The following is a 144,179-nucleotide window of genomic DNA, read 5'->3' as shown; positions in this document are numbered from 1 at the left end:
TTCTTTATTTTGAAGTGATGTCTGTTCTGTTCAATTTTATTTGACACTTCTGGATTTTTTTTCTTTTCTGAAATGCTATGGGGTAGAAATGTCTAATACTTACTCATATCCAGTTCTTGTCTCCTTCTTGGTAGTGGGAGGATGACACCCCCTTCCTCCATTTCTCTCGATGGGGCGGGGGGAGGGATGTGACTAGTATTGGCCAATGGGCTGGGGCAGAAGTGCAATGTGTCGGTTCTAGGCTGGAGCATTTAACACCTAGTGCGTGGTCTTCTGGCTCTGTCTTCATTCTGCTGCCCTGACGGGTGATGGAACCTCTGTTAAGTTCAACGTGGAAACAGAATCCCTTCCACCCTGCTCCTTGACATGGAATGCACATGAAGCATGAGTGAGAAAAGGAACTCCTAAATATCCTAAGACACTGACACTTGGGGGTGGTTTGTTATTGCACCAAAACCTAATCCAGGTTGATTGATTATGGTAGTATTTTTTTTTGGGAGGGGGTGAAATTTGTAGCTTAAAAATGTCCTTTCTTAACCTCACCAACCCTCCAAAAAAGGGGGAACGTTATGTTGGTTCCCAAAATTAAAAAAATATTTTTTGGCTTATGAAGTAGAACAATCTGGGAGTCAAGCATAGAGAAGCAGAGTGTGGAGTATCTACAAGCCCAGGTTATTTCCCTTAGCCAAGTTGTGGAGAATTTCTGTCTTTCCTATTCCACATTCCAGGGACTCTTTTTCATTTAATATTAACATATTTGTGTTATTATATTTTTGGCTGCATTGGGTCTTCGTTGCTGTGCGTGGGCTTTCTCTAGTTGTGGTGAGCGGGGGCTACTCTTTGTTGCGGTGCGTGGGCTTCTCATTGTGGTGGCTTCTCTTGTTGCAGAACACGGGCTCTGGGTGCGTGGGCTTCAGTAGTTGTGGCACGTGAGCTCAGTAGTTGTGGCTCGCAGGCTCTAGAGCACAGGCTCAGTAATTGTGGCACACGGGTTTAGTTGCTCTGCAGCATGTGGGATCTTCCTGGACCAGCGCTTGAACCCGTGTGCCTCTGCATTGGCAGGAGGATTCTTAACCACTGCGCTACCAGGGAAGTCCCTCCAGGGACTCTTGAAGAGACTTTGGTAAAATGTTACAGCTTAAATGGTGCTGGGAGCTGCGGACCACCCTGACTCAGTTCTAGGGGTAGAATACCTTCCTGCTTCGGAAGGAGCTTCGTGCCCTTGTGATAGTTCAACCCTTTAGAGGGATTCTGTACTAATTACATTAAAACATGGCCATGGCTTCTGCTTCACCTCAGTCACACAAACACACCCTGTCAGATTTAGTGCAACTGATTCCCAACTGTCACTAAGGACCACATTAGATTATATTTTTTCCAGTTCAACTGAAAGAAAATTGACAATAAAATGCTGATCGATATGTGCAGCTCAGGAAGTACAGCCTGCTTTGAGATGCAGAAGTGTTTGTTTTAAACATCTGTACTCTTGAGTAAAGAAAAAAAAATCCATCCCTCTTTTCTAGAGGGGGAAGACTGAGAGCTGGGCTTAGCAACAGCTTGACCGTTGGAGTCTGAATTAAGCCAATAAAATAGATGTTCCCCTGGATAGAAGGGTGCATTTCTGCTTTTCTGGGGACCATGCTTTTATGGTGAAGTTTGCTCTCTGTCTTTGGTGGTGTGTGTGTCTCCGGGTGTGTGTGTCTGTGGGTGGATGTCTGCATGCAAATGACAGTGTGTACCTGTGTGGGTGTGTGCAAAATTCCCATGTGAACCTCAGCTTTGCGGGAATCTTAGGGCCTTGAGTCCAGTGGATGCCATTTTAAGAAAAATCACTCAAAAACGAGACAGAAAGAATTGAAATCAGATCCCAGCTTTAAAAGCCCAGGTTTGTAGGCAGCTCTGGATTTTCTTTGTTTGGGATTCTACCTGCCTCCACATGACATTTTTGCTTCTTTTTTAAATGATCGGAATCAAAGGGTTAAAACTGATCATGAGCACAGAAGAGTAGATAGTGTATGATTCTCTTTACATGAGGGTTTCTCAACTGAGAGAGAGACTATTGACATTTCAGGTTGGATATTTCCCTGTTGGGGGCTGCCCTGTGCAGGAGTTCTGTAACAAGGGGCACGCATGAGGTTCGAGTTGAGATGGAGAATCACGGTGAGACTGAGGAATTTGGCCATAGTGTCTTGAAGATACCCACAGTTTCTGGAGTCCTGACTGCACTTCTGTGGAATCAGGACTGGGTGGAATTCCCAGTTGCCACCTGTCTCCTGTTCATTCAGCAAACATGCAGGGAACCACTATGTGCCTAGAACTTGCCAGGAGAGGAGAAGAAAAAGATGATTGAGACATGGATCCATCAGAGGTCACTCTACCCTAACACAAATCAGATAAGAACACAGGGTCTTGTGGGGTAAGTGCCTTGATAGACCTCATCCTGCAGGCTATGTGAGAATGAAGGACTTAAAAAAAAATTACACACGACAATGTATTGCACTTCATATATACAAATGTGATTTGTGTTAACTCTGTAGTATAATTATGCCCATATTCTTAGCATTATTTTTTAAATTATTTTTTTTTTTTGCAGTACGTGGGCCTCTCACTATTGTGGCCTCTCCCATTGCGGAGCACAGGCTCTGGACGCGCAGGCTCAGCAGCCATGGCTCACGGGCCCAGCCGCTCCGCGGCTTGTGGGATCTTCCCAGACTAGGGCATGAGCCCGTGTCCCCTGCATCGGCAGGCGGACTCTCAATGACTGTGCCACCAGGGAAGCCCTAGCGTTATTTTTTGAAAGAGATTTGTTTCTTAGCAAATCATCTCTAGACTATGCTGAACTGGAAATTTACTTAGAAGCAATAAAAAAACACAGGAATGCCAGGACTTATGCAGGAGATTCTAAAGTCAGTGGGCAAAGCAAAAAATTCAGTACAGTTCACGTTACTCTTGAAAATCCCCTCCATCTTTCATAAAGTACAGAGGTTAGACTGACCACGGCTCACCAGCTTCCACCCAGCACGTCTTCCTCCATGTTGGAACAGACAGTGGTTTCTTTGGTGGGCAGCTGATGAAGTCATTGAGGGGTCACCTTTTATGAATATTTGTGTCTTCAACCCCAAAATCATTCATCAAAGTGAGATGTTCTCACTAAGGAAAGCAAGCACAAGCTCCTGCATGAAGGCTTTGCTCATAACTCTTACTTCTCTCTCTTTTACCTCTCTTTGTTCTTGCCAAGTACTGATGGTTCATTTCCCACAGATTAAAAGAGCCCAAGTGGATCTATACCTCTGAGTGGAATTGCTGGGTCATGTGGTAACTCTATATTTAATTGTTTGAAGGACTGCCAGACTGTTTTCCAAAGTGGCTGCACCATTTGACATTCCCACCAGCAGTGTGTGAGTGTTCCAATTTCTCCACATCCTCACCAACCCTTGTTACTGGCAGTCTTTTTGATTCTAGCCATCCTACGGATGTGAAGTGTGATCTCATTGTGGTTTTCATTTGTATTTCTCCAATGGCTAAGGATGCTGAGTGTCTTTTCATGTACCTATTGGCCATTTGTATATCTTACTTGGAGATAGGTCTATTCAGAAATGAAAACATAGGTCCACACAAAAACTTATACATGAATATTTACAGTAGCATCATTCATAATAGCCGAAAGGTGGAAATAGCCCAAATGCCCTTCAACAGATGAATAGATAAACAGAATGTGGCATAGCCACACAATGGAATATTATTTGTCCATAAAAGGAGTGAACTTCTGATACTTGCTATAATATTGATGAATCATGAAAACATTATGCTGAGTGAAAGAAGCTAGACACAAAAGGTCACATATTATATGATTATATGATTCCATTAATATGAAAGGGCAGAATAGGGAAATCTACAGAGACAGAAAGTAGATGAGTGGTTGTCTAGGCCTGGGGTGTGGGGCTGGGGGTGGTGGGTGAGAGCTAAAAGATATGAGACTGCTTTTTGAGGTGGTGAGATGTTCTCAAATTGACTGTGGTGACTGTTGTATGTATCTGTGAATATATGTAAAATGATTGAAATGAAAAAAGTGTAAAAGAAATGTAAAAAACCAAAAGAAGGCAAGTTGTAATTCTATTGATCACTTGATGGGCTTAAAAATACAGATTCCTGGGCCCTACCTCCAGTGATTCTGACTCAGTCGATCTTGGGTAGGGCTTGGGTATTCCTGAGGGATTCTGCCATTCAGCCTGATTTGGGGCCCACTGTGTCCATGGGGAACCCTCTGTCCTCTGAGATCTAGAGGTCACAGTGATGGTGGCTCATATTTATGGAGAGCTTGCCATGTTCTAGGTACTGTGCTGATCACCTTCATCTCCTCTTAATCACACAATAACTTCCTTATAAGGTAGATAATATGTCCTTTGCTTTAGAGGTAAGAAATTGAGGTTTTAGAAACACTTGAGTAACTTGTTCATAGCCCCAGTAGGAAGTGGTAGAGCTGGAAGATGTACTGGGAGCATCTACTCAGGAACCAGTGCTTTCAAGGCCACAAATTCTGTGGTCCATGGACGCCTGAAGCCCTACCTGAGATTTCTGCTGAGACTGGGGTGGGGCTCAATATCTTACAACCTTCCCAAAGGTCCTGGGCATCTGAGTCCAAGTCTGCTCTCTTTATCTCCCAGTCTGCTTTGATTTCCAAAGCATAAACCATTTGCACCAAACATGAATGGATTTTGTTGACTTGTTGAGATTTGGGGCCAAGGACAGGGTCACATTGCTCCCTGTTTGGTCTTGGCCGACTCACTGACTTCTCTCACTTTGCTTCACTCCTGCATTTTTCCACATACCTCCTCCATCCTGGATTGCTCTGAGAACTCTGAGTTCTTGTCTCTTTACTTTACAGAGCACCTTCACTATTCCCTGCAAAAATCCCCAAAGTATGTCAGCGTTCGACCTGCAGAAAATTCCACAGACAGGATCTGCCCTCTGGAAAGTGGTGATACTTACAGATTGATGAGATGTTATTTTGTTTTTCTCTCTAAAATATACTGCTTAGCTATCAGACCTTTGGTGCCTGGCTGCAGTCCTCAGCTGGAGGCAAGTGGGGTGAATACTGCTTCTTTGCAACCTGAGGAGGAATGCTGCCACTTAAAGAAGGAGAAACTGGCTCTTTTTGAGAGGCAGAGGGAGGCTTCCGGAGCTGATGCCAGTTTGTTTGGAGGCAAAATGGTTGTTGTATTAAAATTGCCCAAACTTGGGTTGGTGCCCTGTGTGTTCAGAGCTCAAAGCCATGATTACTTGAATTTTTTTTTTTTTTTTTGGTTGGTTTTCCATCCTGTTGCTTGGCTGTTTTCCGCTAATAGCTTCAGTCTTAAGGTTCAGTTCAACAGACACTAACTGCACCTACTATGTGCCGTCCTTATAGTACCTACTATGTGCCAGGCCCTGGGGATATAGTGGCAAGCAAGGTAAACACAGCACTTGAACAGGAGACTGTGGTTCCCACTGTCAACCCCCTGCCCCCCACCAAAGAGAGAGGCCACCATTGGGCTTCTGAAGATCTCAGATCACCTTGCCTCTTCTCCCTAAAGAGGGAAGGTGAGGAGATTTGGTGTCCAAGGACCCTTGAGGAAGATTTAGCTGAGTTGCCACCAAAGTTTGGAGTGATGGGGAGGAGCTAGCATTTGTGTTTAGAGGTGAGAAAGTGAGGGCAGCTTGATTTTAGAGGCAGTTAAGATTAACAGGAGGCTTTTTGGGATTTCCGTGTGGAGTGGAGACCTGCTACAGTGAGGGTCCCTGTGGCTGAGCTTGTGGTCAGTGGAATGACCATATGAGGGTCCCCAGATATTATCAGGAGCAGCTGCAACAAGGGTGACAGCTCATGGAGACTCATGGAGAAGGAAAAGAAGCCCTGATAATGACAAGATAGAATTCCCCACCTGCCAGGCGTATGGGTACTCAGAGCAGATTTAACTGGAGTTACAGAAATAGGAATGTGCCATTTCTTACACCCGGGAGGAGTGGAACAAAATATATTCCCTCTGGCTTGGAGGGAAGGAGAACGCCAGCAGGCATGACTCCACCTTTCCGTTCTTAAACCCTGTGTCTAGAAATGCAGTTCCTACTGGTCCACAGACCAAAGCTCCATAAACACTAATACCACTGCTGCATTTCTCCTGCCTGGCACTCTCCTCAGTTTCCCCTCTTTGGTAGATAGAGGGAGGAGGTTCCAGCATCACTTTTGAGGATGAGCTAGGAGAGAAGTTTCCACATCTCTCTCCGCCCCTTTTGTGAGAGGACACATTGATCTGGTTGGCAAGACAGAGGAAATGCTGACTCTGTCTGACCACGTTCACATATTAGTGGATGGGTTACTTTGCCTAAAGTGTGGCAACGGGGTTCACCTCCTTGGTCCCTCACACAGAACCCAGGCTTTTTGGGGCAAGTAAGACAGACAAGACCTGCCTGGCAGAGCCATCCAGCAAGTGACTGTCCACCCGTCTTGAACAACAGGGGTTTATTGTCTCAAACACTAAGACCAGAGGTAGTTGACTGCAGGGTTTGCAGAATGAATAGCTTGAGATAACGGATTTCTTGTTTGCCTTTTCTGTGATGCTCTTGCCTTTCCCCCCGCATCACAGAGGGATGGAGGAGGCTGCCACAATCCAAATATGAAGTCCTTATGTGACAACAGACAAAGGCAAGAAGGAAGGGACACAGTATCTCTCTGCACATTTCTATATTAAAACCTCTCCTGGAAAATCCCAGCAGACTTCCTACATCTCAGCCACATCAGCCCTCAATAGAGCAGGTAGAATGGAGTCTTGGGACCAGTCCTAAACCAATCACTGGCTAAGGGGGGTTTGAGTAACATTACTTTAGGATCTAAGCCTCAGACTAGGGAACGACAAACTTTTTTCTGTTAAAAAAATGGTAATATATTTTAGGCTTTTTGGTTCAGACACCCTCTGTTGCAACTTCTCAACTCTACCATTGTAGCATGAAAGCAGCCACAGACAACACATAAATGAATGGGCATGGCTTTGCTGCAATAAAACTTTATTTACAAAAAAGTCAGTGGGCCAGATTTGGTCCTTGGACTGCACTTTGCCAAACCCTGGTTAAACTAATCATGATTCATTCTCTGAGGCCAACACTTCTAAGAAACAAGGCTGCCCCGTATCTGAGTGAAATAGGAGTTCTGCGAACAAGGAAGGAGAAAGGAATAACCAGTTTCTGGGTAGATAACTGATAGTGTCAGGGCCAAAGTAGCTCTTCAGTCCACTTTGTAATAAATAAAGGCAATTGAAAGATCCCCATATAGCTGTCTGTCTTTGTATCAGTCAGCTATTGCCACAAAAGTGCCATGTAACAAACCACCCCAAATCAGTGGCTCTACACAACAACTACAGTATATATTTTTGTGGATATGCAGGTCAGCTGAGGGTTGGTTGATCTAGGCTGGGTACATCTGGGAAGCTCTGCTCTGCTCCTTGTGTCTCTTATCTTCTTCTGGGACCAGCAGACTTGCCTGGTTGTGTTCTCATGGTGATGGCAAAGGAAAAGAGAGCAAGAAGGATTGAATACCCACTCTGCAAGCTTCTGGTCACATAGTGCAGACCAACATTCCTTTGGCCAAGGCAAGACATACAACTAAACCTGATGTCAAGGGCTGGAGAAATATATGCTGACTCTTTAGTGAGAAGAACTGTGAAATCATATGGCAAAGGGCCTGGATTTAGGGCATTGTGAAGAACTGGGTCCATTAATGCACTGTAATCGACTACAACCCCCAACTACCAATAAAATCCAATAAATACTTGTTTAATGCACCTGTGCCTGAATGCTTCTGGCTGCAGTCCAGGCAATGGGGACCTGGCTGGGGAGGGACCATACAGGGCATTGCTGTCCCGTAGGTCTGGGTGTAATTGCATGTGGCCAACTCTGCACTGACCATGGCTGACTTGCTTTGTCCTGAGTCCCCAAGGGGCAATGCTTGGCCTCATTCCATTCCTGAGTAATTTTGACAAAACTGGTTTCAGGACCCTAGAAAGAAAATCAATTGTAGATTTGAATTTTGCAGGAAGTAAGAATGGTCGAATATATATACGCTTTTACATGCTGGTAATTATTTCCTCACCACAGAGAAGGCTGGCTATTAGGAAGCTGCTGTTAGATTCATTTGCCCCATGGACTTATGAGGGGTATGTGTGTGTGTGTGTGTGTGTGTGTGTGTGTGTGTGTGTGCGCGCGCGCGCACGTGCACACACCTACTTGTTGGAGCTACTTCCTTTTATAATAACATTAGCCAGCATTTTAAAATAAAGGGAGGACATTAAATAGGCTTCCCCAGACAGCCACTCTGCCCTTTCAAAGTGGTTCACACATCGTAAAATAAAACAAATAAACATAGTCACGTTAAAAAACAAAAAAACAACCTCTTTGTTAAATTGGTTCTGGCTTCAACAAAAACTCTGTTTGCCTGAAGAGTGGAAGGTCCTTGTGACCCATGGTACTGCACACAGGAGTCCCACATTTCATTTCCCTTTCTTAACATCTTCAAGTTACTGGAAAAGACCAGATGGATCTATGTGAATTTTTGAGGTTTTTTTTTTGGAGGAGTGGAGGTTGGGATGGATTCATTTGTTCAGTAATCAGCACATATTCATGGGATGCCTGTTCTATCCTAGACACTGTACCAGGAACTGAGGATATGATAAGTTGCAAAAGCAGGCAGGGTTCCTGCCTTCAAGGAGTGAGAAGTTTAGGATTGCGCCTTCCAGTAAGGTAGCCACTAGCCATGTGGGGTTACTGAGCACTTGAAATGGGGAGTGTACAAATTGCAATGTGTTGGAAGTGAAAATACACACTGGATTTTGAAGACAATATAAAAAAATAACGTGAAGTGTTTCATTACTATTTTAAGAACTGTTTAATACATGCTGAAATGTTATTTTGGGTATACTTGGTCAAATAAGTGATACTAAAATTACTTTCACCTGTTTCATTTTATTATTATTATTTTAAAAGTGACTGCTACAAATTGTGAAAGGAAGCATGTGGTTACATCATATTTCTATTGGACATTGATGGTCCAGAGGGGGTATGGGCATTAAGTTGAAAGTTAACCAGGTCATTGACACATTTGTCACAAGTGCTCTGAAAGAGAAGTGAAAGGTATGAAGAGATATACACATGGTGAGAGGGAACCTCAGTCTTAGAGGGTCAGGAAGGGCTTCCTTAGACTGTCTGGAAGTTCCTCAAAAGTTTAAGCATAGAGTTTTCATATGACCCAGAGATTCCACTCCTAGGTATAGACCCAAGAGGAATGAAAACATGTCCACACAAATATGTAAACACACGTCACAGCAGCACTATTCATAAAAGTCAAAGAGCAGAAACTAACCAAATGTTTATCAACTGATGAATAGATAAATAGAATGTGGTCCATCTGTACAATGGAATATTATTTGGCCATAAAAATGAATGAAGCGCTGATACAGGCTATAACATGAATGAACCTTGAAAATATGAGGCTCAGTGTAAAAAACCAGACACAGAAGGCCACATATGGTTTGGTTCCATTTATATGTAATGTCTATAATGGGCAAATCCATAGGGACAGAAAGAAGATTAGTCATTGCCAGGGGTTGGGGTTGAGGGAAATGGGAAGTGACTGCCAATGGATACAGGGTTTCTTTTTGGAGTGATGAATATGTTCTAAAATTGTAGTAGTTGTTATCCAACTCTGTGGATACACTTAAAACCGTTGAATTGTATACTTTAGGTGGATGAATTGTATGGTATGTGAATTATATTTCAATAAAGCTGTTATATTAAAAAAATAAAGTCTTCCTTGATGAGATGACATTTAAGGGGAGACCTAGAGGGCGAATGTGTTAACCAGGTAAGAAAGGTTGGGAAGAGCATTTCAAGTTGAGGAACAGCATATGTGAAGGCCCTGAGGTAGAAAGGAATGTAGCAAATTTGAGGGACATCAAAGAGGTTCATGTAGCTGGAGCCTGGATGGCAAGGGAGAGTATGAGGAAAAGGATCTGGAGGAGGGAGAGGCAGGCTCACGTAGGTCTCCTATGAAGGCTTTGGAATGACACGCTAGCTGTGTCACCTTGGGCATCCTGCTTAACCGCCCGTTAGTGAAATAAAATGTGTTGTAAGGATGAAATAGGATAATCGTGCTCAGTAAAGATGAGCTTGTGTGATTGTTAACCCACAGAACAGTGGGGAGCCATCAGAAAGGAGTGATCTGTTTGGATGTGCATTCTGAAGGTATTCCTTTGGTCTCTATGTGGAGTACGAGATTGCAACAGGAGAAGGAGAAATGGAGAGACCAGTTCAGAGGTGTTTATAATCAAACAGGTGGAGATTGTGGCTTGATTCATGATGATATCAGAGGATGGCTGAGCAGTGAGTGGATTCCAGAAAGATTCAGGAGGTAAAACCAACAAGACTTGGCCATTGAAGGTGGGTTGAGTGGGCTGGAGGTCTGGACAGAAAGGGTGTGAACAAAAAGCTTTGCTAATTGGGTCCTCCAGTCTGAGAAGCCTTGGGGCCTCTGCAACCAGGAGTGTTGGCATTTGTGATGAAGACATCTAGACTTGGAAATGCTATTTGCAGTATGTTCTTGTACAGTCAGCAACTCCCACCCCCTACCCCTTGTCCTGAACTTATTAATTTTTTGTTTTAATTCATCGCAGAGGGATGTTCCTTTGCTTTTGTGAGAAATACAAATGCCACTGAGAAAGCATATTAGAATAATCTGGATTGCTGTGGGGAGTGAAATCTATTCAGATTTGCACCACTGTTATCATATTGGTCTAAATCCACTTCTGGCCGGCTACAGGAGGACAGTCCATGCTCAACTTGCTTTGATTTGAAAGACCCCAGTAATGAGCACATTTGGTGTTGCCAACTGAACCCTTTCATGCAGAGAAAGCAATGTTAAGGGTCTCCTCTGCTGTTTTCTACCCCACATCATTTGGCAGAAATGTTGCTGGGAGCTTGTTGCTGGTTTTCTTGGGTTTGATATTGCTGTGGAAAGCCTGCACTAACACTCAGCCGTGTTATTAAGCCACAGCTCCAGCGTGGGCTGTGATTTGTTTTTCCTGTGAGTGACACGACCATATTTTCCATAAAAATCCAATGCAAATAGACTCTGGAGCACCAACACCATCACTTCCCCTGATTGGGAGGGAAGGCAGCTGGGGTGATTCTAGTTGGGTACGTGCACCAGAGTTGTTTGAAGAAGCTCATTCCTCCTAAGTGAACTCTGGGGTGTCCCACTTTGGTTTTGGGGCAGAGTTTCTAGAAGTGGCAAGTCAAATTTCAGAAGGAATTTGGAAAGTTAGGTTGGACCCATGGCTGGGATCAAGGCTGGTCTCTGTATATACCCCAAGGGAAAATAGCATGAATTTTCTTTCCAAATGCCCTCTCACTGGGTTCCTTGGCCTCCTGTGTCCTAGAGCTGGAGAACCCATGTAATGTATCAACTGGTGAGGATCCAAAGGAGCTAAAATGTGTCCCCACATGCTGGGATTGGGGCTGCTGTTGTCACGCCTTACTCCCATCCCTGCAGCAGCCAGGCATCCACACATGGTCATCCTTAATGAAATGTCCCTCTCTCCCCCGACTGCCTTATTTGATTCAGTCTGAACTGTGTCCATTTCTTAGACCAATGGGTCTTGACCTTGGCTGTGCCTTGGAATCTCCTGGGAGATTAAAAAAATACTGATGTCTCATTCACTCAGTGTACTGTTTTTGAGGATTATCCATGCTGTAGTGTATATTGGTACTTCAGTCTTTTTTATGGCCGAATAATGTTCCATCATAGGGATAGTCCACATTTTGTTTATCCATTCATCCGTTGATGGACATCTGGGCTGTTTCCACCTTTCAGCTATAGTTTATATTGTGTGACTGCATTTATATGAAATATATGACAGAGGCAAACCCATTGAGACGGAAAGCAGTTTAGGGGCTGGAGGGAAGGTGGAGGGACTGCTAACAGTGTGAGGTTTCCTTTTCTTAATTTTTATAATATTTTAAATTAATTAAATTTTGTTTTTCTTTACATCTTTATTGGAGTATAATTGCTTTACAATGGTGGGTTAGTTTCCGCTCTATAACAAAGTGAATCAGCTATACATATACATATGTTCCCATATCTCTTCCCTCTTACATCTCCCTCCCTCCCACCCTCCCTATCCCACCCTTCTAGGTGGTCACAAAGCACCGAGCTGATCTCCCTGTGCTATGCAGCTGCTTCCCACTAGCTATCTATTTTACGTTTGGTAGTGTATATATGTCCATGCCACTCTCTCACTTTGTCAAAGCTTACCCTTCCCCCTCCCCATATCCTCAAGTCCATTCTCTAATAGGTCTGTGTCTTTATTCCTGTCTTACCCCTAGGTTCTTCAGGACATTTTTTCCTTAGATTCCATATATATGTGTTAGCATATGGTATTTGTCTTTCTCTTTCTGACTGACTTCACTCTGTATGACAGTCTCTAGGCCCATCCACCTCACTACAAATAACTCAATTTCGTTTCTTTTTTATGGCTGAGTAATATTCCATTGTATATATGTGCCACATCTTCTTTATCCATTCATCTGATGATGGACACTTAGGTTGTTTCCATCTTCTGGTTATTGTAAATAGAGCTGCAATGAACATTTTGGTACATGACTCTTTTTGAATTATGGTTTTCTCAGGGTATATGCCCAGTAGTGGGATAGCTGGGTCATATGGTAGTTCTATTAGTAGTTTTTAAGGAACCTCCATACTGTTCTCCATAGTGGCTGTACCAATTCACATTCCCACCAGCAGTGCAAGAGTGTTCCCTTTTCTCCACACCCTCTCCAGCATTTATTGTTTCTAGATGTTTTGATGATGGCCGTCCTGACTGGTGTGAGATGATATCTCATTGTAGTTTTGATTTACATTTCTCTAATGATTAATGATGTTGAGCATTCTTTCATATGTTTGTTGGCAATCTGTATATCTTCTTTGGAGAAATGTCTATTTAGCTCTTCTGCCCATTTTTGGATTGGGTTGTTTGTTTTTTTGTTATTGAGCTGCATGAGCTGCTTGTAAATTTTGGAGATTAATCCTTTGTCAGTTGCTTCATTTGCAAATATTTTCTCCCATTCTGAGGGTTGTCTTTTCATCTTGTTTATGGTTTCCTTTGCTGTGCAAAAGCTTTTAAGTTTCATTAGGTCCCATTTGTTTATTTTTATTTCCATTTCTCTAGGAGGTGGGTCAAAAAAGATCTTGCTGTGATTTATGTCATAGAGTGATCTGCCTATGTTTTCCTCTAAGAGTTTGATAGTTTCTGGCCTTCCATTTAGGTCTTTATTCCATTTTGAGCTTATTCTTGTGTATGGTGTTAGGGATTGTTCTAATCTCATACTTTTACATGTACCTCTCCAGTTTTGCCAGCACCACTTACTGAAGAGGCTGTACTTTCTCCACTGTACATTCCTGCCTCCTTTATCAAAGATAAGGTGACGATATGTGCATGGGTTTATCTCTGGGCTTTCTATCCTGTTCCATTGATCTATCTTTCTGTTTTTGTGCCAATACCATATTGTCTTGATTACTGTAGCTTAGTCTGAAGTCAGGGAGCCTGATTCCTCCAGCTCCGTTTTTCCATCTCAAGATTGCTTTGGCTATTCAGGGTCTTTTATGTTTCCATACAAATTGTGAAATTTTTTGTTCTAGTTCTGTAAAAAATGCCAGTGGTAGTTTAGATAGGGATTGCATTGAATCTGTAGATTGCTTTGGGTAGTAGAGTCATTTTCACAATGTTGATTCTTCCAATCCAAGAACATGGTATATCTCTCTATTTGTATCAGCTTTAATTTCTTTCATCAGTGTCTTATAATTTTCTGCATACAGGTCTTTTGTCTCCTTAGGTAGGTTTATTCCTAGATATTTTATTCTTTTTGTTGCAATGGTAAATGGGAGTGTTTTCTTGATTTCACTTTCAGATTTTTCATCATTAGCGTATAGGGTTGCCAGAGATTTCTGTGCATTAATTTTGAATCCTGCTACTTTACCACATTCATTGATTAGCTCTAGTAGTTTTCTGGTAGCATCTTTAGGATTCTCTATGTACAGTATTGTGTCATCTGCAAACAATGACAGCTTTACTTCTTCTTTTCCGATTTGGATTCCTTTTATTTCCTTTTCTTCTGTGATTGCTGTGGCTAAAACTTCCAAAACTATGTTGAATAAGAGTGGTGAGAGTGGGCAACCTTGTCTTGTTCCTGATCTTAGTGGACATGGTTTCAGTTTTTCACCATTGAGGACGATGTTGGCTGTGGCTTTGTCATATATGGCCTTTATCATGTTCAGGAAAGTTCCCTCTGTGCCTACTTTCTGCAGGGTTTTTATCATAAATGGGTGTTGAATTTTGTCAAAAGCTTTCTCTTTATCTATTGAGATGATCATATGGTTTTTATCCTTCAATTTTTTAATATGGTTTATCACATTGATTGATTTGGGTATATTGAAGAATCCTTGCATTCCTGGAATAAACCCCACTTGATCATGGTGTATGATCCTTTTAATGTGCTGTTGGATTCTGTTTTCTAGTATTTTGTTGAGGATTTTTGCATCTATGTTCATTAGTGATATTGGCCTGTAGTTTTCTTTCTGTGTGACATCCTTGTCTGGTTTTGGTATCAGGGTGATGTTGGCCTCGTAGAATGAATTTGGGAGTGTTCCTCCCTCTGCTATATTTTGGAAGAGTTTGAGAAGGATAGGTGTTAGTCTTCTCTAAATGTTTGATAGAATTCGCCTGTGAAGCCATCTGTTCCTGGGCTTTTGTTTGTTGGAAGATATTTAATCACAGTTTCAATTTCAGTGCTTGTGATTGGTCTGTTCATGTTTTCTATTTCTTCCTGATTCAGTCTTGGCAGGTTGTGCATTTCTAAGAATTTGTCCATTTCTTCCAGGTTGTCCATTTTATTAGCATAGAGTTGCTTGTAGTAATGTCTCATGATCTTTTGTATTTCTGCAGTGTCAGTTGTTACTTCTCCTTTTTCATTTCTAATTCTACTGATTTGAGTCTTCTCCCTTTTTTTCTTGATGAGTTTGGCTAATGGTTTATCTATTTTGTTTATCTTCTCAAAGAACCAGCTTTTAGTTTTATTGATCTTTGCTATCGTTTCCTTCATTTCTTTTTCATTTATTTCTGATCTAATCTTTATGATTTCTTTCCTTCTGCTAACTTTGGGGTTTTTTTTGTTCTTCTTTCTCTAATTGCTTTAGGTGCAAGGTTAGGTTGTTTATTCAAGATGTTTCCTGTTTCTTAAGGTGGGCTGGTATTGCTATAAACGTCCCTCTTAGAAGTGCTTTTGCTGTATCCCATAGGTTTTGGGTCGTCGTGTCTCCATTGTCATTTGTTTCTAGGTATTTTTTTTTTTTTTTTTTTTTTTTGTGGTACACGGGCCTCTCACCGCTGTGGCCTCTCCCGTTGCGGAGCACAGGCTCCGGATGCTCAGGCTCAGCGGCCATGGCTCACGGGCCCAGCCGCTCCGCGGCACGTGGCATCTTCCCAGACCGGGGCACGAACCCGCGTCCCCTGCATTGGCAGGCGGACTCTCAACCACTGCGCCACCAGGGAAGCCCTGTTTCTAGGTATTTTTAAATTTCCTCTTTGATTTCTTCGGTGATCACTTGGTTATTAAGTAGTGTATTGTTTAGCCTCCATGTGTTTGTATTTTTTTTTTTACAGATCTTTTCCTGTAATTGATATCTAGTCTCATAGCATTGTGGTCGGAAAAGATATTTGATAAAATTTCAATTTTCTTAAATTTACCAAGGCTTGATTTGTGGCCCAAGATATGATCTATCCTGGAGAATGTTCCATGAGCACTTGAGAAAAATGTGTATTCTGTTGTTTTTGGATGGAGTGTCCTATAAATATCAATTAAGTCCATCTTGTTTAATGTATCATTTAAAGCTTGTGTTTCCTTATTTATTTTCATTTTGGATGATCTGTCCATGGGTGAAAGTGGGGTGTTAAAGTCCCCTACTATGAATATGTTACTGTCGATATCCCCCCTTTTATGGCTGTTAGTATTTGCCTTATGTATTGAGGTGCTCCTATGTTGGGTGCATAAATATTTACAATTGTTTTATCTTCTTCTTGGATCGATCCCTTGATCATTATGTAGTGTTCTTTGTCTCTTGTAATAGTCTTTATTTTAAAGTCTATTTTGTCTGATATGAGAATTGCTACTCCAGCTTTCTTTTGGTTTCCATTTTCATGGTATATCTTTTTCCATCCCCTTACTTTCAGTCTATGTGTGTCTGTAGGTCTGAAGTGGGTCTCTTGTAGACAGCATATATATGGGTCTTGTTTTTGTATCCATTCAGCCAATCTGTGTCTTTTGGTGGGAGCAGTTAGTCCATTTACATTTAAGGTAATTATCGATATGTATGTTCCTATTCCCATTTTCTAAATTGTTTTGGGTTCTTTATTGTAGGTCTTTTCCTTCTCTTGTGTTTCTTGCCTAGAGAATTTCCTTTAGCAATTGTTGTAAAGCTGGTTTGGTGGTGGTGAACTCTCTCAGCTTTTGCTTTTCTGTAAAGGTTTTAATTTCTCCATCAAATCTGAATGAGATCTTTGCTGGGTAGAGTACTCTTGGTTGTAGGTTTTTCTCCTTCATCAATTTAATTATGTCCTGCCAGTCCCTTCTGGCTTGCAGAGTTTCTGCTGAAAGATCAGCTGTTAACCTTATGGGGATTCCCTTGTGTGTTATTTGTTGTTTTTCCCTTGCTTTTTTTTTTTTTTTTGCGGTACACGGGCCTCTCACCGCTGTGGCCTCTCCCGTTGTGGAGCACAGGCTCCAGACGCGCAGGCTCAGCGGCCATGGCTCACGGTCCCAGCTGCTTCGCGGCATGTGGGATCCTCCCGGACTGGGGCACGAACTCATGTCCCCTGTATTGGCAGGCAGACTCTCAACCACTGTGCCACCAGGGAAGCCCCTCCCTTGCTGCTTTTAATATGTGTTCTTTGTATTTAATTTTTGACAGTTTGATTAATATGTGTCTTGGCGTGTTTCTCCTTGGTATTATCCTGTATGAGACTCTCTGTGCTTCCTGGACTTGATTAACTATTTTCTTTCCCATATTAGGGAAGTTTTCTGTAAGTTTTCTATAATCTCTTCAAATATTTTCTCAGTCCCTTTCTTTTTCTCTTCTTCTTCTGGAACCCCTATAATTCGACTGTTGGTGTGTTTAATGTTGTCTCAGAGGTCTCTGAGACTGTCCTCAGTTCTTTTCATTCTTTTTTCTTTATTCTGCTCTGCAGTAGTTATTTCCACTATTTTATCTTCCAGGCCACTTATCCCTTCTTCTGCCTCAGTTATTCTGCTATTAATCCCTTCTAGAGTATTTTTAATTTCATTTATTGTGTTGTTCATCGTTGCTTGTTTCATCTTTAGTTCTTCTAGGTCCTTGTTAAATGTTTCTTGCATTTTTACTATTCTATTTCCAAGATTTTAGATCATCTTTATTATCGTTATTCTGAATTCTTTTTCAGGTAGACTGCCTATTTCCTCTTCATTTGTTAGGTCTGGTCGGTGTTTATCTTGCTCTTTCATCTGCTGTGTGTTTTTCTGTCTTCCCATTTTGCTTATCTTACTGTGTTTGGGGTCTCCTTTTGCAGGCTGCAGGTTCGTAGTTCCCATTGTTTTTGGTGTCTGTCCCCAGTGGCTAAAGTTGGTTCAGTGTTTGTGAAGGCTTCCTGGTGGAGGGTACTAGTGCCTGTGTTCTGGTGGATGGGGCTGGATCTTGTCTTTCTGGTGGGCAGGTCCACGTCTGGTGGTGTGTTTTGGGGTGTCTGTGGACTTATGATTTTAGGCAGCCTCTTTGCTAATGGGTGGGGTTGTGTTCCTGTCTTGCTAGTTGTTTGGCATAGGGTGTCCAGCACTGTAGCTTGCTGGTCATTGAGTGAAGCTCGGTGTTGGTGTTGAGATGGAGATCTCTGGGAGATTTTCGCCATTTGATGTTACGTGGAGCTGGGAGGTCTCTTGTGGACCAGTGTCCTGAAGTTGGCTCTCCCACCTTAGAGGCACAGCACTGAATCCTGGCTGCAGCACCAAGAGCCTTTCTTCCACATGGCTTTTGCGCCACCCTAGTCTTAAAGCTCCTGTGCCTGCTCCTCAGGCCAGGTTCCTGTGGGAGATAATTAATTAATGTTTGACTGCACCACAGCTTGTGGGATCTCAGTTCCCCAACCAGGGATCAAACCTGGGCCACAACAGTGAAAGCTTGGAATCCTAGCCGCTAGGCCACCAGGAAGCCTCCATAAGCTCTAATTTTTTTTTTTTTTTTTGTAAATTTGGCCACGCTGTGCAGCATGCGGAATCTTAGTTCTCTGACCAGGGATCAAACCTGAGGTTTCCTTTTGAGAATGTTTTGGAACTAGATAGAGGTGGTGGTTGCATAACACTGTGAATATCCCAAATGTTACTGTATTGTCTGTACACTTTAAAATGGTGACATTTATGTTATATACATTTTACCTCAATTAAAAAAAATACCACTGCTTGTGTTCCATCCCCAGAGGTTCTAAAGTAGTTAGTCCGGGGAGTGGAGCCTGGATTTGGATTTTAAAAACCCGCAGGTGATTCAAATGTGCAGCCTGGGCTGAGATCTCCTGCTTAAGACTTTCCTCCTAGGACTTCCCTGGTGGCGCAGTGTTTAAGAATCCGTCTGCCAATACAGGGGACACAGGTTTGAGCCCTGGTCCAGGAAGATCCCACATGCGGTGGAGCAACTAAGCCCATGTGCCACAACTACTGAGCCTGCGCTCTAAAGCCCACGAGCCACAATTACTGAAGCCTGTGTGCCTAGAGCCCATGCTCCGCGACAAGAGAAGCCACCACAATGAGAATGCCGCGCACTGCAATTAAGAGTAGCCCCGCTCACCGCAACTAGAGAAAGCCTGTGCACAGCACCAAAGACCCAATGCAGCCAAAAGTAAATTAAAAAAAAAAAAGTAAAAAAGGACTCTCTTCCTGGAATCGACCCTTTCATGTTATATTTGTGTTCATTTCTAGCCTCTAGCACAGCTCTGCCTTTCCATTTTCCTTCACATTTTTGGGGTAATTTGTATGCCCCAGGATCCTTGCTAACTGTGTAGCTTCTCTGAATCCAACTCTGACCTATCAAGTCAGAATCTTATAAGTGAGGCCCAGGATGGTACATATTTCCCAAGCAACCCCAGGCAACTGTTATGTGCCCAATGGTCTGCGAACTACTTATGCAAACTCTTAGGTTTCCCCACTGTTCGCCTCTCCATGTATTAGCGACTAGGCCGTTGCCCTGTGGATGTGGTGTGAACAAGGCCAAGGTGGTCCCTCTCTCACTGTGCTCTCAGTGAAGCAGCAGAGCACACAATGATACATTTGGCACAGGCAGCAGAGCCCTTGTGTTTGACACGCATTTGGGAGACTCCTGGGCAGAAAGAGGAGGGTGATCACAGCCCTGCATCACTTTCTCCCAGGTTGGGTCTCCCTGGGGAGGCTGAGAGCACAAGTCTGAAAACAGGTTCAAATCCAAGTTGTATATCTTTCTTAGTTCTGTCAATTATGTAAGCCTGTTTTTATATTTGTTGTCTATTGTGTAACAATATTACTGCAAACTTAGTGGCTTAAAATAACACACATTTATTAGGGCACCGTTTCTGTGGGTCAGAAGTCCAGGCGGGTGGTTTGGATGGGTCCTCTCCTCTGGGTCTCACAAGGCTGCAATGCAAGGTGTTGGCTAGGCTGTGTCCTCATCTGGAGGCTCCAGTGATGACTGATCTGCTTCCAAGCTCACATGATTGTTGGTGGCATTCAGTTCCTTGCAGCCTGCCAGACTCAGGGCCTTCGTTTCTCATTGGTTGGGTTTTAGTGAAGATTAAATGAGAGGATTATTTATTATTATCATCACTGTTACCAATGTTAATATTATCAGGTCATACTGGTCTTTGGTCTCCTGGATATGAAAGGCTCCCTCTTTGGCCCCAGATTTCCTCCTGAGATCTTCCTATGCTGTTCTCACAGAATCTCCTTCATCTCACCTTGGAGATCCAACCCTGGACCCTGTATCCTTTCCCCAGTTTGACTTGTCTGGAACATGGACTAAATTAACTGGGTGTTAAAGTTGGGTGTGACACTTTATAAAAAGCAGCATCTTTACCTGAGTTCAAGATATCTTTGAGGGACTCTGTCCCTGGTAGTATCTGTAACTCTGGTTTCTTCCCTACTTTGAGTTCTTCACTAGAACAGCAGGAGGGAGCTGGTTTCTTCCCTACTTTGAGTTCTTCACTAGAACAGCAGGAGGGAGCTCCCGTCCTGTTTTAAAAGTCTGCCTCTCCACTGCATTCCAGTTTCCCGCTTGAGAGATGATTATATACCCAGTGCCCATTGAGTCCATTTAATGAAAAAATATGTTAATGCTCTGGGCCAGATATTGTGCTTAGTTCCAGGGATGTAAAAATCAATAAGATATATCCCTGTTCCTCGAGGAGCTTAGAGTTCAGTGGAGGAATTTAGACTTGTGGTAGTGTTTCTCGTTTCAGGACTGATGTTAGTGTTTGCATACAAAGAGATTTTTAGGTGGACTGAGAGCTGAGTGTAGGTGCTACACAGACTTGGTATTAAATAATGTTTCAGTTACAATGTGATAAAGTTATTTACTTTTTAATTCTCTCTCATCTTTATGACTGTGTCAAGAGCAAACTCTGTAGGTGCTAAAATGTCTTAAACACTTTATATTCTCCCTTTTAAACATAAAGAGCAGGGTATAGCTCAGAATCTTCTGTAGCCAACAGTATCCAGCTAGAATTGAATAATATTATATTGCCATTGACTTTATTTTTTGCAGGCATAGCAGTAAATGAGTCCTTTAAAAAGAAATGTATTTAAGTAAAAAAAGCAATCAGCTGCACTTTGAAAAGAGGGTTGCCATATTTTAGCACCAGTTGATTATTGCTGGATCTACTGATGGTTTAAACGAATCTGGAAGTCTGGACTTTGTGTGAAAAGGTCTAATTATTGTATGTTGGCTCAAATAAGAAATGCTGTGTGGTTCAAACAAAATACACTGTAGGCAGCTGGTTTGTAACCTTGGTAGTGAGAGGTGTAACACAGGCAGTGAATTAATTTTTTTTGAGAAATTTATTTATTTATTTATCTTTGGCTGCTTTGGGTCTTCGTTGCTGCACGTGGCCTTTCTCTAGTTGCAGTGAGTGGGGGCTACTCTTCATTGTGGTGCGCAGGCTTCTCATTGCGGTGGCTTCTTTTGTTGCAGAGCACAGGTTCTAGGCGCATGGGCTTCAGTAGTTGTGGCTCTCGGGGCGCACAGGCTTAGTTGCTCCGAGGCATGTGGGATCTTCTCGGACCAGGGCTCGAACCCATGTCCCCTGCATTGGCAGGCGTATGCTTAACCACTGTGCCACCAGGGAAGTCCTAGTGTATTTAATTTTGAAGTAATAGTAAGGTCAAATCTTGGGGGAGTGTTAACAGTAAATAAGTCTCAAAATCATGGAGCTAGATTTCTAGAGTGCTCCAAAGTAAACACTTTGTTACTGATATGTGAGAGGTTGGTCCTATACAGCTTGGCTGGAAACATTCAGGAAGACTAGATGGTATGCCAGGGCTTGGCTTGTTGGGAGAAAGTCAGAAATCAAGAGGCATAAAAGAAATGAAAGTGACACTGAGAGTGTTGAAAAATTCAATATTCTGCAGAGTGCAGACTGCACTGTTTGAAAAATCTGGAGTTGTGTGTTCTACTTGATTTTCAAAAACCACAGATCTTTTTTCAATAAAACACACAGATCTTAAGTGTTCAATTTGATGAGTTTTGACAGTTGTGTACCTCCATGTAATCATCATGCCAAACAAGATGTAGAATGTTTCCATAACCCTAGAAAGTCCCCTGGTGACCTTGCTCATACAGTCCTATCACCTCCTAGGGGAAATCACTGTTCTGATCTCCATCAGCATAGATTAAGTTTGTGAATTCTTGGGCTTCATATAAATGGAATTATATAATATATTCTCCTTTTGCCTGGCTTTTTCTCCACAACAAAATGTTTTAGAGATTGATCCATGTTTTGTGTATCAGTAGTCCTTCCCTTTTTATCTTTTATTAGTGAGTAGTAGTCCATTCTATGAATAGTCCATAATTTGTTTATTCATCCATCACTAGATGGGCATTTGTTTCTAGTTTTTTTTTGTTGTTGTAGTTGTTATTCTGAATAAAACTCCTATGAATAATTATTTGCAAATCTTTGTGTGGACATATATTTACATTCAGTAAATACTTAGGAGTGGAATTGCTGGGTCATAGGGTAGGTGTGTATTTAACTTTGTAAGAAATTGCCAACGCATTTTCCAAAGTGGTTGTACCATTTTACATTCTCATAAGCAATGAAGGAGAGTTCCAGTTATTCAAAATCCTCACCAACATTTGCTATTGTCATTATTTTTGATTACAGCCATATCAGCCAATATGAAATGGTATTTCATCATGATTTCAATTTGCATTTCCCTGATGACTAAATAATGTTGAGATTTTCATGTGCTTCTTGGCCATTTACTTATCTTCTTTTGGAAAGTTTATGTTCAAGTCTTTGTCCATTTTTCAGTTGGGTTGTTTATCTTTTTATTATTGATTTGTAGGGGTTCTTCAGACATTCAGGATAACAGTCCATTGTCAGATGCACATGTTGCAAACATTTTCTTTCAGTCTGTGGCTTGCCTCATCATTTTCTTAATGGTGTTCTTTTTTTTTTTGCGGTACGCGGGCCTCTCACTGTTGTGGCCTCTTCTGTTGCAAAGCACAGGCTCCGGACGCGCAGGCTCAGCGGCCATGGCTCACGGGCCCAGCCGCTCCGTGGCATGTGGGATCTTCCCGGAGTGGGGCATGAACCCGCGTCCCCTGCATCGGCAGGCGGACTCGCAACCCTGCGCCACCAGGGAAGCCCTTTTTCTTTTTTAAATAATGAGTGGGTGTTAAATTTTGTCAAGCGTTTTTCCTACATCTTTTGAGAAAAATCATGATTTTCCTCCTTTTTTTCTTAATGTGATGAATTGCACTAATTGCCATTTGAATGTTGAGCCAACTTTGCATTCCTGAGATAAACCTCATTTATTCATGTTGTATTAGCCTTTTTATCTATTGCTGAATTTGATTTGCAAATATTTTGTTAAGGTTGTTTACATTAATGTTCATGAAGAATATTAGTGTATGGTTTTTGTTGTTGCTGTTTGTATGTGGCTGGCCTCACAAGATTAATTGGAAATGTTCTCTCATTTTCTGAGTGTGGGTATATTTATATGATTTATTTCTTAGGTACTTGATAGAATTTTCCAGTGAAGACATCTGGGACTGGGGTTGTTCTTTGTGGGAAAATATTAAATTATGGATTCAATTTGTTTACTAGCTATAGGGCTATTCATATTTTATATTTCTTCTTTTTTTCTGTTTTGGTACTGTGTCTAGGTTTTATCTAGGTTGTTGAAGTCATTGACATGATGCTCATTTTATCTCCTTATTATCCTTTGAGTATCTATGTGATCTATACTGATATCAACTCTAATTCCTGATACTGGTATTTTGTGTTTTCTCTTTTTTCCCCCTTGATCACTCTCACTAGATTTGTTTGATAGACAGCCTCTAAAATGGTTCCCAGTTGTCTCTGCCTCTTGGTGTTCACACCCTTGTGTAATCTCCATCACTTGAGTGTGAGCTGAACCTTGTGAATCACTTTTAATGAATAGAATATGGAAAAGGTGATAGGATGTTACTTTGTAGATTAGCTTACAAAGTTAAGGAAGCTAATCCTTGAGGAAGACTCTGGCTTCCATTTTGCAAATCCTTTCTTGCTCTTTTGCTTGTATTTCTTACAAATAGAAGTATAACTGTTGTTGCTTTTTAGTTCAGTCTATCAATCTGTGCCTTTTACAAGGAGTGTTTAGCTCATTTATATATATATATATATATATATATATATATATATTTTTTTTTTTTTGCGGTACGCGGGCCTCTCACTGTTGTGGCCTCTCCCGTAGCGGAGCACAGGCTCTGGACGCTCAGGCTCAGCGGCCATGGCTCACGGGCCAAGCCGCTCTGTGGCATGTGGGATCTTTCCGGACTGGGGCACGAACCCATGTCCCCTGCATCGGCAGGCAGACTCTCAACCACTGCGCCACCAGGGAAGCCCTAGCCCATTTACATTTAATGCAATTACTGATATTGTTGGCTTTAAATCTACTATCTTGGGTTTTATTTTTTATTTGTATCTTCTGTCTCTTGTTCCTCCATTCTCCTTCCCCACCTTCTTTTAGGTTAATCAAGTATTTTTCAGTATTCTCTGTGTGCTTTGAAGTGTCCTTTTGCTTAATAAGAAAACTTCAAATTGGAGAATATCTTTATTATTTTTGATCAGAAAAAAAACTGCCATAAGCTTATACTCAGAGAGGCTGTTGGTCTAGACTAGAGAGGACGCTTCACTAGCTTAATTAATATGATCATCATGGTGTTGATGGATCCATACAGCACAGGGCACATTGGATATCACCCTTGTTTCCTCTGGGATTTGCTGCCAGGATGTAGCACACAAACCACAGTGGCAGAGGATTCTATGCAGACAGTCCACACAGGGCTCAGTCTGTTATAAATGCTTTCTTGTGGGGTGTGCATTTCAGTTCCACGGTCAAGCTGTGTCTCTCTCCAGGGGCTTCCAGACTTCTGCTTGCTGTCACCTCTCTTTCCATCACAGCTTCTTCTCTCAGTTTGATAAGTGGCAGGGAATATTCTGAAACCCTAGAGAAAAACTGTTTGTGGGAGTCACAGATGCCAGTGTTTTAGATGAACTTCAGACATGCTTCTGACTTTGAGGAGCTTGAATCCAAACAGTGCTTTGGTCCCCTCCCCTCCCCCACACCATGGTGCATATTTTAGGAAAAAAGAACCAGGCCTTAAAGGTGTTGAATTATCATTCACTCCATTCCTCTCCATTTTTGCTTTGTTTATGACTTAGATTAATTCTGAATCTTTTGTACCTGGACTCCTATGAAAATTCCAATAAAGTAAAAGTGATTAAAATTGGATTGCCCATAGAAACTGAGATGCCATTTTCCCCCTGGAGCTAAGTTCAGTGTCTAAATAAGGGGGGGAGGCCCAAACTCTGCATATTAGCCTTTTAAACAAGGCACAGTGGGAATACCTCCGTTTGTATCCATAAATACAAAACAGGAAATCTTAAGTGGGACTTTTCTCTACAGCTTTAAAAAAAATCCAATATGAGATTATAGCTTTGATCATAACTTAATCTTCATTTCCATTTGAACTTTAATTTTACTTAAATTTTCTTCTGACAAATCTCCAAAGGAATATTTAAGTGGCACAGCATAATGCTGACAGATTATTCATATACAGCCCTTAGGCTACCAAGAAAGCCTTCATCATCTCAGAAAGAGTTTTACTGGAATCAGTGGCTCACAAAATATTGCTTTATGACAGCCCCTGTGCAGTAGAATTTAAAGGCTTAAGTTTTGGGAAAAACACTTTGGTAGCATTCTCTGCTACACCTTTTAGGAACATTAAATCAGCAGGCTCCCCAGTGATACTCCTGTGGAAAGGTGTTAGGTAATCCTCTTGTATTTTTCTCCAGACAGGTGTGGGGGGCTGCGAACAGCCCTTGTGCCTCTTACTCTTTGGGGCATCATGAGTGGAAGGCAACAGCTGTGCCCTTCAGTTCAGTGTACTTTCCAAGGGGAGATTGGTCTGTCTTGGTGATGTGAACATGGATGCAAATCCTGTCCCAGAGCTGCTGCAAAGAGCTAATTGTACTTCATTCATTCATTCATTGAACAAATATTTATTAAGCACCTACTTTCGCCAGACACTCTTCTAAGTCTTGAGGACATACCGGTGAGTAAGTCAGACATTGTTGCTCCCTTCATGGAGCTCGTGGGCTGGTAGGGAAGACAGAAAATAAACTAAAACACACACACACATACATCTATCATAACTGGTGATGAGAGCTATGAAGAAAATAACATCTCCATGGAAGAGGAATTTCAGCTGAGATCTGGAGGATGGGTGGAAGTTAGCCAGATGAAGGGATTTTTCTCAGATAATACAGAGAAATGTTTTCATTTGCATTTCCCCTGTTCCCGGTGAGAATGAAACTCTTTGTGCAGTTATTGGCAACTTGGATCTACCTTCATGAAATTTGCCTCTTCATGTTTTTTCTCTTTTTTTCAGTGAGTCGTCTTTTGCTTATTGATTTGGAGGAGTTTTGCTTTTCCCAGGGAGGTTTCAATCCACCTGCACTTTGTGTGGTATTCTCCAGGTGGGCTTGCATGTGGGTAGGGACTGAGTGGTGACTGCACTGCATGGAGCATTCTGAACTGGTGGCCTCAAAGAATGCTGGTTTACTAGGATCAGTCTGGGACCAAGTGGGTGCAATGTGCTGAGTCTGTGTGGGGCCCGTTTTATCTGCTACACTGGATTACAGAAGCCAGGGCTTGTGTTGAAGAGAAATCAAAGTTTCTTATTCTGAGCCCAGCACTGCACTGGCTTCTATTGTGAGCGGCAAAATCCTGGCAGGGATTTTGCCCATGGAGGCTCTAAAACACCTGCTTCCTGTCTTTCACCAGGGGGGCTCTTATATCTCTGGAAGGTAACTGATCTGGGTGGGGGCTGGTGGTAAACACTGGGGTGCTGTTTTTCTCCTCAATGCTGTATCTTTTTTTTTTTTTTTTTTTTGTCTGTGTGGTGACAGAATAAAAGCCCAATTTTGTAGGACTGGGAGAAGTATATTGACTTTGTCATTTAATTCCGCTTTTTTTTTTTTTTCCAATTGAAGATGCTCTTTATTTTTCTTTAAAAGCAGGTTTTTATTAGTTATCTATTTTATACATATTAGTGTATATATGTCAATTCCAATCTCCCATTCATCCCACCACCACCCCCACTCCGCTTTCCTCCCTTGGTGTCCATACGTTTGTTCTCTACATCTGTGTCTCTATTTCTGCCTTGCAAACGGTTCTTCTGTACCATTTTTCTAGATTCCACATATATGCATTAATATATGATATTTGTTTTACTCTTTCTGACTTCACTCTGTATGACAGTCTCTAGGTCCATCCGTGTCTCTACAAATGACCCAATTTCGTTCCTTTTTATGGCGGAGTAATATTCCATTGTATATATGTACCACATCTTGTTTATCCATTCATCTGTTGATGGGCATTTAGGTTGCTTCCATGACCTGGCTATTGTAAATAGTGCTGCAATGAACATTGGGGTGCATGTGTATCTTTGAATTATGGTTCTCTCTGGGTATATGCCCAGTAGTGGGATTGCTGGGTCATATGGTAATTCTATTTTTAGTTTTCTAAAGAACCTCCATACTGTTCTCTATAGTGGCTGTATCAATTTACATTCCCACCAACAGTGCGAGAGGGTTCCCTTTTCTCCACACCCTCTCCAGCATTTGTTGTTTGTAGGTTTTCTGATGATGCCCATTCTAATCAGTGTGAGATGATACCTCACTGTAGTTTTGATTTACATTTCTCTAACAAATAGTGATGCTGAGCAGCTTTTCATGTCCCTCTTGGTCATCTGTATGTCTTCTTTGGAGAAATGTCTCTTTAGGTCTTCTGCCCATTTTTTAATTTGTTTGTTTGTTTTTTTAATATTGAGCTGCATGAGATGATTATATATTTTAGAGATTAATTCTTTGTCCGTTGATTCGTTTGCAAATATTTTCTCCCATTCTGAGGGCTGTCTTTTCGTCTTGTTTATGGTTTCCTTTGCTGTGCAAAAGCTTTTAAGTTTCATTAGGTCCCATTTGTTTATTTTTGTTTTTATTTCCATTACTTTAGGAGGTGGGTCCAAAAGGAGCTTGCTGTGATTTATGTCAAAGAGTGTTCTTCCTACGTTTTCCTCTAAGTGTTTTATAGTGTCCGGTCTTACATTTAGGTCTTTAATCCATTTTGAGCTTATTTTTGTATATGGTGTTAGGGAGTGTTCTAATTTCATTCTTTTACAAGTAACTGTCCAGTTTTCCCAGCACTACTTATTGAAGAGACTGTCTTCTCCATTGTATATCCTTGCCTCCTTTATTATAGACTAGTTGAACATAGGTGCATGGGCTTATCTCTGGGCTTTCTATCCTGTTCCACTGATCTATCTTTCTGTTTTTGTGCCAGTACCATATTGTCTTAATTACTGTAGCTTTGTAGTATAGTCTTAAGTCAGAGAGTCTGATTCCTCCAGCTCCGTTTTTTTCCCTCAAGATTGCTTTGGCTATTTGGGGTCTTTGTGTCTCCATACAAATTGTAAGATTTTTTGTTCTAGTTCTGTAAAAAAATGCCATTGGTAATATGATAGGAATTGCACTGAATCTGTAGATTGCTTTGGGTAGTATAGTCATTTTCACAATATTGATTCTTCCAATCCAAGAACATGGTATATCTATCCATCTGTTTGTGTCATCTTTGATTTCTTTCATCAGTGTCTTATAGTTTTCTGAGTACAGGTCTTTTACCTCCTTAGGTAGGTTTATTCTTAGGTATTTTATTCTTTTTGTTGCAGTGGTGAATGGGATTGTTTCCTTAATTTCTCTTTCTGATCTTTCATTGTTAGTGTATAGGAATACAAGAGATATCTGTGCATTAATTTTGTATCCTGCAACTTCACCCAATTCATTGATTAGCTCTAGTAGTTTTCTGGTGGCCTCTTTGGGATTATCTATGTATAGTGTCATGTCATCGGCAAACAGTGACAGTTTTACTTCTTCTTTTCCAATTTGGATTCCGTTTATTTCTTTTTCTTCTCTAATTGCCATGGCTAGGACTTCCAAAACTATGTTGAGTAATAGTGGTGAGGGTGGACATCCTTGTTTTGTTCCTGATCTTAGAGGAAATGCTTTCAGATTTTCACCATTGAGAATGATGTTGGCTGTGGATTTGTCATATATGGCCTTTATTATGTTGAGGTAGGTTCCCTCTATGCCCACTTTCTGGAGAGTTTTTATCATAAATGGGTGTTGAATTTCGTCAGTAGCTTTTTCTGAATCTATTGAGATGATCATATGGTTTTTATTCTTCAAGTTGTTAATACAATGTATCACACTGATTGATTTGCATATATTGAAGAAAACTTGCAGCCCCTGGGAAAAATCCCACTTGATCATGGGGTATGATCCTTTTAATGTCTTGTTGGATTCTGTTTGCTAGTATTTTATTGAGGATTTTTGCGTCTGTATTCATCAGTGATATTGGTCTGTAGTTTTTTTGTAGTGTCTCTCTCTGGTTTTGGTATCAGGTTGATGGTGGCCTTGTAGGATGAGTTTGGAGGTGTTCCTTCCTCTGAAATTTTTTGGAAGAGTTTGAAAAGGATGGGTGTTAGCTCTTCTCTAATTGTTTGATAGAATTCACCTGTGAAGCCATCTGGTCCTGTTTGTTGGAAGATTTTTTAATCACAGTTTCAGTTTCAGTGCTCGTGATTGGTCTGTTCATATTTTCTATTTCTTCCTGGTTCAGTGTTGGAAGGTTATACCTTTCTAAGAATTTGTCCATTTCTTCGAGGTTGTCCATTTTATTGGCATAGAGTTGCTTATAGTAGTCTCTAATGATGCTTTGTATTTCTGTGGTGTCCATTATAACTTCTCCTTTTTCATTTCTAAATTTATTGATCTGAGTCCTCTCCCTCTTTTTCTTGATGAGTCTGGCTAAAGGTTTATCAACTTTATCTTTTCAAAGAACCAGCTTTTAGTTTTATTGATCTTTGCTTTTGTTTTCTTTGTTTCTATTTCATTTATTTCTACTCTGATCTTTATGATTTCTTTCCTTCTACTAACTTTGGGTTTTGTTTGGGTTTTCTTCTTTCTCTAGTCTGTTTAGGTGTAAGGTTAGATTGTTTATTTGAGATGTTTCTTGTTTCTTGAGGTAGGATTGTATTGTTATAAACTTCCCTTTTAGAACTGCTTTTGCTGCATCCCATAGGTTTTGGATCATTGTGTTTTCTTGTCATTTGTCTCTAGGTGCTTTTTGATTTCCTCTTTGATTTCTTCGGTGATCTCTTGGTTATTTAGTAACCTATCGTTTAACCTCCATGTATTTATGTTTTTTACGTTTTTTCCCCCTGTGATTGATTTCTAATCTCGTAGCGTTGTGGTCAGAAAAGATGCTTGATATGATTTCAATTTTCTTAAATATACCAAAGCTTGATTTGTGACCCAAGTTGTGATCTGTCCTGGAGAATGTTCCATTTGCACTTGAGAAGAAAGTGTAATCTGCTGTTTTTGGATGGAATGTCCTATAAATATCAATGAAATCTATCTGGTCTATTGTGTCATTTAAAGCTTGTGTTTCCATATTAATTTTCTGTCTGGGTGATCTGTCTGTTGGTGTAAGTGAGGTGTTAAAGTCCTCCACTATTGTTGTGTTACTGTCGATTTCCTCTTTTATAGCTGTTAGCATTTGCCTTATATATTGAGGTGCTCCTATGTTGGGTGCATATATATTTATAAATGTTATATCTTTTTCTTGGAGTGATCCCTTGATCATTATGTAGTGTCCTTCCTTGTCTCTCTTTTTTTTTCTTGCGGTACATGGGCCTTTCACTGCTGTGGCCTCTCCCACTGTGGAGCACAGGCTCTGGACTCACAGGCCCAGTGGCCATGGCCCACGGGCCCAGCTGCTCCGTGGCACGTGGAATCCTCCTGCACCAGGGCACGAACCCACGTCCCCTGCATCGGCAGGTGGGCTCCCAACCACTGCACCACCAGGGCAGCCCTGTCTCTCTTTTTTTTTAAACATCTTTATTGGAGTATAATTGCTTTACAATGGTTTGTTAGTTTATGCTTTGTAACAAAGTGAATCAGTTATACATAGACATATGTCCCCATATCTCTTCCCTCTTGTGTCTCCCTCCCTCCCATCCTCCCTATCCCACCCCTCTAGGTGGTCACAAAGCACTGAGCTGATCTCCCTGTGCTATGCGGCTGCTTCCCACTAGCTATTTTACATTTGGTAGTGTATATATGTCCATGCCACTGTCTCACTTTGTCTCAGCTTACCCTTCCCCCTCCCCGTATCCTCAAGTCCATTCTCTAGTAGGTCTGCATCTTTATTCTCGACTTGCCCCTAGGTTCTTCTGAGCAATTTTTTTTTTTTTAGATTCCATATATATGTGTTAGCATACGGTATTTGTTTTTCTCTTTCTGACTTACTTCACTCTGTATGACAGTCTCTAGGTCCATCCACCTCACTACAAATAACTCAGTTTCGTTCCTTTTTATGGCTGAGTAATATTCCATTGTATATATGTGCCACATCTTCTTTATCCATTCATCTGTTGATGGGCACTTAGGTTGCTTCCAAGTCCTGGCTATTGTAAATAGAGCTGCAATGAACATTGTGGTACATGACTCTTTTTGAATTATGGTTTTCTCAGGGTATATGCCCAGTAGTGGGATTGCTTGGTCGTATGGTAGATCTATTTTTAGTTTTTTAAGGTACCTCCATACTGTTCTCCATAGTGCTGTATCAGTTTACATTCCCACCAACAGTGCGAGAGGGTTCCCTTTTCTCCACACCCTCTCCAGCATTTATTGTTTGTAGATTTTTTGATGATGGCCATTCTGACTGGTGTGAGATGATATCTCACTGTAGTTTTGATTTGCATTTCTCTAATGATTAGTGATGTTGAGCATTCTTTCATGTGTTTGTTGGCAATCTGTATATCTTCTTTTGAGAAATGTCTATTTAGGTCTTCTTCCCATTTTTGGATTGGGTTGTTTGTTTTTTTGATATTGAGCTGCATGAGCTGCTTGTATGTTTTGGAGATTAATCCTTTGCAAGTTGCTTCATTTGCAAATATTTTTTCCCATTCTGAGGGTTGTCTTTTCATCTTGTTTATGGTTTCCTTTGCTGTGCAAAAGCTTTTAAGTTTCATTAGGTCCCATTTGTTTATTTTTGTTTTTATTTCCATTTCTCTAGGAGGTGGATCAAAAAGGATCTTGCTGTGATTTATGTCATAGAGTGTTCTGCTTATGTTTTCCTCTAAGAGTTTGATGGTGTCTGGCCTTACATTTATGTCTTTAATCCATTTTGGGTTTATTTTTGTGTATGGTGTTAGGGAGTGTTCTAATTTCATTCTTTTACATGTTCCTGTCCGGTTTTCCCAGCACCACTTATTGAAGAGGTTGTCTTTTCTCCACTGTATATTCTTGCCTCCTTTATCAAAGATAACTTGACCATATTTGCGTGGGTTTATCTCTGCCGTTTCTCTCCTGTTCCATTGATCTATATTTCTGTTTTTGTGCCAGTACCATACTGTCTTGATGGCTGTAGCTTTGTAGTACAGTCTGAAGACAGGGAGCCTGATTCCTCCAGCTCCGTTTTGCTTTCTCAAGATTGCTTTGGGTATTCGGGGTCTTTTGTGTTTCCATATAAATTGTGAATTTTTTGGTTCTTGTTCTGTGAAAAAGGCCAGTGGTAGTTTGATACGGATTGCATTGAATCTGTAGATTGCTTTGGGTAGTAGGGTCATTTTCACAATGTTGATTCTTCCAATCCAAGAACATGGTATATCTCTCCATCTATTTGTACCATCTTTAATTTCTTTCATCAGTGTCTTATAGTTTTCTGAGTACAGGTCTTTTGTCTCCTTAGGTAGGTTTATTCCTAGATATTTCATTCTTTTTGCTTTAGTGGTAAATGGGAGTGTTTTCTTAATTTCTCTTTCAGAGTTTTCATCATTAGTGTATAGGGATGCAAGAGATTTCTGTGCATTACTTATGTATTCTGCTACTTTACCAAATTCATTGATTAGCTCTAGTAGTTTTCTGGTCGCATCTGTAGGATTCTCTATGTATAGTATCATGTCATCTGCAAACAGTGACTCCTTTATTTCTTCTTTTCCAATTTGGATTCCTTTTATTTCTTTTTCTTCTCTGATTGCTGTGGCTAAAACTTCCAAAACTATGTTGAATAATAGTGGTGAGAGTGGGTAACCTTGTCTTGTTCCTGACCTTAGTGGAAATGGTTTCAGTTTTTCACCATTGAGGACGATGTTGGCTGTGGGTTTGTCATATATGGCTATTATTATGTTGAGGAAAGTTCCCTCTATGCCTACTTTCTGGAGGGTTTTTTATCATAAATCGGTGTTTAATTTTGTCAAAAGCTTTCTCTGCATCTGTTGAGATGATCTTCCTTGTCTCTTGTAACATTCTTTATTTTAAAGTCTATTTTATCTGTTATGAGTATTGCTACTCCAGCTTTCTTTTGATTTCTATTTGCATGGAATATGTTTTTCCATCCCCTCCTTTCAGTCTGTATGTGTCCCTAGGTCTGAAGTGGGTCTCTTGTAGACAGCATATATATGGGTCTTGTTTTTGTATCCATTCAGTGAGCCTCTCTTTTGGTTGGAGAATTTAATCTGTTTATGTTTAAGGTAATTATAGATATGTATGTTGCTATTACCATTTTCTTTTTTTTCTTTTTTTTTTTTTTTACGGTATGCGGGCCTCTCACTGTTGTGGCCTCTCCCGTTGCGGAGCACAGGCTCGGGATGCGCAGGCTCAGCGGCCATGGCTCACGGGCCCAGCCGTTCAGCGGCTCAGCGGCATGTGGGATCTTCCCGGACCGGGGCACGAGCCCACGTCCCCTGCAACGGCAGGCGGACTCTCAACCACTGCGCCACCAGGGAAGCCCTATTACCATTTTCTTAATTGTTTTGGGCTTGTTATTGTAGGTGTTTTTCTTCTCTTGTGTTTCCTGCCTAGAGAAGTTCCTTTAGCATTTGTTGTAGAGCTGGTTTGGTGGTGCTGAATTCTCTTAGCTTTTGCTTGTCTTTAAAGCTTTTGATTTCTCCGTGGAATCTGATCCCTGCCGAGTAGAGTAATCTTGGTTGTAGGTTCTTCCCTTTCATCACTTTAAATATATCATGCCACTCCCTTCTGGCTTATAGAGTTTCTGCTGAGAAATCAGCTGTTAACCTTATGGGAGTTCCCTTGTATGTTATTTGTTGTTTTTCCATTGTTGGTTTTAATAATTCTTCTTTGTCTTTAATTTTTGTCAATTTGATTACTATGCATCTCAGCATGTTTCTCCTTGGGTTTATCATGTCTGGGACTCTCTGCCCTTCCTGGACTTGGGTGGCTATTTCCTTTCCCATGTTAGGGAAGTTTTTTACTATAATCTCTTCAAATAGTTTCTCAGGTCTTTTCTTTCTCTCTTCTCCTTCTGGGACCCCTATAATGTAAATATTGGTGTATTAAATGTTGTCCCACATGTCTCTTAAGCTGTCTTCATTTCTTTTCATTCTTTTTTCTTTATTCTGTTCCATGGCAGTGACTTCCACTCTTCTGTCTTCCAGGTCACTTATCCGTTCTTCTGCCTCAGTTATTCTGCTATTGATTCCTTCTACTGTATTTTTCATTTCAGTTATTTTATTGTTTATCTCTGTTTGTTTGTTCTTTGATTCTTCTAGATGTTTGTTCTTTAGTTCTTCTAGGTCTTTGTTAAACATTTCTTGCATCTTCTCCATCTTTGCCTCCATTCTTTTTCCAGCGTCCTGGACCATCTTCACTATCATTATTCTGAATTCTTTTTCTGGAAGGTTGCCTATCTCCACTTCATTTAGTCGTTTTTCTGTGGTTTTATCTTGTTCCTTCATTTTGTATGTAGTTCTCTGCCTTTTCATTTTGTCTGTCTTTCTGTGAATGTGGTTTTCATTCCACAGGCTGCAGGACTGTAGTTCTTGCTTCTGCTCTCTGCCCTCTGCCTCAATGATATATCTATGGATGTTTCCCTTGACTTCTTTAAAGACCATGTTTTGCTCCATTGATTGGGAAAACAAAGCAGCATTTAGAGCCTGGTGTTGGGATCTGTGAGATTTTATTGAATATTTCTTCACCATATTTCTTGCCCTTGCAAGAAATTTCTTGTGAAAATAAAGGCTGTAGAAGAAGAAAAGGGAAATCCCATGTCATTGATCCTCCTGGATTTGTCAGTAAATTCCATGCGTTGGGAAGGCAGATACCAGTGATGCTATCCCCTCATGCTGTGCAATGTGCAGGCATCACTAATCAATCCCAGGCCCTGCCCTGGTCAAGTCTTCAGGATCCTCATCAATGCAGCACTCTAGGAAATTGTTGTCAGTGAATTGCAGCTGGCATATGAATGGAAATATCTTTGCCTTCCTTACCAGAATTCTTTCCCTTTCACTTTCCTACTCCAGTTAGGTCCCCCCATATCTCTTTAGCTTAGAATTTTCCAAGAAGCACTAATCTGACAAAAGAGTTTTGAAGTCAAATAAGTTTCGGAAATACTACACACTCAGATCATTAAAGGATCTCTATTACTGGAGTGAAGAAATGTGCATAATTTAGTTAACTTAAAAAAAAATAGCCCCTACCAACATCCTAAAAAACATGGAATTTGCTGTCAGAAATGGTGTTCTAGTTATTCATCAATATAAGACATATTTATTATGGTAGCTACTCTGTTAGGTACTATTCCTGGTGACAGGTGCTCTAGAGAAAAATAAAACAGAGAAGGTGGATAGTATGTTGCAGGGTTGAGGAGTTTCAACGTCAGCAGGATAGTCAGGGATGAAATGATGGTAACCGCACATGAAGGAGATGAGGGAGTGAGACGTGTTGATAGCCAGGAAAAGACATTCCAGGCAGAGACAGCAGCAGGTGCGAAGGCCCTGAGATGTGGGCATGTCTGTTGTGTTCAAGAAGAGCAACAGGGCTAGTGTGGTTGTGGTAGAAAGAATAAAGGGTGAGGACTAGATGAGGATTGAAGGCCTGTAGGAGGACTTATAATTGATTGGACTTCCAATTTGTGGTTCAGAATGGTGTTAGGTGGCAGGTAGACAGAGAAATCAATGAAGAGGCTATTAACAGCATAATCCAGGAGAGAGATGATGGTGACTTAGGCCAGCAGTGAGCAGTGGTGAAACTCTGAATGTATTCTGAAGATAGATTTTCAAGGTGGGATTTCCTGACAGGTTGGTTGTGGAGTGGTGTGATAATAACAGAGGAGTCAAGGATGCCTCCAAGGATTTGGGCCTGAGCAATTAAGGATGGAGTTGTCATTACCTGAGGTAAGGAAGATTTAGGAAGAAATAAGTTTTTTTGGGGGGTGGGGTGGGGTGAGGGAGAAGATAGCATGGGGAGGATATCAAGAGTTCATTTAGGACATGTTAAGTTTGAGATACCAATTAAACATGGAAGTGGTGGTACTGAGAAGCAGAACGCAGACTCTGGAGTCAAATTGCTCTATCACTCTTTAGCTGTGTGACCTTGGACAAATGACTTGGTGTCTCTGTGCCTTACTTTTCTCATCTATAAAATGAGATAACAGTAGTCCTTACCTCATAGGGTTATTATGAGGTATAACTTGAGTTAGTATTTGTAGAATGTGTAGAACAATGCCTGGCATACAGTTAGTGCTAAGTGCTTGCTGTTGTTGTTGTTACTGTATACACATATCTGGCTCATGCTCTATCTCTTGGTGATGGGCAGCCATTTAAGCTTCTAAACAGGGAGTTACACTTAAGTTTTAGAAGTATGAGTAAAGAAGATTTAGAACCTTTGCTGATTTGGATACAAGCTCCTACCAGCATTCCAGACACTCCTTTTTGAAAGGGAGGTATTTTGTAGAATTCTGATGATTGGAGATTTATCATAAAAGATTAAGTTGGATACAGGGGTCATTTCCCGGAGAGCATGCCTTTTCTGCACTGCCCCGCATCACTGGATTCTTTATTCTCTCTTTCTCTATGGGCTGCAGCCTCTGTCTGTCTGTGCTGCTCTCTGCAAGACCTCAAGGCGAAGTATCAGATCACCGACAGGTCAGAACAGCCTTTAATCTCCTCCATATTCTCTGCTATCATCAGGGTTTGCAAGATAATTTGGTGTAAAGTGAGAAGAATCATTTCTAGAAGCAGCAGCCACTGGGAGTGAGGCTTATTTCGCCTCTCCCATGGCTGGCATCTCAGCAAAACTTTGGCAACCTCAGTTGGCTGGTTGGAGCAGAAATATGAAATTAGTATTTTCACTTCCACTTAAGCTTCTCGGTGAAAAAAAACCACGGCTGTTCCTGGGGCCTGGCAATGGAGTTGGTTACTCGCTTATTAAATTTCAGTTGGTGGGTCCTCAGACTAGTCACTGTCATTACTCTGCTTGCATTTCATGCCTGGCAGGGTTGAGGGTGGCATTTGACAAATCCCATTTCTGTGCTCAGACCAGGAGATTTTTTGGGCACTCAGGTGTGCAGACCTTTTCTCTCTTCTCTTGAATCTATGTCACATCCACCTGCCCAGTATCTTCTGGACTCCTGATTCTCTCCCTGCCATCTTCCCCACCACCCACTTAAAAAAAAAAAATCACAAAAGTAACACATGCTTGTGGTAAAACAAATTAAAACAGCAAAGAAGTTTGTAGAAGAAAAGTGAATACTCTCTTTTCTCCTTACCTCACCCCTTACTGTGGGGACACCTCCCTCCCTTTCCCTCCCCCATGCCCCCCCTCCCACCCCCGTTGATAGTGTGGAGTGTTTTATTCCAGACTTTTTGGTGCATTAACTAACACATACCTGATCTCAGACACAGACATCTTAAAATACAAGTAATTTTATTTTATTTTCTTCATTTTTCCAAAACAGCTTAATTAAAAAAAGGTGAAGAATCTGAAAAAATTGGGAGGTGGGGGGGAACCCAAAAGAGCATACCATGTGAGTCCACTGGCTCAGTCACAAAGAAACCATCATCAAAAAAGACATTTAAGTTTAATACAAATTTTATACAAAGAAAATGTGAAAAAATACTTCCATATGCTAAAAGCAATTATGCTTCACAAATAAGGCCAGCTAGGCTATTTTTTTTTGACAACTGCAATTCAAAAATGTTCTTTCTCTCCTGTTTTCTTCTAATACTCTCTTTTTATTTCTTCTCTAATATGGGTAACTAGCTGGAAACTGTATAGTTTGCATCCTCTTATCAACAATGAAGAGAAAGTAAATGAGACTAAAATGTACAACAGAATGTACTGGAATGATATCATACAATTAATTTTTCTCATATACATGCATTGCCTTTTTGCTTTGTTCAATGCTTCTTGTCTTATACAACATACAAGATGGTACTACAGCATATGTAGTGTGATAGCATGGTGGTGTCCTGCTTCCTCTCACACTGCCTTTGAAATACAAGTAATTTTAGAAGTCCAATGTGCTATCCATTGCGCCACAGAGCCACCTAAAATACAAGTAATTTTAAATGGTCATTCTTGTGGTTAAAAAAATAAAGTAGTACAAAAAGGTTTATAATGAAAAAAAATCACTTTTTACCTTGGTTCACTCCCCAGAGGCAATCCTGAATTCTTGTAGCTTCAAACCCCTGGTGGGACTTTACCACCATAGCTCAGAAAATATGTGTATATCTGTGATTCAGTTATTATTAATTCAGATTTCTGGCTGTGATAGATGAGATTTAACTTCAGTTCTATCCCATATCTCCCCTTCCCTCAACCTTGACAGATTGTCATTTTTATTATATTTAGCAAAATTAATAAGTAGAATGTATTATTTTGGCTATGTAAATAGTGTTCTTTTCAGAGCAGTACTAAAATGATATTTTGTTTCTTTTTTTTCCCTAGAGTTTATAGTTGCTTTTTTTTCTTCCTTTAAACCATTTTCCTTTGTTGTGTCTTAATTTTTTTTTTCAAGATTTTTCTTATATTAAGTGTATGGTCAGAGTCTTTTTTATTTTTCCTGACGACACCTACGATTCCTGCTGGTCCAGTCTACACTGTACAGCTGTAATCCTAGGATTTCCCTACTAGATGGTGGGGGTTTCACTGGGCTTGGCATTTTCAGGCTCTTTGGGCTTCCTGAAGGCAGGTTGGTTTCCTCTGTGTCTGATCCCTCTCATTTCTCATGTTGTCTTGGCTGGAGTTTTTTTCCATCCTGCTTCCTGTTCCCACTTACTCACCATGCTCCAGGGATTTATTAAAATCTGCCTTTAACAGATGATTCCCCCCCTTTCTTTTAATTCTTGCAGGTCTATTGCTTTTAAAATTCCTTCACTGTCATCTTAATGGGTTTTTAGGAGGAGATAAATGCATGTACTTAGCCTACCATTTTGAACCAGAAGTCTCACTTAAGTTTAAAAAAAAGTCTCTCTCAATTTCTGTCTTTCTGTCTGTCTCTCTCTGTATTATTATTTTCACTTAGATATAATCTAGTGATTGATGACAGTACTTTCAGACAAAACTAGATAGAACTTAGTGCGTATACTCGATAGTGAATAACATCAGGGTTAATTCACCCTGAAGTTTACCTAGGGGTTCATAATGCTTTGTCATGCTTTATAAGTGTCAAGCCATCTAAATTTTGGTAACATCATTTAATGCTTTTCAATGATTATGTATGAGGGGGGTGTGACTTTATAAAGTGATGAAACATAAGGAAAGCAATTTTATTAGATTATACCATATGGGCATAGATATGCACAGACGTATAAGACCGCAATTCATCTGATTCCTAAAGACTTTGTTTATCTGCCTGACGTTTTTAGATGTATCATGGACATCTTCCTTTGAGCCATTTTCAGATTCAAACTGGAGCTGGAACTTCTCCTTCTGATACTATGATTTCGAGTGAACTGCTGGTTCCTCTCTGCTTATTTTGAGCAGATAAGGAGCCTGAAAACCAGGCTCCTGTTTTTCTCTTAAGAGTCAGCTTTAATATCACCTCCTCTCCAGAATCTTTCCCAATCTGCCCAGGGACGAGCAGCAGAGGATAGAGTTGAAAAGTGTGAATTTGGGGATTAGGGAGACTTGTGTTAGAATCCCAGCTTCAACATTTTCCAGGGATAGTGAATGTGGTTATGTGATTTAGAATCTGTGAGTCTCTGTTCGCTCACCAGTATAATGAGGGAGAAAACTGTACCTGTCAGTGTCATTTTGGCTGGGTTAGAAATCTGCGGGCAGAGACCACACCCACATACCATTGTAAGCTTAGACTCAATTCTCAATTCATGAGAAACTTGAATAGGAGGGTTGGTGCTCACCTAGGGTGACATTGTCTGTAAATAGCAAGATCCCACTAGACTTGGGAAATTAATTTCTTACTGTGCCATCATCTATCACTTCTTTTTTAACATCTGGAGCTTGCATTATTATTTTTCCCATACATGAAGATACTTTATTTATATCAAAGAGGTGCCACAGAGCAGTGGGAGAGGATACTTCTCAGTAAATGACCTGGAGTCCACTAGTTATCCATAGGGAAAAAAATTCATCTTGATGCATCACACTATAAGCCAAAATCAATTCCAGGTGGATTTTAGGTCTAAATATGAAAGTTTAAAATTCTATTCCTAATAGGTAACATAGATATTTTCATGACCTTGGAGTAGGCAAAGATTTCTTAGAACAAAGCACACGAACCTTAAAGAAAAATTGATAAATTGGGTCTTATTGAAATTAAGAATTTCTGTTCATCAAAAGACACTTTCAAGAGGATAAAAGAGGAAGGCACAGAGGGAGGATAAGCATTGCCATATATTTATCTGACAGAAGACTCATATTGAAGATATGTAAGTTACTACCAAAAAATCATTTAGAGAAAGACAGATAATCCACAGAAAAAAAAGTGGGCACAGATTTGACTAGCCATTTTACAATAAAGATAACTGAATCATAATAAGTATCAATGAAAAGGTGCTCCACATGGTTACTCATTATGAAAATGTAAATTAAACCCACGAAGAGATACCACTACATGTATACCACAAGGGTTAAAATGGAAAACACTGACAAGAGCAAATGTTTGTGAGACTGTGGAGCAACTGGAACTGTCATAGTGGCTGTGTTGCTATTAAAACCACTTTTGTAAACATTTTGGTGGTTTGCATTATTTTTCAGAAGGAACTCACACAGATAAACTACACCCTTAAGAGGGGATAATTACAGAGACGTTGGCCACTCCTTGTTATCAATCCAGACACAACTTCAGCAAGCCCGAATTGTTCACTGGAAAGAGCTCTGAAATTGTACCCTTTCTAGACTCCCATGGTCATGTAGCGCAGCACTGTGATACTGGAGCACTGTGTGTCCTCCCCAACAAGCCATGAGCCCTGCAAGGCAGGGACCATATTCTGTTACCTTCTGGATTTCCCAATGCTTAGGACAGTGTCTGATACCTAGAAGATGCTTAGTAAGTGTTGAGGGGCTACATGAATGAAACCCCGTATGAATTACACAAAGTGTCAGCTTGTTATTTCTTTACATAAAATATCCAGGTAGACTTTACATGGAAAGCAGGTTTAGGGTATTCTGATTCAATATAGGCTATATGTTGTGAGTGGAACTCACTTGGGGTGGGAGAAGGTCTTTGAGGCACATCTCAGAACATACAGGCCGTCATCTTCCAGGGCTGTTGAAACGTAGGATGGATTTTCTCCCCACGGGGAAGATCTGGCTTAAATTATAGATGAGATGGGATGAATTAGATTCATTGAGGGGGCTCTGGGGCCCAGGGAGAGATGCGTCATCCTTTACAGGGGCTGACACCGAGCTTCAGGGAGTGGCCCACATGGACGGGCCAAGACCTGTTAAACCTCATAAGATCCCTTGGAGAGAGAAAACCAGATGCAAGTGCAGAACAGGGAGGCACAAGGGCAGGCGCTACAAGTTGCAGGATGGATTTGCCACCTTGCTGCTTGTCACTTGGGTGGGCGTGTTTAGCCTGCTTCAGCCCGGGGAGCTGCAGGAATTCACATGTTTAGTGACGTTTAGTGACGTTTAATGACGTTTCCCCGGGCATGTCAGGGAGCAAGGCCCAGTGAGGTGACGGCATGCTTCCATTTGTGCTGGGTGCCCAGCTGTTGCTTTCGGTAAGCTGTTTAATTTTGTTTTTACAGCCACCCTGAAAGATAGATACTGTTGTCCTGCTTTAGAAATGAGGGAATGAAGGTCCAGCAGCGATGCTAACTGCTTGGAGTTGTGGACAGCCGAGAGCTGTGATTCGAATGCGGACCTGTTGCTCCATCCACTGCAATGTGTGGGGGTGCTCCCTGTCCCTGCAGTCCTCTGGGGAGGCCCCCAGTGTGGCAGTGGATGAGGGAGCAAGGACCAGGCGACAAGGCTGCCCTGGGTGTGGCTGTCCCCACAGTGCTGTGGCTCAGCATTAGTGCCATTCTTTATTTTGGGGAGATTAGGCTGGAAACAAGTCTTGGTCAGGCTCATCTTCTTCACCAGGCCCCTTTCCTGCAGAACCAAGAGGGTTGTCTAAACGTAGGCTTCTTATTCTGTGGTCCATGGGTTCCAACATGGATGCGTGGGTGGGTATTAGAGATGTGGGTGGGTGGTGATGGTCTGAACTCCCCTGGAATGTTTCCTTTCTCTGGGTAAGGTTATAGCTCCCATCAGATTCTCAAGAGGGAGGGATCCACCAGCACCACTAGTTACATAAATCACCTGTTGTTCATGGTGCACTTTCCTGGTTTTCTCTCAAACCCTCCTGGTGATCTGGTGAGGCGTGTGCCGTGTTCTCCTACTTATGTGCAAGGCCACAGTGACCTGGAGAGAGAGGTGAGGTCACTTGGCCGAGGTCACGCAGCTGGTACTGAATAGAGCTGGCGTCCAAGGGATTCTGACTTTAGGACACATGTCCTGCTGACCCAAGAGGAAACCAGCCTTCAGGTGGATACATCACTGTTGTTTGCTAGCGAAATGTGGGTGCTGCAGCTCAGGGTGCTCCCAACGGGAATGTGAGGAGGTGGGGCAGTGGAGCCCCCACCCTATGGCATGGGCAGGCTTTGGCTTTGGAGCAGCTGTGAGTGGTCCCTCTCCCATCTCCTGGGGCATCTGGAGAGAGGAAGCATCAGGGCTGACCTCTCCATGAGGCACAGCAGGCACAGGGCTCTGAAAATGTTCTAATTTCTTTTAAAATCAGATGGAAAATAAAGAATTTTTAGGTAGAAGAAAAAATTTAAATATATGAGAGTGATATATTCATCTTTATACCAACAAGGTAAAAAATACATACATACATATACATATATATATGTATATATATATTATTTTTTTATGGAGGAAAGGAGCCCATGAAGGCAAAAGTGCCCAGGCCCACAACAGCAGTCATGATGTACCCCTGGAAAGGGCAGTGTGGGTCTCTGTGAGATGCCCTCCCTCATGCCAGCTGTTCCAAGGAGCTGACCAGTTTGCATCAGAAGCTGGTTTATCTGCCTGGGAAATTTATTTGGATTCTTGAGCCTCATGAATCATGATGGAACCATTTGGAAAATGTGTAAAATGAGAAGTATGGATAACAGCTGTGTGCAGCGTTTGGGGGCTGATGGGGCAAATGGCCCTGATGTGTGGAGTGGGAGACCCTGGATATGAACTCTCAATGAGGCCCATCTGCTGAGGAGGGAGGGAGGAGGCTGCCTGTCTGTCCGGGTGAAATGTCTCAAGTCAGAATTAGTATTTCCATGTTTAATTCCACCGTTATTGCCCCTAGGCCACATCATCATCACTGGTGATTAAATGGAGACAGAGGGAGGTGCTTGGAATTCATATCTGCCAGGATCTAAGTAAACAGTGTTAAAGTGCTGCTGTGATTTTTCTCAGTTCCCAGCAGTGGAAATGGCTGGAGTTTCTTAGAGCAGCTCCCGGGGAGTGGTCTCTGTGTAAGTGGGCCCAGAGCTGCCTCTGCAGGTGTTTGGGGCTGGGGTGACTTCCCTCCGTTTCAGGGGCCAGGCAGTGTCAGGGGACAAGAGTCCCAATTATGTCCGACATGTGTTTAGCAGGGACCATGGTTAAGTGCAGTGAGTGCTTTTGCAGGAAATTATTTAAGCCCTTTTAAATTGGTGTTGCTGATGAATGTGTTCTTGAAGAGCACCAAGGAGGAAATTGTGTGAGTTGCAGTCCTGCATTGTTTCTTTTGGTAGATGGAGGTGGGGGGACCTTCTGTCTTTCTCCTGAGACCACCTAGGTGGTCACACTGGTTGTCCAGCCCTCTGTGCTTTCACGACATCATCTAGAACAGGGGTCCCCAACCCCGAGGCTGTGGACCACTACTGGTCCATGGCCTGTTAGGAACCGGTTCACACAGCAGGAGCTGAGTGGCCGATGAGCGAGCAAAGCTTCATCTGCCTCTCTGCATCCCCCCCACCTATTGCTCACATTACCGCCTGAGCCATCACCCCCCACCCCCACCCCATGGAAAAATTGTCTTCCATGAAACCTGTCCCTGATGGCAAAAAAGTTGGGGACCGCTGATCTAGAAACTTCAGAAGCACCTGAAGCCAGAGTACAAAGTTAACTCATCATAAATCCTCATGCACTTGAATTTGGAGAGTTACCTGTTAGTGGATAAGGCAGGATTTTGTGACAGATGCCATCTGGCCCCTGTGGTATCAAGTCCCCCCCTCTTTAGGTTCCCCCTCCTCTAGCCACGAGAGATCTCATCTGCCCCACCCTTCCCCTTGCTGTCTCTGCTCCAGCCATACTGGCTATGGCTCCTAGATTGAACCACACTCCTGGACCACAGGGCCTTTGCATGTGCTGCTCTTTGCCAGACATGCTGTCTCTACCCAGGCAACTCCTGTTCATTCTTTGAATCTCAAATCAATGGTAACTCCTCAAGGACACTTTTTCTCCCTCTCTCCTCTTTGTTGGTTACCATATTGCTTTTTCCATTTTTTTAAACTTAAAAAAATTGTGATAAGATATATGTACTATGAAATTTGCCATTTAGGGACTTTCCTGGTGGTGCAGTGGTTAAGAATCCACCCGTCATTGTAGGGGACACAGGTTCGATCCCTGGTCCGGGAAGATCCCACATGCCGCAGAGCAACTAAGCCCGTGAGCCATAACTACTGAGCCCACGCACCACAACTACTGAAGCCTCTGAGCCCTAGAGCCTATGCTCCACAACTAGAGAAGCCCCCGCAATGAGGAGCCCATGCGCCACAGCAAAGAGTAGCCCCTGCTCGCCACAATTAGAGAAAGCCCGCACGCAGCAACAAAGATCCAACGCAGCCAAAAATAAATAAAGAAATAATTTGCCATTTAAACCATTTTTGAGTATAAAGTAGCATTAAGTATTGGAATGGCCAGAAAGTTTGTTGGGGTTTTTCCTGGAAAAACCCGAACGGACTTTTTGGCCAACCCAGGACATTCATACTGTTGTGAAATTGTCACCGCTGTTTATTTCTAAAATGATTTTCATCATCCTAAATAGAAACTCTGTGCCCATTAAGCAATAACTCCCCTTCCCTTCCTCCCCCCAGTGCTCTGTAACCTCTATTCTACTTTCTGTCTGCAAATATTACTTTTTAAGACACAGGAGAGAGCTGGTCTGTGAAGGCAGCCCTGGGCCTTCAACACTGATATAAAAGAGCAGAGTCATGTTCTGGGAAATTCACGTGGATATCCGTAGGTCTGGATTCCAGCTAAGACACTTTAACTAGGTTATTTCCTCCTACTGATATTAAATCTGGCCAGCACTCCTGAACTGGGCCTCAGATTTTCCCACTCAGGGTAAGCAATCCTGCCTGCTCTCTTCACTCTGTGGATTGGTTGGAATTATTTAGTTGGAATTTGTGTTGACTTAAGCCAAAAAGTAGGCTTTATCATACGGAGACTGAGAGTCCTCATTGTGGTGGACAGAATTCCGAGATGGTCCCTCAAGATTCCTGCCCCTGCTGTACATGCACCTTTTCCTAGTTATTCACACACCAATCCAGCCACTGCAGTAAAGGGATTTTGCAGATTAAGGTCCCAAGTCAGTTGACCTTAAGATAGGGAGATTATCCAGCTGGGTCTGACCTACATGAACCCTTCAAAAGCAGAAAGTTTTCTCTGGTTGCAGATGGGCATGTCAGAGATTTGAAGCGTAAGAAGGACTGGACCCCCTGTTGCTGGAGGTGGCCCATGGCAAGGAATGCGAGTGCCTTGTAGGAACTGAGAGTGGCCCCTGGATGGCCCTCAACAAGAAATTTTGTGCCCAGGAGGAAAAGGAAGTGGGATTTGGTGAGCACATGACAGTGTTCTCTCTGCCAGAGGTGTGCACAGGGCTTCTAGGGGCACAGAGGAAAGTCATCCCAGGGTTCGGAGAAAGGATCTGGAAGAGGTGGTGCCTGAACTGTGTCTTGAAGGGCAGGTAAGACTTAATGAGCTAAATCTGAGTTAGGGATGTCATTTAGGCAAAGGCACCTAATGGGAAGCGCATTGGTGTGGATGGGGAGTTGCCAGTATTTATGCAGAGCAGGAGTGATTGTGCTGAGCAAGTTTAGTGCTTTGCAGGAGTTTACAAAAAGCCCAGAATAGAAAGCAGTAGGTCCAAGAACAAGGCCCTCCAAAGACTACTTTCTTTTTCTTAGAAGTCTTTTAGAGGACTCGAGAGTCTCCATAAAACTCATCACATCTGACAGACACCAGATCTGCCATACTTTTTGCTGCAGAGTCTGTGAAATGTGTCTTGAGAGAGAGAAGGAGGTGCCCCAACATGCCTTTGCTCTGAATCTTTCTAGAGAGGATGGAGAAATGATGTTTCTGGGCAGGTATAGTCATGGCTCTTTTTGTGTAACTATCAGGAAGTGGCTTGGAGTCTGCAGGGGAGGGTCCTGGCCTCTGTCCACATTGGGACTGCAGCCTGATGCCCCCAGCTTTGGATGGAGGAGGCTGGGGGCTCCAAGGAGTCACCAGGAAGCCCCGGGCATGATGGGGCTCTGGGATGCGTATGTACAGCCGAGCCCACTCTTTCATTATTCTCCCTGGTGCTGCTCCAGTGACTGCCCTGTCTCTGGCTTATCACTATGGCTTCAGGGGCCTTCCATCTGTGGGCAGAGGTTTTGATTTTCAGATGCTGCTGCTGCTTCTGGTTCTGTGTCTTGGGTCACAGAGAAACTCTATTTAACTTGTGTATATCCAGTCACTGAGGACTGGATGCATTTTGACTAGATGCAGTTTCTCAACAAGTGGGGTCGCATCATCCTTGTTGTGGGGCCTGTCCTGTGCACTGTAGGACATTGAGCAGCATTCCTGGCCCCTACCCACTAGATGCCTGTAACACCCCCAGCCAAAAATGTCTCCAGACATTGCCAGAGTCCCAGGGTGGGGAGAGGTGGGGCGGGGGGGGGGACGCAAAATCGCCACTGGTTGATAATCACTGGGTTAAAATCATGAGAAACAGAGATCATATTTTAATTTAAGCTACTAGGTTCCGGGGTGGTTCGTTATTCTGCAATAGATAACAGAAGTGGTGGTTATCACAGTCCATCCTCCCGCCCCACCTGGGACTCCCGGTGGCGGTTTAAGTAAATGGAAATCTGGATCACTGGCAACAGGAGAGAATCTGCATGATGTGCTGCTTTTGCAGTTCTGTGTGATGACCAGTCAGCGGGGAGGGTTCTGGGCCTGACTTCACCCAGGGTGACTGCTGTGGAAGGCAGCAGGGACCTCACACGTTGTTAAGCTTCCTTACACTGAGGCTAATCACTAATTGCCTACTGAGCGCCCTGTGTCCAGCCACCCTGCTAAGCTTTTTGTAGGCTTTCTCTGGTTTCACCTTTATACCTACCATCTGCTGTGGGCCCTGGATTATTCCCATTTTACAGATGAAGACACTGAGGCTTAGAAAGGTGAAGCACGTTGCCCACGGCCTCAGAACATAAATGGGGCCTGAACTCTGGCACGTCTGATTCTGAAGCTCAGGCTCTTCACTATATTTTCTAGGTCTGGTTGTGCTCTTAACACAGAGCATTTGGGGTTCTTTCCAGCTCTGGGAGCTTCTGAGAAAAAGCATAATAAAAACATAAGCAGAAGCAGTAGAAAAAGCCCTGGAAGGGTAGATGGTTGAAGGAGTCTCTCAGGTAGCCCATCAGGTACAACCGTAACTCAACCGAGTGTGCGCTGCCGCTGGGGACAGCAGAGTTGGACAAGCTTGCATGTGTGTGTGCACACTTGGGGGTTGGGAATAGGTGAGGCTTTTCGTCTGGTGCTGGGTTGGGCTCCCTGGGAGGTGTGGGGTGTGCGGGAGCTCACTTTCAGCTTCTAGGCTGTTTCTCTCCATGGCACCACTCCTGTCTTGGGAGGCATCTTTTATGCCCCCAGTGAGGCTAGTCTGCCAGGCAGCTTGAACTGAGCCATCCCTATCAAGCAGAGAGGTTCCCAGTGCATCAGAAATGCTCTTGCTTAATCGTTTTTATTCTCTTAGAGCTTATGTGCAACAGGACACTTGAGCGTCCAGATCTTCCCCATCCTTCAAGGATCAGCTCAGATCCTGTGGTGTCCATGACACCTCGTCCAACTGTTTCACTTATTAGCTCTGTGACCTTGGGTGAATCATTTTTTTCTTCTGACTCTCAGTTTATGATCTGAGAAATGAAGATAATAATAGCGCCTGCCTCATTTTATTTATTTTGCGGGTTAGTTGTGACAATGCATGTGGAATACTTAGAGTAGGAATCACATTCCCATGGTAGTGTATTTCATGTTAAAATTAATTCACACTAAAATTTACTTTTTTGGGGGGGTGTATGGTTCTGTGTAATTTAACACATGTATAGATTCATGTATCCACCATCACAGTCAGGATACAGGACATCTACATCATGCCCCAAACTTCCTTGTGCTACCCCTTTGCAGTCACATCCTCTGCCACAGTCCTGACCTCTGACAACCACTGATCTTTCTGTCCCGGTAGTTTTGACTTTTTGGGAATACCCTATGAATGAAATCATACAATATGTAACCCTTTTCAGGCTACCTTCTTTCATAAGCATAACACCTTTGAGAGGCTCACGAGCTGTTGAATATATCAATAGTTTCTTCTTATTGCTGAGTCATATTTCATTGTATGGATGTGCCACAGTTTGTTTAACCATTCACCCAATGCAAGTCATTTGAGTTTGTTTCCAATCTTTGGCAATTATGCATAAAGCTGCTGTAAACATTCATGTTCAGGTTCCTATATAAACATAAGTTTTCATTTCTCTAGGCTAATACCTATGAGTGGAATGGCTAGGTCCCATTGTAAGTGCCTATTTAACTTTATAAGCGATGCCAAACTGTTTTCCAGAGTGGCCGCATCATTTTACATTCCCATCAGCAATGTACAAGAGTTCCAGCTGCTTTGCATCTTTGCCAACACTTGGTATTGTCAGTATTTATTACTTTAGCCATTCTAATAGGTGTGGTATAGCATCTCTGAACCCCTTTAACCATTTTTATTTTCTAAGACTCACTCTGATCCTGGCACTGGGCCTCCTGGGTCTGGGGTATTTTAAATTCAGAGAGAGAGAATGTGACTAGCAGAGTCTCAAGGTGTATAAGCCCTGGCATAGACAGGGGAGTCAGGTCGTTCTCCTACCAGGCAGACTCAGAGAGGCTTACTCAAAGGTTTTATCAGCACCAAAAATAACAAAATAATTTTCCAAGTCCCTTCCGAGCACTTTAAGCCCCATCCACACACTTGAGGATAGGGAGAAGTTACAGAAATTCAGGAGGACATTTCTGTTACATCTGTTTGTTCAATAAGGACTTTCCCCATCCTCTGGCATTCCAAATCGGCGGTGACCGGACACCCTGATGTCCAGGCCCTCCATCCCCATTCTGGACCTTATATCACAGAGAATGGAAGGCAGACAGCCTTTACTTTTCCTAGCTAGGTTTCAGAGGGCTGTGACTCCTCTGACATCTGTAACCATGTTTGTTTAGCAGAGGTAATCCATCTCTATTAAACAGAGAAACGTTTTGAAGCAGCCTGTTAATTCAAAGCCAGGCAGCTTTGATGATGATGATGTCTGGCAGCAAGTGGGGGAGGGAAATACAAGAAAGTTTTCTGCCTGTTAGGCACTGTCTGCTAATTCCATTTTAATATCAGACATCCAAATGATTAATATTATATCTCAGCAGAAAGCATAGCATGGACTCAGATATTAATTAATTCATTCATCTAGTAATATCGAGTGAGTACTATATACCAGGCACTGTGCTAGGAACTGGGGATGCAGTAGTGAACAAACGCAAAAATCCCTGCCTTGTAGAGCAGATATTCTGATGCAGGGAGACCTTGATTGCTGAAGTATGTTAGAAAGCGAATAGTGCTATGGGAAAAGCATTAGAAGAGGGCAAGGAGTCAGAAATACTGGGGATGAGGACCTGATCTAGGAGAAGAACGTTTTCTGTACCTTGTGAAAGAACTGGGAACAGCAGATTCTGAGTAGTTGAATAAATTTTCATCCAGAGATTCTGAAAATCTTGGTTAAGGACCCCCTGCATCAAAATGTCCTGGGACTGGGCTTCCCTGGTGGCGCAGTGGTTGAGAGTCCGCCTGCCGATGCAGGGGACACGGTTTCGTGCCCCGGTCCGGGAAGATCCCACATGCTGCGGAGTGGCTAGGCCCGTGAGCCATGGCCACTGAGCCTGCGTGTCTGGAGCCTGTGCTCCGCAAACGGAGAGGCCACAACAGTGAGAGGCCCGCGTATTGCAAAAAAAAAAAAAAAATGTCCTGGGACTTGTGATATAAGCAAGATCCTGCACCAGTGCTAATCGGATCCTGCCCCAGGCCCTGCCCTAGCCTGCAGAATCTGTATCTTTGGGCAGGGTGGGGCCTGGGGGACCCGGGGAATCTGCATGTCCCACAGCCTCCTGGGTGCTTCTGAAGCACACTAAAGTTTGAGGAATTTTGAGGACCACTCTCTTAAGAATCCAAGTTTAAAATAGGACATAAGCTTTCAGTCCCAGGAAATGATCAGAATCGTCTCAAGCTGGTCCAATTAAAAGAGCATTCACTGGTTTAATTCAAGTCTTGACACTGCCTGGCTTTGAAACAGGCAAATGTTAATGTCACATTATGTTAATGCCACTGCTTAATTTTAGCCCTCAGAAATACCCTGGCCTTCTCAGTCGGTTCCTGGGACCTTGATAGGCAAACACCCTATCCTGACCTTCCCACTCTAATCAGGGGCCCAAGCCTCCTAACTTTGGAAACAGCAGAGCTGCATCCCCCTACCCAAATCCCTGCTCTCAGCTGTGAGCTGCCCTACTTTGCAAAATGAGAGTCTCTTAACTCACTAAACCAAAATGAAGATGAAATCCAAGAAAATAATTTTCTTCCTAGCACCCCTCATAAAGCCACCAGCAGCCTCATCCATAGTTAAAACTTCTCATAAGCTGCTGTGGTCTGTGGTTGGGAATGGTTGGAAGTAAAGCTTAGGAATGGTGTCATCCTTCCTTGGGTTTACATCTTTCTGACTGTGGTTGTTTCTAAGAATGAGGAGAATTCTAGGGGAGGGGGAGAGAGATTTCAGGAAAGTTGAAGGCCCTGCGTGGAGACCAGAAAGTTCTAAAGCAAACGTAGCCCCATGTTGGTTAGGAGTCAGGCACCAGGACCAGTGGTGGCTAAATCTCAGGCTAAATCAAAGCCATTTGGGCCTGTTATGGGCTGAATTTGTCTCCCCCCACCTCCTCAATTTATATGTAGAAGCTCCAACTCCTGAGGCAGGGCCTAAATGTGATTGTATTTGGAGACAGGGCCTTTATTTTATTTCATGTTTTTTATTGGGATATAGTTGCTTTACAGTGTTGTGTTAGTTTCTGCTGTACAGCAAAGTGGATCAACTGTGTGCATACATATATCCCCTCTTTTTTGGATTTCCTTCCCATTTAGGTCACCACAGAGCATTAAGCAGAGTTCCCTGTGCTATACAGCAGGTTCTCATTAGTTATCTATTTTATACTAATTAGTGTATATATGTCAATTCTAATCTCCCAATTCATCCTACCCCCCCTTTCCCCTCTTGGTGTACATATGTTTGTTCTCTACGTCTGTGTCTCTATTTCTGCCTTGCAAACAGGTTCATCTGTACCATTTTTCTAGATTCCACATATATGCATTAGTATATGATATTTGTTTTCCTCTTTCTGACTTACTTCACTCTGTACGACAGTCTCTAGGTCCATCCACGGGAGATAGGGCCTTTAAAGAGGTAATTAATTTAAAACCAGGCTGCTAGGGTGGGCCCTAATCCAATCCTACTGGTGTCATAGTAAGAAGAGGAAATTTGGACACAACAGGGGACACCAGGGATGCACGCAGAGGTAAGACCATGTGAGGACACAGCGAGAAGTGGTTGTCTGTAAGCCAAGGAGAGAGGTCTTTTCGTAAACCAAACCTGCTGACACCCTGATCTTGAACTTCCAGGTTCCAGAATGTGAGAAAGTAAATTTCTGTTATTTAAGCCCCCAGTCTGTGATGTTTTGTTACGGCAGCCCTAGCAAACGAATACAATTCCCTCAAGGAGAATTGTCTTGATGGTAAAGAATTGCTAATGCCCACACACAGACCACAGAGCTTTTCCAAGGCAATTTTATTTAGTCAAACACAATTTTTGAGGTCCGTCAAGCCCCAGCTCTGCACATGGCAGATATAATATGGAAATGCCCAGCCCTGCTCAGTCCTGTCTGGTCCCAGGCTTGTGCTGAGCTGCCAACTGGCCACTTAGGCACATCCTCTGGCCACAGCTGATTGGCCAAAGAGTGGCCACCAAATTCAAGCTGGGCCAATCAGATTCCCACATCCAGGGATCAGAGGGGGAGATGTGAAACCCACATGGAGATGAGACCACGTGACCCCAGAGAGAGAGAAAGTGAGGCTATGCCTTGATTCCAGGTCCCACCCAATTCCTCCTACATGTGTGTGAGGGTCCAGTGGGGGTGGGATAATCCAGATGTGGCTTGGCTTGGGGGTTTGTTCTTTTTCATGCCTTTGTCTGTCTCCCCATCTGTTCTGGGGCCAGTAGGCCAGCCGAGGCATGTTCTTCTCATGGTAATGGCAGAGCCCAATCGCATAAACTTTTTTCAAGCCTTTGGTAACATCAAATCTGTTGACATTTCATTGGCCAAAGCCAGTTACATGGCCAAACACAAGTCAGGGGTGAAGAAATAGGCTCTGCCCTCTTTAGTGAGAGAAGCTACAAAATCATGGCCAAAGGGTATGGCTGCAGGATGGGGTGAAGATTGGGGCCATGGCTGCAATCCATCATAGGCTCTCAGCAGCTCAGGTGATGGCCTTTGGGGAGTCACTGAGGAGACATCCACCTGGAGGGAGGAGCCATTGACCCACAGGCAGATAACCATGGCTACTCTGGGTACCACCTTATCCCCCCAATGGGGTCTGCAAATTCCTCCTTTCCATCAAAACACCTCTGTAACCTTCAGGAGGGAACTCTCACTTTCCCCACAAGCTGTCAGGTCTTAAGAGGGGAGGGGTTTTAGAATCTGGACCTACTTCTAGGTCTCTGAATATAAAATAAAGACTCAGCCTCAAATCAGGGCCAGCCTTAATTAAACCGATTTGGGAGCAGGGTATCTCTGGGATTCCCTTTCTCCTTGTGTCTGACTCCTGAGAAAACTCTGCCTTTCTCCTTGGCTTCTTTTGAGCAGAACCCCTTTTAGGTGTTATGTAACAACATTCAGGTTGTCAGCCACCCAGGGGTGTTTCCTTCTTAACAGGGGGCTTTTATTTTATTTATAGTTTATTTTTAAAAGCCTTTTAAGTTTTTTTCTTTTAATTAATTAATTAATTTATTTTTGGCTATGTTGGGTCTTCGTTTCTGTGCGAGGGCTTTCTCTAGTTGCGGCGAGCGGGGGCCACTCTTCATCGTGGTGCACGGGCCTTTCACTGTCGCGGCCTTTCTTGTTGCGGGGCACAGGCTCCAGACGCACAGGCTCAGTAGTTGTGGCTCACAAGCCTAGTTGCTCTGCGGCATGTGGGATCCTCCCAGACCAGGGTTCGAACCCGTGTCCCCTGCATTGGCAGGCAGATTTTCAACCACTGTGCCACCAGGGAAGCCCAAGAGGGGGCTTTTAAAAGCCAGAAAAACTTTTAAGATTCAAAGAGATATAATTTTATTTTATATATTATAGTTAATTATAGTATAATATATAATTATGGTATAGTTATTATATATAATTATATATATAACTACATATTTAATAGTATGTGTATAAATGTACATATATTTTCTTTTTTGTTTTCTTTTATTACAACAATAACACCCATGCATGGTAATAAATATTCAAATGATATTGGGCTTCCCTGGTGGTGCAGTGGTTGAGAGTCCGCCTGCTGATGCAGGGGACATGGGTTCGTACCCCGGTCTGGGAGGATCCCACATGCCGCGGAGCGGCTGGGCCCGTGAGCCATGGCCGCTGAGCCTGCGCGTCTGGAGCCTGTGCTCCGCAACAGGAGAGGCTGCAGCAGTGAGAGGCCTGCGTACAAAAAAAAAAAAAAAAAAAAAAAAATTCAAATGATATAAAGGAGTGAAAAATAAAAAGTAAAATGCCCCTTCCATCCACCTGTCCATTTTCCAACCTTCATCTTACTCCCCAGTAATTACTTTTAACCCCTTCTGCTATTACTTGTTCCATGGGTCTAAACCATGCTTATACTCCTATTTCTTTATCATTAAAATTTTTTTATTGACCCTGAACCTTGTGCCTCCAACTCAGAGTAAATATTTGTGGAATGAATGAAATGAATAAGAATAAATGAATGGAGGACCTTCAAGATGGTGGAGGAGTAAGACGTGGAGATCACCTTCCTCCCCACAAATACATCAAAAATACATCTACACGTGGAACAACTCCTACAGAACACCTACTGAATGCTGGAAGAAGACCTCAGACTCCTCAAAAGGCAAGAAACTCCCCATGTACATGGCTGCGTGGCTGACAGGGTCTTGGTGCTCTGGCTGGGAGTCAGGCCTGAGCCTCTGAGGTGGGAGAGCCGAGTTCAGGACATTGGACCACCAGAGACCTCCTGGCCCTATGTAATATCAATCGGCGAGACCTCTCCCAGAGATCTCCGTCTTAACGCTAAAACCCAGCTCCACTCAACGACGAGCAAGCTCCGTGCTGAACACCCCATGCCAAACAATAGCAAGACAGGAACACAACCCCACCCATTAGCAGAGAGGCTGCCTAAAATCATACTAAATTCACAGACACCCCAAAGCACACGACCAGACGCATTCCTGCCCACCAGAAAGACAAGATCCAGCCTCATCCACCAGAACACAGGCACCAGTCCCCTCCACCAGGAAACCTACGCAACCCGCTGAATCAACCTTACCCACTGGGGGCAGACACCAAAAACAACGGGGACTATGAACCTGCAGTCAGCAAAAAGGAGACCCCAAACACAGTAAGTTAAGCAAAATGAGAAGGCAGAGAAATATGCAGCAGATGAAGGAGCAAAGTAAAAGCCAGGCAGACCAAACAAATGTAGAGGAAATAGGCAGCCTACTTGAAAAAGAATTCAGAGTAATGACAGTAAAGATGATCCAAAATCTTGGAAACAGAATGGAGAAAATGCAAGAAACGTTTAACAAGGACCTAGAAGAACTAAAGAGCAAACAAGCAATGATGAACAACACAATAAGTGAAATTAAAAATTCTCTAGAAGGAATCAATAGCAGAATAACAGGTAGAAGAACGGATAAGTGACCTGGAAGATAAAATAGTGGAAATAACTACTGCAGAGAAGGTTAAAGAAAAAAGAATGAAGAAAATTGAGGACAGTCTCAGAGACCTCTGGGACAACATTAAGTGCACCAACATTCAAATTATAGGGGTCCCAGAAGAAGAAGAGAAAAAGAAAGGGACTGAGAAAATATCTGAAGAGATTATAGTTGAAAACTTCCCTAACATGGGAAAGGAAATAGTCAGTCAAGTCCAGGAAATGCAGAGAATCCTATACAGGATAAATCCAAGGAGAAAAATGCTAAGACACATATTAATCAAACTATCAAAAATTAAATACAAAGAAAAAATATTAAAAGCAGCAAGAGAAAAACAACAAATAACATACAAGGGAATCCCCATAAGGGTAACAGCTGATTTTTCAGCAGAAACTCTGCAAGCCAGGGAGTGGCAGGACATAGTTATAGTGATGAAAGGGAAAAACCTACAACCAAGATTACTCTACCCAGAAAGGATCTCATTCAGATTCGATGGAGAAATTAAAATCTTTACAGACAAGTACAAGTTAAGAGAATTCAGCACGACTAAACCAGCTTTACAACAAATGCTAAAGGAACTTCTATAGGCAGGAAACACAAGAGAAGGAAAAGACCTACAATAACAAACCCCAAACAATTACGAAAATGGTAATAGGGACGTACATATCGATAACAACCTTAAATGTAAGTGGATTAAATGCTCCAACCAAAAGACATAGACTGGCTGAATGGATACAAGAACAGGACCCATATATATATGCTGTCTACAGGAGACCCACTTCAGACTTAGGGACACATACAGACTGAAAGTGAGGGGTTGGAAAAAGATATTCCATGCAAACGGAAAAGAAAGATGGAGTAGCAACTCTCATATCAGACAAAATAAACTTTAAAATAAAGAATATGACAAGCGACAAAGAAGGACACTACATAATGATCAAGGGGTCAATCCAAGAAGAAGATTTAGCAATTGTAAATATTTATGCACCCAACATAGGAGCACCTCAATACATAAGGCAAATACTAACAGCCATAAAAGGGGAAATTGACAGTAACACAATCATAGTAGGAAACTTTAACACCCCACTTTCACCAATGGGCAGATCATGCAAAATGAAAATAAATAAGGAAACAGAAGCTTTAAATGACACATTAAATGAGATGAACTAATTTGATATTTATAGGACATTCTATTCAAAAACTGCAGAATACACTTTCTTTTCAAGTGCTAAAGGAACATTCTCCAAGATAGATCACATCTTGGGTCACAAATAAAGCCTTGGTAAATTTAAGAAAATTGAATTTGTATCAAATATCTTTTCTGATCACAATGCTATGAGACTAGATATCAATATAGGAAAAAACTAAAAAATACAAACACATGGAGACTAAACAATACACTACTAAATAACCAAGAGACTGCTGAAGAAATCAAAGAGGAAATAAAAAATTACCTAGAAACAAGTGACAATGAAAACACGATGACCCAAAACCTATGGGATGCAGCTAAAGCAGTTCCAAGAGGGAAGTTTATAGTAATACAATCCTACCTCAAGAAGCAAGAAACATCTCAAATAAATGACCTAACCTTACACCTAAAGCAGTTAGAGAAAGAAGAATAAAAAACCCCCAAAGTTAGCAGAAGGAAAGAAATCATAAAATAAGATCAGAGATAAATGAAAAACAAATGAAGGAAACAATAGCAAAGATCAATAAAACGAAAACCTGGTTCTTTGAGAAGATAAACAAAATTGATAAACCATTAGCCAGACTCATCAAGAAAAAAAGGGAAAAGACTCAAATCAACAGAATTAGAAATGAAAAAGGAGAAGTAACAACTGACACTGCAGAAATACCAAGGATCATGAGAGATTACTACAAGCAACTCTATGCCAATAAAATGGACAACCTGGAAGATATGGACAAATTCTTAGAAAAGCATAACCTTCTGAGACTGTACCAGGAAGAAATAGAAAATATACACAGACCAATCACAAGCACTGAAATTGAAACTGTGATTAAAAATCTTCCAACAAACAAAAACCCAGGACCAGGTGGATTCACAGGCGAATTCTACCAACATTTAAAGAAGAGCTAACACCTATCCTTCTCAAACTCTTCCAAAATATAACAGAGGGAGGAACACTCCCAAACTCATTGTACGAGGCCACCATCACCCTGATACCAAAACCAGACAAAGATGTCACAAAGAAAGGAAACTACATGCCACTATCACTGATGAACATAGGTGCAAAAATCCTCAACAAAATACTAGCAAACAGAATCCAACAACACATTAAAAGGATCATATACCATGATCAAGTGGGGTTTATCCCAGGAATGCAAGGATTCTTCAATATATGCAAATCAATCTATGTGATACACCATATTAACAAATTGAAGGATAAAAACCATATGATCATCTCAATAGATGCAGAAAAAGCTCTGGACAAAATTCAACACCCATTTAGGATAAAATCCCTGCAGAAAGTAGGCACAGAGGCAACTTACCTCAACATAATAAAGGCCATATATGACAAACCCACAGCCAACATCATCCTCAATGGTGAAAAACTGAAACCATTTCCTCTAAGATCAGGAGCAAGTCAAGGTTGCCGCTGCTCACCAGTGTTATTCAACATAGTATTGGAAGTTTTAGCCACAGCAATCAGAGAAGAAAAAGAAATAAAAGGAATCCAAATTGGAAAAGAAGAAGTAAAACTGTCACTGTTTGCCGATGACATGACAGTATACATAGAGAATCCTAAAGATTCTACCAGAAAACTGCTAGAGCTAATCAAGGAATTTGGTAAAGTAGCAGGATAGAAAATCAATGCACACAAATCTCTTGCATTCCTATACACTAATAATGGAAAATATGAAAGAGGAAGTAAGGAAACACTCCCATTTACCATTGCAACAAAAAGGATAAAATACCTAGGAATAAACCTACCTATGGAGAAAAAAGACCTGTATGCAGAAGACTATAAGACACTGATGAAGGAAATTAAGGATGATACAAACAGATGGAGAGATATACCGTCTTCTGGGATTGGAAGACTCAACATTGTGAAAATGACTATACTACCCAAAGCAATCTACAGATTCAATGCAATCCCTATCAAACTACCAATGGCATTTTTTACAGAACTATACAAAAAATTTCACAGTTTGAATGGAAACACAAAAGGCCCCTAATCACCAAAGCAATCTTGAGAACGAAAAACGGAGCTGGAGGAAACAGGCTCCCTGACTTCAGACTATACTACAAAGCTACAGTAATCAAGACAGTTGGTACTGGCACAAAAACAGAAATATAGATCAATGGAACAGGATAGAATGCCCAGAGATAAACCCATGCATATATGGTCACCTTATCTTTGATAAAGGAGGCAAGAATATACAATAGAGAAAAGACAGCCTCTTCAATAAGTGGTGCTGGGAAAAGTAGACAGCTACGTGTAAAAGAACAAAATTAGAACACTCACTAACACCATACACAAAGATAAACTCAAAATGGGTTAAAGACCTAAATGGAAGGACAGACACTATCAAACTCTTAGAGTAAAACATAACCAGAACACTTCTTTGACATAAATCCAGCAAGATCCTTTTTGACCCCCCTCCTAGAGTAATGGAAATAAAAACAAAAATAAACAAATGGAGCCTAATGAAACTTAAAAGCTTTTGCACAACAAAGGAAACCATAAGTAAGATGAAAAGACAACCCTCTAATGGGAGACAATATTTGCAAACGAAGCAACTGACAAAGGATTAATCTCCAAAATATACAAGCAGCTCATGCAGCTCAATATAAAAAAAACAAACAACCCAATCCAAAAATGGGCAGAAGACCTAAACAGACATTTCTCCAAAGAAGATATACAGGTTGTCAACAAACTCGTAAAAGGATGCTCAATATCACTAATCATTAGAGAAATGCAAATCAAAACTACAATGTGGTATCACCTCACACCAGTCAGAATAGCCATCATCAAAAAATCTACAAATAATAAATGCTGGAGAGGGTGTGGAGAAAAGGGAACCCTCTTGCACTGTTGGTGCGAATGTAAATTGATACAGCTACTGTGGAGAACAGTATGGAGATTCCTTAAAAAACTATAAATAGAACTACCATGCAACCCAGCAATCCCACTACTGGGCATATACCTTTAGAAAACCATAATTCAAAAAGAATCATGTACCACAATGTTTTTGCAGCACTATTTACAATAGCCAGGTGATGTTCATCAACTGATCAATGGATAAAGAAGATGTGGCATGTATATACAATGGAATATTACTCAGCCATCAAAAGAAAGGAAATTGAGTTATTTGTAATGAGGTGGATGGACCTACAGTCTGTCATACAGAGTGAAGTAAGTCAGAAAGAGAGAAAGAAATACCATATGCTAACACATATATATGGAATCTAAGAAAAAAAATGGTCATGAAGAACCTAGGGGCAAGACGGGAATAAAGACACAGACCTACTACAGAATGGACTTGAGGATATGGGGAGGGGGAAGGGTAAGCTGGGACAAAGTGAGAGAGTGGCATGGACATATATACACTACCAAATGTAAAATAGACAGCTAGTGGGAAGCAGCTGCATAGCACAGGGAGGTTAGCTCTGTGCTTTGTGACCACCTAGAGGGGTGGGATAGGGAGGGTGGGAGGGACACTCAAGAGGGAGGGGATATGCAGATATATGTATATGTATAGCTGAATCACTTTGTTAAACAACAGAAAATAACACAACATTGTAAAGCAACTATTCTGCAATAAAGATGTTAAAAAAAAGAATAAATTAATGAAAGGTATAGACTTAGCTCATGCCCTGTCCTCTACCCCTTCTCCCACTGCCATTTTTATCTCTCTCTCTTCTAATGACTATTTTCATAGCTTGAAATAACACATTGTGTTTCTTTATTAACACTGGGCAGCATTTCTTGACTCTGTACTAGGCAAGGCAAGGAAATTAGTATTTCTCATTTCTTCCACCTCTCTTGCACTCCTCAGTCTGCCTTCTGTTATTTTCATTTTTGAGGTTTATTGTAGCATTTATCATCTCTTCTCTGTCTGTACGTTGTTTCTGAACATTGAACACCCAGTAACTGGAATATATGATCTTATGGCTCCATAACTGTTAACTCACTGCAGAATCTAGTTGGGATCAAGTCCATAAAAAGGAGATGCGTTCTGGACATTTTATATAGATAGAATCATATACTATGTGGCCTTTTGTGACTGGGTTGTTGCACTCAGCATTATGTGTTCAGGGTTCATCCATGTTGTAGCATGTATCAGGATTTTATTTCTTTTCATCGTTGAATAATATTCCATCATCTTGACATACCACATGTATTTATTCATTCATCAGTTGATGGAGAGAAAGGAGATTAGTGGTTGCTTAGGGCTAGGAGTATGGGTGGATTGGAGGGTGATGGCTAAGGGGTGTGGGGTTTCTTTTTGGGGTAATGAAAACATCAAAAAATTAACTGTGGTTATGGTTGCATAAATCTATGTCTATACTAAAAGTCATTGAATTGTACACTTTAAGGTGTGAATTGTAAGGTGTGTGAATTATATTTCAGTAAAACTGTTTAAAAAAGGAGTTGTAATCCTAGATCACTGAATTTGTGTTCAAGGGAAACTGTGCCGTATTTCAGTGCTTCTAAGACATACTGCCACCCCCCTTCATTTTGATTTATATGTGTCTCAAATCAGGGTGACATGTCATAGTTTAATTGTCAGTGCTTTTTCTCTCTTGGTGGTTCCTAAAATAATACTGCATTTTAAAACCGATGGTATCTTAGATGCAATGAAATACATAGCAAGTAAGAATATCAGGAGGAGGGGAGAATTAAACTAACTATTTAATTGAACTAATATAAGATGCCTTTACTTTACTACTAAGGTCATCCAGAGTCTCATTTCTATTTTCTTTTCTTTTTTTTGGCCACACTGTGCAGCTTGTGGGATCTTAGTTCCCCAACCAGGGATTGAACCCGGGCCCTCAGCAATGAAAGCATGGAGTCTTAACCACTGGGCCATCAGGGAATTCCCCAGAGTCTCATTTCTATATGTGTTACCTGCCCTTTGTTATCACCCTCTATATAGATATGGCCTGACCCACAGGTGGGTGTAAATAAACCAGCACCATTACTCCCTGTTTCTAAGAGGTCAGGTAGAGATAGGTTTTCTTTCAGTAAACCACATTAGAAAGGTTAAACTGATCATTAAATACAAGGGTTGGCAAGCTATGGTATGTGAGCCAAATCTGATCTGAGGCCTATTTTTGTAAATAAAGTTCTACTAGAACACAGCCATGCCACCCATTCGTCTGCATATCATGTATGGCTTTTTTCAAGTCCAATGTAGAGTTAAGTGATTGACACACATACCATCTGGTCCAAAGCCTAAAGTATTTCCTGTCTGACAGTTTACAGGACAAGTTCGCTGATTCCCTGACTACACAGACAATGAAAGAGATGCTGCTCACTGGGTCTGCCCCTTCTGTGCCTCCTCCGGTTTTGGTTAGAAGTCCTGCAGATGCCAAGTGCCTCCAGGGGCCCTAGATCCTCTCAGGGAGGAAGCCAAGTCCCTAAGTGTATGTCCTTCTCCCCTCTCTGGGGACCAACTCAGATCTAGAGCTTCTCATGGGGGTCAAGCAGTGTCTGGGCCATGTTCAGTTTTGGAGGATTGTAGTAAATTAAAGAAAGTGAAGAAGGAGCAGAAGAGGAAGGATGTGAGGAAGGAAGCGAGGAAGGGAGGAAGGAAGGTAGGGAAGAAGGAAGGAAGGGAGGGAGGAAGGGAGGAAGCCAGGAAGGGAGGGAGGAAGGGAGGAAGGGAAGGAGGAAGGAAGGGAGGAAGGGAGGAAGGCAGGAAGGGAAGGAGGAAGGGAGGAAGGGAAGGAGGAAGGAAGGGAGGAAGGGAGGAAGGCAGGAAAAAAGGGAGGGAGGGAGGAAGGAGGGAGAAGAAATAATTCCAAAATGGGATTAAAAACATGGTGGTATATTTTAAATTAAACTTCTGGCACACTCACACATGCACACACACATGCAAATAATTAATGTAATCCAGTCGTTCACCTTACAGTGTAATTATGTGCTTCATAAGAACAAATCCTTTCAGAGTGTGGTCTGGCAATGGGACACAAGTTAAGGTTGGATGATGAAATCATTTTTCTCTCAGTACTGTCCGTAGATCTTGGTGGTTCCCTATAATTGAACTTGGAGATAATCTCGAAAATCTGAACGTGAGGCCCTTCATGTGTTTTGGCCCAGGACAGACATTCCTTTTTGCTGCCTCTGGGACAGACCCCTCTCAGCCCCTGAGTCCCCTCCCCTGATGTTTCCTGGGGTGAGCTGACTCTCTGGGCCACACACTTGGCATTTCATTATGCAGTGCTGGTGACATCTAATTGGAACGTGATTTTATTCTTGTCTCAGTTGTGTGACCTTTGATGCATTTGTCTCCCTAGGTTGCAAGCAGGGGTGATGCCTTATTGGATTCTTGCTGAGTTGTCAGGGAACCTTTGGAAACTGAGAAGTGCTTTTCAGGAGTAAGATATGATTATTATCTTTTGTGTCTTCTTATGTCCTAGTATGCCAAGGATGGTCATATGCTTAAGAAATATGTATTTATTTCACAATATATATCTTATGTATCTGAGACTGCGAATAGAATAAAATACTGTAGTAGAAGATAATTTTAATATAGTGAAATGTTTCCCATGACAACACTAGCTTCCTGAGGGCCAGGATTGGGTCTATCTTATTTATTATTCTTCCCCCAAACTCTTGAAGAGTGTCTAACACATAATAGTTGCTGAATAAATATTGAATGTTGAACACATATGTGATTTCTTTTTCTTTTAAACAGCTTTATCGAGGCATGATTTATATACCATAAAATTAACCCATTATAAGTGTACAACTCAATGATTTTCAGTAAATTTACTAAACTTACTAAAAATTGTTTTTTAAATTATGAGTGCTGCATATTAATTTGTAAATTGGGGGGGGAATTCAGCAATCTAGAAGGTAAGAGCTAAAAGTTCTCCCTATTCTCCACCAAATTCCACTTGTCAGAAGTAACCATTTCTTTTTTTTTTTTAATTAATTAATTAATTTTGGCTGCATTGGGTCTTTGTTGCTGCGCGCAGGCTTTCTCTAGTTGTGGCAAGCAAGGGCTACTCTTTGCTGCGGTGCATGGGCTTTTAATTGTGGTGGCTTCTCTTGTTGCAGAGCACGGGCTCTAGACATGTGGGCTTCAGTAGTTGCAGCGTGTGGACTCAGTAGTTGTGGCTTGCGGGCTCTAGAGCATGGGCTCTAGAGCGCAGGCTCAGTAGTTGTGGCACACAGGCTTAGTTGCTCCACGGCATGTGGGATCTTCCTGGACCAGGGATCGAACCCTTGTCCCCTGCATCGGCAGGTGGATTCTTAACCACTGCACCACCAGGGAAGCCCAGAAGTAACCATTTTTAACAATTCGATATGGCCCTTCTAGACTTTTTTCTGTGTCAAAATAACACATGATCACAAAAGCAGGCTAGTATTATCCATATTGTTCTGCTGTTTGCTTTTCCCACCTACCGATATATTGTAGTCTTCTTTCTCAACAGACTTAATACATTTTTGAAAACAGCTGTATGGTGTTGTGTTGTATGAATAAACACATTAAACTTTATTTTACCAGTTCTCTGTTAGTGAATATTAGCCTGTTTTTTATTTTGTTTTTGCTGTTATAAATGGGGCTCTAATGAAGAGCACTGAAGGAATAGTTTTGTTCACTTGTTTTTAATGTTCCTGTAGGATAGATGCCAAGTGACTTATTTTGCTAGATCAAAGGGTTTGCACAGTTTCATAAGCTCTGTCAAAGTGCCTTCCAAAAATTGTTTCAATTTCTGCTCTCACCAACAGTGTTTGGGGTGTCTCTTTCCTCACAAACTTGCTGAGACCAGGTTTTATAAATTTCTTACCTCTTTGGTTGTTTTCTTCCCCCTAAATTGCCAGTTTACCTCATTAGCAATTTAAAAAATTCCCTTTTTTCTTACAGGTTCAAGGGAATTCACAGTATATCACAGATATTAGCCTTTTGATTTATTTGTTGGGTAAACTGTTTATTGGATGGCTTGCTGGTGTGGGACAGAGGTGAAACTCTGGGGGCTCCTAGGTCTTCCAGGGGTTTAGATTGAAGAAAGTGAAGGTGGGGCTGGTTTTCCCCATTGTTTGGGACCTTGGGGGCAGTGGCTTTGCTGTCACCTTCATTTTCTCCATTGCACATAAATGACCAGATTAGGAGACAAAATGGAAAAATGCTATTTTTTTTTTGTCTCCCCTACTAGATGGTAAGCTTGGTGAGGGCAGGGCCTGAATCTTCTTACTCACTGCTATGTCCAGAGGACCCAGCAATACTGCCTGGTACTTAGCCAGTGTTCAGTAAATATTTATTGCATGAATGAGTGAATGGATCCTATCATAGGGTGTCCTCAGACTGTTGAAACTTTGGGATGTTGATCATGGTGATGATGATAATACCTGTCATCTATGGACTCTTCCTTTAAGCCAGGCACTCTGCCAAGTTCTTGGCATTTCTTGTTTCATATAATCCTCCCAGCAAGAATGGGTTGTATAGTTTATCATTAGCCCCAATCTACAGGTGAGAAAACAGGCTCAGAGAGGTTAAATGACTTTCCCAAGGTACCACAGCAAGGAGTTAACCCAAGGAGGTGTGGCCCTAATGTGTGAACTCCTTATTGCTGCGTTCTCTTGGGTCAGGGCTCATCTTTCCTTTAAGATGCTGGAAATTTATCTTGGGAGGTTTGAAGAAACAAGGACGAATGCCTGTCCTACCACTCTCCGACAGAGAGAGCAGCACTGAGACCCTAGAAATGGGCAAGGACTAGGGAGGCTGGAGGTGGGGTCTCTTCCTCGGCATTTCCCTCGCTTGCGAGATAGTGACTTAGGGCACAGGTTCTCAATTCAGACAGGCCTTGGAGTCTGTTCCTTATTATCTGTGTGACATTGGGCAAGCTAGCATCGCTCTGAGTCCCTAGTTTTCTCAATTGTGAACCAGAGATGATACCAGACTTCCCTTATGGGCTTGTTCTGAGGGTTGGATGAGATTATGCATGGAGGTGCCATTCCTTCTCCAGGCTCACAGTTGGTCTCGGCACTTGTGGGTTGTCAGCGGTCAGCACTGTGGAGAGCTTGACCCCTAGTCCTGCAGCTTCTCGGGTCGGGGTAGGGGGCAGTAAGTATGCCTTGCCACCTCTGTGCACACTTGAACTTCCCTCCTGGCCCCTTGTCAGGCAACCTCTCTCTTCATCTTTCTCTGTGAGGCAGGTGTGCTTAGCTGCCCTTGGAGATGGGTAGTGATGGCTCATTCATGAAGCTGAGAGAGGAGCATCACCCACCTGTGGGGTACAGCCATCTGCAGAAGCTGACAGGGCTTGGACAAGCTGGCCTCTTTCCTACAGGCACTGGCTTCTGGGCCAGCCTTGCCTTCACTCACGGCTCTCAGGTGGACTTTAAATGTGCTCATGGCTTTTTAAAAGACTGCTTTATCTTCTCAGATGCCAGAGATAATGGATTTATAGATTCCTCCTTCCACTGGGGACATATGAGATGGCTTCTCTTCTCTCACTGGCTGCGTCCTACAACCATAAGTACCTTCCTTGCTGGAGCAGGGAGATTTAAGAGGCACCAAATTAATTGCTTTCCAAGCCCAGCTGTAGAAAGGCAGCCAGACTCTTGCTGTTTGCTCTCCAAGTGGGTGGGGAGCAGAGGAGTGCTCTGCAGAGCCAAGGAGATGGCTGACCTGTGAACAGCTGCCTTGATGGTCTGGGGTTTAGACAGTGCAGATGGCTCAGGTGACGAAAGAACTTCCCCTAACTGGGGAAGCCTGGTGGGGCTGTCACTGGGTCTGTGAGAAACTCTCCTTTTACCACTTAGGAATGATGGCCCGTTGGGATGTGTTTAAGATGTATATTTTTTATTTTGTAAATGTGTAATGGTGAGTTTTCCCAGAGACCACTCCTTTCCTGGGGGATGCCACCTGGGCATTGGTGAGCGCATGTGTCAGATTTAACCAGTTCATTCTGATTTCATTATGTATACAGACAAGGTGATTTGCTAAGTGTATGGATTAGTTTATAGACCCTTTAAAGGCTTTTTTTTTGCGTAAGTAAATGCAGAAATTAAAAATAGCCTCTCATTATACTTCGTAACCTAATATTTCTGTCAGTTTTGTTGTAGCCTAGTTCCTAGGACAATATCTGGCATAGAGTTAGGTACTCAATAAATATCTGCCTAATAAACATTGTTGAGTGTCTGGTTTGGAAATCATGATCATCTTACCTCTAGGTTATGTAAGTCGATGGATAAGTTGATAATATTATTCTGGAGGAGATGAATTTTTCTTCAGGCTCATGAGCTCTGTGCCTGACCACATAGTTGAGAACCAGAAGTGGCCTGCCTACTGAAGATAGAAACTCTGGGAAGGCAGGAAGGGGGTTGCATTTTTAGAATATAAGTAATTTATAGCCTTGTTTTAAGGATAGAGCGTGACACAAGGCAGAGAGGCTTTTTGGATGATCGTGCTGGCCACTGTGGTTGTTACTAATCCTTTTTGAAAAGTCTTCTCAGGTAACAGCTCCTCTTCTATGAGAACAGAAACTCATGTTATGCCTTGGTAGTCATGTTTTTTTCCTATGCAGACTCTTGGCCAAAGCTGATTGGACAAGAGGTGGGCACATGACCAAAGCTGGACCAATCAGATTCTCTCTCCTGGGAATTTATAATTGGGAAATAGAGAGGCTTGTTAATTTTGACCATTGTTTCTCTGTGTGAACTTGAGAGCTGCGAGTTGGGTATTTCTTGTCAAGGAGAGGCAGAGACAACTGATTTGCAGAAAGAAAATGAAGGAGTCCTGGAGAGAGAAGCAGAAACTTAAGGTCATTTGATTCCAGAGAGATGGGGAGAGTAATTTTGTGACAGCTTCCCATGGAGTCTGTCTGCCCCTCTTGCCATTAGGTTGCATGAGACATTACTGTTACTGTAATATTTAGTATGTTATAACTGTACTGTTATAACAAAATGTGAATTTAAACCAGTTCAGGTGGATTTCTGTCACTTTCAACCAAACTGGCCTTAACAAGTCAATGATCATTAAGAGACGAGTCTCAAGTTAGTTTTTGGTGAAGAATTTAGATTTCTCCAAAAGCTAGAGCTAGCCTTGATAGTGAGTCCTCAGAGAAAAATGGACAGAGTAAATGGGTCGGAGTGATTGTGAACCTACCAGTATGGGGCCCTGAAGCTCAGATAAGGATGCTTTGGGAGCCAAGTGGGAGAGCTTTCCTTGCCTGGGGACTGAGAAGGAGCCACAGAACCCAAGGTGGCTGCAGGATGATAGGAGGCTGAAGGTGAGCCACACCTCAAATTTCAGGTGACCCTGGGAATCCCATCAGATGTTAGAGTGGTGCCAGATTTAAATTCCAAGTTGTTTAGAAATGAGTGGAGAAAGATTAAGTGGTCTGTGTTCCCATTGAGCAGTGCCAGTAAAACCAACGTGGGACTAGATTTGAATTAACTTAGAATAAGGAATCTGAGCTTTACAACCCATCCTTTTTTTTCCTGGTATTTTGTTTTAAGTGAATTTCTTCAGCAAAAGTCTATCTTACTCTAGGTTGAATTATGACAAAAGGCAATTTTCCACATCTAGGGCTGTTCTTTGTTTGCCCATAAATGCAGAGTATATTGTGTGGCTGCATTAATGTACTGTCCTTAGTTTATTAAGAATATTATGTATTAAACACTGGGATGGAGGGAGGCAATTGGGCCAGAGTAATGATTTTCAAATCTTTTCTTCATATTGTTAAGTTTGTATAGAGGTGCTAAAAATATTGCTTTAAGCATTAACTTTTATTATTAGTCAAGGTTTCTCAGAAGGTTTTTTTGAAAAGGATTCTGAGACTATGTCCTGGTTTAGTGGGAAAGAATTCTATGATCTATTAGTGATGCCTGCCTTGGGCACATAACTAGGAGTGCTGACATCTGTCATTCCTGAACTAGGAGAAATTTTGGTAATAGTTAATGAACACATTCATGAAGCATCTAGTTGATGGGTGGAATTGAGGTCAGTGATGTAAAGGTTTCAGAAATGTGAACTAGCCCTTGCCCCTAGGAAACTTCCACTAAAGTTGATATAAATCAAGCATATAGACATGGAACAGCAGCTAATAGTTTAAAGTAGTACGTGATTAATTTAACCAATTCACACAGAATGTTTGCCATATACTAAGCACTGTCCATGGTGCTGGAGACACAGTGATGACTACACAAGACAGATCAAATTCCTACTCTAGTGTGGGAGACAAAATGGAAAACGAGCAAGACAAACAAACTATATAATTCCAGGTAGTGACAAGTGTTCAGGGGAAGAGTAAAGCTGGGTGAGTGGGAAGAGAGTGAGGGAGGTATATGGCTATTTTAGAAAAGGTTTTGGGGAAATCTTCTCAGAGAAGATGACAGTTGAGCAGAGATCTGTATGATATAAGGGAGCCAAATAAACAAAATATACATGAATATCTGGGGAAAGAGTGTTCCAGGTAGAGGGAACAGCAAGTTCAAAGACCCCGAGGCAGAAACAAGCATGGTGTGTTAGAGGTGCAACAAGGAGGCCAATGTAGCTGGAGCAGAGTGAGTGAAAGGGGAGTGGGGAGGGGGGAAATGAGGTTGGAGAGGATAGCAAGGACCAGACCATGAAGGGCTTCTTAGATCATGGTAATGAGTTGAGATTTTTGCTTTGAGCTGGATGGGAAGCCTTTGGAGAGTTTGGAGTAGGGAACGACATGGTCTGATTCATGTTGAATGGTTGCACTGGTTGCTATTCGAAGACTCGGCTGTTGATGGGTGAGAGAAAAACAGGGTGCCCACTTAGGAGGTTGCTGCAATATGGTCCAGAAGAGAGATCATGGTGGCTAGAATGAGGTGGTCATGATGCAGTGGGTGAAGAATGGTGGATTCAGGCTATATTTAGAGTTGGGGCTGATGGCGCTTGCTGATAGGCTGGATGTGGGGTGGGGAGAGAAATTGAGATATCTCATAGGTTTTTTACTTGAGCCCAGAGCCAGCATCATGAACATGCAATTTGTACAGTGGCATGGGGTCTGGCACTTAGAGGGGCCCAAAGCTTGGTTTAATGCTCTGCTATTGACATCTTGAAATTCTTTTTTCTTCTCCATCTGATGACATTTTTTTAAACACCTTTATTGGAGTATAATTGCTTTACAATGGTGTGTTAGTTTCTGCTTTATAACAAAGTGAATCAGTTATACATATATCCCCATATATTTTCCCTCTTGCGTCTCCCTCTATCCCACCCCTCTAGGTGGTCACAAAGCACTGAGCTGATCTCCCTGTGCTATGCGGCTGCTTCCCACTAGCTATCTATTTTACATTTGGTAGTGTACATATGTCCATGCCACTCTCTCACTTTGTCCCAGCTTACCCTTCCCCCCTCCCCATATCCTCAAGTCCATTCTGTAGTAGGTCTGTGTCTTTATTCCCGTCTTGCCCCTAGGTTCTTCATGACCATTTTTTTTTCTTAGATTCCATATATATGTGTTAGCATACAGTATTTGTTTTTCTCTTTCTGACTTACTTCACTCTGTATGACAGACTCTAGCTCTATCCACCTCACTACAAATAACTCAATTTCATTTCTTTTTATGGCTGAGTAATATTCCATTGTATATATATGCCACATTTTCTTTATCCATTCATCTGTTGATGGACACTTAGGTTGCTTCCATGTCCTGGCTATTGTAAATAGAGCTGCAATGAACATTGTGGTACATGACTCTTTTTGAATTATGGTTTTCTCAGGGTATATGCCCAGTAGTGGGATTGCTAGGTTGTATGGTAGTTCTATTTTTAATTTTTTAAGGAACCTCCATACTGTTCTCCATAGTGGCTCTATCAATTTACATTCCCACCAACAGTGCAAGAGGGTTCCCTTTTCTCCACATCCTCTCCAGCATTAATTGTTTGTAGATTTTTTTGAAATTCTTAATAATTTTGAACAGAGGCTTTTGCACTTTATTTTGCACAATGTCCTACAAATTAGGCAGCTGGTGTTGCTTGAGCCAGTAGGCGAATGGTGGCCCCATTTATGAAGGTAGAGGGGGCTAGAAGAGGGACATTTAGGGGGGAGATATGGAGTTTGGACCATGGTCAGTTTGAGAGGCCAGTTAGGCACCCCAGTGGAGCTGCTGGGTTGGTTGTCTAGAAGAGTTTTCAGAAGGGGAAGCCTCCCTGCCAGGACTGGAGTCATGGAGGTCATTCTGAAGGAGGTGAGATTTGAACTGGCCTTTCGGGAAGAGTATATGCCAAATCTTGTCCCCTGCCTCTGCACAGAAAAGGGGTCAGTGGTTGGCAGGGTATTGGTTATGTCCTTTAGTGTGGACTTTGTCTTAATTTTATTCCAGAGCATAGGGTGGACAGTACACATTGACTTACTGAACAGGCATAATTTTTCACCTCCTGATTGCTTTGCTCATATCTGCCCTTTCCCCCCACACAGTTATTTTGCTGACGCCTGGGGTGACCACCAACTCCAAAGGTGGGCTCTGCAGCAATCTCTGGAGATGTGAGGAAACTTAGCAACCCTGCCTTTGGAAACTGGGATCCACTATGCTGACAAGTCCCAGGCTTGGAGTGACTCTGTCAAAGGTGGCTGAGACAGCCTTGGGGGACTACAGAGGAGGGTCCCTGTGGGTGCTGGGGTTTGTTGTTAACCCTTCTAGATACAGTCTCTAGAGTATCTAGGTACAGAGGACTTGGACTCCATCGCTTCCTTCTCTGAGACCCTGGGAATCTCATCAAGTCTCAGTGGTCCTTGGTTTCTCTATTTGTAAAAGATGAATAATAATATTTCCTACTTCATAATGTTCTTGCTAAATGCTCCTTCTCCCCTTGAGGACAGTACTCCCTTCTGCTCTGGGGAAGCAGAGCTGGACCTAGACTGCATCATGAAGGAAGACTTGGTAGTCACCTACTTGTACCTCAAAGCTCATTTAATCTCTTTTGGCTTCCTTGGTGCACATTCAGACCCTAATTAGGATTGGTAAAACGGCATCCAGCACAGAGAGCTGCTTACCTGCTTTCCTTATTACGGACATGTGGCTGTTTCTCCAACACCTACTACTCCCCTAATCATATAGCAGGGTCGTGCAATTTGTGTGTGTGTGTGTGTCCCCAACCCCACATCCAGGGATGAGTCCTGATTAGATCAAAGCAATCTTGGTAATTCCTCTTCTTTTACTCCAGTGATTGGTTAAAAGTTGGACTTCCACCTAGGCCCAAGTCCGTGTCATTCCATGACCACATTGATAAGGAGTGGACACAAAAATTAGAATGGTCCAATCAGAATGAGGCTTAGGACTTTTGTCCCGCCCCCACTAGACATGAGTAAGGAAGCATGTGGCCCTAGTCATTTTTGACATTCATCTAATACCTAAAGTGGGAGGCAGAGTAGGGGGAGGGAAAGAGACAGAGTGTTTGGTGACATCCTTTCTTGATCAAACCATACCTGAAGTCCTACCATTGTATTTTTCAGTTAAAGAGTTATTAAATTCCCTTTAACATTTTCATTTCTCCGAGGTTTTAAAAATGACTTTCATCCAAAATCATCCTACTGATACAAACATACTCTGGGTGCCAAGTCCTCAAATAGTGAAATAAGATTTACACAGTTCCTATCTTTGTATCTAATAATATTTGGAGGATTATTCAACTCAGGACTTTTTGAATATGGCAAAGGGGTTATTTAAGAATGATGACACTCATATTATGGAGTGTAACTATAAATCTTACTAAATAGTTCACTTAGGGGTACTTATTTTTGCATGTGTGTGCTATGCAGTGGATATCTGCTATGCTTGTTTCTCTTTGAGGAACTAGTAAAAACCATTGGGCATATATAACTAAGAGACTAGTCTTTCTTCGGGTTTGATCTGATGTGTCCTGCTGATGCCTTCTACAGTATACTCCTCCTCTTTCCTGTGCTTGTCTATGCTGGGGTGAGGTGCACATCTTTATATCAGGACCCTATTGCTATTTTCAGAGAAATAAAGTTTTCTATATCAGTCATTTGTTCAGGGGTTCACCTTAAGAACTGAGTCTTTGTCCTTAGTATTTCTGTGGAAGTTTGTTTTCCTCTAACACCGTCTGCAAACACCTACTACTGTCTCCCTAGTACATTAGATTTGTGTTCTCTGTGTCCATGGGCTGCAGCTCCCCCCTCACTAATCCAAGTGCCCCCGTCCTTTGGTCAGCTCTGTGTTCTGTGTCATTGGTAGGAGCTGTAGAGCTCATTTGTTTTGGCACCAAAAATGACCTCTTCCCTCTGAGTAAGAGCACAGTGTGACCAGTTGAATCACATGCACTACCTGTTTCCCATCTTGTTTCTCCTTCAATATCCCACCCTCTGCCCAAATTCAAAACTTGCTAGTTCAGTGTCCTATGATATTTATTCTCATTTAGGTTTATAGATTTCATACTCAAAAGGCTGTTTTTCCTCGTAGGGGCCTTTTCTCTGCCATGAGGACACCCTGACATCAGGTCATGTTGGGGAAATCTGCTTGGAACTCTCAACTTCAATGTGGATTTTATCCATTGAGATTTCACATTATTTTTTTGTTGGCAAAATATAACTGTATTGCAAAGAGTAAACAAAATGATTCAACTTTGTTTAAAAAACACTTGCACAGCACACTTAGAGGAAATAGAAGTGTCACCACAGTATCTCCAGGTCTTATCATTGATGATACTGATGGAGGCATGTTACTATCAGTAATCTCCAAGTTCATGTTTTTGCCTCAGTCTATATAAATGGGACATCTAGGTCCCACCTTGTGAAATTCCTCTTTCTCCCAGTATTTGGACTTTACAAATGCCCATCCACCTTCCTGCCCATGCATTTACCATCACGAGGGTGTCCCCATCCATGCCCAAGGGGGGCTGCCCCTGACCTTCCTTGAATTGCCCACCCTTGAGTGAGAGGCAGGGCTGTGCTTTCTACTGAGAGGGTACTTGTCCCTCCCTAGTTCTCATTGCACTTTGTCACCCAGGCCCCACTCTACTGGGGTCCAAAGTCTCCCCAAGTCCAAGCCAGGTCAAGGGGCCCCTTGAGAAATAGATGCCATGTTCTTCCCTCTATCCTCGCATTTCCCTCCTCCCCGCAGTGCCCCTCACAACAAGATACCAAAACACACCCAGTTCAGACCCAAACATCAGCTCTCGTGAACGTCCACACTCGCAGACACATGCCCAGGGAGGTCTGCCATCCTCCAGCTACATCAACAGCCAAACTGTGAGCTTCAGATCAGACTTAGCAGCTCCTAAACCATGGAGCACAGCTCTGTCTCCCTGACTCTCAACGGAGCGTTTCTGTTTGTGTGAAGCAGCAGCACTAGGAAGATTTAATTACTGTCTGCACTTGGCCCCTCACTCAGAGGAGGAGTTTCCTTCCAATGCGTGGGAGAGTGGGTGGGAGCCGATGGGCTAGTGTATTGCAGGCCACTCCCACCTCCCTCCAGGTTCATGGTTTAACAAGGGGCCTTCAGGACATAATGCCTAGACGTACAGGAATGATGTTAATGGCACTTTTATGGGCTGGTGGGAGATGTCTTAAGAGAGCTTGACCCTCTAGAAGCTCCCCAACCATATTGTGTGGAAGAAACCCTGCTAATTATGCCCGTGTGAAACTACCAGGGAAACTTGCTTCCCTCGAGACACACAGAATGGTGTGGTTTAGCGGGCAGTCACCAAATGCTTGATTGGTGCCTTTTGGAATCTGTGCTGGGACTTGGAAACTCAAAGGCTCTTTGCTTCCAGGAGCCCACAGTGAGGCAAAGGACACAGACAAACACATAGATAACTCTGGCAAACTGTGTTACCTCTGCAGAGCTCCTGGGCTCTGGAGGCAGACAGGGGTCAAATCCTGCATTGGGTCCTTACTATCTGTGTGGCCTCCTGCAGGTTGCACCCTCTGGTCTTAGGATGCCCAGGTATAAGATGAGGAATAAAAACAGTACCCATCCTATAAGGCTGATGAGAATTAGTGAGCACATGCCTGGCACGTCTTCAGTGCTCAGAAAGTATCTGATTTAAATCATTATCATTATATAAATTGTCATGGGAGTAAAAATGAGGGAGGAATTAATTTTGTAGAGAATTATGGGGAAGTGAAGACATTTGAACCACATCTCAAGGGCTGCATAGGATGTCACATGACGGATGAGAAAGAGAGGGTGCCGTGCAGAGAGAGGTGAAAGCAAGAGCAAAGGCCTTTTGTTTCTTTAACCAAGTGCTCTTGAGGTTGTTCTTGGTCTGGTGCTCCTGCTTGGCCCTTGCATTTATCATTCGCTTTTCCCTGTGTGCATGTCTTGCCATCTCCTCTGGGTTTTAAATGCCCTGCAGTGGAGTGGAACATGCCCTGGCAGGGAGGGTGGATCAAGTCCTGGCTTTGCTGTTTTCTAAGGTGTGACCTCATCTTGTCAAAGGTGTCATGGTACAAAGTATGGTCTCTGGAGCTGAGCTGCCTCGGCCCAGTCCCAGCTCTTTTATCAAGTGACTTCGTCTCTCTGCTCCAGTTTTCCCATCTACAAAATGGGGATGATAACAGCACCACCTCAGGAGCTGGTGTGAGGGTTAAATACCTGATCACATGTTCAGCACTTAGGACAGGACCCAACACAGGGCAATGCCCTATCACTGGTGGTGGATGTCTGCCCTTTGCACTGGCTGCTCCCTGTGCCTGGAAAGCTCTTCCCCACTGGGCTCGCTCTGTCACTCCTTTAGGTCTTTACTCAAGTTCACCTTGTCAATGGGACCTTACCTGGCTGCACTATTAAAAATCACAGTGTACCTCTTGGCACCTTATTTCCTCTTCCTGCTTCATGTTTCTTCCTATATATTTGCCTTATTTGTCTGTTATTGTCTGTCTCTCCCAAATAGAGTATAAACTTCATGGAGGCAGGGGTTTTATTTGTTTTGTTTGATGCTGAATCTGTTCATGTCAAATAGTGTGTGACTAGTAGGTGCTCAACAAATACTCATTGAATGAATGTGAATGAACTCGGCCCCCTTGAGCCATACTTTCATCCTCTGTAAAATATAACTATTAGCCTATGTCAGATAGATTACAAGATGCTGCTTTAAAAGTAACAAAACACTAGATACATAGATTAGATAACAGTATAGTTGAAGGCAAGGATCATGTCATACATATGTCTTCTTATTGACACCATACACCTAGAAAACTACTATTTATCCACCCATCCACCTACCCATCCACCCATCCATGCATCCACCCATTCACCCACATACCCTCCCAGTCATCTATACGCCTATCCATCCATCTACCCACCCATCTATCCACTCACCCATGTATCCCATTCCCCATCCATCCATCCATCCATCCATCGATCCATTCACCCATCCACTCACCCACCCATCCATCTATTCATCTATCATTCGTATACTCATCCATTCATCCACCCCCCATCCACTCATTCATCCATCTCATTCCATCCTATGCCATCATCCATCCATCCATCAACAATAAATGTTTATTGGATGTATGTTGATTACTAGGCATTGGAATAGCATTAATGACTACTATGAATAGGTAAAATTTACTGAGAACTCACTACATGCCACACACTGTGTTAAGCATTTTGCAAAGAACATTTTGTTTCAACAGCCGTATGAAGTAGACACTATTACCACACCCCTATTTACAAATGAGGCAACTGAGGCACTGAGAGGTTAGCAGCTTGCCTGAGATCCCATGTAGGAAGTGGTAGAGCTTGGGTTCACACTCAAGTTGGCTGCCTCCATTACACTTTCCCTTAACCCCTGTATATCCCTCTTCATACAGAGTTCACAGCCTGACAGTAAAGACAGATGTGGAACAAGTAATTATGCAAAGAGCAGGCACTCAATAAATGTGTTTAATGGACGTGTGCTCTCTGAGTGTTGGTTAAGAATGAGGACTCCCTTTCCGGGGAGAGAGCCAGTTTGTGAAAATTCCCAACACCCAGTGCTGTTTTGGAAACCTCACTGCCTTTTCTTCATCCATTCGTGTGTGGATGGACATTTAGGTTGTTTCCATATCTTGCCTATTGTGAGCAATGCTACAATGAACATGGAGGTGCAGATATCTCTTTGAGATCCTTATTTAAATTCTTTTGGATAAATACCCAGAAGTAGCATTGCTGGATCACATAGCATTTTTATTTTTAAGTTTTTGAGAAGCCTCCATACTATTTTCCAAGTAGCTGCACCATTTTACATTCTTACCAGCAGGGTGCAAGGGTTCCAATTTCTCCACATCCTCCCCAACACTTGTTGTGTACAACAGAATATTCTTCAGCCTTCAAAAAGAGGGGATTCTTGCCCTTTGTGACAACATGGATGAACCTGGGGAACATTATGCTGAGTGAAGTAACGGTCACAGAAGGACAAATGTTGCATGATTCCACTTATACATGGAATCTGAAACAGTCAGTCTCATAGAAGCAGAGAGTGGTTGCCAGGGGCCGGGGGAGGAGAATGGGGATTGCTGTTCAATGAGCAGAAAGTTTCAATTATGCAAGATGAATAAGTTCTAGAGATCCGCTGTACAACATGGTGCCTATAGATACTATATTGCACACTTAAAAATTTGTTAAGAGGGTAGATCTTATGTTATGTATTCTTATCACAAAACAAAAAAGAAAGAAAGAAAAGAAAACCTCCCAGCCTCTGACTGGTTTGGAAACCACCACTGTGGATCTCTGAGTCTGGCGGGGTCCCCGGGAGCTGAGCTGGATTCTGGCTGCTGTGGTCCCTGTCCCGCAGCGCCACTCAGAGGCTGGGGAAGCAGCCTGCCGCCCAGAGAGCCCTCCGTGGCTGGGAACACTCTCCACCGTCCTCCGGTTCCTGCTCACCCTGCGTTTGTTCCCACCACCAGGCATTTTTTCACTCCTCTATAATTACCCAGGCTAATTAAATAAATTGATCTGCTGATGTACACTGCACAGTCATTTCTGTGCTGTAATTTGGCTTTAATAGAACCGCCGCTTGAACGAGAGGAAATGAAAGCCCCGGGTAGAAGTGGGATCTTTTAACTTTCAAGAAAAATAATTTTTCAGGGAATTTTGGTTCCCTGCATGTGCATAATATATGCACTTGCTGTCAGAATTAACTGGGAAACAGCAGCTGTCTGGTAAGGAGAATAATTTGGGAGCCCTTCTGTCATGAGAAACTCAGACTGACTCCAAGTCTTGACAGGAAGCTCGTAACTTTGGAGGCAAATGGGGCTCAAAGCATATTGTTGGCTCTGGGTTCTGACCTCCGTGGGGATGTTCTGGTAAATGGCTGTTGGTTCTGGATGATACAGGGGGTGTGTCAAGCTCACCCACTCTGGGGACAGGAAGTGAGGTGCCCCCTGGACCGTGTGATGGTTAAGGATGTGATTTTGGGCCTAATACCATCTGGTTCTCATGCCACCTTTGCCATTTACTAGATGTGCATTTCTTTCTGCACATTGCTCTGTCTACTGGGAACTCAGTCCCTCTTCTGTAAAATGTACCGCCTTTCAGGATTGTGGTTGAGGAATAAATGAGCTCGAGACTGCCCCACATGTGGTGAGAGCCTCAGAAACATTAGCTGCTGTTTATGTTTGTATCAAAAGCCGTTGCTCACCCACCCAGCATTTGTTAAGCAATAACCATGAAGTAGGTACTGTGCTGGTGGGGCAGGACAACCTGACAGGCTTAAACCTTGTTTAGATGAAAGTCTCTAAGGGGAGCCTGCTACCCTGGTTCTGCCCATGTTAAATGGGAGTCAGGATCTTGACAGCATCAATAATGCATTACTGATTTATTTCCCCTTACTATGTCCAGGCACTGCTTCAAGCACCTTATAGGTATTAGTTCAATAAGTGATCATGATTTTATCTATTGAGCTCTGTACCAGAGCTTTAATATGCATGATGTCATTTTATCTTCCAACCACCCTAATAAGGTAGGTACATTTATCAAACTCCCTTTAGAGATAAGGAAAGTGAAGTGTGGAGAAGTTAAGTGATGAGGGTCACATGGCAAGTGGGAAGGAAAGGCAGGACTTGAAGCTGGGACTATGTGACACCAGGGTTTAAACCATTTTGTCAAAGTGTCATCAAATGTGGTGCTCAGGGTGGTCACTCAGCCCCCAACTTACGTGTGATGGCATACATTCAACTCAAGGTGTTATGACCAAAGATTTTGTTGAACATGGTTGAGCCTTTGCCCTCTAGGGAGACTTGTGTGCAAGTTACTTTATGCCTGTGAACTTAGGAGCTGGTGAGACCCACCAGCTAACGTGGCTGAGGGAGGAAGTCAGCTTTGGACCGCTTGATCTCCCAGGCCTGGGGACTCTGCCTGTGTGCCCCTTGTTATTCCTTTTGGTGGCACCATTGGTGTCTGCGAGAACTCAGCCATGATTGCACCGCTGTTAATTGTGCTTTGTTGTCTTTTCCTGCGATGGGAATGGTATTTATTGATTTATTTCCCCCTCCTTAAGAAAAAAAGCTTTATTGAAGTATACTTTATGTACTATAAAATTCATTTAATGTAAGGGCACAATTCAGTGATTTTTAGTAAATTTACAGAGTTGTGCGACCATCACCACGATCCCGTTTTGGACTATTTCCATCAAGATATACCAATAGCCAATAAGCACATGAAAAGATGCTCAACATCATCAGCCCATTAGGCAAAGGCAGATAAAAACTACACTGAGACACCACTAGGATGGCTGTGATAAGGAAGATGGACAATTAATAGGCACTGGTGGGGATTTGGAGAAATTGGAATGCGTAGACATTGCTGGTGGGAATGTAAAATAGTACAGTTGCTGTGGAAAGACAATTTAGAGTTAGAAAAAACACGTTTAGCATACTTTTACCATATAACCCAGCAATTCCAATTCTAAGCATGTTTCTTCTATCAAAAGTTCAGAAATAACAGAAGCAAAACCAGTGAGTCACCAAAGTAGTAATTAATAAAAGTTTATTATGATCATCTCAATAGATGCAGAGAAAACTTTTGACAAAATTTAACACCAATTTATGATAAAAACCCTGCAGAAAGTAGGCATAGAGGGAACTTTCCTCAACATAATAAAGGCCATATATGACAAGCCCACAGCCAACATCATCCTCAATGGTGAAAAACTGAAACCATTTCCACTAAGATCTGAAACAAGACAAGGCTGCCCACTCTCATAACTATTATTCAACATAGTTTTGGAAGTTTTAGCCACAGCAATCAGAGAAGAAAAAGAAATAAAAGGAATCCAAATCGGAAAAGAAGAAGTAAAGCTGTCACTGTTTGCAGATGACATAATACTATATATAGAGAATGCTAAAGATGCTACCAGATAACTACTAGAGCCAATCAATGAATTTGGTAAAGTAGCAGGATACAAAATTAATATACAGAAATCTCTTGCATTCTTATACACTAATGATGAAAAATCTGAAAGTGAAATTAAGAAAACACTCCCATTGACCATTGCAAGAAAAAGAATGAAATACCTAGGAATAAACCTACCTAAGGAGACAAAAGACCTGTATGCAGAAAATTATAAGACACTGATGAAAGAAATTAAAGATGATACAAATAGATGGAGAGATATACCATGTTCTTGGATTGGAAGAATCAACATTGTGAAAATGACTCTACTACCCAAAGCAATCTATAGATTCAATGCAACCTCTATCAAACTACCACTGGCATTGTTCACAGAACTAGAACAAAAAACTTCACAATTTGTATGGAAACACAAAAGACCCCGAATAGCCAAAGCAATCTTGAGAACGAAAAAAGGAGCTGGAGGAATCAGGCTCCCTGACTTCAGACTATACTACAAAGCTACAGTAATCAAGACAGTATGGTACTGGCACAAAAACAGAAAGATAGATCAATGGAACAGGAGAGAAAGCCCAGAGATAAACCCACACACATATGGACACCTTGTCTTTGATAAAGGTGGCAGGAATGTACAGTGGAGAAAGGACAGCCTCTTCAGTAAGTGGTGCTGGGAAAACTGGACAGATACATGTAAAAGTATGAGATTAGATCACTCCCTAACACCATACACAAAAATAAGCTGAAAATGGATTAAAGACCTAAATGTAAGGCCAGAAACTATCAAACTCTTAGAAGAAAACATAGGAAGAACACTCTATGACATAAATCACAGCAAGATCCTTTCTGACCCACCTCCTAGAGTAATGGAAATAAAAACAAAAATAAACAAATGGGACCTAATGAAACTTCAAAGCTTTTGCACAGCAAAGGAAACCATAACCAAGACCAAAAGACAACCCTCAGAATGGGAGAAAACATTTGCAAATGAAGCAACTGACAAAGGATTAATCTCCAAAATTTACAAGCAGCTCATGCAGCTCAATAACAAAAAAACAAACAACCCCATCCAAAAATGGACAGAAGACCTAAATAGACATTTCTCCAAAGAAGATATACAGAATGCCAACAAACACATGAAAGAATGCTCAACATCATTAATCATTAGAGAAATGCAAATCAAAACTACAATGAGATATCATCTCACACCAGTCAGAATGGCCATCATCAAAAAATCAAGAAACAATAAATGCTGGAGAGGGTGTGGAGAAAAGGGGACACTCTTGCACTGCTGGTGGGAATGTGAATTGGTTCAGCCAATGTGGAGAACAGTATGGAGGTCCCTTAAAAAACTACAAATAGAATTACCATATGACCCAGCAATCCCACTACTTGGCATATACCCTGAGAAAACCAAAATTCAAAGAGAGTCATGTACCAAAATGTTCATTGCAGCTCTATTTACAATAGCCAGGACATGGAAACAACCTAAGCGCCCATCATCGGATGAATGGATAAAGAAGATGTGGCACATATACACAATGGAATATTACTCAGCCTTAAAAAGAAATGAAATTGAGCTATTTGTTATGAGATGGATAGACCTAGAATCTGTCATACAGAGTGAAGTAAGTCAGAAAGAAAAAGACAAATACCGTATGCTAACACATATATATGGAATTTAAGGGAAAAAAATGTCATGAAAAACCTAGGGGTAAGATAGGAATAAAGACGCAGACCTACTGGAGAACGGACTTAAGGATATGGGGAGGGGGAAGGGTGAGTTTTGACAGGGCGAGAGAGAGTCATGGACATATACACACTAACAAACGTAGTAAGGTAGATAGCTGGGGGGAAGCAGCCGCAAGGCACAGGGATATTAGCTCGGTGCTTTGTGACAGCCTGGAAGGGTGGGATGGGGAGAGTGGGAGGGAGGGAGACGCAAGAGGGAAGACATATGGGAACATATGTATATGTATAGCTGATTCACTTTGTTGTAAAGCAGAAACTAACACACCATTGTAAAGCAATTATACCCCAATAAAGATGTTTAAAAAAAAAAAAAATGGAATAAAGACTTAAATGTAAGGCCAGAAACTATCAAACTCTTAGAGGAAAACATAGGCAGAACACTCTATGACATAAATCACAGCAAGATCCTTTCTGACCCACCTCCTAGAGAAATGGAAATAAAAACAAAAATGAACAAATGGGACCTAATGAAACTTCAAAGCTTTTTCACAGCAAAGGAAACCATAAACAAGACCAAAAGACAACCCTTAGAATGGGAGAAAATATTTGCAAATGAAGCAACTGGCAAAGGATTAATCTCCAAAATTTACAAGCAGCTCATGCAGCTCAATAACAAAAAAACAAACAACCCAATCCAAAAATGGGCAGAAGACCTAGATAGACATTTTTCCAAAGAAGATATACAGACTGCCAACAAACACATGAAAGAATGCTCAACATCATTAATCATTAGAGAAATGCAAATCAAAACTACAATGAGATATCATCTCACACCAGTCAGAGTGGCCATCATCAAAAAATCTAGAAACAATAAATGCTGGAGAGGGTGTGGAGAAAAGGGAACACTCTTGTACTGCTGGTGGGAATGTGAATTGGTTCAGCCACTATGGAGAACAGTATGGAGGTTCCTTAAAAAACTACAAATAGAGCTACCATATGACCCAGCAATCCCACTACTGGGCATATACCCTGAGAAAACCAAAATTCAAAAAGAGTCATATACCAAAATGTTCATTGCAGCTCTATTTACAATAGCCGGGAGATGGAAACAACCTAAGTGCCCATCATCGGATGAACGGATAAAGAAGATGTGACACATTTATACAATGGAATATTACTCAGCCATAAAAAGAAACAAAATTGAGCTATTTGTAATGAGGTGGATAGAGCTAGAGTCTGTCATACAGAGTGAAGTAAGTCAGAAAGAAAAAGACAAATACCGTATGCTAACACATATATATGGAATTTAAGAAAAAAAATGTCATGAAGAACCTAGGGGTAAGACAGGAATAAAGACACAGACCTACTGGAGAACGGACTTGAGGATATGGGGAGGGGAAAGGGTGAGCTGTGACAGGGCGAGAGAGAGTCATGGACATATACACACTAACAAACGTAAGGTAGATAGCTAGTGGGAAGCAGCCGCATGGCACAGGGAGATCAGCTCAGTGCTTTGTGACCGCCTGGAGGGGTGGGATAGGGAGGGTGGGAGGGAGGGAGACGCAAGAGGGAAGAGATATGGGAACATATGTATATGTATAACTGATTCACTTTGTTAAAAAGCAGAAACTAACACACCATTGTAAAGCAATTATACCCCAATAAAGATGTTAAAAAAAAAAAAGTTTATTGTGCACACACCAAAAAGACTGCAAACTGGGAGCACTCAAACTAAAACGTGGAATGAGGCTCAGGGGTATATTGTTCTAAAGCAGCTTATTAGTGAAAAAGCAGTGGTTGTTTATTTTTCACAGTGATTGGTTATAATATTAGAATTTTCTTAAATGATAGGGAATTGGTTAGTGGTTACCTCACACCCACCTTGGGAAACAGTTTAAGTTTCGCTCACAATTTCCAGAGGCATAAGCCAGAAACGACCCAGGTCAAGTTAGTCTTGCAAAATAAGCTAAAAGAAACTTTGTTTGTGTGACTAAACTGGTTTTGTCTGCTCAGGGAATTTTCAAGGTGTGTCTTCATTTGTTTTTATGTTAATACACCCAATTTTTTATCTCAGAAGAATTAAAAACCTACAGAAAAGTTGCAAACACAGTTTAGTGAGTATCTATATACCCTTCACCAGTGGTTACATATTTTCCCTCATTGGATTTCTCTCTCTCTCTCTCTTTACACCTGCACACACATATGCACTTTTTATTAAACTAAATTGAGAGTAAGTAGCAGATACTATGACACTTCACCTTTGAATACTTGGTCACATATCACCTAAGATCAAGGACATTCTCCTACAAGACCACAATGCAATGACAACACTTGAAGAATCTAATGATGATATAATACTCTTCCTTAATGTACACTCCATAGTCAGTTCCCCAGTTGTCCTAATAATATTCTTTATGGCTGCTTTAAAAAAAAAGTCTAGCATCCAATCCAAGACAATACAGTGCATTTTGTTTTCATATTTGTAAAGACTTCTTTACTCTGGAGGGATTCCCTAGCCTTTGTGTGTGACAGTGTGTATGTATATGTGTGTGAGTGTGTGTATGTATGTGTGTATAAATGCATGAATGGGTGTACGTATGTGGGTATGCATATGTGTATGTATATGTGCATGAGTGGGTATATGTATGTGAATGTGTGTGTGTGTGTGTATGTATGTGAATGTGTGCGTGTGTGTGTGTTTTAAGCCATGCACCTTTTTAAACAGTACAGGTCAGATGTTTGTCAGAATGTCCTGCTTGCAAATGCAGGATGGATTTATCTGCTTGCTGCCTCCTGCTTGGACTCAGGTGAGCCATTTTGGCAGTAGTCGTACATAAGCAATGCCGCATCCTTCTCCGTGCATCACATCAAGAGATGCGTGATGTCAGTGTACCATTATGTGTGAGGTTAAGGGAGAGGCATTTTAAAGTCACTTTGGTGAGAGGAGTCACTTCCTGCTTGAAACCAAGGCTGGAAAACCATTTGCCATTGCGGAACAGAATGCTTTGTGGACTGTTGAGCACCTGTGTGGGACACCTGGGGATTCTGTGCTCTTGCTCCTGCCCAGTCTGCGTGGTTACACGGGGTGCTGGGGGACTGAGGTGAATAGATACAGCCCCTGCTCTCAGAGGGGCTAGCGTCTGGAGGGAGCAGATGCGGGACATGTAAGCCCAGAGCAGCATGGTAGGTGGTGAAACTGAGGGTGTGCATGGGCAAGGATGTATGCAGGAGCTGTGTGTACCCATCAAGGTCTTGGCTGATGACTGCTGAGCACTGAAGGACGAGTCTCTGTCTTTCTTGTCAGACCTTAGGACTTTTCTCTCTCCACAGTTTTTCAGTCTTTCTCTCTCTGCAACCCGGTCTAACCTTGGAAAGTGATGGACTTGAATTACAGCCCTGCCTGCATCCCTCGTGGACTATGTGACCTTAGGCAAGTCGTCTCGCCTTGCTAAACCTCAGTTTTCTCCAGTGGGATGGAGTTATAGTGGCGCCTCCCCCAACCAGGCCACCGTGCTGGTTGAATGAGGCAGTACATGTTGTGCAGGACCTGGTGGAGAAGCGATCAATACATTTGTGCTATTACTATTTTTCTCTTTAATCTTGAGCTTCTTTCCAGGCCTCATCCTCTGTACAAAGTGTGCCGTGCCAGCTCTTTATCCCAATGTCCCCGTTGGGTAGGACACCACTATCTTTTTGAAGCATGCTGTCTTAGGTGCTGCCCTGCCCATAAGTCTCATTGATTTGGAAGATACCAGGGAAGGTTGGAAGGAGTGGAGAGCCCAACCCCACCTAAGGGGAGCTTCTCAGACTCTTGCACTTGAGCCACTTGTCAGCATGAGCTGGGCAGCCCTGGATGGCATTGGCCGACATAGATAGAGGGTCATTCAGGGCTCTGTGGCTTGGTTTGTGATCAGTAGAAATTGGAAGGTGTGTGTGAGTATGTGTGTGTGTGTGTGTGTGTGTGTGTGTGTGTGAGACAGAGAGACAGAGAAAGAAAGAGAGAGACAGAAAGAGAAATTCAATACCTGGATCTTCTCAGCTCAGAAAAGGTGTGCCCTTATTGGATTTGACACCTCAAACTTTGAGGAAATGGAATTTTCATGAGTTTTTCGAACTTGAGTCATTCCCTATGTCAGTTAGGGCCTGGCAGGAAACAGAGGGCATGCTTGAATTAGGATAATTCGCAGCAGCTTTAATAACAGGACCAGGAATGGTAGGGCATAGGGAAAGTGGACCTGGAGAGGTGAGGGAAGGAGCTGTTGGTGGAATCTTGGTATCTCGGGGTATGCAGAGGGCCACTTTGCAAGGAGTGATGACCTCGGTCAAGGGCCACAGCCAGATCAAGGCAACCTGGAAAAATGTGGGGGACAAATACCCCAATCTCACTTATCCCTCCCCCTGTGTATTATTGTGAAGCCTGGGGGAAAGGGAGCCTTCTGATGCTATTTATCAAGGTCCAATTCTGGGGCAGAGGGGAGAAGGACGGAGGGTAGATCTGGGGGCGGGGGTGGCAAACAGGAGACAATTGGCATCTTCCCACACAACGTTTGTAAATTTTTGTGGATGTACCCCCTCTACTTATTAATTAACTGCTATTTTTTAAGTCAGTGCACATTTTAAATTTAACTAATTCTATTTCAAAAAGAAATAACAACAAAAAAATTACAACCAGCTTCACTAGCCATAAGTGAAAGGTAACTGTAAAAAAATACAATGAAAGCTAAGTAATGTATCATTCTATTTGGGTACCTTTGCCAGGTTAAGACTCAGAACCAGAGGTCGGCTGAAGCCGGGCTTAAGCATGCAGACTGGCCAGCTTTGAAGAGGTGTTAAGCGCATTGCATCACAGACAGAGAATTTCTCCTTGATGTAATTAGGAAGATTGAACGAGGGTTGGAAGAGGAGTGCAGTACATTAAATAGTGTCCCCGCAAAGACATATCCAGTCCTAACCCTCAGTACCTGAGAACGTGGCTTTATTTGGAAGTAATGTCTTTGTAGATGTAATTAAGTTAAAGATCTCAGGATGAGATCGTCTTGGATTTACGGTGGGCCCTAAATCCAACAGTTGTTGCCCTTAGAAAGAAGAGGGTGGTTTGAGACCAGAGACACACAGAAGGTAAGGCCATGTGAAGACGGAGGCAGAGATTGAAGTGATGCATCCACAAGCCAAGGGACACCAAGAGTTGCCAGCAGCTATAAAGGAGGCACAGAATGGATTCTCCCTCAGAGCCTGCAGAAGGAAACAATCCTGCCCACATGTTGATTTTGGACTTCTGGCCTCTAGAATTGTGAGAGGATATATTTCTGTTGTTTTAAGCCATTGAGTTTGTTGCAATTTGTTATGACAGCAATAGGAAACTCTACAGGGACTAGCTCTCATTATGACTCAACATTATTTACTGCTGTGCTCATGTTCTCCTTAAGGTCACCTTCATAAAGTCCTCTCTAGGACCATCGGTTGTATGTGCCTGCACTTTGGGGGAAAAATTGATTGGATTGTGAGTTTTGACTTCTGTCTCTTTCTTGTGTCCCCACTCCTGCCAGGTGTCAGGCTCTGAGTAGCCATGCAAAGCATACTTGTTGAATAAATCCACAGAAACCAAAAGGTAACTAATGACATTAGTCAAAGTAATGGCTGAAAATGGCAAACTTAATGCGTGCTGTAAGGTGATTTCAAAGACTGTGGTCTAAGTCTCCTTAGAAATCGCTAGACTTGTTGAGGAAGAAATTGATTGACTTGATTAAATTGATGTTGTCTAGATGTCATCATCATCATCTTCATCACCAGTACTAATAACAATAGCTGATATTTATTGAGTGCTTGCTTTGTTACTAGGCATTGGGCTAAATGCTTTATGTGCATTATTTCATTCAAGCTTCACAGGTACCCAGTAAGATAGGTGCTATTACTTTATTCTGATAGATGAAAAACTGAAGCTACAGTTTAAGCAACTTGCTTAAATGGCCACACAATTCAAAAACAATGCAGCTAGAAGTAGAACACCAGTAGCCTGATCCAGAGCCTGTGCTCTTTACCACCATGTTCTGCCACCACTCAGATGTGAACCCCATGAGCATTTATTGAACGCACCTCTTGAGTTGGCTACCGAAGCCCTTCTTTGGGAACTTGTACCTCCCACCCATCACCACATGATGCAGTGGTTGGGTTCCCAGCAGCCATTCTGTTCTGTGTGTTCATGCTCCTTGGCCATAGCTGTTTGGTCCAAGGATGAGCATCTGACCATGTCTGGACCAATCAGAGGCCTCTGCCAGGAATGTAAAATTGGGACTGAGAAAGAGGGAGCCATAGCTCACCCTGAGATGTAGGCAGGTGCAGAGAATAGACATGGTTTCTGCATTGTGGACAGGGAACAGAAGAAATCAGTCTTACAGGGAGAGAAGAGTGAGGCACGTATTCAGACATGAGAGAGGGAAAGAGAGAGAAGAATTCTGAAGACCCCACAGCAGTGCATCTCAAACTTTAATGTGCATATGAATCCCCTAAGACCTACTGATTCTGATTCAGTAGGTCTGGGGAGTGGCCTTATTCTTCATTTCTAACAGACTCCCAGGTGATGCTGATGCTGCTGGCCCATGGACCACACCCCAGGCTTTGGTTCCAGCCCATGCTCAGGTCTGACAGTGTCTCCGTCCTTGGATTCTGACTTGCCAGACACAGGTCACACCTGTATCCTTAGCTGAAATTGTTCCCTTTCCATAAGCTACCACAGAGAATTTCTGTTCTTTGAAACCAAGATTCCCAACCACAGGGCACCTGGTGGGACCTCTGTGCTGGGGTTATGGACCCACAGCTCTTGTCTCAGGGCATGATAATTGTCTGTATGTCTGGCCCCACTCCTGATTAGATTCCAGAGACCAGGTCATGGGCTTCTTGTAGCCACTTTGTATCTTGTTCATTACTGTGTTCCCTGCACCTGGCACATAGGTGGCATTCAAGAAAGGTTTGTTGAATGAATACAAGAAAGAACATCACATAGGATGCAGGAGACCCAAGGGAAAATCTTGGCTCCAGCAATGACTTTCTGGCTAAATTTCTTACTTTATCGAATTGTTATGCCATTTGTTGTAGGGGTGCTGTTGAGAATATGACGTGTTAGATTTCTCAGCATCATCTATCTTTATATTGTTCAGCAACAAGAAAGATTTCTATGCTTGATCATATTTCTGTTTTTTTTTTTTTTTTGTGGTACGTGGGCCTCTCGCTGTTGTGGCCTCTCCCGTTGCGGAGCACAGGCTCCAGACGTGCAGGCTCAGAGGCCATGGCTAACGGGCACAGCCGCTCCGCGGCATGTGGGATCTTCCCGGACCGGGGCATGAACCCGTGTCCCCTGCATTGGCAGGCGGACTCTCAACCACTGCGCCACCAGGGAAGCCCCATATTTCTGTTTTGGCGTTGCCTAGTAGGAAGCTTGTAGTTCAGTTTGTGGTTTAATTAGTAATATGGTAGGACTCTGTGGGTCACATTTTACCCTCTATTCTTTTTTTTTAATAGAAAAGTTGCAAATTAACTTATATTTTATTGCATTCATAAAAAGGTATAACAATTAACAAATACTCAAAATAATTAATTTACCTGTAATATAATTAAGTTCTGAGTTTTTTTTTTTTTTTTTTTCTGAGTTTTTAAAAACCTTTTTTTTTTAAACATCTTTATTGGAGTATAATTGCTTTACAATGTTGTGTTACTTTCTGCTGTGTAACAAAGGGAATCAGCTATATGTATACATATATCCCCATATCCCCTCCCTCTTGCATCCCCCTTCCACCCTCCCTGTCCCACCCCTCTAGGTGGTCACAAAGCACTGAGCTGATCTCCCTGTGCGATGCAGCTGCTTCCCACTAGCATTTGGCAAGTGTATATACATTTGGTAGTGTATATATGTCAATGCTACTCTCTCAGTTCGTCCCAGCTTACCCTTCCCCCTCCCTGTGTCCTCAGGTCCATTCTCTACGTCTGTGCCTTTATTCATGTCTTGTCCCTAGGTTCAGCAGAACAATTTTTTTTTATATTCCATATATATGTATTAGTATACGTTATTTGTTTTTCTCTTTCTGACTTACTTCACTCTGTATGACAGACTCTAGGTCCATCCACCTCACTACAAATAATTCAATTTTGTTTCTTTTTATGGCTGTTTCTTTTTTCCATTGTATATATGTGTCACATCTTCTTTATCCATTCATTGGTCGATGGACACTTAGGTTGCTTCCATGTGCTGGCTATTGTAAATAGTGCAGCAATGAACATTGTGATACATGACTCTTTTTGAATTATGGTTTTCTCAGGGTATATGCCCAGTAGTGAGATTGCTGGGTCATATGGTAGTTCTATTTTTAGTTTTTTAAGGAACCTCCATACTGTTTTCCATGGTGGTTGTATCAATTTACATTCCCACCAACAGTGCAAGAGGGTTCTCTTTTCTCCACACCCTCTCCAGCATTTATTGTTTGTAGATTTTTTGATGATGGCCATGCTGACTGGTGTGAGGTGATACCTCATTATAGTTTTGATTTGCATTTGTCTAATGATTAGTGATGTTGAGCATCCTTTCATGTGTTTGTTGGCAATCTGTATATCTTCTTAGGAGAAATGTCTATTTAGGTCTTCTGCCCATTTTTGGACTGGGTTGTTTGTTTTTTTGATAATCAGCTACATGAGCTGCTTGTATGTTTTGGAGATTAATCCTTTGTCAGTTGCTTCATTTGCAAATATTTTCTCCCATTCTGAGGGTTGTCTTTTGGTCTTGTTTATGGTTTCCTTTGCTGTGCAAAAGCTTTTAAGTTTCATTAGGTCCCTTTGTTTGTTTTTATTTCCATTTCTCTAGGAGGTGGATCAAAAAAGATCTTGCTGTGATTTTTGTCATAGAGTGTTCTGCCTATGTTTTTGTCTAAGAGTTTGATAGTGTCTGGCCTTCCATTTAGGTCTTTAATCCAGTTTGAGTTTATTTTTGTGTATGGTGTTAGGGAGTGTTCTAATTTCATTCTTTTACATGTTCCTGTCCAGTTTTCCCAGCACCACTTAATGAAGAGGCTGTCTTTTCTCCATTGTTTATTCTTGCCTCCTTTATCAAAGAAAAGGTGACCATATATGTGTGGGTTTATCTCCGGGCATTCTATCCTGTTCCATTGATCTATATTTCTGTTTTTGTGCCAATACCATACTGTCTTGATTACTGTAGATTTGTAGTATAGTCTGAAATCAGGGAGCCTGATTCCTGCAGCTCTGTTTTTGTTTCTCAAGATTGCTTTGGCTGTTCAGGGTCTTTTGTGTTTCCATACAAATTGTGAAATTTTTTGTTCTAGTTCTGTGAACAATGCCATTGGTAGTTTGATAGGGATTGCATTGAATCTGTAGATTGCTTGGGTAGTAGAGTTATTTTCACAGTGTTGACTCTTCCACTCCAAGAACATGGTATATCTCTCCATCTGTTTGTATCATCTTTAATTTCTTTCATCAGGGTCTTATAGTTTTCTGCATACAGGTCTTTTGTCTCCATAGGTAGGTTTATTCCTAGGTATTTTATTCTTTTTGCTGCAATGGTAAATGGGAGTGTTTCCTTAATTTCTCTTTCAGATTTTTCATCAGTAGTGTATAGGAATGCAAGAGATTTGTGTGCATTAATTTTGTATCCTGCTGCTTTACCAAATTCATTGATTAGCTTTAGTAGTCTTCTGGTACCATCTTTAGGATTCTCTATGTATAGTATCATGTCATCTGCAAACAGTGACAGTGTTACTTCTTTTCCAATTTGTATTTTTTTTTTTTACTTCTTTTTCTTCTCTGATTGTTGAGGCTAAAACTTCCAAAACTATGTTGAATTATAGTGGTGAGAGTGGACAGCCTTGTCTTGTTCCTGATCTTAGAGGAAAAGGTTTCAGTTTTTCACCATTTAGAATGATGTTTCTGTGGGTTTGTGATATATGGCCTTTATTATGTTGAGGTAAGTTCCCTCTATGCCCACTTTCTGGAGGGTTTTAATCATAAATGGGTGTTAAATTTTGTCAAAGCTTTTTCTGCATCTATTGAGATGATCATATGGGTTTTATTCTTCAGTTTGTTAATATGGTTTATCACATTGGTTGATTTCCATACAATGAAGAATCCTTGCATTCCTGGGATAAACCCCACTTGATCATGCTGTATGATCCTTTTTTTTTTGTGGTACGCGGGCCTCTCACTGTTGTGGCCTCTCCCTTTGCGGAGCACAGGGTCTGGGCGCGCAGGCCCAGCAGTCATGGCTCACAGGCCTAGCCGCTCCACGGTATGTGGGATCTTCCCGGACTGGGGCACAAACCCGTGTGCCCTGCATCGCCAGGCAGACTCTCAACCACCGCGCCACCAGGGAAGCCCTGTATGATCCTTTTAATGTGCTGTTGGATTCTGTTTTCTAGTAATTTTTTGAGGATATTTGCACCTATGTTTACCAGTGATATTGGCCTGTAGTTTTCTTTCTTTGTAACATCTTTGTCTGGTTTTGGTATCAGAGTGATGGTGGCCTCGTAGAATGAGTTTGGGAGTGATCCTCCCTCTGCTATATTTTGGAAGAGTTTGAGAAGGATAAGGGTTAGCTCTTCTCTAAATGTTTGATAGAATTCGCCTGTGAAGCCATCTGGTCCTGGGCTTTTGTTTGTTGGGAGATTTTTATTCACAGTTTCATTTTCAGTGCTTGTGTTTGGTCTGATTATATTTTCTATTTCTTCCTGCTTCAGTCTTGGAAGGTTGTGCTTTTCTAAGAATTTGTCCTTTTCTTACAGGTTGTCCATTTTATTGGCATATAATTGCTTGTAGTAATCTCTCATGATCCTTTGTATTTCTGCAGTGTCAGTTGTTACTTCTTTTTCATTTATAATTCTGTTGATTTGAGTCTTCTCCTTTTTTTTCTTGATGAGTCTGACTAATGGTTTATCAATTTTGTTTATCTTCTCAGAGAACCAGCTTTTAGTTTTATTGATCTTTGCTATTGTTTCCTTCATTTGTTTTTCATTTATTTCTGATCTGATCTTATGATTTCTTTCCTTCTGCTAACTTTGGGTTTTTTTTGTTCTTCTTTCTCTAACTGCTTTAGGTGTGAGGTTAGGTTGTTTATTTGAGATGTTTGTTGTTTCTTGAGGTAGGATTTTATTGCTATAAACTTCCCTCTTAGAACTACTTTTGGTGCATCCCATAGGTTTTGCATCATCGTTTTTTCGTTGTCATTTGTTTCTAGGTGTTTTTTGACTGCCTCTTTGATTTCTTTATTGATCTCTTGGTTATTTAGTAGTGTATTGTTTAGCCTCCATGTGTTTGTATTTTTTACAGTTTTTTTCCTATACTTGATATCTAGTGTCATAGCATTGTGGTCAGAAAAGATACTTGATATGATTTCAATTTTCTTAAATTTACCAAGGCTTGATTTGTGACCCAAGGTATGATCTATCCTGGGGAATGTTCCTTGAGCACTTCAAAAGAAAGTGTATTCTGTTGGTTTTGGATGGAATGTCCTCTAAATATCAATTAAGTCCATCTCGTTTACTGTGTCATTTAAAGCTTGTGTTTCCTTATTTATTTTCGGTTTGGATGATCAGTCCATTGGTGAAAGTGTGGTGTTAAAGTCCCTTGATCATTATGTAGTGTCCTTCTTTGTCTCTTGTCATAGTCTTTATTTTAAAGGCTATTTTGTCTGATATGAGAATTGCTACTCCAGCTTTCTTTTGATTTCCATTTGCATGGAATATCTTTTTCCATCCCCTCACTTTCAGTCTGTATGTGTCCCTAGGTCTGAAGTGGGTCTCTTATAGACAGCATATATACAGGTCTTGTTTTTGTATCCATTCAGCCAGTCTGTGTCTTTTGGTTGGAACATTTAATCCATTTACATTTAAGGTAGTTATCAATATGTATGTTCCTATTACCATTTTTGTAATTGTTTAGGGCTTGTTATTGTAGGTGTTTTCCTTCTCTTGTGTTTCCTGTCTAGAGAAGTTCCTTTAGCATTTGTTGTAGAGCTGGTTTGGTGGTGCTGAATTCTCTTAGCTTTTGCTTGTCTTTAAACTTTTGATATCTCCATGCAATCTTAATGAGATCCTTGCTGGGTAAAGTAATCTTGGTTGTAGGTTCTTCCCTTTCATCACCTTAAATATATCGTGCCACTCCCTTTTGGCTTGTAGAGTTTCTGCTGAGAAATCAACTGTTAACCTTATGGGAGTTCCCTTGTATGTTATTTGTTGTTTTGCCCTTGTTGGTTTTAATAATTTTTCTTTACCTTTAATTTTTGTCAATTTGATTACTATGCATCTCAGCATGTTTCTCCTTTGGTTTATTCTGTCTTGGACTCTCTGTACTTCCTGGATTTGGGTCGCTATTTCCTTTCCCATGTTAGGGAAGTTTTCAACTATAATCTCTTCAAATATTTTCTCAGACCCTTTTTTTCTCTTCTTCTCCTGGGACCCCTATAATTCGAATGGTGGTGTGTTTAATGTTGTCCCAGAGGTCTCTGAGACTGTCTGCAGTTCTTTTCATTCTTTTTTCTTTATTCTGCTCTGTGGTAGTTATTTCCACTATTTTATCTTCTAGGTCACTTTTCCGTTCTTCTGCCTCAGTTATTCTCCTATTGATTCCTTCTAAAGAACTTTTTTTGTTTGTTTTTTGTTGCATTGGGTCTTCTTGCTGCACACAGGCTTTCTGTAGTTGTGACAAGTGGGAGGTACTCTTTGTTGTGGTTTGCGGGTTCTCATTGTGGTGGCTTCTCTTGTTGCAGAGCACGGGCTCTAGGTGTGCGGACTTCAGTAGTTGTGGCACTTGGGCTCAGTAGTTGTGGCTTACGGGCTCTAGAGCACAGGCTCAGTAGTTGTGGTGCACAGGGTTAATTGTTTCACAGCATGTGGGATCTTCCTGGAGCAGGGCTCAAACCTGTGTCCCCTGCATTGGCAGGTGGATTCTTAACCACTGAGCAACCAGGGAAGTCCTAGAAAATTTTTAATTTCATTTATTGTGTTGTTCATCATTGTTTGTTTTACCATTAGTTCTTCTAGGTCCTTGTTAAACATTTCTTGTATTTTCTCCATTCTATTTCTAAGATTTTGGATCATCTTTACTATCACTATTCTGAATTCTTTTTCAGGTAGAGTGCCTATTTCCTCTTCATTTGTTTGGTCTGCTGGGTTTTACCTTGCTACTTCATTTGCTGCATATTACTGTGTCTTCCCATTTCCCTTAATTACTGTGTTTGATATCTCCTTTTCATAGGCTTCAGGTTCACAGTTCCTGTTGTTTTTGGTGTCTGCCCCCAGTGGGTAAGGTTGGTTCAATGAGTTGTGTAGGTTTCCTGGTGGAGGGGACTGGTGCCTGTGTTCTGGTGGGTGGAGCTGGATATTGTCTTTCTAGTGGGCAGAGCCACATCCGGTGGTGTGTGGGGGTGTCTATGAACTTAGTATGATTTTATGCACTCTTTCTGCTAATGGGTGGGGTTGCGTTCCTGTCTTGCTAGTTGTTTGGCATGGGGCATCCAGCACTGGAGTTTGCTGGCTGTTGAGTGGAGCTGGGTCTTAGCGTTGAGATGGAGATCCCTAGGAGAGCTCTTGCCAGCTGATATTACGTGGGGCCGGGAGGTCCCTGGTGGACAAATGTCCTGAACTCGTGTCTCCACCTCAGAGGCTCAGACCTGACATCAGGCCGGAGCACCAAGACCCTGTCAGCCACATGGCTCAGATGAAAAGGGAGAAAAAAAGAAAGAAAGAAAATAATAACAAATAAAACAATTTTTTAAAGTTATTAATATAAAAATATTAAAAAAATAAAAGTAATAATTAAAAAAAAGAAGAGAGCAATCAAAGCAATAAACAAATCTACCAATGATAACAAGCACTAAAAACTATGGTAAGGTAAACATAAAAATCAGAAAAAAGTCAGTCACAGACAGCTAACCCCAAGTCTACAGTTATTCCCAAAGTCCACTGCCTAAATTTTGGGAACATTCGTTGTTTATTCAGGTATTCCACAGATGCAGGGTACCTCAAGTTGATTGTGGGGATTTAATCCGCTGTTCCTGAGGCTGCACAGAGAAATTTTCCTTTCTCTTCTTGGCACAGCTCTTGGGGTTCAGCTTTGGTTTTGGCCCCACCTCTGCGTGTAGGTTGTCCTCAGGCTTTTGTTCCCATCCAGACAGGATGGGGTTAAAGCAGCGGCTGATTAGGGGGCTCTGGCTCACTCAGGCCGGGGAGAGGGAGGGGTACGGAGTGCAGGGCAAGCCTGCGGCAGCAGAGGCTGGGTTGACGTTGCAACAGCCTTCGGTGTGCCGTGTGTTCTCCCGGGGAAGTTGCCCCTGGATCACGGGACCCTGGCAGTGGCGGGCTGCACCGGCTCCCGGCATGGGAGGTGTGGATGGTGACCTGTGCTTGCGCACAGGCTTCTTGGTGGTGGCAGCCGCAGCAACTTTAGCGTCTCATGCCCGTCTCTGGTGTCCGAGCTGATAGGCGCAGCTCGCGCCTGTCTCTGGAGCTCGTTTAGTTGATGCTCTGAATCCCCTCTCCTCGTGCACCCTGAAACAATGGTCTCTTGCCTCTTAGGCAGTTCCAGACTTTTTCCCGGACTCCTTCCCGGCTAGCTGTGGTGCACTAGACCCCCTCAGGCTGTGTTCATGCAGCCAACCCCAGTCCTTTCCTCTCCCTGCGATCCGACCGAAGCCCGAGCCTCAGCTCCCAGTCCCTGCCCGCCCCGGCGGGTGAGCAGACAAGCCTCTCAGGCTGGTGAGTGCCGGTCGGCCCTGATCTTCTGTGCAGGAATCTCTCCGTTTTGCGCTCTGCACCCCTGTTGCCGCGCTCTCCTCCATGGCTCCGAAGCTTCCCCCCTCCGCCACCCGCAGTCTCTGCCAGTGAAGGGGCTTCCTAGTGTGTGGAAACTGTTCCTCCTTCACAGCTCCCTCCCTGAGGTGCAGGTCCCGTCCCTATTCTTTTGTCTCTGTTTTTTCTTTTTCCTTTTGCCCTACCCAGGTACGTGGTGATTTTCTTGCTTTTTGGGAAGTCTGAGGTCTTCTGCCAGCGTTCAGTAGGTGTTCTGTAGGAGTTGTTCCACATGTAGTTGTATTTTTGATGTATTTGTGGGGAGGATGGTGATCTCCACATCTTACTCCTCCACCATCTTGAAGGTCCCCCCTTACCCTCTATCCTTGACTTGTTTCATTTTTTATTTTTCCTGGTGCTTTTTCTTATTCATATATGTGTATTTTTCATCTATTCTGTAAATGATGTTTGAAATCCTTGATGGAATGAGATGGGATATAAATCATATAGAGATGATAACAAGTAACAATAATAGCAATGAGTTTGGGACACACAAAGAGTTGCCCGGGGACTTTATTAGTTTCCTCGGACTGCCAGACAACTGGGTGGCTTAACCAACAGAAATATATTATCTCACAGTTATGGAGGCTGGAGGCCCAAGATCAAGGTGTTGGCAGGATTTATTTCTTCTTAGAACTGTGAGGAAGAATCTGTCCCATGCCTCTCTCCTGGCTTCTGGTGGTTTGCTGGCAATCTTTGGTGTTCCTTAGCGCTTGAAAATGCATCACCCCGCTCTCTGCCTTCATCTTCACATGCTCTTCTCCCTGTGTGTGTGTCTGTCTCCAAGTTCCCCTTTTTATAAGGACACCAGTCATATTGGATTAGGGCCCACCCTATTCCAGTATGACCCCATCTAAACTAATTATAGCTACAATCAAATAAATCACATTCTGAAGTACTGGGAGGGTTAGGACCTCAACACATGAATTTGTGTGTGGGGGGGAGAGGGAGCAAAATTCAACCTATAACAGGGATCTCGAGTAAACAGTTTCTCCTCTGGACCTCAGTTTTCTCATCTGTTAAATGAGGTTGCTGGAACGGATGATGTTTAAAGGACTTTCCAGTTCTGACATTTGATGTTTCTTGATGGTCCTTTTTCTCTGTCCCCACTCCAGAGTCTTTGTTCCAGTGGGAAAGCAATATAAAAAATAAATTTATGTTAAAGGTTAGTCAGTGATCTCTCATGGGCATCTGCTTATTCAAAGGGCTCTGCAAGGATGGAGCAATCGCTGTCCTGCAGGACAGATCGCTCCTTTGGGGGCAGAGGCTGTTGTAGACGTTGCTCCATTGCCTCCTCCTCACCCCACATCTGCAGCTGCCTACTGCATCTGTAGAGGGGGCAGAACTGGGGCAGTCCCTGCTTGGCCAGCTCCTTGCGCTGCTGACATGCTGTGGGAAGGCTGGAGGACAAAGGATAATTGTAGGACAGGCCCCCTCCCGAGATCAGTGCTGCAGACTCAAGGGCCCCTGTGCTTGGGGAGCGCATCAGTGCCCGGCAGCTCTATCTGTTTTCTGGGTTCTGCAGCTCGAGATGGAGCGTGTAAGCATTTTCCTGTGGGAGGAAAGGCGCTGGGCTGGCTGGCTTGCCAGGAGCCTTCCCTTGGGCCAGGTACACACACGTCTCCCACCTGCACAGGTACTGGAAGTGAGTGCATCCCCCTTTACGCCAGTGATCAGCTTTTTGCTACCCCGGGCTGGACCTGATGCTCTGAGTTAAAAATCTGGGTGTCTGCCCACACTCCCCCAAGAATGGTATCTGAGTTAGAATCTTTGGTTGCAAACAACAGGAGCTACTGTGAATAATGTAAGAAAGAAGGGGGCTTATTAGAAGGATACAGGGGGGCTCCCAGGGCTAAAGGGAAGGCTGGAGAACTTGACAGCTCCAGAAGGTCTCCACAGCTGACATTGCCCAACAGTCTTATCTGGAATCAGTGGATGATTAAATCAATGAAAACATGCCCCAAAGTCTCTCATCTTTATGTTCCAGCCCAGTTTAGAGAAGAGTATGATTGATAGAGTTTATGACCTGCTCCCCCAGCAGTACCAGCACCTCAAGAGGAAGACCTAGTGGGAGCAGCGTCCAGAGCCCCCTTTGGCTTCTGTGGTGAGGAGGCATGTGCCCCGACCACTCTCCATGCCAGGACTGCACACAGTGCCGGGAGAGAAAATGGCAACTCGAGAAATGCTAGTGGTGAACACAGAGTGCTAATGATGTGTGCGACACTCAGCATCCCGGTCTCATTTAACCTCCGTGACAATCCTGGGGTTCTATTATCTTTTCAGTTTTAGAGATTTAGAGGAAATGAGGGCTTGAGAAGAGGTTAAGTGTCTTAGCCCAGGTCACCTAGTGAGTCAAAGGCAGAGTTGGGATTTGAACCCGTGTCTATGCAGGTCCAGTGTTATTACTTTTATCGGTGACGAACTCCTGGCTTCTGATGCTGCCAATTTCCCCAACATGGTGAAAAGAAGAGCCGTAAACATGAGCACAGTTGCTGTCCAGGGATCCCAGCAGTTCTTGGCCCCAGAAATAGGTTAAGGAGTGGGCCAACTGGGTAGCTGCCCAGAGGGCCAGGTTATATAACAGCCCCAGAGGTATCACTAGAAGGAAACAGCTTTGTTCTTTTGACCATAGCTGTTCTTGCAAAAGGGGCCGTCGGTGACGGGGATGCATGGACTTTGATCACCTGCTTGGGGGTGAGGCAGGGGCAGCTGCATAATTTGCAGCATCCAGTGCAAAATCAAAATGTGAAGCCTCTTGTTTAAAAGTGAAGAATTTCCAGAAAGCAACAGTGGAGCACTACGTGTGGGGCCATGTGTGACCACTCAGGTTGCACACCTGTGAGTCCAGCCCTGGGCTTGGGAGACAGATGATGTTGCTGAACCTGACCAAGAAGGGCTATCCCAGTTACCTGCAGAGCTAGGGAGGCCACTGAGGCATAGAAAAGGTACTTCTGGCGCTGTAGGGTGGGCCTCTTTCCAACGCACCATTCATGAGCAACTACAGAAATCATCTCAACATTCTGATAATAGTTTCAACAGCAGGTGGAGAATGTCCAGATAGCATCCCATGAGCAGAGCTAGTAAAGACACCACCACAGTTAGTATTTCAATTAATAGTGAGAGCCTATGACATGCCAGGCCCATTGCAGAAGTTATCTTGTTTAACTCTGCCCTCCCTCTCCAGCTTCAGTCATGAGAGTCTTCTTTCAGATCCTCCAAGGTGCATGGAATTCAGTGTTTCCAAGCAGGCACTTTGCTTTGTCTGGAACATTCTTCCTTTTTCTGCCTCCCTGGAGGACTCACCCTTCAGGTCTCAGCTGATCTGACCTTTCCAACCCCCAAGGCTAGGTAACACCTTGTGCTTTGGAATTGTGGTTCTTCTGTACACAGTAGGAAATTACTTGTGTGGTTATCTGCTTGTCTGTCTCGCTGAATGTTCATGTCCTTGGGGCAGGGACCCTGTCTGTCTAATGGCTATTTCACCAGGATCAGAAGAGGCAAGGGTATCTCCCTTGGGCTGCCAGGGGCTCCCTGGAAACTTCATTTCCCATTTGCTTGAATGATTCTGTCTACTCACTTTTCTGCCAAGATATTTGCTTAGGTGGGCCATGCATGTGCACAGAGCCCTCCCCTGGAATCATAGCTCTCAAATGGTCTCCTTTGTCATCCTAGTCAGAACCTTCATCCAGAGAGTCCACAAGTGAATTCACAATTGCGCTGTCAGTTTTTCCAAGAGAAGGAAAAAACCAACCTAGAACTGATAGTTCTTCCTTCCCTCCTTCAGGAATTCCCCGACTCGGGTTACCAGACGCAGAAGCCGGCAGCCAGATCCCCTTAATTAGGAAAGCGTTGGAGGGTGTTTCGAAAAATGTCAGTGCTCACGTTGCCCATACCTTTATTAATTTTTAAGTTTCCTTCACATTTATTTAGGGGCAACTCCTTCTAGAAGTTCCGACCAAGTGCTAAGTTTTAACTTGGATTTGTGCTGGTTTGAGACGGGAATGTACTAACAGTCCCCTAGGGTGAACGAGGAGGGCACAGAGCCACTGGGTAGTGCTTTTTTCCTTCCCTCTTGAAGACTTAAAAGTTGTTCTGCAGCAGTCGTTCACTTTCTAGAAAAATAAATCAGTCAGCGATGGACTTGGCAACACCTAAGAAACATTCCAGCTCCAATTACAGGCCGCCAACGGCAAGTGTGGCCTCGGCCAAGGAACCAGCTTCTCTGGCCCCCAGTGCTAACGGTCTGGCAATAAGACCAGCCTTTTATGTTCCTAGAGAAGTCTTCTCTCACCATGATGACAGTTACCTCATTCTCTATCTAAAATTTTCTCCCCAACGAATCCTTGAAGTGCTGTTCTTTGGAACTCATTCCTTTGTGCCGAACACTCAAGTTCTCCAGGCATCTTTGGAAACCTTGGCTACCTATTGATACTTCTCTTTAGGAAGCTCCAACCAGCTAATAAAAAGCTACAAAGATTGAACCTACTCTTTGCCAGAATCCTCCCTAAAAGCCCTATGAGGTAGGTATTGCTTTTCTGATGGGGAGATGGAGGTCCAGAGAGGGGAATTAATTTGCTTGTACCACTAGTGAGTGGCAGAGTTGGGATTTGAACCCAGTCTGTCAAATGCCACTGCCCAAGATCCCTCCGTATGCTTTTTGTTGACTGATAGGGTTGCATAGAAGCTGGGAGATGCCGAGGAGCCTCATTTGGATTGTCTTGGTTTGGGTTCCTCAGATTCTGAGATGAGGATTTGGATACAAGGGTTTATTTGGGGTGATCCCATGATGAGGGAGTGGAGAAGAGAGGAAATGATGAAAGCCAGTGAGCAGCTTCCCTCTGTGGGCAAGTGGTGCTCAGTCCCGCCAGGGGACCACGGGGGATGGCCCAGAACACCCCTAAGAGCTTTCCCATCTGAGGTCCAGCTGTTCTCATTTCTTACTGGTTGAGGGTCGCTCCAGGGAGTGTCACTCTGCAACTCCCAGTCTGCCCAGAACACAGGATGACCATGCTCCCGGGCTGGAGAAGGGAGCCATCAATGTGAGTGGGAACTGTCCCCTGAAGCTGCTGTGACTGCCAAGTTGGCCTGAGCAGGTATGGACTCCAAGCATATCTGCTACATGGACAGCAGAGAAGAAAGAACCCAGAGTGACATCAATACTGTCATTGGAGTATTAGATTCCTGCAAACCTTCCCTGATGGGTGCTCCTGCATTATTTCAAATCTTAATAATAACACTCCTAGCTAACATTTACTAAATGCTTGCTCTGTGTCAAACATTGTGCTAAATACTTTATACATGTTATTTTACTTAATTCTCACAGCCACCCCAAGAGCTAGAGATCATTATTATCTTGATGTTACAAATGAGCAGGGTCCCACATCCAGAAAGTAGCAGAATAGGGTATCCAACCTGGGTTTGTTTCCTGAATAGCAGTATTTAACCTCCAGTCTAGTGAGGTTTAAACCAAGCTTTGAAACAAGGAGAGGTTTTTCCATTTGCTCGTTGAATGATAGACCTTGGGCAGTGAGAAGATCTACACCTCACTCACTTGACCTTGGGTTATAAGGAATTTCCCATTCCTTATTCCAATGAGATGTTATGGGTTCCATGGGGGTCCTTCATAGTCAGAGAGGATCGTTAAGTAAGAAAGGTGACCACAGTTAGATAGACCCACATGAACTCCAACTAGTAACAAATCAGGTCAGACTGTTAGATTTGTCATAGACGTATGACAGACGGTAATTCCCCGGCCTCATATCCAACCTCTGGGAGATATTTGTTTGAATGATGTCACTGCATAATGTTTGAAGCCGCTAATGTGATTATCTTGAATCACTGGAGAAACACGAGGCTTGAGCAGATTTGATAATAACTTTCTTTACGCTTGCGACTGCATTTTCATCTCTCAGTTCTGTTTTCTTACAAGGAAAACCTCCCAATTTCTTCTCCATGGCTATTGCAATATTAATGCTGTTAAGGATTGCTTTGCAATGTCGAGGCAACTGACCGATGTGGTGTGTGTTCCCTCCTCCCTTCCTTGTTTTTCTTGAGTAAAGAGTAATAAAGAAAATAACCTACCTTTACAGCAAGGGAAAATAACATCTATTTAGAGGAACTTTAGATGAAAGTATGCTTCTTTCATATTGGGTAATCTAATTCGGCAACTCTTGCTTAGCTATTATTTCCAATGATTTAACAAGCTGCAGTACCTGGTTTTTTAAAAACTCTCATCATTGTACACATTTCTGAATTCTGTTTAAGAAACAAAAGCCCATATCCCATCCTTTAAAGAAACCTGGCCCTCCCAGGGGTCAGGAAGAGGTTGACCCTTGGTGCCATGGTTCCATGGGGACCTCTCCAAGAGGAGGTCTTAGTGATGATTCCTTCCCTTTAAATCTAATCCAGAGTCTTTGGGATCTCCTTGTCCATCCCTAGACCTCCCCAGTGCTCTGTCTCTTGTCAAGGAGGGACATCCCATAGCACTGCATTCCCGTTCTTAGTAATATGAGCTGGGAGGGGTTCCTTGGCCTCTACCCTCAATTCTTACATTTTTAACTTTAGCCCACATTCATTTTATATTTTCAAGGGCGCTGAAGAAGCAAAGAACACAGGGGTTAAAGTTTTAAGTGAACAACTATAGTTTCCATCTATCCTTCAGCCCTCTTTTTCCTTATGCGGTTGATAAGGATGCTTGGAATAACCAGGGACAGGCAGCTGACAGATGGAATTGTTTCTAGCATTTTCAGAGGACCTACTCTGTGCCAGGTACCATGCAAAAGTGCCTCTGTGTATGGTTTCATTTAAGGCTTGGACACCCTCTGTGGTATGGGCTGTGATCCTCCCGTTCAGGGAGGAAACTGAGGTGTAGCATTGTTCAGCAGTGCCTAAATGTTCAGACATTCACAAAGTGCTAGTGCTGAGAATCCATGCTCCTTGACCACCAGGCAAACTGCTCCCCTAGGAAGTTGGACCAACCTTTAAAAAACCTACAGGTATTTTCATAGCACACCCACTTAAAAGATGGATCTCAGTCAGAACACTGGGTCTGGTTGGCATCACCCTTTCCTTCCCTTATTTCTTACCCTCTTTTCTAATTAGGAAGGCAGGTCCTGCTCCCAGCAGTGGTCATTTTATTTTATTATTATTTAAAAAAATTTTTATTGGAGTATAGTTGCTTTACAATGTTGTGTTAGTTTCTACTGTATAGCAAAGTGAATCAGCTTATACGTATACATATATCCCCTCTTTTTTGGATTTGCTTCGCATTTAGGTCACCATTGAGCAGAGTTCCCTGTGCTATACAGTAGGTTCTCATTAATTATCTATTTTATACATAGTAGTGTATATATGTCAATCCCAATCTCCCATTTCATCCCCCACCGTTTTCCCCCTCTGTATCCATATGTTTGTTCACTAAATGATGGAATATAGATGACTGAGCACGTGAGAAAGAGCAACATGACGGGATTAAGGGTCGGGGGCTGTTTGTAATGGTTTCCTGTCAATGTGGTCCTGGACCTGCGTGCAGTTCCCTCCTGTGGATTTCCTTTTATGCATTCATTCAGTTTACTGAGCACCTGCTATGGGCTGGGCACTGTTCTACATGCTAGAGATACAGCAGGGAAGGAAAGAGACAAAATGACACACTCTTGTGGGCCTTCCACCTCCTTTTGGAGCTGCTAGGTGCTCTCCTGCCCACTCTCAGGTCACACTCTGAGCATCACCTCTGCAGAACCCAGAGATGGACCAGCTGTGTGGTCTTCATTCAACACAGCCCAGCGATGGAAAACCATCCCTGAGATAAACCCAGCCCCTGAGCATGAGGTCTCCAGCACTGTCATGAATTTCATTTCCTTTCTCTCTCTTTAGTTTTTCAAATATTTGAGTACATCCTTGGTGCCAGATACTATGCGCCGTGGATGCCATGAACTGGGAGAGGACATGCTGGGGCAAAGGTGGCTAATTGGCCCCCCAATACATCTTCCCCTTCCTATCAATAGCCACCCCCCCCCCCATTTTTAGCAGGGACATGGCTCCCTAGGATCAAGACTACATTACCTGCTGTTATGGGCTGACTGTATCTCTCCCAAATTCATATGTTGACACCCTTCCCCCAGTCCCTCTGAATGTGACTATATTTGGAGATAAGGTCTTTAAAGAGGTGATTCAGGCTGTAAAAATAGGCTGAGTGGGCCATAATCCAGTCAGACTGGTGTCCTTATAAGAAGAGGAAATTTGGACACAAAGAGGCCCCAGGGATGCACACAGAGGAAAGACCATGTGAGGACACAGGGAGAAGACAGCCACCTGCAAGCTGAAGAGAAACCAAACCTGCAGATACCTTGATCTTAGACTTCTAGCCTCCAGAACTGTGAGAAGATACATTTCTGTTGTTTAAGCCTTGCAGACTGTGGTGTTTTGTTGTGGCAGCCCTAGAAAATGAGTATCTGCCTCCCTTGTGACTAAGGTCTGGCTGGGGGGATGTGTGTAGGATGGTTTCCATGGTGGGGGGGATGTCATGCACTTCTCCCTTTGCTGCCTCCTTTGGATGGAAAGAAGGCTTGGTAATGAGCCATCTTGGCCATGTGACAAGGGTGGTTGGGAATTTGGGGGAAGGAGCCCATCCCCTATGCCACGTCGGTCGTGGACTGTGTATGCCCAGGCTCTTCTGCGAGGGAGAAAGAAACTTCCACTGTTATCTAATGCACCACAATTCTGGCCTCTGCCACCCCCTTCAGTGTACATTGGGGTTCAAGGTTGGTGAAACGGGACGTTTCTCCAGGAAAGCTCTCCTTCCTACCTCGAACACAGCAGTGTGGCTTTTCTCATGTCACATTTTTCGTGGATTAAACAGCAAGCAGTACTGTTCGCAGAAGGGGCCACATCTATCAAGATATGACTTCATGAAAGCAGAAGTGGGTGGGACCCGGGTGCTGACCTGAGCTGTTTTCTTTTAAGACATCTATGAAGTTTTTTTTTGTGGTACGCGGGCCTCTCATGTTGTGGCCTCTCCCGTTGCGGAGCACAGGCTCCGGACGTGCAGGCTCGGCGGCCACGGCTCACGGGCCCAGGCGTTCCGCAGCAAGTGGGATCTTCCCGGACCGGGGCACGAACCCGTGTCCCCTGCATCGGCAGGCAGACTCTCAACCACTGCGCCGCCAGGGAAGCCCTGAAGGTGTTTTAAAGTGACTTTGAAGTGGGTCAGGCTGCACTGGTGGCAACCGAGGTGGGCTGGTATGATACGCTGGATCAGAAGGGTTTGTGGGCTACTGTAATAAATTGCAGAACTTTATCTCAGTTTTCCCTGCATCCACCACATGAATCAACCAGGTGAAGCCCTCTTAATACCAACCACCGTCTCCCTGTAAAAGATGGTGGTGGTGGGGAGTGAGGTCTGCTTATTGGGTGTGTGGATGAAAGAGAGAAGATGCAAATGGCTCAGCCTCCGAGACTGATTGCTCCATCTGTGGTCCACAGGCTGGCCCATGCTTCTGTGTGCAGTGGAGGTGGTGTAACAGTGGAGGTGATGCTGATACCACCCTGGGCCTCGGCTCTCCTGCCTTGGGCAGAGGAGGGGAGCCCGGTTCAGATCTTCTGCTACGATGTGACCCTCCTCCTTGCCTGTCAATCAGAACAGAATGGGCTTCACAAGGAGTCATGGAGTTGAGTCCTTGAAGGCCGTTGCAGGTCCATCTGGTAGCTTTCCTCTGAGGTCCAGGTCAACTCTCATTAGCGCAACTGCTTCGTCTTACATGGGGAGGTAAGATTAGTAAATGAGAACATTCTTCAGTCTGGGTCGTGTTGACCGGCACAATACCATTTTGGAATGGTATTCTGGAATCCAGACATACTCACTGTTTAAATCCTGTGTATTAGTATGACTTTGGCTTCATTATGTTTCCAAAGATTGGGAGATGAACCGCCAGTGGAGGAAATTTCCAGACTCAGGCCAACTTCTGCTTCACCTTTTCCACTTTAACCTTCAAGTTTTTTTGGAGTTTAAAGAAATATCTTCCCTTTCTTGATACCAGCCCTTGCCACTCCTGTGGTGTATAGGGGCTTTCATGGGGCAATTGGAGGAAGAGATGGAGTGGGGAGGAGGCTTAGCAGAGCATTTCTTGGCAGAACAATCACCCCCTGAAACCCCCAACTTTGACATTACTTGTGGGTGCCCATTTTTGCAGCTTCAAGGTCATGCACAGATTACTGGGTCAGGGAGACATGTACTCAGTTTTAGATAGATGGTGACCAGTGCCCTATATGATACAGAGATAAAGAGGCCCGGAGGTTGAGAGGAAGAAAATGTCAGCTCCACTTGGGAAGATCAGAGAAGGCTTCCTGGAGGAGGTGGCCTTTGAGTTAGTCCTTGAAGGACAGAGCTTGGATGTGCAGAGACTGTGAGGAGGAATTGTAGGAGGCGGGAGCCGTGTGAGCAAAGACCCAGGAACGAGAAGGATGGGATATGTATGAGGAGCAGTGAGCAAGATTAACTGGATGAAACACAGCGTGTGTGAAGGGAGAGGTGGGACGTCAAATTGAACAGATCGGTGGGGATGAGGCTAAGAGGCTTTGACTGCTGGGGGTGTAGGCTGGGACTTACTCCAGAAGGGAAAGGGGAGTCTCTGAACGTTCCCCCTAACACAGCAGCGCTAGGAACTGGACTTCAGGAGATGTGATTTATCAGTGTCATGTGGGAGATCAGGGCTGGGCAAACTACAGGCTGCTCCCCAAATTCCACTTACTGCCCATTTATGTGTGATTGGCTTTCACCTTTTTAAAGAGTTGAATGAAAAAAAAATAACAAGAATGATATTTCCTGACATGTGAATATCATATGAAATTCAAATTTCAGTGCTCATCAATGAAGTTTTGAATTCTGCCAGTAAAAAGTATGTGAAAATGTGTTTTCTGTTTCGTTACATAAGCCCAAATGTAATATCCTCAACTTTGCCTCTTGACCCACAGAACCTAAAATATTCACTAACTGGCCTTTACAGAAGAAGTTTGTGGATTCCTGGGATAGATGACAGGGAAGAGAGCCTGGTCAGGAATTCCACAAGGGGCTGCCATTGTGAGAGACCCAGGCAGTGGCTCCCAATCTGTGTCCTGTGGTGGAAACAGATTTTAAGTTGGAAAAAAAAGGATTGTGTAGCATGTGTGTTTGCTAAATATGGGTTACAAAGAATAAAACAGATCTCGTTGCAGGACTTCTCAGAGACTTTTCCATCTTAATGTTCATTGTGACTCTTAGGGAAGGGCATATGACATGGGTATTTTCCAAAGACTGTGGAACCCCTTTTCTGGGGACCAGAGTTCTGGGGAGCCCACTTTGGGAAATGTTGGTGAAGGGAGTGGGAGTGAAGAGGGAGGGCAGTGGGAATGGCAAGAAAGGAATGGATGTGGCCAAGCAGTGTGGAGGCTGAATCTCTAGGACTTGTGGGAGGAGGTGTCAGGAATCGGGGCTGCTGACGGTGACAGTAACAGGAGAAGGGGTGCTTTGAAAAAGGGGCAGGGGGAGGGGAGGGGAGAACTGTGTGAGGCATGTATGTAGGGACTCCTGGCCACTGCCCTCCTCTGTAAAATCGGGTAACGAGAGTTCCCAATGTTCAGCGTTATGAGGACTGAAAATAAGATAACATGTGAAGTGCTTAGCACAGAGTCTGGCAACTACAAATACGAATACAAATAATACTAATGCTAATACGCTAATGTCCAATATTCACTAAAGCACCGGTAACCACATGCCAGGGATTGGCAAACTTTTCCTGTAAATGACAAGATAGCAAATATCTTTAGCTTTGTGGGGCCCTACAGTCCCTGTCCTGGCTACTCAAGTGTGTCATTGTAACGTGGATGAAGCCACTATCTGTAAACTGAGGGGCGAGGGTGTTCTAAAACCTTATTTACAGAATCAGGCAGTGTGTGGGCAGATTTGGTCTGCCAGCTGTAGTCCACTCACCCCTGCTCTGTGATGAACACTTTAATGTACTGGGGTTTAACTTGTCCAAAGCTCACACCTGCCCTTTTGGTGGGACTTTCATTATCAGCCTTTTCAAGAGAGTTGGTAACTTGTCTAAGTCCAGAGCTGCTGAGGAGGGAAGGCAGCGTTTGAGCCCTGGCTGGCTGACAGAGTGTGCTCTGAACCACCACAGTATGCTGCTCAAACCCTTACCCATTACTGTTACTATTGTTGTGTTATTTCTGCCAGGTGGTTGTAAGTTGGGGCAGGAGCTTAGTTGAGGGGACCTCAGGATTGGAATGACCTGCCTGGCTGTACAGTTTGCTGCATTTCCCAGGGGAGGGTGGGTAGAGGATGGGGCAGTGGTGGGGCCACCTTCATTGGTGAGAACGGTAGGAGAAGCATCAGGGATGGATGAGCAGGCAGGGCAAGCAGATGTGTGGTGGAAGCAGAACTGGGAAAAACAAGGGGGGGAGGCATTTTAAGATGGAAAGGGTGGTCCACAGGCCAGTATTGCAGAAACACATTTTCCGCAGGACAAGGATCTCTGAGACCAGCGGACTTGCTGATTGGGGTCGCCAGTTGTAGCAGATGCTGCAGGTGCCCCATTCTTATGCCCTTGGTACTCACCACTCTGGCCCATTCTGATTGGGTCCTACAGCAGCACCCTGACTCTCTGCCAGGGGGCTTTCTTTTACCCCAGCAAAGGGCACATCCAAGGTGCCAGGGATGATGCCCCTGTAGCAGCCCTCAGCCAGTGGTGTTGCATCTGGCAGGGGAGCAGGTAAATCGCCTGCCCACATTGGTAGCCCTGTTGATGACACACCTGTATTGTCTTCCTTCCCTTACCCAACTCCCTTCTCTCCTCCAAGATCACCTCCTAAATAAACTACCTGTACTCATCATCCAGAGAGCAGGTCGGGAAAGATGCTAGGAGTCATTCATTCAGTCATGCAGTTGCAGGTATTGATGCAACACCTACTATGTCTGCCAGTCATGGGGACAGGCCCTGGGGGTACAAATGTGAATAATGACACAGTGTCTGCCTTCACCAAGCACGTGGAACCGCAGACTACAGGGCATGATGGAGACGCACACATCAAACCTATGAAATGCAAACTACTATGTATAAAATTAATAAGCTACAAGGTATATTGTACAACACAGGGAATATAGCCAAATAGTTTATAATAACTTTAAATGGAGTATAATCTATAAAAATATTGAATCACTAGGTTGTACCCCTGAAACTAATATGTTTCAATTAAACAAACAAACATGAAATAGCTACAAGGGGTCGAGTAAGTGCTAGAAGGAAGCTGCAGAGTGCTGGCAGGGGCTGGGGGTATCCTTCTGAGAGAGGTCAGGAAGGCCTCCCTTAGATGGATGCCCACCAGCTGAGACCTGAAGGATGAGAAGGAGCCAGTCAGGCAAAGCGCAAGGGGAAGAGCGTTTGAGCTGAGGGAACAGAAAGTACAAAGGTGTAGAGGCCAGAGGAAGCTTGGTGAGAAGAAGCCACGGGGAGAAAGCCAGTGTGGGCTGTTCAGAGGGAGAGGGAAAGGGAGAGACAAGGAGGGGGTGGAGGGGGAGAGAGGCTGGCAGGGAGGAAGGGAGAGAGAGAAAGAGAATAAGGGTGGGAGAGAGACAGGGAGGGAGAGGATGAGATTAAATGCAGATAGATAGGGGGCTCTTCATGGTGGGGCCTCTCCAGTCCCAGGCAAGGCTTGCTGCCCTGGGGAGGACTTAGCACTCATCAGAGGCAGGTGGAAGACAGGCCTTCTGTCTCCCCATTAGTCAATAAGTGCTCCTAATGCTGACTCTTAGCAGAGGAAGGAAAATAAATATGCAAAAAAGACTTTTGAAACATTCAGGGAACATTTTAAACACAAGTTTAAAACGCAGTAACAGGGTCAACATGCTTTCTCTTGAGAACAGTTTTCCATTTGGAACCTTTTCTTACTTCCCACTAATAGGAACCCATTCAGGCAATTTTCTTTTCTTTCTTTCATTTCTTTTTAAGACTCATTTTAAAGCACCGTGACCTTTACATTTTTTTCTTTCTATAGTCTTTCACATTGAGAGGCAGACAACAGCACACAGTATCATGTTGCCTGCCAATTTGAGAGGGGAAGAAAACTAAAAAAACTAAAAGAAAAAAGCAGAATGAGTAGACAGAGATGTGGAGCACGTACTTGCTAAAGTTGTGTGCATTTTCTGGAATACTTAGCAACAGTTTCTAGTGGGAAGTAGGGTGACCGATTATCTGTTTGCCTGGGGCTAAGGGAGTCATGGGGACTTTCGGAACTTAAACCTGGAAAGTCCCTGGCAGAACGGGACTGGTTGGTCATCTCCCTCAATGCATCAGAAACGTGCTGTCTGCATCGGTCACCTCGGTTACCCAGACGGGCCCTCCATTCTCCAACACCTGCATCCACCCTGGCAGTCTTTATTTTTATCCCACCCAGCCCAGAAGCAGCAGTTAGCACCTCTCCTAACTTCCCAGGAAAAGCCCCAGTTAACCATGTGACTTTGCTAAAGGCACCCCTTAGCAAAGAACTTAACCATTCATACTAAGTATTTCTGTCCTCTGAGCAGCCTCAAGCCAACCCTCCACTAGGGTGACCAACTCTCCCAGTTAGACTGGGCATGCGGGATGTCCAGGACATGGTACTTTCAGTGCTAAAAGCAGGACAGTCCTGGTTAAACTGGAATGGCTGGTCATCCTTCTGGGAAGGGTTTTTGGATCCTGTTTGTGCCACTTATGAACTGGGAGATTTGGGTGATGTATGCTTGCAGAGCCTCAGTTTTGTCATCTGTAATGTGGGAGATGATGCTACTGCTGTCTCATCCTCGTAAAGTGTTAAGCATAGTGCTGGGCATGCAGTAAGTGCTCAATAAATGTTTGCTGCTATTATAATTGTGGATTAGGTAGAGCAGACATTATACACGAGATTTCAGGGGCTTGGGATGACTTTCCCCCATTGAAAAATCTCTCCCATATTCTGCTGCCTAGAATTTTGCCATTAAAGAGTGATTCCTTTAGCTCAGTGTTTCTCAAACTTTTCCACCAAAGTACCTCAGTGACAGGGGAGAGTGACTCCATGTCATTAGGGGCCAGGGCTGGGGGTATGATATGGAGGATTAGTCTGAAGGCACTGACTCCAGGGGCAAGATTTCTTTGAAATTTCTACTTTAATCATAGAAGTTCAGGTAGATTTCACATTAATTTCTGATTTCTATCAATTTTTAAATTATAAAAGCATAGTACTTCCCTGGTGGCACAGTGGTTAAGAATCTGCCTGCTAATTCAGAGGACACGGGTTCGAGCCCTGGTCCGGGAAGATCCCACATGCCGCGGAGCAACTAAGCCTGTGTGCCACGACTACTGAGCCTGCGCTCTAGAGCCCGTGAGCCACAACTACTGAAGCCCACGGGCCTAGAGCCCGTGTTCTGCAATAAGAGAAGCCACCGCAGTGAGAAACCCGCACACTGGAACAAAGAGTAGCCCCTGTTTGATGCAACTAGAGAAAGCCCGTGCGCAGCAACGAAGACCCAACACAGCCAAAAGTAAATAAATAAATAAGTTTATTAAAAAAAAAAAGAGAGAGAAGCCACCACAATGAGAAGCCTGCACACTGCAATGAAGAGTAGCCCCTGCTCACTGCAACTAGAGAAAGCCTGTGTGCAGCAAGGAAGACCCAAAGCAGCCAAAAATAAATAAATAAAATAAAATATAAAAGCAGTGTTTATAATTTTTTCCTAATTGTTATTAATATTTAGCTGTTCCACACCTAAACACCTGATCCAGGAAGGTCTGCTTTGTTTATTCTGTGGGTTAACTTCCCCTTCGTGACCTCCAGCCACCAAATCTGCAAAACAGATCAGACCAGATGAATGGTTTATCAGCTGCGTTCTGGAGGACCACGGGGGTCTCAGGGAGAAGACGAGGCTCTACATTCCCAGCTCTGATCACCCAGCTCTGTCCAAGCAGGGCCTCCCTTTTATCTGCTTTATAATTTAGGGTTCTGAGTAAGGTTCCTGTGTACTGTGTCAACCAAGTCATAAAACTTCTGTGCTCCATCTTTCATGTCCCTGGCAGATGAACACTTGGGGCAGTGTAGGAGGGAGAAATTTCCCTGGAGCTGGGACCCTTGTTTTTGAGAACCTGGAGGCCTGGGCGTGGCCTCGATGTGCGGTTTCAGGGCACAGGGAGGGGAGGGGAAGGCACAGCAACCAGCTGTGACAGGAAGCCAGTGAGTAATGATGCGCTTCCCAATTTGGGGAGGGTTAAGGACAATTATTTATTTTGAGTGTGCCCCAGATTGTCGTCATCCTTCCTGTTATTGGCAGGGACTCTGATGAGACCATCCTCCACCTAGCTCTGCTTCCTAGCTGCTCTGCTTCCCAAGTCTGACACGCTCGAAGCTTGGCTGCCTTTGCATATCCAGTTCACTTCCGGTGGGAAAAAATGGGAACAACCTAAATGCCTACCAGTAGGATTCCTACTCTGGTGCATCCATCCAAAGGATGGACTTACATTGCTGTTAAAAAGAATGAGGGATATGTCTGTGTGACTAGTATTAAAATATCCCCATTGTTTGGTTCAACTGTAAAGCAAGCTGCAGAACCAAGGTCCAGTGTGATCATCTTTATGCGAAAAGTGCACTTGTATTTGTAGGGTGCGTATGTAGGAAAATGCATAGCAGAGGGTCTGGAAGTCTTCATACCAAGCCATTAATAGGGCTTTCCTCCGCGGAAGGAAGTGGGAGCAGCAGGGATCACTAACACGTAATATGTACCAGGCTCTGAGCTAAGCATTTCTCAGGTATTGTCACATTTAATCCTTGAACAGATCTTTGGGCACAGATGAGGAAAGTGAATCACAGAGAGGTTAAGTAAGTTGTCCAAGGACACACAGCTGATAAGGAGTGGAGCTGGGATTCGAACACAGGCAGTCTGGGTCCAGAGTCTCTGCTTTGAGCCCTTTATGGCTTCTCTGATGAAAACGACTTTTGCTTTGTACTATATACAGTTGTATATAATTTGAACATTTTATACTGAGGATGCACACATGCATGGTTTATATAATTTTAAAAGTAGAAAAAACTAGAGAGACAGAGTGTGCCTTATTTTAAAATTAATTTTTATTGGTGTATGGTTGCTTTACAATGTTGTGTTAGCCTCCACTGTGCAACAAAACGAATCAGCCATACGCATAGAGATATTCCCTCCCTTTTGGACTTCCCTCCCATTTAGGTTACCGCAGTGCATTAGGTAGAGTTCCCTGTGCTATACAGTGTGTTCCCATCAGTTGTCTATTTTATACATAGTATCAATAATGTATATTGTCAGTCCCAGTCTCCCAATTCCTCCCTCCCCACTTCTTTCCCCCTTGGTATCCATACATTTGTTCTTTACATCTATGTCTCTATTTCTGCTTTGCAAATAAGATCATCTATACCATTTTTCTAGATTCTACATATATGCGTTATTATACGATATTGGCTTTTCTCTTTCTGATTTACTTCACTCTGTATGACACTCTCCAGGCCCATCCACATCTCTACAAATGACCCAATTTTGTTTCCTTTTATGACCGAGTCGTATTCCATTGTATATGTGTACCACATCTTCTTTATCCATTCCTCTGTCGATGGACATTTAGGTTGCTTCCATGTTCTGGTTATTGTAAATAATGCTGCTATGAACATTGGGGTGCATGTACTTTTTTGAATTATGGTTTGATGTCATCATCTTATGCTCCTGGAGTGGCTAATGTGAGGAGGGCATGGCCCAGTGCTTGAGGTGTGCTGGCAGAGGTCCATCAAACAGGAGCAGGAAGCATGATTTGAGCTTTGCAAGTATCCCTGGGAGAGGCAGCACTTGCCATGAGTCATTCACATCATAGTGTGAAAGAGATAAGCCAAGGAGAGAGGCACAGAATGCTGAGGGAAGAATGATGGCTGAGGAATCAGAAGAGCTGGATTGGAGTTGAAGCTCCTCCCCTTATGACAGCTGGCCTTTATCCATATTGAGAGACATTTCCTAAAAGGCCGGGCAGACCTGATGCCCTTGGGGGTGTTTGGTGTTGACAAGGTTCCTCTGTGAGATCTTTGCCACATCCATGCCTGTTATGACTGAGTCTGACCTTAGTGAACCTCTCTGTAGGCTACAGTGATGACAATGCAAATAATGAACAGTTATTTAGTGTTTACTTAGGAGCCAGGCACTGTCCTTAGCATATTGCTTCTCAACCTCTGACGTGCACATGAATCACTTGGAGATCTGCCCAAAAAAGCAGATTTAGACTCAGTTGGTCTGGGGTAGGGCCTTAGATTCTGCATCTTAAGCAAGCTGCCCGTCTGTGGACCACACTGTGAATATGGAGAATGAAGAGGTCAAGACATAGGCTGCCGAGGTTTGGAGCCTGCTCCCCCTCCAGCACTGAAGTCTTAGCCATGTTATTTACTTTATAGGCTTGTCATAAATATTGAATCAAATAACACACATACAGGCTCTTGGCACAGTGCCTGGTGCATAGTGAGAGCTTGTTGAATGGGAGCGATTATTATTATTAATATCTCATCAAAACCTTCTGAAACCCTCCAAGGTAGGTCCTGTGATGTTCCCCTCATTTCACAAATGAGGGAACTGAGTCTTGAAGAGGTTAAATGACCCCTTTTAATGACCCCCATTAAAAGGCAGCCTGGCTAACTCCAGAGCAGGGCTTCTCAACCTCAGCACTACTGACATTTGGGGTTGATTATTCTTTGTAGTGGGGGCCATCCTGTGTCCCTAGGAGGTTTAGCAGCTTCCCTGGTCTCTACCCAATAGATGCCAGTAGCATTCCCATCTACCCAAGTTGTGACAACCAAAAATGTTCTCAGATATTGCCAAATGCCCCTGGGATGGCAAAATCACCTCCCGCCACTCCGCCACTGAGAACACCGGCTCTGGACTGAGTCTTGTCCCCCACAAGGGTTCAGGCTCTTTTCCAAGGCATCTTGGAGATGTGATATTGTTATTCAGGCCATCTAAGGGTTAATGGAGACTCGAGTGGTATTTGAGAGAATCATCTCTAATTCAGTGACCGAAGAAGTCACATCTTTTTCTTTTTAAATGCTTGAATGGTTCCAATTCAGCTGTTATTCAATCGTTATTCAGTGCTTTGAAAAATTTTGGGTCTGATATTATATATTACCGCTTGTTTGAGTTTGGTGCTGTGAAATCATGCCATTTTTGTCTTTTTTTAAAAAACAGACGTTGCCAACACCATCTTTAAGTATGCTTTTATTTGCCTTCTGGTATCTGCATATAACAGAGCTCCTGGAAAATGGAATTTATTATTTGCAGTCTGTGGCCATTTCTATAGAGTTCTGATTTGCAAACAGGATTCACCTCCTAGTCTGTATTTTTCTTGTGTGCTTCCTTATGTTTGACTAATTTAAGGTTCTGATAGACATGCTTGTAAAAATTTGCCTTATTTATCACTGAAGCTGCTGGAGCGGCTTCAATGAAATCATGCTGACCTCATTTAATTATTTGTAAAACATGTGTTCTGATTCAGTTGGCAAGGGTTTGGGTGTCTTTTTGTGTTTAAGAAAATTAAAGAGCAAACATCAGATAATTTTTGAGTGCTTGCAATGTGCCACTGTGATTTATTTCTCTGAATTCTCCAACCATTTCTTGGAGGTATTTTATGCCCATTTTATGGGTTGCAGAACCCAAATCTTAAGTCTCCATATAAGATCACACAGAGAATAAGTGATAGGGGTGGGATCCGAGCCCAAATGTCACAGGGTTCATGCTCTTTCCTGCTTTCCAGACCTGCATTTAGCAATCAAGAATGGACTGGAATTAATGCCTTCTTTGCCCACACACTAAAGCAACCAGCTCCGACTGTCTGTTTGATGCCACGGTTTCCAGATGCAGAGCAGTCCGTTATCTGGATGTTCCATCTGCCTAATTTCACGCTCCAACTGCTGAGAAATAGCTGGATTTCCAAAGCCATAGAGACACAGCCAACACGTCTTCATTAATTCTTAGGGATACAGAAGGATTTTGAGGCAACCTTGAGGGCATGGTGGATTCTGAAATCCATGAATGTATAAGTGGCGCCAGTGTGCATGGATGTAAGTCTTTCTCAAGTGGGCTCAGGAGCTGGGGTCAGTGGTGGTGGCTTAGGGAAAAAAGTAGAGCTGTGTTCATTCATTCAGGTTCTAGGCCTGCCAGGCGGGTGGGGTGGAAGGAAAAGGTGCTTGACCTGAAAGATGACAGCCATTTAGACCTGAGCCAGCACCACATCGCTTACCAGAACTCAGCCAGTCTCTGCTAAACCAGGACAGCAGAATGCTAACACAGGAGCAACTGGCATTGATGAAGCCCCAACTGTGTACACACTGAAAAACATTAGAATTATCAAAGACATGGCACAGATGGGCACTATGATTATTTGGAGCAAGTTGCTTAAACTTTCTGGGCCTCACTTTCCCCATCTGTGAAATGGGGATAAGATTGCATACTAAATCCCCAAGATCAACTGAGGAAATGAATGCCTTGAAATTTCCAAATTGAATTTCATTTCAACATATGTTTGCAGGATATTTTAGACTATGCCTCAGGCACTGGGAAGATGAGTTACACAGGGTTAAGCTTCGGGGACCTCAATTAAGGTCTAGAGATTGTGCTAGTCTTTGCCAAATAGTGTTTTGAGGAAAACCAGTTTCATAGGCTATAACAGGTGTTGCCTGAAAGAAGGACAGAATAGTCAAATGTGTTGTGATAAATGCTGGGTCCAATATTCATAATTATTATTAGAGTAAATATGTGTTATGTGCTTACCATGTGCTAGGCAGTATGCTTTACATGTATTTTCCCCTCTAATTTAATTCTCAGAACCTGCAGGGTTACACAATAGAAAGTGGCAAAGCCAGAATTAAAAGCTAAACATGTCTCACTCTGGATACTGAGCTGTTACTCCTGACGCTACACTGATTGCTTTTTTGTAGGCCTTCTCAGAGCCTTTATATTCACATGTGCATTGAAAATGTCCAATTTCCAAGTAGAGAGAATATACAATGTTTCCCAAAGATATTGAATCAAAACCTCCCCTGACCCTAGTGCATTTTATGGGATATGAAAACCAGCCTCTGAGCAGAGAGTGCTTAAACACCACCAACAATGACATTAGTAACAAGGAGGTCTTCATCCATAAAGTGACACAGAAAAAGAGTGAATCAGAGAACACTCCCCTCAAGGAGCCACGCTGCTTTTCCCCCCTTAAATTACCTGGGTCAGCTGCCAAATGGGTTGCCAGTGTCCTTTATAAGCCCAAGTGACGTGGACATGACAGAATTTGCTGGAAGGCTCCTCACTGCTCCATTCCATTATCTGTGTGGTTGCAGCTTCTCTCTGGGTTTTGTTTTGTTTTTTTTTTTTTTGCTCAGGGAACAGAGGTGAGTACCATCCCATTTAATGGGCTATTTGTTGGGGCCACCCTTGACCCTGCACTTTAGCAGTGACCTTTTCTGTTTTCTGTGAATCCCTCAGTCAGTACCACTATTGAAATTGTCAGGCAAGCCCGACTGATACAATGCATGATTGATTGGCCTCGTCCTCTGCTGGGGAGACAAGTGGGGACAGGAGTGTGGTGAGATCTGCATTAGAGTAAAAATGCTGAACCATATTTTTGCACATCTAAAACACAGATGCAAAGAGAGGAGGAAATGAATGCCTCTTTTAAGCTGTTGCCAGCAGTTCACATTGCCTAGGGAAGGGACTGTGTCTGCCAAGACAAATCATTTATAGATCCCATTTTGAACTTTGAAAGTCTGCAACTTTTTTGGGGGGGGTGTTGGGGGTCAAAAGTAGTTTGTTTTATCCAGGTTTATTAATAATCACCAACTAGGAGGTCGAAGCTAACAACAGGAAACTTAAATAGGAACTAAAATCAGCAGCTGTGATGTGGAAGGTATAGTGACAAGAATTAGGTTCTGGAAGCCTGAGAGGGGCTAGCTAGGGCATCTTCTTCCTTCACTGAATGACCTACGGTAGGGGATGGGGAAGGGTCCTGAGAGCATTTGCATCACGGGGACTCACAAGAACAGGAATATGGGCTCAGACACTTAATACCTGCCTCCTTGCTGCTCAGCCACCCAGCTGGCTCTTCCTAGTGGCCCCAACATATAAGCCAAACTCTTCAGCCTCACATACCTAAACTTTGCTACTTTTCCCCCAGATTACCTATCCTGCCCTCCCACTATGCCCATTTGGCTGTTGACCCACTGACTGTGTTATTGTTTCCTCCCACTGGAACTTTGTGTGATTTTTGCCTTTGTCCACAATGGTCCTGCTGCCTAGAAGGTGCTCTCCCCTTTACCACCTGCAGCTTCTACACATTCCCTTCTCCCTAGGCAGAGCTGATGCCTCTCCAGCCCACCTGTCATACTTCTAGAGAGCAGGCACCACACTGTGTGGCAACTTACGCTTGAACTGTCTCTCCACGAAGCCATAAACCCATGGGGTCCAAGGACCTGCCTATGGCAGGTTTCTGTTTGTATATCCATCATCTAGCAGTCTGCTTGCACTCAGCAGGCTCTTTATACGTGTTGAGGGATAAATGAATAAATTAATGCTTTCATCCTCAGAATCTGTAAGGAAGTTCATTTTGTTGTGAGATAACCTGCTCCCCGCCATAGCAATTTAAACACACAAACTTTTATTCTACCACATGTAAATAGGTGCAAGGCAGGCCCTCTAGGTTGGTATGGTGACTCCATAAAGTCATCACAGATACAGGCTTCTTTCAGCTAACCCTTCTGTCATGCCTATGTGGTGGTATTGTCCTGGCCCAGTATGGCTGCTGCAGCTCTAGCCATCACATCTGATTTTAGATAGTAGAATTGAGGAGGTGCTATGAAGGAGTATCCTCTCATTTTAAGAAGACTTTCTGGAAATTGCAAAAACATAGGATACATAATATCCTGGGGACACCTAGCTGCAAGGGAGGCTGGCGTTCTTTCAGAGCAGTAAAGGCATAGATGTCTGATATGGTTGGCAGAATAATGACCCCTGAAGATGTCCACACCCTAATCTCTGCAACCTGTGCATATGCTATGTTACACAGCAAAGGGCATTAAGGTTGCAGAAGAAATTAAGGTTGCTAGTTGTATGACTTTGAGATGAGGAGATGATCCTGTATTATCCAGGTGGGCCCAATGTAATCATAAAGGTCCTTAAACAGGGAAGAGAATCAGAGTCAGAGTGATGCCATGTGAGAAGGACTCTACCAGCCACTGCTGGCTTTGAAGATGGAGGAAGGGGACACAAGCCAAAAAATTCAAGCAGCTTCTAGAAGGTGGAAAAGGTTAAGAAAATGAATTCTCACCTAGACCTGTCAGAAAGGAACAGGCCCCACCAACACCCTGATTTTAACCCAGTGAGAACAATTTCAGACTTCTGATCTCCAGAAATGTAAGATAATAACTTATGTTTTAAGCCATGGATTTTGTGTTAATTTGTTACATCAGCAATATGAAGCTAATACATACATCTGTGTAGGCAGCTAGTGGTTTCTGCTGTACCCTTCTTTCCAGAATGCATCTCAAAGGATGTTATTACATCACTTAGGACAGGGGTGGGCATAGGGATCTTTTTAGTGGGAAGCTTACAAAAAATCATGGTCTATATCGGAGGTTAGCAAGCTTTTCCTGTGAAAGGGCAGATAGTAAATATTTTAGGCTGTGTGGTCATTAGGCCAAATCAATGATGCTGTGTAGATACTTACAGAACCAGTTAAAATGCAATCATTTAAACATGTAAAAACCCTTTTTAAGGATCATACACCATGATCAAGTGGGATTTATCCCAGGGATGCAAGGATTCTTCAATATATGCAAATCAATGGATGTGATACACTTATTAACAAATTAAGGAATAAAAACCATATGATCATCTCAATAGATACAGAAAAAGCTTTTGACAAAATTCAACACCCATTTATGATAAAAACTCTCCAGAAAATGGGCATAGAGGGAACCTACCTCAACATAATAAAGGCCATATATGACAAACCCACAGCAAACATCATACTCAATGGTGAAAAACTGAAAGCATTTCCACTAAGATCAGGAAGAAGAAAAGGATGTCCACTCTCACCACTATTATTCAACAGAGTTTTGGAAGTCCTAGCCATGGTAATCAGAGAAGAAAAAGAAATAAAAGGAATACAAATTGGAAAACAAGAAGTAAAACTGTCACTCTTTGCAAATGACATGGTACTATACATAGAGAATCCTAAAGATGCCACCAGAAAACTACTAGAACTAATCAATGAATTTGGTAAGGTTGCAGGATGCAAAATTAATGCACAGAAATCTCTGGCATTCCTATACACTAACAACGAAAAATAAGAAAGAGAAGTTAAGGAAACACTCCCATTTCCCATGACAACAAAAAGAGTAAAATACCTCGGAATAAACATACCTAAGGAGGTGAAAGACTTGTACTCAGAAAACTATAAAACACTGATGAAAGAAATCAAAGATGACATTATCAGATGGAGAAATATGCCATGTTCTTGGACTGGAAGAATCAACATTGTGAAGATGACTATACTACCCAAAGCAATCTACAGATTCAATGCAATCCCTATCAAACTACCACTGGCATTTTTCACAGAACTAGAACAAAAAATTTCACAATTTGTATGGAAACACAGAAGACCCCAAATAGCCAAAGCAATCTTGAGAAAGAAAAATGGAGCTGGCGGAATCAAGCTCCTCGACTTCAAACTATACTAGAAAGTTACAGTAATCAAGACAGTATGGTACTGGCCCCAAAACTGAAATATTGATCAGTAGTACAGGATAGAAAGACCCAAGATAAACCCTCACACATATAGTCACCTAATTTATGACAAAGGAGGCAAGAACATACAATGGAGAAAAGACAGCCTCTTCTATAAGTGGTGCTGGGAAAACTGGACAGCTACATGTAAAAGAATGAAATTAGAACACTACCTAACACCGTACACAAAAATAAACACATGGATTAAAGACCTAAATGTAATACTGGACACTATAAAACTCTTAGAGGAAAACATAGGAAAAATACTCTTTGACATAAACCACAGCAAGATCTTTCCTGACCCACCTCCTAGAGTAATGAAAATAAAAACAAAAATAAACAAACGGGGCCTAATGAAACTTAAAATCTTTTGCACAGCAAAGGAAACCATAAGCAAGACAAAAGGACAACCCTCAGAATGGGAGAAAATACTTGCAAATGAAACAACAGAAAAAGGATTAATCTCCAAAATATACAAACAACTCATGGAGCTCAATATCAAAAAAAACAGCCCAATTAAAAAATGGGTGGGAGACCTAAATAGGCATTTCACCAAAGAAGACATACAGATGGCCGAGAGGCACATGCAAAGCTGTTCGACATCACTAATTATTAGAGAAATGCAAATCAAAACTACAATGAGGTATCACCTCACCCCAGTCAGAATGGCCATTATCAAAAAATCTACAAAGAATAAATGCTGGAAAGGGTGTGGTGAAAAGGGAGCCCTCCTTCACTGTTGGTGGGAATGTAAATTGATACAATCACTATGGAGAACAGTATGGAGGTTCCTTGAAAAACTAAAAATAGAACTACCATATGACCCAGCAATCCCACTACTGGGCATACACCCTGAGAAAACCATAATTCAAAAAGACACATGCACCACAATGTTCATTGCAGCTCTATTTACAATAGCCAGGAGATGGGAGCAACCTAAGTGTCCATCAGCAGATGAATGGATAAAGAAGATGTGACACATATATACAATGGAATATTACTCAGCCATAAAAAAGAAATGAAATTAAGTTATTTGTAGTGAGATGGATGGACCTAGAGTCTGTCATACAGAGTGAAGTAAGTCAGAAAGAGAAAAGCAAATACCATATGCTAACACATATATATGGAATCTAAAAAAAAAAAAAAAAAAAAAAAGGTAGTGATGAACCTAGGGGCAGGGCAGGAATACAGACATAGACCTAGAGAATGGACTTGAGGACACAGGGGCGGGGAGGGGGAAGCTAGGGCAAAGTGAGAGAGTAGCATTGACATATATACACTACCAAATATAAAATAGATAGCTACTGGGAAGCAGCCGCATAGCACAGGGTGATCAGCTTGGTGCTTTGTGACCACCTAGAAGGGTGGGATAAGGAGGGTGGGAGGGAGACACAAGAGAGAGGGGATGTGGGGATATACGTATGCATATAGCTGATTTACTTTGTTATATAGCAGAAACTAACACAACACTGTAAAGCAATTATACTCCAATAAAGATGTTAAAAAAATTTTAGGGCTTCTCTGGTGGTGCAGTGGTTGAGAGTCCGCCTGCCGATGCAGGGGACATGGGTTCGTGCCCCAGTCCAGGAGGATCCCACATGCTGCAAAGCAGCTGGGCCTATGAGCAATGACCGCTGAGCCTGCGCATCCGGAGCCTGTGCTCCACAACGGGAGAGGCCACAACTGTGAGAGGCCCGTGTACCGCAAAAAACAAAAAAAAAATTTAAGCAAAAAACCCCTTTTTAGCTGGTGGGCTGTACAAAACTAGGCAGTGGAGTGAATCTGGCCATGGGCTATGGTTTGCTGACCGCTGATCTAGGTTGTCACCACGAGGGGTGTTTCTTTTATTTTGTAAAAATTCCAAAGAATGAAATATAAAAGAGGAAAAAAAGTAGAAATCCTTTTTCATAACTCTCCTTCCTCAAATTTTACCTGTACAGCAGGGCTTCTCAACCTTAGCACTGTTGACAGTTTGGCTGGATCTTTCTTTGTTGGGGGGCTGTCCTGTGCGTTGTAGGACATTTAGCAACATCCCTGGGCTCTGCTCACTCCAGGCCAGTGGTATTTCCTTTCCTTGTCGTTGTGACAACCCCAGATGTCTTCAGACATTGCCAGATGTCTCCCAGGAGGCAGTATCACCCTGGTTGAAAACTGCTGTACTCCTGCATATGTAACCACTCAGCACCTGGGGAGTGTCCTTTTGGCATTTCTTTTTCTACTTTTTCTATGTCTCTGTCTGTCTGTCTCTGTGTTTATTTATAATTCCTTCCTTGTTTCTTCCCTCTGTTCATCTTTTTCTCCTCCTTCTTCTCCTCTTCAGAAATAGGTCATACTATACATTTATATTCTGTAACTTATTAAAAAAACCCTCTTATTGAAGTGCAACATAGAGACCTAAAAGTGCACACATAGGAAGTATACAAGTTATAAATTTTAACAGACTAATTATACCTATGAACTAGTGCTCAGATTAAAAAATGTTAGCCCTCATCAACTTTTTATTTAACAGTATATTTTATGAGTTATATACATCATATCATTTATATATTATTTTATAAACTATAGATGTACATAAAATATGTAAATTTATACAATATGTATCTTATATATTATTTTAAAATATAACAAAGTGTTGTGGATACCTTTCTGTATCAGCCCACGTAAATCTCCTTCATCTTTGTTTCAGGGTGGCTGGAATGCGGCCCAACCCCCGCATCCCTAGGGATGATTTGCATGTAAGCCAATCACCATACTGCATTCCCTAGACCAAAGGATTTGTTCCAGAATGGGCATGTAGCTTAAACAAAGCCAAGGGATCAGGAAAGAGATGCTCACTCTTTTCCTCACTGGACTTAAAGGAGAGTGCATGTGATGCTGGGGCTTAGGCAGCCATATTGTCTCTTTAAGGGGAGGCTGAGGCCTACCTGGAGGAAGCAGAGCCTAGACCTGGAGAGAGAAGACTGGATCCTGGTGGCATCTTTTGAGGCCTGATTACACTGTACCTGAAGCTAGACTTGCCCTGGGGTGGTTGATCCAGCATCCTGGCTGGTAAGAACTCAGCCAGCTGGTGCAATGTCTTCTAATTTCCCACCCTTTTATACCTCATGTCATGCCAATCAGACTGCAGGTACATTTCCTAGAAATACAACCAAGCACATATACTGTTTTATCTTGTGAAAGCCACTTTGCAGGAAGCTCTAAAGAAATTTGGTGCTTTAGTTTCTTATTGCTGCTGTAATGAATTACCAGAAATGTAGTCACTTAAAACAACACAAATTTAGGGGCTTCCCTGGTGGTGCAGTGGTTAAAAATCCTCCTGCCAATGCAGGGGACACACGTTTGAGCCCTGGTCCAGGAAGATCCCACATGCCGTGGAGCAACTAATCCCGTGCGCCACAACTACTGAGCCTGTGCTCTAGAGCCTGCGAGCCACAACTACTGAAACCCGAGTGCCTAGAGCCTATGCTCCGCAACAAGAGAAGCCACCTTAATGAGAAGCCCACGCACAGCAATGAAGAGTGGCCCCCGCCGCAACTAGAGAAAGCCCACGTGCAGCAACGAAGACCCAATGCAGCCATAAGTTAAAAAAACAACAACAACAAAAAAACCACACACACAAATTTATTCTCTCATAGTTTTGGAGGTCAAAAGCCCAAAATGGGTGTTATGGGGCTACAATCAGGGTGTAGGCAGGGCTGTGTTCCTTTCTGGGGGCTCCCAGGGAGTTGCTGTGGCCTGCGATGGGGGTGGCAGCTCTGATGGTCTTTGAATTGCCTTTGTGGCCATACTTCCATTGTCTTGAACGACAGCTCCTGGCTTCTGTTGAGCTGCTGCTCCATACCATCTCCTTATCAAACGGCCACTTGTCCTACCCTCTGAGCTGTCCCAAACGTACTTTCTCCTTCTTTTCAATATGGATAGGCTGAGAATTTTCCAAGTCTTTAAGTTCTCATTCCTTTTTGCTTAACAATTCCATCTTCAAATCATTTATTTCTTCTCACATTATCCTCTAAACAGTCAGGTGGAACCCAGCTACTCCTTCAACACTTGGCTTAGAGGTTTCCTCAGCTGAATATCCAATCTCATCACATGCAAGTTCTACCTTCCACAAAACACTAGGATACGAACACAATTCAGCCAAACTATTTGCCACTTTATAAGGATGGCCTTTCCTCCAGTTTCCGTAGCATGTTCCTCATCAGAATGTCCTTTACCATCCATATGTCTACCAACATTCTGTCATGATTTCTTAAGTATTCTCTAAGAAGGTTGAGGCTTTCTCTAAAATACTCCTCTTTCCTTTCTTTCTTTCCTTCTTTCCTTCCTTCCTTCCTTCTTTCTTTCTTTCTTTTTTTTTGGCTGAGTTGGGTCTTTGTTGCTGTGCGCAGGCTTTCCCTAGTTGTGGCTTGCGGGGGCTACTCTTCGTTGTGCTGTGTGGGCTTCTCATTGCGGTGGCTTCTTTTGTTGCGGAGCATGGGCTCTAGGCTCGCAGGCTTCAGTAGTTGTGGCACACGGGTTCAGTAGCTGTGGCTCGTGGGCACTAGAGCACAGGCTCAGTAGTTGTGGCTTAGGGCTTAGTTGCTCTGGGGCATGTGAGATCTTCCGGGACCTGGGCTCGAACCCGTGTCCCCTGCATTGGCAGGTGGATTCCCAACCACTGTGTCACCAGGGAAGTCCCCTATTTTCTTTCTGAGCTCTCACCAGAATTGCCCTCAGTGGTCTGTTCATAGCCATGTAGACCTGCCTCTAAAAACTCTCTAGCCTCTACTCATTACCCACATCCAAAGCCACTTCCACATTTTTAGGTATTTGCTGCAGTGGCACCCCACTTCTTAGTATCAATTTCTGTTTTAGTCTGGGCTGCTATAGCAAAATACCGTAAACTGGGTGGCTTATAAAGAACAGGAATTTATTTCTCGCAGTTCTGGAGGCCAGAAATCAAGGTGTCAGCAGGGTTGGTTCCTTCTGAGGGCTGAGGGGGAATCTGCTCCAGACCCCTCCCCCAGCTTCTGGTAGTCTTATTTATTCCTCAGCTTGTAGATGACGATTTCCCTGTATCCTCACATCGTCTTCCTTCTGTACATGTCTGTCTCCTTTTCCAGATTTCTCTTTTTTGTAAGGACACAGACATATTGGATTAGGCTCACCCCAATGACCCTATTTTGACTTGGTCATCTGCAAAGACCTTATTTTCAGATAAGGTCACATTCACAAGTACGGGGAGTTAGGACTTGGACATCTTTTTGGGGACACAGTTCAGTCTGTAACAATAACAACACCTTTGAGGGTTATTATTTTGTCTACTGCACTTGGGATGTAGTATGTCTTGGAATGTTTTTGAAACTTCCTCAATCGTCAATTTTTATAACTTTTGGGAGAGAAACAAATGCAGATGCAGGAACAAACGCATCCACCTGGACAAATAAAGCCCGCCCTCAGTCTGTTTCTGCGTTTGCTGGGTAATCATCCTGGAGCCTGTGTGGACCACAGGAGGACCTCACAGACCCTGCACGCTCCTCTGCCCGACAGCTCAAGTTGTCCACAGTCTTTAATCTTGTAATCTTGCAATCTTGCATTTATCTACTCATTTTGCACCACACGAGCAAGGCTGATCTCATTCTTTCATTGCAAATATAATGGAGCACTAAGGAGATGTCGAGGGGGATGCTGTAACCCTGAGGTGCAGGTTAGGCCTTCGGGGAGGAAATGGTACAAAGTCAGCTGGAGTGTGAGCCTGGGATCCAGGAGAGCAGTCAGGGCAGGGCCCTGAATCTGGGGTCTCTGTGTGGAGGTGGCTCCCAGAGTGATGGGAATGGCCTCTTGTTCTCTACCTGTCTCCCCAGCCCCTGGGCTGTGAGCTCCAAGCTGTGGTTGTTCTGAGTCGCTGGCCCCCAGTACTGGACACAGGTACAACCTAGAAACGCCACAGTTCTTCACCGAATCAATCAATTGAATGAATGCTTGGGGCAGGTGGGCCTGGCTTCCTCAGAGAGCAGGGCCCATCCAGGCAGCCCTGCAGGAAGGGTTTGCAAGGAGGTAGCCTTACCCTTCTCTGCTTTTATTCCTGCCCATTAAGTCATTAAACAAATACATCTAGATTCTGATTTTGACAAAGTTCGAAGGGAGCTGACGACCAGGGACATCCATTAGACTGTCACTTTTGATAAATGGCTCTTTCTGAGAGCTGGTACCTGGGGGTTTTGTTCTGTGAATGTGGCTTCCATTGGAGGGGAGCAGACCATAGTGCTGGTGTTTGGAGGATGCTCAGTTGTGCCATTGCTTCCAATGCCTCCCTGTCGCCTTTCCCAAAAGTAAAGGGCTTTTCCCCCTTTAGAGCTGTGATAAAATATACCCAACATAAAACTGATCATTTTAACCATTTTAATTGTACAGTTCAGTGGGATTAAGTTCATTTACAATGTTGTGTCACTACTGTCCATCTCCAGAACTTTCTCAGCTTCCAAACAGAAACCCTGCACCTGTTAAATACCAACTCCCCCTTCCCCCTCTCAGAGGCCCTGGTTACCACCATTCTACTTTCTATCTATGAATTTGCCTATTCTAGGTACCTCATATAAGTGGAATCATGCAATATTTGTCTTTTGGGGTCTGGCTTATTCCCTTAGCACAGGGAGTTTAACAATGTTTTTTAAGCAATTTCCAGGGAGCCCATATCGCTCCATTCTCTGCCCTCCTTTGACTCCACGGCACGGCAGGAATCACTGTGCCCTCTTGTTCTGTTCAGGGCCAGTTATGCTCAGAGACTGAGATTGTCTTTGCCAGTAATTTATTTGACACAGATTCACTGTGGGAATTTTGATTTATAATAATAACATTTCACAAACCAATAGCATACAGGATAATGTTTTTTAATAAGCCAGTAAAGAAATAACACAGTCCAAAACCAATGATAGATTAATTATAGTACTGTTCCCAGCAAAGAGGAGATGAAAGAAAGTCCCAATGTAGTTGAGGTGTACCTTTCTACACTTTGTTCTCGGTAGAGTCAGTCTCTGGTTATCAGCTGGGTATCAGCTGCCCGCTCCGGTCCTGCGCTGCTGGGACACGTAGCTAGTGGGCAGTGGTCCCAGTGTTGGCAGCCAAGGCGGGCTGCTTCGAAGGTTATTACTCCAGGGATGTTACAGGGCTTGTGCCACTGCCCACGAGGAGTAACCTCTCCAAGGCAGGAACAGGTATCCCTTCACTTCCTGAGCCTACTGCATGGTTTTACACCACTGCCGACCAAGAGTGAGTAGCCTGGCCACGGCAGGAGCAAGTGTCTCACGACGAGACACTTGGAGAGCTGTTAGGTCAGCAAAGAGTAGCCTTGCCCAGAGAGAACACTCTCGAATTGCTGGTTAAACCTCCCGGTGTTTAAAGTTTAAAAGTCCATCATGTGATGGGCACTGTTGCTGTTACTATGGTGTCAAAGATGTAATGGTCCGCTCCACTCCAGGTGTGAGAGTTCAACACCCTTCACAATCTGTCTCCAACCTGCCTTCCCCTGTTGAGTCCTGTCACGCCTCCTTTATTTTATTTTATTTTTTAGATTTCAGCCACACAAAATTTTCTGGAAGTGTTGGAACACGCTAGCATCTCAGACTGCTTCATTTTTGTATTTTTTGTTACATTTACCCAGCATTCTCTCACATCTCTTCTCCATCGATCTAACTCATCCTAAGGCCAGGCACAAAGGGCCCCCAAGGCCGAGCCAACCTTCCCCTCAGTCCAGGCTCTTTGTATATTCATCTGTTAGATTCTTACCAGATTGGATCAGCAGGATCTGTTACTGTCTCTACTGTAGGTGAGGGAGACCATGACTCCTTAAGGGCAGTGATGCTTCTTTGAATAATGCACTTATGGATGAGATGATGGGCCTTGGAGTTCTTCAAACTTGGCTTCTAATTCCAGGTCCTTCACTTGGCTGTGTGACAGCCAAGGCATGACTTTCTGTGGTGCCCTCCCCTTGATTGTGGGAGGTACCCATGACTTGCCTCTAACTCATAGAATGTGGCAAAGAGGATGGGATGCTGCTCCCATGATTATGTTATTGTCTACAGAATTCCATCTTGCCAGCAGACTTGCTGGTCTGGAAGAAGCAAGCTGCTATGAAGCACATGGCCCTGTTGGAGAAGGTTCATTGTCAAGGAGCTGTGGGCAGCCTCTAGGAGCTGATGGTGGCCTACAGCAAGAAACTGAAACCCTCAGTCCTGTAACCACTAGGAAGTACATCCTGCCCTCATCCTGCCCTGAGGGATCTTGGGAGCAGGTCTTTCCCCAGTTGAGTCTTTGATGAGGCCACAGCCCCACTGACATCTGAATTACAGCCTGGTAAAACCCAGAGGTGGAGACCCAGCTAAGTTGTACCCAGATTTCTTACTTATAGAAACTATGAGGGACTTCCCTGGTGGTGCTGTGGTTAAGAATCTGCCTGCCAATGCAGGGGGCACAGTTTGGAGCCCTGGTCCAGGAAGATCCCACATGCTGCGGAGCAACTAAGCCCATATGCCACAACTACTGAGCCCTCATGCCACAACTACTGAAGCTTGCATGCCTAGAGCCCGTGCTCTGCAACAAGGGAAGCCACTGCAATGAGGAGCCTGCATACCACAATGAAGAGTAGTCCCCGCTCACCACAACTAGAGAAAGCCTGCGTGTAGCAGCAAAGACCCAGTGCAGCCAAAAATAAATAAATAAATTTATAAAAGAAAAGAAACTGTGAGATACTAAATGCTGTTGTTTTAAATTTATGAGAATCTGTTATGTAGCATAGATAACTAATACAATGGGTATATCAGTATCTTCCCTAGGTGACAATCCTCATTGGGATGGGTAAATGAAATGAAGCATTTAGCATGATACCACGTGGTAAAACGTGCATGAAGGTTAGATGTCATTGCAATTATCATCATCATCATCCCTACATCCACTAGACCTGAACTTATAATAGACAATCAGGATGGTAGCTAGGTCACCGAATGGATGAATGAACTAGTGAATATACTCCACTCAGTGTTAGATTCAGGGCCCCTGCCCTGCAGTCATGGGCTCATCTGGGTCTTGGCTTAACCTAGAAAAACCAAAGATAAATGTGATTTCTATTCAGTTGGGACATTTTATTATCTCCTTGAAGTCTGGAGACTCCAGCAGATAGAGTAGTTTGATTTCTTGAACTTGGTTGTCTCAAAGAGGTAAACCTCTACCATGATTTATAGAGCTCCTCAGCTGGAAGGGAGTTTGGGTAACCACCTTGTCCAGAGTCCTGTCAAACACCTCTGGATATGTTCCCACCTCCCAGCCTTTCTGTAGCTCGTATCAGCTTCTTGTCTTTAAAGACCAAGTTCTCTAGCTTTTCTGGGCCGTCCATTCCAAAGGCCACAACAGGGTCTAGGTAAGAGCACATGGGGGATCAGCAGGATAACCTAAAATAATCGGCTCATCCAAAGGCAGAAGTAGGAGCAAAGTCAGACTGCAGACGTCTGGTCACTTAGACCCACCCCCAGAGTAACTCTCCAATCCGCAGAGAAAGGAGGATTCCCAAGGGCATCTTCTTGAGGCCTTTTATCCCCTTTTGGTTCCATGGTGTCCTCTCTAACCAGAGTGCTCAATACCACCTCCTTCTGGAGCTGCAGCCCCTCTGGGTCCCAAGCTCTGAACAGTTCCCACCATGTGTTCCATGGTGTCCTCTCTAACCAGGGTGCTCAATACCACCTCCTTCTGGAGCTGCAGCCCCTCTGGGTCCCAAGCTCTGAACAGTTCCCAGATGGAGTGGTGGGATCCACTTTATTAGAACAGGATCAAGAAGGTGTTCTCTGCCTTGAGCTGACCTGGAACAAAGGGTGGATGTAAGGTCTGTGTTACCTGCAGAGTCTAGGACGCCACCCCGGGAGTCCTGGCAGGGGCAGAATGCCATGTCAGCAACCCCCTGTCACAGGCCCCTGTTATAAAGACATTGATTCAAGATAGGGAAGTTGTTTCTGAAAATTGAATGTAGGAGGACAAATGACCCAGTTTCATCAACAGAAGAAGGGCATGAAGAACAGAAGAACTGTTATGGATGGAAAGAGATTTAAGAGATTCATCGCCCAAATGCAATGCATGAACTTTCTTATAGGATCCTGATTCACACACCCAAAAACTATTAAAAGATATATTTTAGACCTGAACTCATTTGATTTTATTAAGGAATCATTGTTAATTAAGTTGAAGGTGAGAATGATATCATGGTTATGTATCAAAAGGCTTTTACTTGTTAGGAATACACATTGAAGTATTTATGGGTAAATGCATAATGTTTGGGGTTTGCTTTGAAGTATTCTAAGAAAACCAACCAACCAACCAAGTGGGAAGGATGGGCAGATGAAACAAAAACGGCAGAAAATCTGTAGCACTTGAAGCCGGATGGTGGCTACATGGGGTTCTGGTAGTGCTTGCCCTTCTGTGTGTGCATTTGAAAATGTCCATAATAAATGTGAATGAATTGTCTGTCACCTCCTAGGGCTTAGAAAGCTGAGTCCTGGTGACTGCTGATTCATGCTGGGATCAATGTCTCCATCTTTAAAATAGTACAACTTCTTCCTTCCCAGTATTATTCAGTGACTTCCATGTACCATAACTCTACGTGCTATGTGCTTGGTGAGGAAGGCAGAAGGTCTCTGCCCCCGTGGAGATCACGCACAGTGGGAGAGACAGATGTTAAATAGACATTTGCCCAGGGAAATATTTAATTGAAACTGTGGTCAGAACTGCAAAGGAAAACCAAACGGTATTTCAAGAGTTTGTAAAGGGAGATCTGACCCAGACCCAGACAAAGGGTATCACAAAGGCTTTCCTGTTTTCCTGACATGTAGGCTGAGACTTGAAGGGTGGTAGCTTGGACACATGTGTGCATGTTTGTACACATACATATATGAGTGTGCAAGTGTGTGGATATGTGTGTATGTGCATGTACTTGCCTGTGTTGGGAAGGACCGGGGGCAGAGTAACAGCTGCAAAAATAGGCACATTCAGCATTGAGGGGCGGCCAGCAGAAGGGGAGTGAGTGGAGGGGGTGGAGGGGAGGAGGCTGAGGGCGCTGGTCTCCTGATTGGAGTGAGTGATGATGCCAGGGGTTCAAGGAAAGATATTTGGGACAACTCTGGAAAGCTGCAGCAACTTGAGAGCCCTGGGCTCATTTCTGAGGAATTGAATTTGAGTCTGATTTAAGTTAAATGTTTCAGGCATGACTCACAGTGTACAGGGACCCTATTATATGCTTCATTTCACAGTTGAGGCTCTGAACCAGAAAGGCGGCTGAGGTTGGTGTTTGACATGGCACCCTGCTCTCTGCTCCTGGGTGCTCTCCTTCTCAGCCCAACTCTGGGCCCTCAGTGATAGCTGCTCTCTGGGAGATTAAGCCCCTTCCTCAAAGCCTCTCTGACCTTGGTGCTTGATGAGAATAAACGGCTTTTGGCTTTTTATTTATTCTCAGAGACTAGCAGGTCTGTGTGTCAGGGGAGAGAGAGGTCTCTGGAGTCTTGGGTCCAACTCCCAGCTCTGCCATTCACTCACTCTGTGACCTTGGATAGCTTACTTGACCGTTTGGAGCCTCAGAGCCTCAGTGTCTTTATCTGTAAAAAAGGAGACAATTATAGTCCCTCTTTCACAGGCGATTGGGAGGAGTCAGTGAGCTAAACAGAGCACGTGGTATGCCCAGTGATCATGAGCTATTATTGCCAATATTACTTAATTATTAATATTCATTATACAACTCCAGGATTTGTACTTTAGCCATAGGGGGTGTCAAAGGCTCAAACCTTCTTTTATGTCTTCTTGAGCCATGACAAAATATTAGAGCATGTTAGAAAGGCAAGGAAACTAACATGTATTTTGAAGTCTATAAAAGATTCCATTTTCCTCATAGAAAATTTGGGAAGTATAAAATAAAGGAGAAAAGAATAATTGCATTTAATCATTCCACCAGGAGATGAACACCACTAACATTTTTGTGAATTGCCTCCCGAATCTTTCTCTTCTTAAAATTGGATTAATCACAGTCCTTAGTCATGACATAATCTCAGCATTGGTTCAGTCATGGCTAGTTTTGTCTGTCTGTCATCTGCCTATTCATTAAAGTGAACTATTAAAATTGTCATTTTTGAAAATCAAAAGCAGTTGATTATTAGCAACTTCTTATGGTTTATCTTAATAGTTATTTTATTTTTTATAGTGTAATAAGAACCTGTGGATGCACCACCCCAGACAAAAGCTACATCCTTGACAAGAACCTCTATCTAACTATAGGGTTGTTCTCTCCCCATCCTGCCCTTCAGGACCCCCTCCCTACCAGATATCCATCACCTGGAACAAGTGTTCACGGCTTGCTTTTCTTTCTTTTTTTTTTTTTTTTGTAACTATATGAATTTCTACAAAGCATGATATTTATTGTTTCCAGTTTTCATACAATTCTCTTGCAAAACAAAATTGAAATCATACTATAGATAGCCTTTTTTTTTTGGTCCCGATGAAAAAATATTACCTGCTGAATGTATCCACTTCTCATTAAAAAGTCTCTGGGAGGGCTTCCCTGCTGGTGCAGTGGTTGAGAGTCAGCCTGCCGATGCAGGGGGCACAGGTTCGTGCCCCGGTCCGGGAGGATCCCACATGCCACGGAGCGGCTGGGCCCGTGGGCCATGGCTGCTGGGACTGCGCGTCCGGAGCCTGTGCTCCGCGGCGGGGGAGGCCACAACAGTGAGAGTCCCGCGAACCACAAAAAAAAAAAAAAAAAAAAAAAGTCTCTGGGAATACAAAATGTAATGCTTGCATAATATTCCATATTGTGGTTGGACCATCATTTATTTATAATTTCCCCTTCCACTTGGGCATTTTTGATTGATTTCTATTTAAAAAATTTTTTATTTAAAAAATTTTAAATTGAAGTATAGTTTTTTTACAATGTTGTGTTAATTTCTGCTATACAACAAAGTGATTCAGTTATACATATATTCTTTTACGTATTCTCTTCCATTATGGTTTATCACAGGATATTGAATACTATATAGTTCCTTGTGCTATACAGTAGGACCTTGTTGTTTATCCATCCTATGTGTAACAGTTTGCATCTGCTAATCCCAAACTCCCAACTGATTTCTTTTCTACTGCAAATAATGCTGTATAAACTTTTGAAGGATTCTCAGTGTATTTTGTTAAATTGCTTTTAAGAAAGGTTGTAAAAATTTTCACTCTCTGCCTTCCACTTTGTCCCTCACTCCCACCAAGTCTTTTTTAAAATGTTGCCAGTTTGATATGGGAAAAATGCTATTAAATATATTTTCATGTGTTTATTGGCTATTTATATTTTTTTCTGTGAATTATCCATCCATGTCCATAGTTCATTTTTTCTACTGGGGCATTAATGTTCTTCTTATTGATTTGGAAGAGTTCTTTATATATTAAAGAAGATACTCCTAATCTATCATAGTTGTTTTGGATATTTTCCAGGTTTGTCATTTGCTTTTCAATTGAGTTTATGATGGTTTTGAAATAGAGATTTTTTAATTTTTAGGTAATCAGTTCATCCAGTCTCTTCCTTGGTAATTCTTTTCCCCATTGATTTCGTGCTTTGAAAGCCTTTCCTCTCTTAACATCAGCTAAAAATTTATCTAGATTTTCTTCAAGTGTTTATGGTCAATTTTTACATTTTAAATCCTATATGCATTTGGAATTCATTTTTTTTTTACAATGGTGTATCAGTTTCTGCTTTATAACAAAGTGAATCAGTTATACATATGTTCCCATATCTCTTCCCTCTTGCGTCTCCTTCCCTCCCACCCTATCCCACCCCTCTAGGTGGTCACAAACCACCGAGCTGATCTCCTTGTGCTATGCGCGGCTGCTTCCTACTAGCTAGCTATTTTATGTTTGGCAGTGTATATATGTCCATGCCACTCTCTCACTTTGTCACAGCTTACCCTTCCCGCTCCCCATATCCTCAAGTCCATTCTCTAGTAGGTCTGTGTCTTTATTCATTTTGATGTATGTTTGAGGATCTAACTTGGTTATATTCCCACAAACAACCAATTTTCTAGAAACCAGTTTGTGAGTAGTTTTCCTTATCCCACTGTTTTATGATGCCTCCTTCAACGATGATAAATGTTTCTATCTGTGCTCTGGTGCGGTTCAGGGATGTCTGTACTTTAACTTTGTTTCCCATCGAGTCTTACACCTCTCACATGCTCCAATGGCTGCAGACTTATGACAAAACCTCTTCTTGCTATTTGTCCTCTTTCACATTGTGATTCTTAAGCATTCTTGGCATTATTCTTTATTTCACAATAATTTTGTCACTCTTCCCCTAAAAACACTTGAAATTTTGATTGGGACTGTCTTAAACTTATAAGTTAAGTTGGGCAGAATTGATATTTTTTTTTACATATTTAGTCTTCCTATCCAGGCAAGCTTCTGTAGGTCCAATTCATTTTTGGTTAGTATTTTGCTTGTCTCTCACTCTCTCTCTCTCATCAATTTTTATTGCTATTGGGAATGGAATCCTCACACCCAAGATAGGTTGATGTTCTGGCTGGAGACAAATTGGGTAATTCAAAGAGAGTTTATACATGGACTGTTTCCCAAGATGTGGGTAAGGGAGACTATAGGAAAATCGTAAGATATTAGAGAATCCTACTGGGCTCATAACAGGGGGGCAGTTAACACCTCTAGTCTGAAGAGGCAAGAAGAAGGAGCAGAGACCAGAACGTGGAAGGGAGATTCACGTGGAGAGGGCCTCCCTGACAGGAGCTGCAACCTTGGGTTGGGACACGCAGCCTATAGAGGAGACTGGGAGGGAAGGAAGTTGGTGAATAAATACCCCAAGCTTTCCTCCCTCCCTTTGACGTCCTGCTGGTGTTCTTCATTGGCTAAACCCAACTGGAAGCTAGGGATCCAGGGGCCCTACTGATGTAGTCCACATGAGCCAGCTTCTGGGATGGATGGAGACGAGCAGAGAGGAGGCATGGAGACAGATGGAAGATGCCCACCCAGCAGCCTTCCCTCAGCCTGTATTCTTCCCCCACCATCTATACCATCTGCATTTGTCCAGGAACAATTGATGCCTCTATCTTCATTCAACTATCCAAACGGTTTTCTAAATTCTTGCTCTCTTGCTGATTCTCAGAATTTTCCATTTGGTTCCCTTGGGTATTCCCAATGTGTAGTCATATGATCTACAAGTAATTATTTTGTCTTCCTGCTTCCAGTGGTTGTGTATTTTACCTCCTGTTTCTATTGCAGGAGCTGAGCTGCTGTAAAACCATATGTGGTTTTAAAGAGGCTCTTTTAAGAGGCTTAATTTCAGCTCTTGAGAGTCATGAGAAATCTATGGCTTGGTCTCCCTTTCCTCTTCCTTCTGTCCTTTCTTGAACCAGATTCAAGCTCTGGGCAATTCAACGGTAAGCAAGAGAGACCATAAGCAAGCAACAAACAAAAAGAACAATAAAAATATGAGAGCAGCATTTCTCAAACATTTTGAACTCATCCCACAGTAAGAAATTAATTTGACATTGTCTCACACACACACACACACACACACACACACAGAGAAACAAAAGTTTCATTAAACCTTCACTACATATAAGGCAGTGCATGAAAAGTGCTGTGATATTTTCTAATTCACTTTATTTAAAAAGAAAGAAGGGAAAAAGAAAAAAACCCTACTGGTTGCACTCAGTCAAATGATTTCATGCCCCATTCCTGGGTCCCGACATGCAGTTTCAGGAGGGCTGAGTCAGTGCAATGTACTGTGCCGAGGAGCAAAGTGGAAAAGAGTGACTGGGTCACAACTTTAGTCAGGTGGGCAGGGAAGACGCCTCTGAGGAAGGACGTTTAATGACAGGAACACCTAACTGTGTGTAGATTAAGGTTGTGCATGGGATGGGTGGAATAAGTGTTCATGCAGAGGAAAGAGCAGATGGAAACAAGCTTGTCTTGCTTGAGTCTCGGTCAGGAGGACAAGGGGGCTGGAGCGTGATGGTGAGTGGGAAACGGAAGCGAGGTGAGATGAGGCTTGACAGGGTGCAGACTTCTGTCATAGGAGTAGGGAGTCTGTGTGTACATACGTATATGTTGCTTAAATAAAGGAAAAGCACAACAAATGATATATTAGTTTTCTATGGCTGTGTAACAAATTACCATGAACCTAGCAGCTTAAAACAAGACTGTGATCTCACTGTAATGTCACAGTATCTCCTGGGGATCAGGAGTGTGGGTAAGGGTCAGGTGGGTGCTGTTCAGGTCTCACCAGGCAGAAGTTCAAGTGTTGGCCAGGGCTGAAAATCTCAAATGAGGCTCCACGTCCTCTTTGAGTCTCCTTCAGGTTGTTGGCCGAATTCATTTCTTTGTGGCCCAGTGACTACAGTGCCCATTTTCTTGTTTGGTGTTTGCTGGAGACGGCTCTTAGCTCCCAGAAGCTGCCCACAGTTCCTTGCTATGTAGCATCCATAGACAACACACACCACAACTGTTTGCTTTTGTCCAGGCCCGCAGAGGAGAAATTCTCTGATTTCCATGTTTTAAGGCGCTCACCTGATTAGGTCAGGCCCACCCAGTTCCTCCCTTTTGAGGAATTAACTCAAAATCAACTCATCACAGGAGTGCTATCCCATCCCATTCATGGTCCTCACCACACTCCAGGGGAGGGGACTATACAAGGGCATGTATGATTGGGGAGGAGTGAGAATCTTGGGGGTCATCTGGGAATCCTGCTCACCACAATGGGCAGGGTCAAAAACCAGAATCCCTGAAGTGATGAAGCCACCAAAGCGTTTATTCCAAAAGCACGTCAATCTACCACTGAACTCAGAGTGAGCCCTCTGGGGGCACAGAATCTTATCAAATTAGCAGAATGTTGGAAAGAGTCCTTTCAGATAGCAAGTCCCCTGAAGGTTACGGAGGGGAGGGGGCAGTTTTAATGCCCCCCTCCATGTCCTGGGCTCCTACTTGGATGTTTTCCAACCTGAGAGACCCCTTTGACCGAGAGAGTCTCCCTGAGCAGCTGTCTCTGTGGACCTCCCCTCTTGAAGCCCCAGGAAGTCTCTGTCTGCAAATCAAGCTTGGGTGTAACTGGGCCGAGGACAGGTGAGCTGGTCCACAGAGCTGGTTTCCCACCTGTCAGATCTTTCCCCTCACCTGATGGTTCCCAGAGGGGTGACATTAGCCCTGAGTTGATCAGGGAGCTCTGAACTCCTTTGTGTGTTCAAGACCTGCCCTGGATACCTGGGAGGTGGGAGTGGAGGGGCTCCTGCATGACTCGCAGGTGGCGTATGCCCTCAGGAACCTGCCAGGGTCGAGATCTGGTGACAGCTAGAAAGAGGAGGAACGAGACCAGACAGTGTGTGATAAGGGCTTGATAAACTCTAAAGGGAGAGAGACAGAGAGAGACTCACAGAGAGAGACACAGAGAGACAGAGAGAGGATGGAACCATCTGGGCCTCAACAACAGCCAGGGAAAGAAAGCTTTTCTGCTTGGTCATCGGAATGTTTTAGAATGGTGAGGAGTACATTCTGGGTCTGAGGAGCATTCCAATTCATCATCGTAGGAACTACTTTTCTAGCGCTTTCTATGTGCTAGAAACCTTTTTGTGAGTTAGATACTATTATCATCCCAGTTTTATAGAAGTGGAAACTGAGGCACAGAGAGGTTGAGTAGCTTGCTCACTTTCACACAGCTGGTAAGTGGCAGAGCTGGGATTGAACCTGAGCTGTTGTGGCTCCTTACCCTATGTTGTGCTGCCCAGGGTCCTGGGACATCGTAGTATCCTGTAGCATGCTCAGAACAGAGTGAGACAAGGAGTTGATGAGTGAATCAACGTATCTCTCCTCTTTCCACAGCTAATAGAAGCCACGTTTGATTCCTGTTTTCGGTGGCAGTGTGCTCAGGGAAGGGGGGCCTGACTTGAGGGGATGAGTAATGGTTGGTCTAACCCAATAGTGATAATCCCACTTCCCTTTGCCAGTGATTCATGAAGGAGTGGCACGTGATTTGGGCTTCTGGGAAATGTTTTCCTCTTTTGCCATCTTTGAGTATGACCGTGTAAGGAAGAGGGGCCTGGGGTGGTCCAAGTCACCTTCCCTCAGGCTGAGGACAGACTAGGGGCTGGTGATAATGCTGGGGAGGAGGCACTGTCATGCAGACACAGAGGCACGCCTGGCCTTGCCTCTCTTTGCAAGTCTTATTAGAGCAGATACAAGTCCCTATTGCTTAGGTCACTTTTACTTGGGAATTCTCCTACTTGCAACTAAAAGCATTCTAACTTATAACTTGTATTTGAAATCCATTTCTTGTTTCATCTGTTAGTTCATTCATCCAGTAAATATTTATTGTGCACTTACTACATGACGGGTCCTGCACTAGAGGCTGGGGATTCCATAGTGACTTCCATTATGAATAAGGCAGGAATAGACCCTTTAAGGGAGGCGGTTTGGGGAGGCATCAATTATGTAGACAGATCAGTGGGTGATCTGTAGACAGATCACCATGAGAAGTGTTATGAGGCGGAGTATATGTTGATGTCAGATTGTGTGATATACGGGTTAGTCCAGGAGGGAGGTCGGGGGCTTCCCCGAGGAAGTAACGTTGAGGTGATGTCTAAAAGGAGAGTAGCGATTTGTTTAGTAGGGAGGGACGAAGGGGGTATGTTCTAGGCAGAGGGAAAACAAGGTCAGAGAACCTACAGGGCAAGGGAAGTTGGGTACCTGGGGAGGTAAAGAAGGCCTGTGGGTGGAATATGGATCAGTAGGATGTATCACCAGAGAAATAGAACCAATGGGACACATACAGGTATATAGAAAGGGATTTCTTATGAGGGATTGGCTCACGTGATTATGGAGGCTGAGAGGGCCCACCACCTGCCATCTGTGAGCTGGAGGCCCAGGAAGGCCGGTGGTGTAGTTCTAGTCCAAACCAGAAGGTCTGAAAACCAGTTGGGGCCAATGGTATAAGTCCCAGTCCAAGTTTGAAGGCCCAAGAACGAGGCTTGGTGATGTCTGAGGGCGGGAGGAGATGGACATCCCAGCTGAAGCAAGAAAGCAAATACACCTTTCTTCTGTCTTTTGTTCTATTCGGGTCCTCAGTGGATTGGTTGGTGCCCACCCACCCTCATTGGTGAGGGTGATCTTTGCTCAGTCTATGGATTCAGATGCTAATCTCTTCCAGAAACATCCTCACAGACACACCCAGAAGTATTGTTTAACTAAGCATCCCTTAGCCCAGTCAAGTTGACATGTAAAATTAACTATCAGGTAAGGACAGAGGAGGGAATGTGGGCAGGGCTGGCCTGTGTGGAGTCCTGGGTGTCATACCAGGGCCTCTGGCTTTGTCCCAAGACCTTTGGGAATAATCAGACCAACATTTCCGGAAGATCACTACACAAAACAACCGTTTCGGTTGAAAAGCTGTAACACGATCCTGCAGTACAATGACTATTCTGAAATCATGGCAGGGCTGTGGGCTCTTTTCTGCCTCCCTGTGTGGCCCCGATTAGAGCTCTGTGCGCTAATGTGTTTAACTCGGTTGCTTATTTAGATGCAGTGAATTATCTTTGATTGGGCACAGATTTCTGTTTCTCTCCTTTATTCTCCTCTATGGCTTCTGTTTGAGGAGAAAAATGGCGTGTTTTCCACTGCTCATGGTGTTCAAATGCGTGTTCTGAAAGCAAGGCGGGCTGTGGGCAGAATGGGAGGCCACTGGGGTGTGGAAAGAATCTGAACTATTCAGGGCCTTAAACTGCAGTCTGTACTCTGTGGTGGGAGTGGGTTTTGCCCCTGTACTGTCTCACTCAAGCCTGGTTTCTGAGTGATATCTCTTCCTCATGGACACTCCTCTGCATATCAGGGAATGTCCTTCTAGCTTTGGGTGGGTAGGTAAAACCTGTGGATGTCCGGCACTGTTGGAATTTGGATGGGGTTGTACAAAGTGTCTTGAAGGCATGGACATAACTTCTGCTGGGCCGTCCATGGCAGAAAGAAGAAGGAAGCAGGAAGGATGCCTTCAACAGATGGCACACACAACAGCTGCAGTGGCTTCAGCATAGATGAGGTGTGACAAATCCATTTAAATGGACAGGGATGGACAGGAGGCATTGACTGGCCTCCCTGCACATCTTTGGGGCTGGTGGACAGAGTTTGGCTGCCTCTCCACACTGACTTCTCTCCATGTGCCCCCTGCCCCCAGGTCTGGTCCCCTCACAGGCTCCACTGACTTCCCCAGGTGGCATCTGATCCCCTTCTCTACCCTCTTCCAGCCTAAGCGATACTTTCCAAATTTGCTTTTATGGACTTTTTAAGTCTCAAGAGGCTTTTTCTTTCTCAACAAGCTGTCCTCTTGCAAATCAAAAGTTTGGCGCTTCCAAAGATGGATTCTGATGTAGCATCAAGAGCCCTCTTTAAAAGTTAAAAGAATGGAATGAAATTTTTTTCTTGTTGTTCTCACCCAACAAATGTTTACTGAGCACTTATTATGTGCCAGGTATGTTCTAAGTGCTAGGGGTATAGCAGGGAATAAAACAGACATTCCTGCCCTCATGAAGCTCATATTCCAGTCGGGGGAGGTACAAAAATATGCATGTCTCCTTGACCAGGGGAAGATGTGAAATGGAAAGGCACAAGAATGATTAGTTCAAGATATCATCTTGCTTCATCCTCATGAAACATTTCTTGAAAAGCAGTCAGAATGGCACAGTCAGATTCACTTCTTGCGCGTTCCTGCAGAACAAGGTCCGTTTCTGTTGCTCATCGCTCAAGGTCTTCTCTGTGACTTCCACTTGCATATTTAAGTCTTGTTCCTACTCCTTCCCTTCATAAGCTCCGTGTTCCTGCCAAACCAAGACCATCTGTGGACTTCTGCCTGTGGAGTATGCTCTTCTGCCTCCGAGCCTTTGCTCCAGCCCTTCCTTCGGTCTAGAATGCCCTGTCCTCTCCTTTCTGACTTTCTAAATTCAATCTACTCTTCAAAACCCAACTTTAAGTACTGACAGTACTTGAATTCAGTTCAGAGTAGTCAATTATACATGATTTCAAATCCTGGCTCAGCTTGGGCCAATCACTTTGCCACTTTGAGCCTTGAATTTCTCATCTGTACACTGGGTTGGTATGAAGATTAAGTGGGGTAACACATAGCAAGCACTCATTAAGAGTGAGCTGTCATTATTTTCCCCTGTAATGAGTTGAGACTTTGGGGGGATGTTGGGATGGGGTGAAAGTATTTTGCATGTTGATGGATGTGAGTCTTTTGGGGCCCGAGGCTAGACTATGGTAAGCAGAAAAATGGCCTTCAAAGATGTTAACTTCCTAATCCCTGGAAAGTGCAAATATATCACCTTACATGGCAAGAGGGACTTTGCAGATGTGATCAAGTTAAGGATCTTGAGATGGGGTGATGATCCCGGATTATCTGGGTGGGCTTGATGAAGTCTTTATAAGAGGGAGGCAGGAGGGTCAGAGTCAGAGGCTGGTTGGAAGATGAGACTCTGCTGGCTTAGGATGGAGGAAGGGTCATGAGCCAAGGAATGCAAGCATCTTCTAGATCCTGGGAAAGTCAAGGAGACAGATTCTCCCCTAGAGCCTCCAGAAGGTGCACAGCCCTACCCACACTTGGTTTTAGCCCTGTGAGACTCATTTCAGACTTCTGACTTATAGTGCTGTAAGATAAACAAACTTGTGTTAAGATACTAAGTTTAGGGCTTCCCTAGTGGCGCATCCGGAGCCTGTGCTCCGCAACGGGAGAGGCCACAACAGTGAGAGGCCCGCGTACCGCAAAAAAAAAAAAAAAAAGATATTAAGTTTGTGGTAATTTATTACTGTAGCAGTAGAAAACGAATGCACGCCCATCTTCAGAGATTCATGCTCTTCCTTTGGTAAAAACCTGGAAGATTCCACGGAGTATTTCTAGTCAGTATTTCTAGTTGGCATGAAAGCCATGGGCACTTTCCTTAAGTACCATTTGCCACATAGATGCACAGGAATTTCTTGCTTTCCTTATGTCTGAGGAAGTCTGCATTACAGAGGTGATACAACCTGACAGTGCCTGACTGAGCCCAGTGGTCAAAGGCCTGAACTCTGTACCCATACAGACCTGGGTTTGAATCCTGGAAGGCCTCTGAATTGCAGTGAGAACTCAGGGAAGTGACTTCCCATCTCCAATCTTGTATCCTTGTCTATAAATTAGGAATACTACTTCAGGGTGGCTCTAAAGAGCATATGAAACAATGCATGTAGAACTCTCAGTACCATGCCTGGCACATAGCAAATACTCAATACATATTAGTGATAATTATTTATTTTTATTTATTTATTTTTTTGTGGTATGTGGACCTTTCACTGTTGTGGCCTCTCTTGTTGTGGAACACAAGCTCCAGACGCACAGGCTCAGCGGCTGTGGCTCACGGGCCCAGCCACTCCGCGGCATGTGGGATCCTCCCGGACCGGGGCACGAACCCGCGTCCCCTGCATCGGCAGGCGGACTCTCAACCACTGCGCCACCAGGGAAGCCCAAGTGATTATTATTATTATTATCCTTAATTGTTATTTTTAGTCTGAGGTGATCACAGGCTTGTGACTGTTGTAGGGTAATTTTTGGGTTTTCAAGGATTGTGGATGCTGTAGTCCTAAGAAATCCGAACATTATTGCTCATAGATTGCTGTTCCACACACGTGGATGATTTGTTATAAATTTGTACATGTGTAGAGAGGAGTGGAGTACAGAGGGATGGGCAAGATGGCACCCCAGGAAGAATTTTGGGTGGGGTGGAGAGGAGATCTGATGTAATA

This window comes from Phocoena phocoena, chromosome 15, assembly GCF_963924675.1.
Source record: "Phocoena phocoena chromosome 15, mPhoPho1.1, whole genome shotgun sequence".
Taxonomy (NCBI): Eukaryota; Metazoa; Chordata; class Mammalia; order Artiodactyla; family Phocoenidae; genus Phocoena; species Phocoena phocoena.
The sequence above is the reverse complement of the archived record's forward strand: the minus strand, read 5'-3'. Positions refer to the sequence as shown.